Source organism: Peromyscus maniculatus, chromosome 10 (genome assembly GCF_049852395.1).
Source record: "Peromyscus maniculatus bairdii isolate BWxNUB_F1_BW_parent chromosome 10, HU_Pman_BW_mat_3.1, whole genome shotgun sequence".
Classification (NCBI taxonomy): Eukaryota; Metazoa; Chordata; class Mammalia; order Rodentia; family Cricetidae; genus Peromyscus; species Peromyscus maniculatus.
In genome coordinates, this window is record NC_134861.1 from 55,416,710 (window position 1) to 55,560,888 (window position 144,179).

The following is a 144,179-nucleotide window of genomic DNA, read 5'->3' on the forward strand; positions in this document are numbered from 1 at the left end:
TCCTAACAGTGGGGGTATCTCTGATGTTTTTGCTGTTTTGGGACACTTTTCCCCTAGAGGGTTGCCTTACCCAGCCTTGATACGAGGGTTTGTGCCTACTGCCATTTTATCTTGTTATGGTGTGTTCAGTTGATACACCTGAGTAGAAGGGGTGTTCTTTTCTGAAGGATAATGGAGAAGTGTATCTGGGGAAGTTGGGATGTGTGTGGGTGGAACTGGGAGGAGTGGAGGGAGGAGGAAGTGCAGTCATAATATATTGTATGAAAGAAGAATATATTTTAAAAAATGTCAATGGAAATCAGTTCTTATGTTTTGAAAATATCAAAAATAAATGTAAGAAAAAAGCTTTCACAACTGCCAACTGAGATAGAGGAAGAATGGGCTTCTAATGTAGGAGACATTTGCAAATATATGAGATATCAAAATATAGACAGGGACTTCATGTCTAAAAATTATAAATTTTAAATATAAATTTCAGTAGTGTTGAATATTTAGGGGATAGAAATATCTGAAAGTAAATAGCAAATATAATAGTTCAATAAAAAGGCATATAATTAAAGTAGATAAAAAGCTAATACAGAGTAAAATGACATTATATATAGGAAGCACAGTTCTCATAAATGCCAATTTCTCAATTTTAAAAATACAGTCCAGAAAACAGAAAATATTTTGAAGCACTAAAAGAAACAAATTTCAAGTCACAATATGTTTTGTTCTTTGAAAATTTCTTATATATAGCAATATATCTTCTTCACATTCTGCCCAGTATCTCCATTCTACTCTCCTTAATCTGCCTCTGTACATACCCTTTCCAACTTTATTTGTATTACTTTACTTGTATAAGCCACTAAATGGTTCCAATGTGCACCTGGGTATGGAAGCATCCTTTGGGACATGATCAACCTATCAATAGTCATATCCCTAAAGAGAACTTCTCTGTCCCAATGCAACTATCATCAAAGCCACATGAAATGGATGGGGGACAATGAAACAGTTGGAGAGGGGGGAGGGGATATTATGTAAATACAGTACATATTTATGAGATTAATAAACAAATGAGAGATTAATTATATTAAAATATCAAGTTATGAGATATGAATAGTTGTTATGGCTATTACATATACATCTACCAATATTTAACACCTTAGTTCGCAGGTATGGAGAATTAACACAAAAGCACCAGCACCAGAAGACAGCACTCAGTCATAAACATATTGTTATATTCTAAGTTCTATAGTTTTGTAATAGGACTCTTTTCTTAGAATATTTTATTCAGAAAGATGGATTATAAAGCCATTACTACTACTACTACTGAAATAAATGCGGTTTAGGTATAGCATGAAGCATGAACAGAATATTCATAATGAACTTACATAAAACTGTAATTATGAAACTGAGATGGAAATCTATTAACTCACTATAGCAAGAATAATGAAAAATAAAAGCAAATATCACTGTTGATTTCTGATAGAAAAATTTAATATAACTAGACTATAAATACTTTAATTTGTTCATTCTGAATGTTCTTTATTCCAAGAGAGCTAAAATAAGTTTGAAAGATTTTGCAGGCTAGGCATCATACTTGATTTTGTTTCTCCATTATAACTTTGGGCAATCCCCTCAAATTTTTATTATACTTTCCACCTTCAAGACATCAGATAATCATCATTATCCTTGATATTTTACTACCTAATGAATCCATAAAGCCCACAATTTACAATTGTTCAATGTACCACTTTTGACCTTTCAACTGAATTTTATATGTGTAAGTAGAAGTCATACTTCAAGTTTGAAGTATGACCTCTTTCCAGGTTAGCTACATGCAGTAATGATGCTTGGAAATATGGACAGTATTATTAAGCCAGAGTTCCAGTCAGCCTTTCAAGCACAAGACCCAGGAATCAATATTCTACTTTTACTGTGTTGTCAGCAGTTTCATTATACATATGTTCAAGAAATTATATTAGAGCCAAATGAATGGAAACACATGAACTATGAACCAAAGACTGAGGGGCTCCCAGCTGGATCAGGCCCTCTGAATAGGTGAGACAGTTGATTGGCTTGATCAGTTTGGGAGGCATTTAGGCAGTGGGACCAAGTCCTGTGCTCATTCCATGAGTTGGCTGTTTGAAACCAGGAACTTATGCAGGGACACTTGGCTCAGTCTGGGAGGAAGGGACTGGACCTCCCTGGACTGAGTCTACCAAGTCGGTCACAGTCCTCAGGGGAGGACTTGTCCTGGAGGAGATGGGAATGGAGGGTGGGCTGGGGGTAAGGGGAGGGCGTGGGAGGGGGGAAAATAGGGGAACCCATGGCTGATATGTAGAACTGAATGGTATTGTAAAATAAAAAATATATATCACAAAAAAAAAAGAAATTATATTAGGTCTTCAACAATTATTACAAAACAGTCTTTGTATGGGTTGATTTTGCACAGTCGTAGGTTAATGTAAGTGCTGTAGCATATTCAATGAATGTTAGAATGTTATTAATTTTTAATAGTTTTATGTGTTAAATTTATAGTTGACACCTGCCATTTTTGTGCTATAGTAATTTTATTATGATAAGATATGACTGTAAGTTGGGGAGTCTGTGAAATACAGGTACAATTTTTAATTATCTTTTTCAGCTATTGTTGATATTATTATATGATTACATAATGTCTCCCTTTCGTTTTCTCCTCCAAACCCTCCCATATACCACTACTTGTACTCTTTGAAAATTTGTGTGGACTCTTTTTAATTGATTGTTGTTATGTGCATATATGGATGTACATATATACCCCTAAATATATCCTGCTCAGGCTATATGATGTTATTTTTATATTTGTTTTCAGGCATAACTGTTTGGTATTGGATAACCATCTGCTGTGTCCATCACTTTTGAGAAGTATAACTGAGTAATACCATTCTTGCTTAGCAAAATCACAATAACCAGATTTAAACTTCATAAATGGACAGAGTATTTGTGATTAGGTCACTGTTCTCACATATCTTATTGGGAGAAAGGCTGGAAAATGGTTATTCATAATGCGCTTGCAGGTTTTGATGCTTCACAGCATTCTTGTTCTCAGTAATTCAGTTTTCCTGCTTGATACAATATCTGAAGTATCCAGTTGCCTATGTCATTACATTGTTTGGAGTTTACAGTGAGTGTTGACCTTGATCACTGTCTTTCTTGATGTCTTATCAATAAAGGGCTCGTAAGTCTCAGATACTTTAGCAACAGTGATATCTTCTTCTAAAATAGAACTGACATTGTCATTAGTCATTCCATGTAATCTGAGCTGTTAACCTACTTTGTCTTTTCACTGGACATCAAATGCTGAAGTTTACAAGGCTAATATTTTTCCCCTCTCAATCAGATGTCTGCCTATTATTTTAAGGAATATCAAATTGTGCACTAAAAACGTAATTCTGGAATAATTAGTCACATAGTTTCCTTTCTATTTCCTCACCCTATTTGGTCTCCACTTTGTCTCTACAATTTAAAAAACATTTCAACTCTTAGAATTCCGATTCTTTTAATCTCATGACAAAACATAGCATTCGAAACCTAAAGCCTCTGGAATCTTAAATGTTAAATTCAACCAGTGTCCTTTCCTTAAGTGTTATTTTTATCCAAAACCAAAATATAATTTCTGTTTCCAGGACTGTCAGTTTATCTCATATCAATGTCAAAGATATTGTTCAATAAAGTTGACATACTTCCTTTTTTAAACTTGATTCTGACAAAACTTCTGATTTTATGATATTGAAATTAAAAGACCTCCAAAATATCATTTGCAATTCTGAGAAGTTCAAAAAAATGTTTGAACTGTCATACAGCAAAACAATGTTCCTTTGCCCATAGTGGTAACTTGCTCTGTTATTGTATATTCTATTTAGTAGCCTGGAAATACTGCTAGTTTAGTCATAGAAATGTAATCACAATGAGTTTGATACAATGTATACACTGTCTTAACAGATACAACTGACACAGTTAAATACTGAAGAAAACGAGGAAAAGTACATGCAATGGAAGATGAAAATATTAGGAGTAAAACAAAGTAGATTTTGTGCTTATTTTTTAACTTAATCATTTCATAATTTTAGGATAACATATATATATATATATATATATATATATATATATATATATATATTCTGTATTCTATCTGTAGATCAATTTTAATCCAATTGGTTAAAATGAGTTTCTATTTCAAAACACAAATACACATGTTATTAAAATTCTCATTTAGGTTCCAATAACACCCAGAAATCTAACTCTGTCAGTACTTTCAATGGCCAAAACTGTGACAGCCAAAAGGACTGGATATTCAAAATTTATGATGCTATATGAACCAGGGGGATATGGTTTCAATAAAGCTCTCAAATTAAATTCAAATCAAAAGTAGTTTCTAATATATTAAGTAACTAAATAGAATATTTTTTTCTGTCTTTGTACAATCTCAGTACAGAGGTAGGTTTCTTTGACTTATAAATACTGAGATCTCCATTTGTGATTTCAGAACACAGTCAATAATGCCACGACAGTTTGCAATACCTAAGTTTTTCAACTGTAAACTGGATATTTTATTCTAACTTCTCTGGACACTGAATATCTCATGCTTTTCTTTTTGCAGGCTTCTATGCTATATTCTGATAATGTCTTCCCCAATCTTGTGTTCCTACTAATGTTAATTCCTTTAATAATAGGTTGTATTCAACATGAAGGAGACATGGAGATTGAATTTATCCATAAAATTTCATTAGGGTGTGTTTACACTCGAAACAAATATACCCATGTAAACAGCGAAGCCCATGACAGTAAGTAAAAAGAATTATACAGAAAATAATGTTAAATAGAGTTCATAGCCAAGTCCTCTCTCATCTGAAAGGAAAGCTTAGAAGGTAGAATGGTCTTTCACAAAAGTCCAGATGGAGACACGAGGGAAAATATTGCACAGTGAAAGACAAGTTAACAAGTAATGATTACTCCTGACATGAAGATTGTTTATATGAGCCAAAATCTTTGTTTATATGAGCCAAAATCTACCTTTGACTAATGAACATCCTTTAGAAAGGATTCACTAGCCAGTGGGCACACAGCTTCCCATTGGGTAGGTGAATGTGTGTTTTGCTGTAAAGGATATGCACAACATAATTCAGCTTCATTTGAATCTTCAGTTAGCTTTCTTAGATGCCTATTCCATGAAACCAAATGGACTATTTCTTTTGCTTCTGACTTGGAAAGCATGATTAAATGTCAAACCATTGATTCTATCAAGATGACACTGTCAGTAGTGTTGTAAATAATGTGTATGCTAGATCTCATGCTAAGCTTCTTGGGTTTTCTTTTTAAATCTTCAAAGTATATGATCAGATTGTGTCTTATATCCACAGTTTAGACAATCTGGAAGTTCTTAGAAAATTGATCACAACTTATATCACATATCTAGGGAAAGAAAATCCAAGCTTGGCATATGTACTGCATTCCAGCATGACAAATTATTTTCTCATCCAGGATGCATGAGATCTGGGGACAATCAATATTCAAGAGGTAGCCACCTGAATTTCTTTCAGATCATGGTATAGTTTTATAAGGCATCCAGTTTAGACATAAACGGGGAGTCCTAAACCAATGTTTGCAGATTAAAAGAAGCCGTCAGGGCCCTGAGCCTCCATCTCTTATACCAGAGGCCTTTTTTTCACACTTAATTGGGCCAATACTGGACAGTCAATGACAAATTTTAAAAATGCCAATTTTCTGACATATATTTTATCTCCACTCTGTGGCCTCAGGTCTGACGTTAATGAGCATGAAAGTAATCCCCCACTTTGTGTCCCCCTGTATACTTTATTCCCATGTGTTTCTCATCTTCACCTATTGTTGCTTAGCTTACTTGGTTTTGTGCTGTTGTTTGTTTTGTTTTGTTTGAGACAGGTGTGTGTGTGTGTGTGTGTGTGTGTGTGTGTGTGTGTGTGTGTGTCTGTGTCTGTGTCTGTGTCTGTGTCTGTGTGTCTGTGTGTGTTTAGCCCTGGCTGTCCTGGAACTAGATCTACAGACTAGGCTGGCTTTGAACTCAGAAATCTGTCTGTCTCAGCCTCCCAAGTGTTTGGATTAAAGGTATTTACCACCACCCACCTACCCACTTTAAATTTATAACCCAGTCTTTTCCACTGTAGTCCCTAACCAACCAAGCCATTTACCACTGTCTGAGTTTGCATATACAGTTACCTACGTGTCGCTCTTCACTTAGAAGATAAATGACTTCACCATTGGATTGTCTTTTATGTTTCTCAGTGATTTATAGTATATGTCTTCATCACTATATTTCAGGACCACCTCTAAAAACAATTTTAGCCAGGCGGTGGTGGCGCACGCCTTTAATCCCAGCACTCGGGAGGCAGAGCCAGGTGGATCTCTGTGAGTTCGAGGCCAGCCTGGGCTACCAAGTGAGTTCCAGGAAAGGCGCAAAGCTACACACAGAAACCCTGTCTCAAAAAAAAAAAAAAAAAAAAATTTAGTTAAACTAAAAGTCAATTTTTGACTTTCAAAGTACTTTGCTTAGCCACATATTTGAATTGAGGTACAATGATTACAATGACTTTGGAGTATGGAATGTGTTATTATGAAACTTCTGTGTTTGAACCTTTGAACTTCACCCACAACTAGACCTTACTATAATTCTTCCATTATGCCACATATTTCTAGTTTGTTAATCAGAGCTAAATTAGCATGTGTCACAAGAGCAAGTGCTCCAATTATCATGCCAAAGAATAGTAGAAGGATTTGCATTCAGGATCGATGTCACAAGCTTGATTCAAAGATCTCACGAGATGGAAGGGGAGAAACCGTTGTCCTCTTACCTTCATATGTGCATGGTAAAACAAATGGACCTGAACTCACACACCCAAATATATGTGCATACATATATACACACACAGAGACACACACACAGAAACACACAAATTAATTAAAGTGAGGAAGGCTTGATTCATGCATTGATATTTTCAAAAAGGAGAAATGTATTTCTGTTCTGTGTCCCAGATGCTTCATATTCAAGATGAATCTTTAAGATAAATACTTATAATTTAATCTTATATATAACTTATTTTCATGACATAATGAATACAAGAGGGAACTCTTTCTTTTCACATTTAAAAAGCTTTGATTTACTAAGTTTCAAAGGAAGGGAAACAGAACATTAAAATGCTTTAAAGTGATAGAGATGAGCAGAGGAAGAAAGCAATTTCCCCAGTTGACTCATCAAACATTACTGATAGTTATTGTCTCATTTGTGGTCCATCTGACAGCTGTTTGGGGGCTTTTTATAGTCTGAAATCCCATACAACAGAACCTCAGAAGGTGAATGGCAGGTTGACTTAAATACAAGTGGAAGAACAGTTATACTAGGAAGGAAATACATGTGACAGTTACAACTGAGCTATCAGATATCGCCTAGGTCAGTGGGGAGTCCTTCCATATGGAACAGTAACGTGTATAAATATATTGCGTTTACATTCTCTTCTATGAAATAGAACTCGGTAGTCTCACAGGTACACAGTTAATGCCACAACTTGCTGATGTTACAACACAAATATTATCAATAAGAAGCATTAAACATAGCCTCTATGTATGTTTAAATGTTATAATTAAAGTATAATAAAAATAACACATTTTTGCATGTGTATGCATGTATAGTTAATGTGCATGTGGTGTTGCATGGTCACATGTGTGTGGATGCATGTATGTATATGTGTGTGCATAGATATATATGTGTTCATTATGAGATTATAAGTTCAATTTAGTTGTCATCAGCACTCTCTGCCTTATTTATTGAGTCATGGCCTCTGTCTGAGCTCAGACATCATGGGTTGGGATAGTCTTGTTGGCCAGGAAATCACTGCGTTTGTGCTACTCCCAACTCTAATACCTGCAATTACAGGCTGGCTGTTACACCAGCTTGGTTTTCATTTGAGTTGTGGTGATCTGAAGCTCCATTCTTAGGTGGACCACAGCAAATGTTTTTTTTTTTTCTTTTTTCATTGAGTCTTCTTCCCAACACCAAAATTCTATTTTAGTGAGATAGAAAGACAATTTATTTGGGGGTATTATATCTATTTTGTTATGTTCATACTTTCAGTCACACATTTCATTGAGTATTTATATTGATATAAATATATTGATATAAATATATGAGTATATATATTGAGTATTTCATTTTGTTTGGCATTCTTAACTGTTAATAAAACATAATACACCATCTTTAAATGCATTGCACTGCTGCATTCATAATTTTTATAATATTTACATTTTAAAATATGTTTGAACTAAAATGTTACTTAAGGTTAGTGAGCTGGTCTATATTTACAAAAACATCAAATTAATCTCGTTGAAATAATATATCTATTGAAAAACATGATCTGTCTTTCATAGTGCTGTATTCCAGTGGATGATAGCAATATTTTGTTGTTTATAAGCTATAATTACCATTTATATTTACATAATTAAATAAGGATGGTCATTTATTGTAAGACATGTTCAAAGACCACAATATTAAAATCTACACAGATTCTATCTTTAACTGTTGGTGATTCAAAAGAAATTTAGGATGATATAATTTTCAGAATTATATATGAATATAGCACAATACATACATACTCATTCAATATTTTGCTTTATCTGGAGACCTCTGTGCCACAGCCCATTTCGGTAGAATTCTGTGAAATGATAACAGAAGCTGCCAGGCAAGAAGTGCTAAAGGAATCATTCTCTGATATCCGGTTTTAGAAGTCACATCTTTTTTTCTTGGAACAATGCTTGAGCCTGGATATCATTCTTGAGCAAGTGCTGACTGTGTCGAATGTGTAGATTTTTATCAGATCTTCTCACACAATACAACATTATCATTGTCCCTGACGACATCTTCATCTACAGCAGTGGTTCTCAACCTGTGGGTCTTGACCCATTTAAGGGTCAATTGACCCTTTCACAAGAGTTCCCTTAGACCATCAGAAAACACAGATATCTATATTACAATTTGTAACAGTAACAAAATGACGGTTATGAAGTAGCAATGAAAATAATTTTGCAGGTGGATGTCACCACAGCATGAGGAAGTATATTAAAGGGTTGCAGCATTATGAAGTTCAAAAATCATTAATCGATAGCAATTGCTAAAACCAAAAATCAAGCACATACAGGAGCATCAAATTGTGTACCTTACTTATTTTAAAGGCACCATCTTCTCTTGGTGCTAAATTGGAAATAAGAAGTATATGATTCAATTTCTAGGGATTCCTTATATTGGGAGTTACCAAATGTTAGACAACATGAAAGACAAGTGTAAGTGACAGATACAATATTAAATTTTTGAACTATCTACATGAATAAGAAAGTGATAAAAATTTTAATAATCTATTCTATTTTACCTACTGCTTATAAGTCAACATGTTAATGCATTATTAATGTAAAATTGTGAATAGATTTTACATTTATCTCGTTATGTTGTTTCAACCCAGTGTTGTATATGCATAGCACATTTCAATTTGATCCACCACATTTCAAGCGCAGGGTAGTCACATGTGACAGATGGCTGCAGGACTAAACAGGTCTATATCTGCTCGATGCTTACATGTGTGTCCAGAGAGATAGGAACTAGCACCTGTCCTCTATACTAGTGTGCCCATCATATCTCTCACTTTACCCTGTCTCATCAGAATGTAGACACTGGAATGAATTATCTAGCAAATTTTATTTAATCCTTCCAATACGAATCCTCACATTCACTTGAGATCATCTTCTCTAATTTTCTCCCTAATATATGAAGTGTCTCAAAGAACAACACATACTAAAATTAAACTAATAATAACAGAATAATTAAAAGAATTTTCATATAGTAAATATAAGTGTTTATCTAGTTGCTATGTCTAGATATACAGTCATTCAGCTCCCCAGAAACCATTATGGCATTTCCTCCAAGTGCATAACCACTATGCTAACTTAATAGTGTGTTCTATGTTTTTTTTCTGTTTTTCAGATTTGTGCTGTAGTAATATATTTCTTTCCTGGGTTTCTGATTCACAATGCTTTGTTTTTACTTAGTTTATTTTTTACTTTTGAGAACAGATCTGCAAGTGCCTAAATGCTGAAATATTTTGTAGAGGGTAAAGAATAACTTTGTAGGCCCAAAAAATCAACTCTCTATTGCTGTCAAGTAGATATTGCATGGAGCTGGCTAGTCATTCAAGGGTCAATTAGGCTGCTTGTTCCTTGAACTTAGAACCATTTCCATGACATAAGCAACATGATGAAAACATACATAGTCATTAATTTGTAAAATAATCCAAAAGAAGCATGAAAAACAATAAAAAATAAGCATTCCCTCTCTTATTCTGGCTAACACAAATGATTTCTGGTTGTAGTTGGATGTTTTTCTGTGCCCTGCCTGGCCCGCAGTTAGGACAAATCTCTCACTCACAATCCCGCAGCCTTTACAAAATAATCACACAGGGGCTTAATATTATTTATGGCTGCTTGGCGATTAGCTCAGGCTTATTACTAACTAGCTCTTACACTTAGATTAACCAATAATTCTTATCTATGTTTAGCCACATGGCTTGGTAACTTTTTTTCAGTATGCATTGTCATCTTGCTTCCTCTGTGTCTGATTGGTGACTCCTGACTCAGCCTTCCTCTTCCCAGAATTCTCCTCATCTGCTTGCCCTGCCTATACTTCCTGCCTGGCTACTGGCCAATCAGAATTTTATTTATCAACCAAATCAGAGCAACTCGTATTCACAGCATACAGAATGATATCCCACAGCATCTGGTAACCAGTGATAGGTTTATATCTGCTTTGTCTCCCTGTCCTGTAGATAGGATGCCCAATCATAGAATTATTGTCACATTCTGACCACACTTACGTTCATGCAAAGCCTCACCGACTTAAATCTTTTCACAAATTACCTTCCCAATGACAGCAATTCCTATCTCCCAATCTTACCCCTGTGCACTTTATCCTTTGTTGCAACAAGTATACCAAAACCAAAACAATGCACATTAATTCAACCGTGATTCAGAGGAAGCCAGTGACAGACAATTTCACTATTTATAATGTATTAATTCATGAATATGCATTCTATTGATTTGGTCATTTATTTATTTTAGCCTGATATTTGCAGCAATTGAAAAAATTGAACTTTAACATAATTAAATCATGCTTCTAAACAATGTTGCTAAATTAATCTTATTTGGATATTCTATTTCAAAAAGGCTTTTATGAACTTACTTACATTCAAGAAGTCACAAGCCCAAGGTCTCTCTCCCTTTTGAACTGTATCATGTGTTGGGTGACTGTCTTTTACTTCACAGTTACGGTTTCTGTATTCTTTGTTGGTTAGTAATATGAGGAGATCTGTACCTAGACTTGGCACAAATGGATTATGTGATGGGAATCCTGGGAAACATTTGTGGTGCTTGTGCTATTGCAACTCCTGTTCTCAGCTTTCGTTTGCTGTTTCCAACACTGGCCCTGACAGGAGCAGAGACAGCCAGTGATTTAAGTGTGAAGGATAGGGCTGCTGTGATAGCAGCGGTGTCTGTGATGAATGACAGCAGAGCAAGCAAGAAGGAAGGAAGATGTGAATTAGGAGAGGATGGATGGGAAGTGACAGATTTAAAGCCTCTCCCCCGAACATCAGCCAGTTTACACTGTGAGGTAAAAGTACACTATTTTAATTTCAAGAGGTTTTATGGAATGTCACACTAAATTTGTTTGATTCATAGTTTAAATATAAATCACTATCTACTTAACAATCTCACAAGCCTGGGAGGAACTTCTATTTACACAGTTTTCTTGCTCTTATTGAAAGTCTCAATTTTCATAAAGTAATGCTCCTGATATTTTTAATAAAATATGAAGAAGGATATAAAACATCATCATCAATATTACCTTTATTTCTTAGGTAAATAATAATTTCTTACCATATTATGTCATCATTTATAAGAATATGAATGACTGATAAACAAGTTACGAGTTTTCTGGAATTTTATTATGTAGACAAGCATTCATATAAGTATCTTTTATGTAATTTCTATAATGGTAGGGGCTACAGGAAACAAAAGGATGTAATTTTGTACAACTGTAGTTGTTAAAACTTAAATGTCCATTGAACATTTATTCCACACCCATTTTCCAGAGGTCCAAGTTTCACTGTAGAATAGGGAACAGAAAAAGCCTAGGAGTAGGAATAGCAAAGAATTCAGGAAACAATGTCTTTAGTCCAGAGCATGGAAGATGCATATGTAAATACATAGTGGTTTTGACATTATACAAAAGTTCAAACAAGAGCAAATCAAGCATGAAGAGGAGAGAGGGGTGTGAAGTTCTACTCTTAGTTGGGATGCTATTGGCCATTTGTAGCAGGTCTTTCCATGTTCGTCAAGAATATTTCCCTTGATAGATTGGCTATGTTGCAGTAGAAGGTCATACAACCAAGGATATTAGAACAGTATAAATTGATCTTGAAAGAAAAAAGAAAAAAGACATGAAGTTAGGCAGAAAGAAAACACACTAAGAAAAAGTTGGAGAAGGGAGATTGAATGTGTTCAAAACATGTTATACAGAATTCTCAAAAATCTAATTATTATCAAAAAGCTATGAATAGAGAATGGAGACATATTGTTAGACTGGTTCATGAGGGATGGAGCAGGATAGAAGAATGAAGAGTGGATCTAGTGTATACAATAGATAATGTGTAAAAAAGCCAAAAACTAAACATTAAATATATCTTTAAATATAAAAATAATCTGAAATCCGAGTGAAGAAAATGGCTGGTGAAGAAGCATGAAATTATTTATGGTCTTTATGAATGTAATTATGAACAGAAACAACAACTAAACAGAAAAATGCTGAAGCTAAACCAAAAAATATATCACAGAAATGTATATAACATTTAGCTCAATTACAAAAGAGAATATGTTCATTTTTGTAGCTCATGGAATTTTCTATAAAACTGACCACATACTTAGACATAAAACAAATTTCAACAGATAAAAGAAGTAGTATTCTGCATTCTATTTGACCACCATTAAAGCTGGACATCAACAACAGAAACAACAAAAAGCTTACAGACTCGTAGAAACTGAATAAATTACGATTGAATGAAAAATGAGCCAAGACAGAAATTACAGAAGATATTAAAATCTTTTTAGAATTGGATAAAAATGAATACACAATATATCCAAACTTAGAGGACACAAAGCAGTTCTAAGAGGCAAGTTCATAGCTCTAAGTAACAACAAGTAGTAAAAAAAAAATGGGGAGATGTCATATTAGAAATATAATGGTGCACATGAAAGGGCCAGAAGAAATAACATCCAAAAGAAATAAATGACTAGAAATAATTAAACCCTGGTTTAAAATAAATAATATAAAAGCAAAGAAACAAACAAAAATAATCAGGGAAACAAAGTATTGGATCTGTGTGAAAATCATTGATATTGAGACACCCTTACACATACATACTTACATAAGTAGACAGAGTAGATCAGAATCCACAGAGTTGGGAATGAAAAGTGACATAACAACAGATCCCGAGGAAATTCAAAGGATCCTAAGAACACATCTTCAAGTTCTGCATTCCACCAAATTGGAAAAGCTAAAGGAAATCTGTAACTTTCTTAATATATACGACATACCAAAGTTAAATCAAGAACAGATCAGCAATTTAAAGACCTATAATCCCTAGTAAAATAGAAGTGGTAGTTAAAAGACTCATAAAGAAAAAACTATCTGGGGACAGATGGTTTTAGAGCTGAGTTGTACCACACTTTCAAAGAATTGTCTCTATACTCCTCAAAATTTTTGCCAAACTGAAGATACTACACTGCCCAATTTTTATGAGGCCAGAGTTACACTGATACCTGAATCACATAAAGAATCAACATATAAAAATAATTACAGACAAATTTTGATTATAATGCAAATATTTTCAATAAAACACTTACAAACTAAATCCAAGAATATATGTAAAAGATCATTCATCATAATCAAGGAGGCTTCATCTGAGAGATGCAAGAATGCTTCAAGATTTGTAAATTGTGTATATGTACCACATTTTATTTACTCATTCTTCAGTTGAAGGGCATCAAGGTTGTTTCCAGGTTCTGGCTATTACAAACAATGCTGAATGAACATAGCTGAGCAAGTGCCCTTGTGGTATGATTGAGCATTCCTTGGGTATTTGCCCAAGAGTGGTATAGCTGGATCTTGGGGGAGATTGAATCCCAATTTTCTAAGAAAGCGCCATACTACTCAGCAGAGAAAAACAATGACATCATGAGGTTTGCAAACAAATGGATGGATCTAGAAAAAATCATCCTGAGTGAGGTAACGCAGACTCAGAAAGACAAACATGGTATGTATTCACTCATAGGAGGATACTAGATGTGGAACAAGGATGACTGGACTGCTACTCACATCACCAGGGAGACTACCTGAAAAACAGGACCCCAAGAAAGACAAAGGGATTGCCCAATGACAGAGAAATGGATGAGATCTACATGAACAGCCTGGACATGAGTGGGGGTAATGAAGGGCGAGGGTCGAGGGAAAGAGAGCTTGGGGTAGCAGGAGATTCCAGCTGGATCAAGAACAGAGAGGGAGAACAAGGAGTAGGAGACCATGGTAAATGAAGACCACATGAGAATAGGAAGAAGCAAAGTGCTTGAGAGGCCCACAGAAATCCACAAAGATACCCCCACAATAGACTGCTGGCAATGGTCAAGAGACAGCCGGAACTGAGGATGGCCAAACACCCTAATTGTAGTGCTAGAAACCCCATCCAATGACTGAGGGAACTGCATGCAGAGATCCACGGCTAGGCCCCAGGTGGAGCTCCGGGAGTCCAATTAGCGAGAAAGAGGAGGGTTTATATGAGCAAGAATTGTTGAGAACAAGGTTGGATAAAGCACAGGGACAAATAGCCAAACCAATGGAAACACATGAACTATGAACAAATGGCTGAGGGGCCCCAAACTGGATCAGGCCCTCTGAATAGGTGAGACAGTTGATTGGCTTGATCTGTTTGGGAGGCATCCAGGCAGTGGGACCAGGTCCTGTGCTCAGTGCATGAGTTGGCTGTTTGAAACCTGGGGCTTATGCAGGGACTCTTGGCTCAGCCTGGGAGGAGGGTCTGGACCTGCCTGTACTGAGTCTACCAGGTTGATCTCAATCCTCAGGGGATTCTTTGCCCTGGAGGATGTGGGAATTGGGGGTGGGCTGGAGGGAAGGGGAGGGGAGCAGGAGGGGAGAGAACAAGGGAATCCGTGACTGATATGTAGAATAAATTATATTGTAAAATAAAATAAAGATTTGTAAATTGATAAATGTAACCCACCATATAAACAGACTGTAGAAAAATCCCTGATCATCTAAGTCTATGCAGAAACTGCCTTTAACAAAATAAAGTACCACCTCATGATAAAATTCCTGGATAGACCAAGCAGAGAAGAGAAATGCCTCAAAATAATAAGATAATTTACAGATAGCCATAGCCTACGTCAACATATATAGAAAAAAGCTCAAAGTGTTTTCAGTGAAAATCAGGAGCAAAACAAGATTTCCAATCTCTCCATACATCTTTAACTTAGTAATGAAAGTCTTAGCTAGATCAAGAAGGAGATAAAGGTAGTTCAAATAGGAAAGAAAGAAGTTAGCATATCCTTAGTAAGAGGCACTGAGATAGTACATGTAAGTGATCCTGAAATTTCCACTGGGAAACACCTGCAGCAGATAAATACTTTCTGCAAAATAGCCCTCCTATATACAAATAAATGGACAGAAAAGAGAACAGACAAACAACCCCTTTCACAATAGCCTCAAAAACAATTGCCTTGGGTGGTTAATCAAGCAAGTAAAAGACATATAAGATAAAACTTTAAGGCATTGAAGAAAGAAATTGAAGAATATATAAATAGGGGAAATATTTTCCATTCTCATGGATCAGTAGAATTAATATTGTAAATAAATTAATATTGTAAAAAAAAAAAAAAAGATCATCCTACCAAAAGCAATCTACAGATTAAATGTAATACCCTATCAAAATTTCAACAAAATTCTTCACAGGGCTTGAAGGGACAGTTTTCAGCTTCATATGGAAATATAAAAATTTAGCATAGCTAAAAAAATAAAGAAATAATAAAAGAATTGCTGAAGGCATTACCATCTCCTATCTCAAATTGTACTACTCAGCAATAGTATAAAAATACTGTAGCCTTGTCACAAAAAGTGATGTGTTCATAAATGCAATGGACTAAAAAACCCAGACATAAGTACATGAGCCTTTGGACACCTGATTATTTATAAAGAAATCAGAAACACAACCTTTAAAAAAAGCGTCTTCAACAAATGTTGCTAGTCAAACTGGATAGTTAGATGTAAAAGAATGCAAAGAGATTCACACTTATCACCCCAAACAAAATTCAATTACCAATGGATCAAAGACCCCCAAATAAGGATAAATCACTGAAGCTGATTGAAGAGAAAGTAGGGATTACCCTTAAAAGCATTGGCACAGGAAAATACTTCTGAACAGATGACCTGCAGTACAAGCACGGAGGAGAACAGTTATTTAGGGAACCTCATAATCCTGAAAATGTTCTGTAAGACAAAGGACATAGTCATTCAACAAAGCAGTGAGACACAGAAAGGGAAAAGATTGTTTTAAACAACTATTTCATCTGATTGGGGGGCTTGTATCTAAAGAATTAAAAATTTAAAACTGGACATTTAGAAAACAAAAATCCCAAATAAGAAGTGGGATACAGATCTAAACAGAGAATTATCAGAGACAGGAACACAAAAGAATGAGAAGCACTTAAAGAAATAGTAGCAATCCTTGGTCAGCAATGAAATGCAAGTCAAAACTATGTGAGAGACACTGCCCACTCTTCCTTTTCCAAGGAGTCACCATTATGACTGAAGTGGAGCAGAAGAAGTGGGCCTTCCAAAAGTTCACCTACTGCTATGAGAAGTTGTACGGTACTAGACAGAGGTGGCGCCTGAACGGTGGCCTTCAGCAGCAGCAGCACTTACTTCTCAAGTTCCTGAGAAAGGCCAAGAAGGAGGTGCCACCCATCAAGAAGCCTGAGGTGGTGAAGTCCCTCCTGAGGGACATGGTCATCCTTCCTGAGATGGTAGGTAGCATGGTAGGCATGTACAATGGCAAGACCTTCAATCAGGTGGAAATCAACCTGAGATGATTGGTCATTACCTGGGCAAGTTCACCATCACCTACAAGCCCAGTGAATCTGGCCTATCTGATATTGGAGCCATGCACTCCTCCTTCTTTGAACCCATCAAGTAGCTGTGGCCAAGAAGACTCATGTCTATAAAACAAATGGCAGTTCATGCTGAAAGGGATGTGGATTATGGGGAACACTCGCCCAATACTGGTGTGTATAAAAAGTTGTATAGTCACTATGGCTATCAGTGTAGCAGTTTCCTTAGGAAGGTAGAAACCTACCTCTAAGTCTAAACATAGCACTCAAGGTACATACCCATGGAATGCTTCATCCTACCAGAGAGACTCTTGCTTTAAAGTTCATTGCTGCTTTAGTCACAATGGCCAAAAATTAGAAAAGGCCTAGATGTTCTTCAACAAATGAGTGAATAAAGAAAATGTGATACATTTGCACATTGAATATTAGCCATTAAAATTACTTCATAAAATTTACAGGTAGTAACATGGAGCTAGAAAAAAAAATCATTCGAAGTGAGGTGACCAGACCAGAAAGACAAATATGGTATTTATTTACTTATATGTGGATTTACATGTAAATTGTTTGAGAAGCAAGCTGTAAATTGTATAACCACATAGGTCAGGTAGAGTAAGGGAATGGAGGACATGGATCTACTTAGGAAGGGTAAGTAGAATAGATAATGTGGATGGACAAGGCGATGCAGAAATGGGTGTATCAAAAGGGAGGAGGAGGGGAGAACTTAGGATATCTTAAACCTAAAAGCTCTTAGAGGTCATATAGAAGCTTCCTGAAATATATGTACACATGAAAGTAGATGAAATTACCAAATAATGTGGGAGAATCAGGCCCAACTGGACATATCTCATCACCAAATAAAGTTTCTTGCACATAAATGGTGTGGTGGCTTGAATAGTTATGCCCCCATAGACTCATGTCTTTGAATGTTAGGCTCATAGAGTGTAGCACTATTAGGAGTATTGGCCTTGTTGGAGTAAATGTGGCGTTGATGGAGAAAGTATGTCACTCTGGAGGCATGCTTTGGGGTCTCATATGCTCAATTTATGCCCAGTGTGGGACAGAGATCTCTTCTGGTAGCAAGCTTAGAGTCGGCATAGGTCTGTGACAGATGGGGTCATATCTCTGAGAGGAAAAGTGGACACAAGCACCCACCCATAACCCATTGCCATCTCCAATTGACAATGCTCACAAATAAAAAAGTTAATTCTCTCCAATGGAGTCTCACTGGGGATACAAACCAATCTTAAGGAAAATCCCATGCTCAGCAGTGGATATTGAACACAAAACAAAATCAATGATGTCTTGGGAGGTTCCTTGGCTCATAATAATGAAATGGGGTATTTTTAAACTTTTAGTTCATTGCAATTACGTTATGCCTTCAGGTTTCTGTCTTTGGGGTTCCTTTGTGTGAAAAGATGTGTGTCTCTGCATGTGTATGTGATTTTCATACTGTTTGTGGACATTTTCCTTATGTTTGTTTTTTAAAGCTTATTCTAAATTGATTTTATTTTAACATATTTTATTTTGTTCATTAGATTCTAGTTTTTTTTTAAATCATGAGAAACAGAAAGTGTAGTATTTGTTGGGAGGGAATGATCTCAGCTTAATACCAGACAATGCTGTGAGCACAAAACCTCTATATATCTAGAAAGACTTTTGCCATAAAGGAGAATTTACCCACATTAAATTATATATGCCTTTAAATAGAGTACCCATAACTATATACAAAATCATTATTATGATCTTCATATTCTGGAAACCATTTTTAAGACTGAAAGCTCAATTTGTTCTTCCTAATATCTCAAATAATAAATGACACTAGCCAACAATAACCTGTGAGTTAGCCTACTGAGATCCAGTTTTCCACTCATTCTACCAAGCCATTATGTATTTTCAAATGCCAAGGAAATATTCAAAGAAAATTGTCTGCAATAAAGCAGTTAAAACACTGTCAATAAAGGGAGAGATGATACTTAAGAATACTTATAAAATCACACATTTAAAGATCTCTTCTGTGAGGAAATTTTTAACATGGATGGAGCAAAAATTTCACTTAAATAAGAATGACAGAACCAGTGTAAAAGAGAAAGCCGAGAGGTCAGAGCTCAGAGCTAAAATCTCACCCTTCCTCCTGCGTGCTCCTAGCTTCCCGAAAAAGACCTATTTCCTGTGTGTAAGTCTTTTCATAGTCTTTTGTTCTGCCTTCTCATTGGTTGTAAACCCAAACACGTGACTGCCTCGTCACTGTCTGTATGTACAGCCCCCCCAGGTCTTAAAGACATATGTCTCCAATGCTGGCTGTATCCCTGAACACACAGAGATCTACCTAGCTCTTCTACCAAGTGCTGGGATTAAAGGCGTGTGCCACCACCGCCACACTCTTGCTACAGCTCTAATAGCTCTGACCCCCGGGCAACTTTATTTATTAATATACAATCAAAATCACATTTCAGTACAATTAGAATACCACCACAAAACAAAGAAGCTTGTAGTTTGGGATAAAATATCTGTAAAGATAAGAAGAAACTGGAAACTAGCCTAATTAAAGCAAAAAATGTCAAAATGATTACAATTAATATTTGCAAGTTATAATTCAATCATCAAAAAAGATGTGTCCCATACTTAGTCATGAAATAAAATATTATGTTGTTCTGAAATTGTGATTTTAAAACAGAGGCAAAAGAGCATAGTCTCCTGCTGCTAAATATGCGTCTAACCTATTTCAAGGTCTCAGTCTTTCGTAGAACAAGATGCAATATAGAGGTCAAGCCTGGAAAAAAACAGGGAAGACAAACATCATTTATTTTCTAATGGAGACTATTTGTTGCTCGACCAGTGATGCAGTGCTTGCCTTATGCTGACACACAGGATCTTACAACTTATATTGAAAGGCTGGCAGAGGGAAATAATAATGTGTACTTGTGCATAGTCTTGAAGGATGGTAGAAGCGTCAGAATTCCATTGTCCTTGCTGAATAAATCACTCTTGCTTATTGAAATCTACTTTAGAGGAGAGTTTTGTGCTGAACATCAGGTGGAGCTTGATGGATACAGATTTAATATTACCTTTGGGAGGTTATTCTATAGAAGCACCATCAGAGGGCTTTCATATTTCTGAAAAATTAACATCCAGATGGTTTGGAAAAGTGTGTGTAGCTCCACAAAGTCTTACAAGTAAAGCCATGGAGCCTTTGCACAATTCAGCTTTGTTTTATTTCACTTTAATTTTCCTTATTATAAAAGATTAAATTTGTTACTTTTCCTCTATAATAACTAAGGTTTCAGATATAGCAAAGTTGATTAAAATCTAAATTTTGTGACTTATTATTTACATCCAGGTATTCAAATTTGTTATAGCACTTTAATTTTCTAAGAGATTAAAATGTACAAAATTAACACCTAGAGAGAATAGTAACTATCAGTTATCAGACCACAAAATATACATGCTTTAAAATACTTCTGGCTAATTACATATTTTAGTAAGGATTGTCCCTACCTAGTTTCCTAAAGCTACATTCATCTCTGTATTTTCATGAGAATTTTGATGCCAGTAAAGTGAAAATTGAAATCAAAGGTCAGCTTTCAAGGTTTCACTACAAAACAAGGGATGTTCATTAAATGGATTAAAATTAGAAGGTAAATGCTGGTTTATTATAGATCATTTGATTTTTCCCTCATATGCCTATTTCACTTGGGACAGGAAAGAGATGAACTAATGATAAACAATTCCCTTGAGGGTTGAATTTATCTTCAAAGTGCCATGTGCATACAAGTGAGGGTTCCAAAATGTTTAACACATTGATATGATCAATCCTCTGCCTTATTAGGTCTAGAATGAAACTTATAACAGAACATGAGAAAAAAATCAACTATTTTGTTAATTTTGATACCGGGTAATCAATGAAATTAAAGTAAACAAAATTCTCACTGAAGTTACTTTTGATGAAATATTTCACGTCCTTCCAGCTACTTCTGCAAAGTCATATGTTATCTATGAGAAGGTAGACTAAGTGCATCAGTGCAATTCCCATCATTTAATAAATGTGATCTGTGTGAAAATATTTTTGCAATGATGTCTCTGCCAACTTTCTGTAATAATAAAGGTTACTTGTAATGAAAGAAATATTACTGAATAAATACACTGTTCAAGGCACTGTGGTGAACACTAGTAATGTGATTTCTCCAAGAATTTAATTGAAATAAAAATGATAGGGAATACACATTGTTAGAGAAGGTGTGTCCCTGGGTAAGGCTTTCATGTTTCAAAAGTCACTCCATTATATATGAGGCATTTTTGGGGGGTGACCAATCAGCTCCCAAATAATGACACAGAGACTTATTATCAGTTTATTATTAACCTTAACAGAGATCTTTCTTTGCTAGCGCATTTAACTTAATCTGTTTCTCTTTATCTGTGTTTGGTCTTGGGGCTATTTACCTTTTCTTACTTTCTTGCCGTGTTTATGTCTGGCTGGATGATGGATGCCTGGTTTCTGGCCCTGGGCCTGTCCCTAGTTTTCTCCTCCTTCTTCTCTAGTTCCTCTTGAGTGTAGATTTCTCCTCCTATATTCTCTCTCCCTGTCAGCCCCACCATCCTTTCTCTGCATTGCTATTGGCCATTCAGCTCTTTATTAGATCAATCAAGTGCCTTTGGCACCAGGTGAAACAAATGCAACACATGTTTACATAAACAAATGCAGCATAAACAAAGACAATACACCTTTACATACTTAAAGTAATATTCTGCAGCATAAATAAATGTAACACATCTTTGTCCATAATATTTCACAACACTATTACCCACCCATCTATCTATCTATCTATCTATCTATCTATCTATCTATCTATCTATCTATCTGTCTATCCATCCAACTATCTATCTATCTATCTATCTATCTATCTATCTATCTATCTATCTATCTATCTATCACCTGTCTATGTATATACAGATACACACACACACACACACACACACACACACACACACACACACACACACATATTTCTAACCATCTCTATCTCTTCTTCTGCATCCTTTCTTCTTTTGGAAAGAATAGCAAACTCAGCTTCTACTCCAGTGACATGCCCACCTGCTTACTGCCATGAATTAGATCATGACAGCTATTGCCTCTGATCCTTTGCAATTATGATATCCCAATTAAATTGTTTGTTTTAAAAGTTTTCTTGATCATAGTATTTTGTTACAATAATAGAAATGTAACTAAAACACAATTTATAGTTATGTATAAAAATTTTTTTCAGTCATGCTAAAACTATTTCTCCTGCTACATAATTTTCTGAATGGAATTTTTGGTATTTTTGTTCAATAATATATAAACAGAACACCATCATTGTGCAACTGCCAGTCCTACTTTTGATATTCCATTATGAAAATGAAAAGATACCCAGGAGAATAAGAGGGACCAGGATTTATATACTGATAGTATTTTACCCTGGGCATTATCAGAAGAAAGAGATAAACTGTATTCTACTTCATTCTTCCTTATGTATGATCTGGAGTTGATGTTGCACTACAGGATTTCTACAGGACTTTTCTCTGAAAACATTTGTTCCTTACACAACGCAAAATAATGCTCTTTAATTGTGAGAAAAGAAGCAGTGTGTGTGTGTGTGTGTGTGTGTGTGTGTGTATGTATGTGTGTGTGTGAATTATTCAATATCTCTTTTCTTCACTCTGTCAAAAATTGTCTGTCTTCCAAAAAAAAATTAAGTGTGTATAATCACTTTCAGAATCTCAGGAACTGATAAAATTTCATGTAAAATTTAAAGTTTGCAAACCACAGAAATTCCTAATTTGAATATTCTGTTCTTAGATAAACTGATTTTAAATAATAAGTCAAATAGCTTACCTAGAGTCACAAGCAGATTTTGGAAGAGTCCTCTATCTCACAATTCAATCTCTGTTTCCACTACTTATCCTAATGCAATGTCCTTCAATAGTCATTGCAATGACTATAATAGGCCAAAATTCTGATATTTTAGATTTATAATATTAAGGCACGGTGACTAACCTAAGGGATGTAAATTAAATAATAATGAAAAATTAGTCTTATGTCCTTGGCATGAAGCACCAAAAGCATGCTATAATTAATTGCAGCTATTTTCACACAGCCCTCATGCAATTTCCTTTTCTTCCCAGGAGTTGCTGAATCAGGCTATCTAGCAAAGTTGATGTATACCTTCTGTGGAAATGAGATGTTTTAGATGCACTCTTCTCGGATGCCAGGATGGATGACAGTGTGAGATATAAGCCTTTCCTGTTTAATGCAACCTGAACCAATCTACATCCTAGAAGCCATTTGATTTCTCCCCTCCACAGTGCTATCAGAAAGCAACCTGCTCTCTGGGGACTCCATTCATGCTGAGATTGCATGAGCTGGTGATTACACTGTTGAATCAGCCTGTAATCAATCTTGCATCCTACTGATCTTCTTCGGAATTTTTCTTTTGATCACCAACTAATGGGAAACACAGCATGGTAAAGAATAATGTAGTCTCATCTAATTGTAGCTCCATTGAAAAGGCCTCTGGGTACTCTTGTATTCACCTTTCAATGAGAGTGTTTATAATGCAGTCAATTTGGAAAGTCAAAACAGATAATCATTATAGAGTTAGGTTGATTTATCAGGAGTATAAATGCATCATTTTCAAAATTTATGAGTTCTCAAAACAAATGTGATTTTCTAATGTGAAAATGTGCTAATTCTCGGTTCAATGTCAGTATTTAAATCAGTCAGTCAAAGACTCTTGGAGAAGCTGTTTGTTGAACTTCATAGTTAGGTGCTGCTGTCTGCGACAAAGGAAAATATGTAAGTCCTGATTCCAGGGATTGAAAGTTCACCATCATCTCAAAGAGTACTTCTGTACTCTTCACATAGACTGTACATGTGAAGAATGTGTAACATAACTCAGCTTTCAGCTCTTTCCCACTTTGGATATGAAGGTCTATGAAGCCTTAAGACAGTCCACTCAAAAAGGGTCAATAAAATGGTTAGCTTAAGCATGATAGAAATAAATTCAATAAACAATATTCTTCCATATTACCTATAAATATTTTTAACTATAAATTTGATTTTGAAGAATTCTTAAATACTTGGATTTATGTAAGTTTCATCTTAGAGGCAACCCCTGATCCTGTAAGCTGTTACAAGGTCCTGTAATCCCCCTTTTCCAATGCAGAGGGGTGGCAAATTTCAGGCTCCTTGAATATCACATTGAAACTCCAATTCAAAGATAATAAAAATAGTAATAAAATGAATAGGCAAGCAAAGCAGAATCGGTTGGAGAAGAATTGCATGTATAAATGCATTTGGGGCTTTCTCCTTTTTGTAGAAGTAAAGAAGACAGAAGAGAAAGAGGAGTCAAAAAGAACAAGAACAAAAAAAGACAAATTGGCAACAACATGGAGAAAAAACTGAAAAGAAATGAAAGGAGAATAAAAAAGGAAAAGATGATAAAACAATTTTGAAACTTACTATTGACAAAGGAACTCTGTCAATAAATAAATAAAACAAACAAACAAAAAGGCTGAGTGAAGTATGAGACTGACGGGTGCTTTAAAACTAACATTACTTATATACATGGGATCTGGAAAAAATGGGAAAAACACAGTCAAGACAAGCTAATATGCATCGATTTTGTGACAATCTGGGAGTATTTACATATTTCAAATAATCATACTTATACCCTTCATCCAAGATTGACATTTGTCTATGGTCAGTGATATATTTTAGGCATACATATGGTACAAGGCCTTGCAAAGAATCAAAACAGGGTTGTGTACAGAGCTACCTCTGAAATTTCAGTAGGATAGAAGCTCTATCTACTGATAGTTGCGCAATTATTTTTTTATATGTCTCAAAGATTTTGAAATCTGCAGGGTTACTGTGACACTTGGATGAGATCATACTAACATCTACATTTGATTCTTATTTCTACTGCTTATTAAAGTGATGACTTATTTTGAAATATAACATACATGCAAAAGCAACCCTATTAAGTCATAAATTTGCTATTTATATTATGTTTAATTAATTGTGAAATTCTTATCACTAAAATTTTGTAACTTTCAATTATCCTCAAAAGAAACTATACATACCTTAGGATTCATTATACATGCTCCCTTCCTCTCCTGGTAGACAATAGTCTACATAGTGGAGCATGAATCTTAAAAGTTCTTATTAATAAAATCAAACCTGATGCCAGTTATTGGGGTCAATGCTGGTAGATCAGAGAGACAGAACAAGCCACAGCTACCACACCTCGCCGGATCCTCAGCTGGGTCTTGTCTCCTTAGACTGGAGGCCTCTGAGTCCTCATCCAGAATGGGTCTCAGCTGAATTGCTGCTCAAAAGCCTGAATGCTTAATCAGCCAAATGCTTAACCAGCCAAATGCTTCTAGTTTCTGGTCCTCACGCCTTATATACCTTTCTGCTTTCTACCACCACTCCCTGGGATTAAAGGCTTGCTTTCTGGGATTAAAGGCGTGATAAATCATGCCTGTCTGTATCCTTGAACACATGGATTTCTGCCTCTGGAATGCTAGGATTAAAGGCATGTGCTACCACTGCCTATCCTTTATGTTTAATATTGTGGCTGCTCTGTCTCTGACCCCAGATAAGTTTATTAGCATGCACAATATTTGGGGGGAATACAATACCACAACATAGATTTGTCATGATAAGATATTTTGTATAAATAGAATTACAGAATTTTGAGGATTTAGTGATATTTTATTTGGCTTAGTGTTCACAACATCCTTCCATATTATAAGTATGTGACACTGTTTCATTCCTTTTTGGTCAAGTATTATTTCCACTGTGCATGTGTACATGTGTGCTTTAGATTACCATTAATAATGATGTTGGAAACATTTGAATAAAATTTTCTTCAGCATTTATTTTCATATTTCTTGGATACTTAACTACAATGCATATTATTATTCAACCGTGTAACAATATGTTTACACTTTTCAAAAATTACCAGGCTGTTTATTCAGCAGGAATGTACCTTACATCAACAATGATAGCTCCAGTTCTTCCATGTCCCTACCTACACATGATATTTTTTTATTGAAATTACCGTAGTGGGTGTAAAGTGATAACTCACTGGAAATTTTATTTGTCTTTGTTTTATATTTATGAATTTAAACCTCTTTCAATGGGATTTTTTATATTTATATGTGTTCTTTAATTTTTAATTTTTCATTTTGAACTTTATCTCTTCAATGTTGTTGTTATCAATATTGTTACTATTGCTGGAGGTCAAACACATCTCCATGAACAGTAAGCAAGTGTTCTACAAATGAGTGTCTCTAGATCTCATTTGTTATAGACATGTTTTACAAACATGCACTATCCAAATGCTTTATCTATTTTTACCTATTTTTTGTTGTTTTTTTCAAATTAAAATATAATTGGTTCATTTTCCTTTGCTTTCCTTTTTCTATCCCTTCCCATGAATTCCACCCCAAATATCTCTCTCAAGCTAAATATCTTTATCTCTTAATTGTTAAAATCGTGTGTGTGTGTGTGTGTGTGTGTGTGTGTGTGTGTGTGTGTGTGTGTGTATGACTGGTTCTATCTGCATAGTGTTAATTCTATGTATATTATTTCAGGACTGATCATTTTCTATTAGACAAACAAAATTGAGGTCTCTCCTTTAGGGTGTGGGGAAGACTAATTATGCTGTTCTGAACATTCCTTGGTTCTCTGCAGTTCTTTGTCTAAGTTGGAGGCCTCGTGCGATTTCACCATTCCATGTCAGCATCTATACTTGTGTCATCGTTTTTCAGGTTTGGTGCCTTAATATTTTATGAATTCTTTGTAAAATTAATGCAATCTATTTTGAACATATCCATCCTTCTTCCGCCAACTTCTTCCAGATCTCCCCTCTCAACCTCCCATCACTTTTAGCCTAACTTTCAGATTTTTTTCCTCTCCTCCTCCAAGTTCAATTTGTATTCTCCCGTCAGTGTTAGGAGTCGGCTCTGAACAAGACACATTTCTCTTTTCTTTTCCTTATTACTGCAATTTTGCTCTAATATAAACATTGTTTGATGAAGGTTTCAATGATTTGTTCCAGTATTTTATTTCAAGAGTCTTATAGTTGTATATTTTAAATTTATACATAGGAAGCAACTTGTGTCCATTCCTGGTTTGATATAGAATGAGATACCAATTTCATGCATTTGCGTATAGATGCCCATGTTATTCTTTTCCAGCTGTATGTCATTGGAACATTTGTGAAAATCTGAAAACTTTATTTCTCTTCTGTTGATTACACATTCACCTTCTATGATCCCTATTATCCTACACTTAGTAGGTCAAGGCAGGTAGGTATACCAAGAGTTAAAGGCTTGTCATGATACATGGTGATTCAAGAGAAACATAGTCTACATGAGACTCTTGAAAAGAAGTAATGCATACAGGGTAATGTGGCAGAAATGCAGCTAATCTTTGCTGTTCCTTTTAGAGCCCATACTTGCTTGTCATTGCTGTACTTTCATGAACTACATTCCATAGCTGTTCTTGCTGATATTAGCTGACATTATTCAATGGAGTTATATTGTTTTATGTACTGGCTTATAGTCTTTATATTGGGTTAACTTAGTATGCAGCTAATGATTGAATATATTTTTCCTCAGTTACCTTAAAACTAAATCTTTTAATATGTATGAACTGGCAAATAATTGTACAATACACACACAGTCATCTACACAGATACAGATACCTGTATATAGATATATTACATATATACACACACATCATTAAGAAAGGAAGATTTTTCTTCTTTTCAGGATATATCTCACTGTATATCTTGACTAATATAGAATACACGGTGTACTCTAGGCTGGCCTCAAACTCATGCTAATCCTTCTCCTATGCATTCTAAATGAGGGACATATAATCTCGATAGCTTGCAGTTTAAGAGAGATTCTTTTAAGCTAGAAACTACATTATCTATTTGCCTCCACTTTCAAAGTGTAGGATAATAGGAATCACAGAAAATGAATATGTAGATCAATAAATATGTAGAGAAATAAATATCAAGAAATATATTTTTTTTACAATTTCCACAAGTGTTTCAATGCCACACAACTAGAAAATAATAAAATTTTTCAAAATATATACCTGGGACAAATGGAAATCTGTAGCACAAATCTTAAAAGTTCTTATTAATAAAAAACAAACCTGAAGCCAGGTATTGGGATGAATGCTGGAAGATCAGAGAAACAGAACAAGCCACAGCTCCCTCATCTTGCCAGTTCCTCAGCTGATCCTATTTCCTCAGACTAGAAGCCTCTGAGTCCTCATCCAAATGGATCTCAGCTGAACTGCTGCTAAAAGCCTAAGCTTAACCAGCCTAGTTCCTGGTTTTCACACCTTATATACCTTTCTGCTTTCTGCCATTACTTCCTGGGATTAAAGGTGTGAGTCACCATGCCTGCCTGTTTCTAGTGTGGCTTTAAACACACAGAGATCCGGATGGATCTCTGCCTCCAGAAGGCTAGGATTAAAGGTGTGAGTGCCACTATTTTCTGGCCTTTATGTCTGTCTAGCGGCTGTTCTGTTCTCTGACCCCAGATAAATTTATTAGAGTGCACAATATATTGGGGAACATAATATCACCACAGAAATCTATATGCAAATGAATGACATTGGCATCATATTCCACATTATACCATAATTATCTTCCTTTAACTTTTCTTAATATGTACTACTGTGAGATCACTCATGTCTCTGATTACCTCTTTCTTTCTGCTTGTATTTATCAGAATATTTTTTTTTTTTTTTTTTTTTTGGTTTTTCGAGACAGGGTTTCTCTGTGTAGCTTTGCGCCTTTCCTGGAACTCACTTGGTAGCCCAGGCTGGCCTCGAACTCACAGAGATCCGCCTGGCTCTGCCTCCCAAGTGCTGGGATTAAAGGCGTGCGCCACCACCGCCCGGCAGATGAAAAGCTACACTTTTTTTTTTTTTTTTTTTTTTTTTTTGAAACAGGGTTTCTCTGCGTAGCTTTGCGCCTTTCCTGGAGCTCACTTGGTAGCCCAGGCTGGCCTCGAACTCACAACTCACAGAGATCGGCCCAGAATATTTTAAAAATATAATACTCTTCAAAAACTAACTTACTTAGATTGCCAGTAAAACAAAACATTTACTTTCTTTATAAATGCTTTTTTAAATTCTCTTTTGCTTTACATGTAAGAGGAGGAGATTCTATTTAAAAATGAATTATCTGAATGGAACTTAAGAATCTGTCAAAATAACATATCTAATGTGGGTCAGTCATGAGTATGAGGCTTTGTAGAAGTTGTTTTACTACCTGGACAAATATTTGATGATGTAACAGATTAGGACTGCAGAAACAAGAAAATCAGCTGTGATACTATGGAAAGAATCCAGGAGGAAAATTATTTACTTTAAAGAATGTAATGCTTCTCTAAGCAAATATTAATGGTCACATTTCCTAGTAGGTGCCAATGACATAAAATTAGGTAAGTTGTGATCCTCCATGCATGTTATCCACAGTCCACAGTGAAAAAAATACATAAAAACAAACATCTAAAACCAATTGTTGCTAGTAGTAAGATGGGTGTAAATAAATTTCTAGGGACTCAAAATTGATTCCATAAGTTCATTAGTGTCCTGACCAACACAGTCCAATGGGGGATATTATTCCCCATTACATAGGCAATTAACTTCTATTATCCATCTTAAGATTGCATTACCTGTGGTAGCTACACTTCACTGGTGGCTTAAATTAAGCCAAGAAGAAAGGAGTTGTTTGATTTGTCCCTTTTTATTTTTATTACTTAAATCTTTGAAGGTGTTGGATGATGATCACTTTAGTTCAGGGATTTGCCATTTTTCTTTAATTATTATAGTTACTGATTACAGTTTGCTAAATTAAATTATTGTATTATGTTAAATTCAGCTTTCAGAATATCCCATTATACTGCAATGGAGTATTTGTATTATTTTTCCTGTGTTGGCTTTGTTTTATATTAAGTTGACGACACAAGCTAGAGTTATTTAGGTGGAGGAAATCTCCACAGAGAAAATACCCCCACCAGATTAGCCTGTGGGGAAGAGTGTGGTGCATTTTCTTGATTGATTACTGAGAACAGAGGTCCCCTCACTGCAGGCAGTCTCCCCTCTAGGCTTGCAGTTCTGGTTGATTTACAAAAGCAAGATGAGCAAGCAGCACCTTGTTGTCTCTGTTTCAATTCCTGAAGCCAGGTACCTGTGTTGAATTCGTGCCCTGACTTCCCTGGATGATGAACTACATGCTATAAGAAGCAACAAACCCTTCTCTCCCAGAATTGATTTCGGCCATAATGTGTAATCACAGCAATCAAATCCCTAAGACACTTTCCTTGTTCGTCTACAATAGAAACTCTCATTCTCTAAGATTTATGTCTAATTAATTCTAATTTAAGATCATATTTTAAAAATCTGTCAATTCATTGCTTCTGAAACTTTGTTAAAGATTTGTATCTTATCCTAACAATTTTGTTATAAATTGAAAGGTAACAGTACTTTAAAGGCAAAGAAACCTAAACTAAATTTCAGTCATGTTGCTTGTATTACTCTAGGGAATAAATACTATGGGAGAATGTGGTCTCTTCATAATTTAAATGGGGCAATAACGTTAATGTCATTAAATTGTTATGATAAATAATTTGTGCTGGTTAACAACCAATTTGCCTAGTGACTGCCTTCTTAGCCATTCACAGATGTTTAAAATTAGCATCAATTCTATAAATGTTGTATATTAGTTTATATAAGAATATTGATTATTATTTTTTTAGCTCATTGTGCTGGCCAGATATTTTTATTTGAACACTGAACATTGTCAGTGGCAGTGCTAGACACAGATCAATACTACAAGCTATTTCCTCCCAACTGAAGCATTCCCTCCTAAACAAGGAAAGAAGTTTAAAAACACATGAACTTTGGAGGTAGCTAGATGGCTCAATAATTAAGAACACTTACTGCCTTTCCAAAGAACTAGAATTTTGTTCCCAGCACCTGGGTCAGGATCTTTAGAAACCTCTATTGTGACCTGATATTCTCTGTCTCTGTCTCTGTCTCTGTCTCTCTCTTTTTGTTTATTTGAGACAGGGTTTCTGTGCGTGGTTTTGGTGCCTGTCCTAGATCTTGCTCTGTATACCAGGCTGGCCTCAAACTCACAGTAATCTCCCTGGCTCTGCCTCCTGAGTGCTGGGATTAGAGCCATGTGCCACTGCCAACCGGCTTATGACCTGATATTCTCTTCTGTCATCCATAGGCACCTAGAGAAAGATGGTATACACTTAGATGTACATATAACCATAGAAAACAAGTAAAATTAAAAACAAAATAAACTCAGGTAGTTAATAAAACTTATGAGGATGAGGTTAAGACACCCAAGAAATTCACAGGATTCACACAGCTCCTCCTCAATGTTATATAAACACAAAACAAATAAGAGACCATAAGGAATCTTTAGTTAGACCTGGCTTTATTTTGGGAAGGAAACTCCAAGTTATCAGCTTTTGTGAGATTTTATTCACTCTTGGGTGGTGCTTCTGATAGTACAGTTGCCTCTGAGTTATCCAAGCTCCTATAATTCCCATAAACTCCTTGCTTCATTAGACTTTGGTGGCATAGTTTCTTTTATCTATCATCAGTGCCTTTTCTTGGGTAAATAGTTGTTAATTTATATATTCCCAGGAATATCATGCAACATCTTCTCTTTGGTTCTCTCCTTAGGAAAATAAAATTACTGAGTTTATTAAGTACACTTAAATACAGTGCATGTTTTAGTTTAAAATGTAGACCTATAATTGATTTGGCATATGAGATTTCCTAAAGCATGTCCTGTTCCTCTGTGATCTGGTCACCTTGGAGACAGGTCCAGGGGATTTGAGCTGGCTCTAACCTGAAATTCTCCTCCCAGAATGCACTGTTCAAACTCCCAAAGGAAAGAAGCAATCAATAGTCCTACCTAGCTACAAAGCCTATGAGCCACAATGACCAGCATGGCACAGTAGCCTTAAGGGTGCAATAATGGTATGCACACTGAGCCATAACCACAGACTCTCTAATTGGACATAAAACCCACCCAACAAGAATGAAATCATGCCTGGTAGAGAAAAACTTACCCAGCACTAGTGAGGTCATGTATTTTGGAGGAGAACCAACTGTCACATTACTAAACCGTAATAGTCCCTAATTACATTCCAAATAGTTGTCTTTATAACCATAGGTTAGTGTAGTTCTCACCCTATATTAAGTAACCAGACAGAGTGCATTACAGAAAACTATAAATAATAATAATAACAATAACAATAATACAGACTGTGGAGCCCAGTCCCCACAGATATATCTCTCATACTTATTCTCCTTCATATAAGGCTGAGGGATAATTGACGAAAAGATGTAAAGAGGTAGAACATGGAGATTGTTGTGAAAATTTGTTTCCTGGGAATGTCATAAGCAACTTAAAGTGTCACAAACACAACTTCCTAAACATGATCTGAGCAAGGAATGCAAAATCTTTACTCATGTATCCTTCATGACTTCAAAGCCAGAACCACAAAGAAAAAAGTGTGAAGTTCAACTGCCAACTTGGGATGATGCCTGATTGCTTGGATCATATTTGTAGAAGCCTTTCTGCGGCGAGCTCCTCGACCAGCGAGGAAGAATGACCACCACTGGAGGATTCTTCTCAGATCACACTTTATTGGAGCGCCTCTTGATTAAGGGAGAGCTGAAGGTGAGGGGCCCTGAGAACTAAAATGCAGCTGCTTATATAGGGAATCAGGCAAACGTGCTGTACTGTGATTGGGTCCCGCCAGAATGCAAGCATGGGGAGCCACGGGATAGGCTGAGGACATGGAATCAATTACCATACTGGAGCATGCGCAGACCTTAGGACATATAGTCCTAGGAGCATAGCCAATTATGGAGTTGTTTACAGCTGGGCTACCAGGAAGTCAGCACCATCTTAGAATGGCAGCTCCCTACACCTTTCTTGTTGATTTTTAGGAACAAAAATCTCTTTAGGACTTCACTCTTTATAAGTTTGATGCTTAGATGGGTATAGTTTTACCAAAAAAGGCATAATTCCTTTTCTCCAATTCCAGATTAAGCCTTTTTTCAACCTTTTTATGTCCTTCAGCAACATTTTACTACCAACAATACATTTCCTAGGATTATCTTTAATCTTTAAACTGGATATTTTGTATTTCTCTTTGCCTCACTTGCTCTTTTTCACTGTAGATCCAAATAAGGGAATTTACTAATAACCATTCTACAGAACAAATATTAGACTGTTTTAAAATCTCCTCTACCAAGATGATGAGTCCATTGCTTTTCAATTTAGCCTTGGAAAAATTCTTATGGCAAGGCAAAAGCAGACGCATTGTTTGATAAAATATCACAAAAGAAGGTCTCTAGCCCAATTATTATTATTCTTCCCCAAAACCTCTTGATCTGATCCTCCATTACCTGCACAGCTCTTAACACTATTGTCATTCAAGCTAATACTAGTGTGGTCTATTAAGCTCTGCTTATAGCATTAAATCACTTTCCTGTTCCAAAGTCCAAAAGTCTTCTACATTCATATATGTATATACATATATGAAGGTCAGGCCTGTCATAGCAAAGGAGATTCTCCTGTACCAACTTCAGTCTTTTTTACTTTTCTAATACTGTACTAAAACAGTATCACTATGACCAAGTCAACTTGTAGAAGAAAATGCTTAATTTGGTTTCTTGTTTCAGAGGGTGGGAATCCAGGGGGTTGAAATCTTTCTATCTGCACTTATTAATTGCCTATAATGTTTGTTTGTAGTTGGGAGTCTGAAATTTTCTTCCTTCCTCATTAGCATGTCTATTGATATTTCTATTGTTCTAGTATTACTTATTCAAACATTCCTAAGAAAGGCTGTTTTACTACAGACTTCCTAGTATTCTGTGTAGCGTAATCCTTTTGCCTCTCTTCCTTGACATTTCCTGATCCATAGATGCAGGTTCTGTGATGTAGATGTGTCCAAAGGACCTGGTACCCCAGTGATCCATTGAAGTCAGTATTGTGTCTAGTTGTGGTTTTCTTTGATGTTCTCTATTTACTGTAAAGAAAGGCTTCATTAATGAGGAGTTGCAGCTACACATATTTAGTGCTACTAGAATAAGATTTGGAATGAATTAATGAACCATTCTGCTGTAGCAAAATTGCTGTAGTAGATTGTTTTCTAATGTCCATTACCTCACTATCCCTGGAGAGCAGGATAAGTTTCTAGTACCACGCATAATTTCCATCCTGTTGAGTGAGGCTTACCTCCATTTAGAGATCTTTTGTTACCACCAACATGTAAGTACCACTTAATGCACCTCTACAGATCATGTCCTGCTGGTCATCATTGTAGTTGACAGGAGTTGTAGCTGAGCAGGACTGTTTAATTGCTAGGATTATTTAATTGTTTTCCCTCCTTGGCAGTTTACATGTATTTTCGGAGATCATGTGCTGTGGGATAATGCCCTTGTACACTGGTTTAATAAAATGCTGATTGGCCACTAGCCAGGTAGGAAGTACAGTTGGAGTGAGCAGATGAGGAGAATTCTGGGAAGAGGAAGGGTTGAGTCAGGAGTCACCAACCAGATCCAGAGGAAGCAAGATGAGAATGTTTGACTGAGAAAAGTTATGAAGCCACCTGGCTACACATTGATAAGAATTATGGGTTAAATTAAGTGTAAGAGCCAGTCACTAATAAGCCTGAGCTAATGGCCAAGAAGTTATAATTAATATAGGCTTCTGAGTGGTTATTTTATAATCACTGCAGGACTGTGGGTGAGATTTGTCCTGACCGTGGGCCAGGTGCGATACAGGAAAACTTCTGATTACAATAATGGAAGATAGACAAGAGGAAAGAGGCTTCAGGTCTGATCCATCTCAAATTATCCAAGTCTTATGTCCGAAGTATGAGTTGTCTTCAGCAATAAGGACCCATTTTCATCCCTTTAGAAGCAAACACTGACTATCAATATCTATATTGTTTTAGGAGTCACTTAGACAACCCTGAAGAATCATTCTAAAGGAGGTTTATCTTGGCTGATACTGGATTTTTTTTTTTTTGTCTATGGTTACTGTGGAGAGGTTTATCAGCATACATTAAAACTGCTATAAGAAACCATAGGAAGTCCACTATAAATATAGATGTAGGAAAGGACTTTCTGAATAGGACTTTATTTGACCAGAAATTAAGGCTAACAATTTACAACTAGGACCTCACAAAACTTAACAGCTTTGGGGCAGCTAAGGAAACAAGCGCTGAAGTGAAGAAGAAATCCACAGAAAGTGGAAGAATCTTTCCCAGCAATACATCTGAAATAGGACTAATATCCAGAAAATGTAGAGTTAAAAAAAAAATGAGTCAAGGAATCAAATGACCCAAGGAGATTTAAACAGAATTATCAATAGAAAACATAAAAATAGCTAAGAAATGCATCAAAAGTATTTATCACCATTAGCAAATAGGAAAAATTAATTTAAAACAATTTTGAGATTTCTTCTTATGCCTGTCAAAATGGCTAAGTTCAGCAAACAAGCTAACATCAAAAGGCTGTCAAGGTTTTGGATAAAGAGAAAATCTCCTTCATTGTTGGCAGTAATTAAAATCCACTCTTGAAAATCCTCAAACATCTAAAAATAAGTTTATGAAAGTTACCACAAAACTCAGTGGACCACTACATGGAATATACATAAATTATTTGGCATCCTACTCTGTAGATACCTGCTCGCTAGTATTCACTTTCACCCTCTTCTGGATTATGAGAAAATAGAATAAACACAAATGTCTTTGAACAGATGAAATGATAATTATGTGGTGCATATACACAATGGTATATTATTCAGCTATAAATATAACTAAAATCATGAAATTTGCAATTAAATAGATGGATAAAGAAATGATTATATTGATTGAATTAACCAAGACACAGGAAGAGAAACACATAATATGCTTTCTCATATGTACTTCTTAATTCCAAATCATCAGATGTGAGTGTACAACACAACAATCACTGAACCAAATAAAATATTGTTGCAGAATATTTGTTTAAATAGCATGAAGGTGTATCATTGTGATTGGTTTAATAAAGAGCTAAGTGGCCATTACCTAGGCAGGTAAGAATAGGCAGGATTTCCAGGGAAAGAAACAACTCTGGAAAGAAGAAAAGTGGAGATGTCAGTAAAACTTCGAAAAAGTTGGACATAACAATATAGATGAATAGAAAAAGGTTAATTTGAGTTATAAGAGCTAGTTTGGAACAAATCTAAGCTAAAGGCTATGCTTTCATAATTAATATGTTTCCATGTCATTATTTACAGCCTGATAGTCCCAGTGAAAAAGAACTACTACATTTACCACCCCAATATGTGGTATGACCACACTGACAGAGAATTCATGAAAGCCAACAATGCCATGGTTGTCACCCAGTCCTTTCACAGAGCATCACAGTTAAGTACTAAATTCCCTACAGGTAGTAGTTTAAAGCTTACATTTGCCAGAAGACAAATTCCCTACAGGTAGTAGTTTAAAGCTTAAATTTGCCAGAAGACAAAAATGTAGGATAAAGGAAGAGATCCAGTAGGCAGAAAACTAAGATAAAGAAAACCAGAGCAGTCTCTCTGGTAGTGATCACTGTCTAGATTTTCTGAACATGCCATAGATAGTTAGGTCAACACACAGGTGTCAAATGAACACTCAACTCAAAATAGGATCAGAGGTCAGAATTGGTAATAATAATGTACCCAAAGGGTACAGACTGTCTTAATGAGGCTTTCCAGTGAGTGGGGCAGGCTCAGAAGTGAATCTGTGAGGGAATCAAAAAATGCAATTTAAGTGACTAGATTGTCAGCTCTTTTTGTTGTTGTTGTGGAAATCCAACTTTTATTTAATCATAAAGATATAATTTTCCTCAGTTTTGACATAATTTTATAAAATGCACAAATTAATATTAGTTTACAAAGACTCCAGTGAATTATGGGATAAGCACATAAATTAATTTCTTAATTCTTCTCAGTACTTTTTATATTATTTTATCTTTATTTATAAGAAATTTTCTACTCACTCCTCATGCTATCCACATAAAGCTCCTCCCTCCTCCCTCCCCCAGCCCGCTTTCCTAAGCCACCCCGCATCCCCACACTCCCCCATATTGAGGTCTTCCATGAGGAGTCAGAAGAGCCCAGCTCACTGAGCCTAGGCAGGTCCAAGCCCCTTCCCACTGCACCAAGGCTGTGCAAGGTGTCACACCACAGGCACCGGATTCCCAGAAGCCTGCCCATGCACCAGGGACAGATTCCGATCCCCCTGCCAGCTCTTAAAAACGCAGGCTATGGCTGAGGTGAGGGTTTCTCTCCTGTGCACATGCTGTAGCTCATGTAATTCAGCCTGCACCTCCATCCATGCCAGTGCAGAAAGCACTTGAAATTTCTTCTACCTTTCTAAGAATTGTGCTATATAGGTCAAAAGGTGATGGATGACCTTGGCATCTATAATTAGTCAAATATTTAAATAGAGTTGGAATCTTTATTATAGTAGCATGCTATTTTATCAACAAATGTTACTTGTGCTAAAGGACAAAGTTAAAAGTGTCTCATTTAATAACCTTCATTAGCTTTGTTTGTTTGTTTTCAAGACAGGGTTTCTCAATGTTGTTTTGGTGCCTGTACTACATCATGCTCTGTAGACCAGGGTGGCCTCACACTCACAAAGATCCACCTGGCTTTGCCTCCTGAGTGCTGGGATTAAAGGCATGTGCCACCACCGCCCGGTACATTAGCTTTATTTTTGTTCTGAAATGAGGCAATATTTTCTTACATAAAATACAGTGATGACACTAATAAACTGAGCAGTAGAGACTGTCTTTGTAAGCTGGCAGATGAAGAATGCAGAGACAAGCAGGAGCTGACCAAGCTCAAAATTCTTGACTATAAGATGAAGACAGGGGTCAGATGATAGAAAAAATAATTTGCTAACTTTAAACTACAAATTATTTGGGGGAGACAGCTCAAAGAACAAAGTTATTGATTCTCAAGCATGGAGAATTCAGTTTGGTTCTCTGCCTGCCCCAGCTCTGGGATGGCAGAAACAGGAAAATCCTAGTGCTCAATAGTCAGATATTATTTCAATAAATACTGCAGAGATGGAGGAAAATATCCAACATCAACCTCTTCCTTCTCTACACATTAAAGGACACAGACCTTCATACATGCATGTGTGTATGCACACAAGTAGTGCACACAAACATACACACATACACACATGCACACATATACACACTACACACATAAGCACATACACACGAAACTTACAGTTTTGTATATTTATAAGGACAAAGGTACAGGAAATTTAAGTGTCATGCTACTTGATATTGACTTTTTTTGATACATCTTGATTTTCTGGATGATTAGCAACAGTGTAGTTATCTCTTTCTAGTGTGGCAATTTACCATCAGTGACTACAGTCAGTGATGAGTATAAGAACTTGGTCCTAAAAAAAGACTTCCTATAATTTTTAGTAAGTGTCCTTCTCCCAGGAATTTTCCCATAACAGTTACTACTTCAATTCACAAATGACTGCTGAACTCCCTGTCATCACAGGAGATTCCTGTAGGAAGAAGGGGGAAATGATCCAAATCGGTATGCTTTCATAACTATGCAAGCCAAAACACTGAATCTGAGCAATCTTCTGGATTAAAGGATTTCTCTGTTAAAGATGACAGCCACAAAGAAAGGACTACTCACTACTCACGGATCATGCTCTTGCAGCTCCAAGAAATGAGGCTAGGTAGTTACAAGAAAAAATTGTCTATAATAATAAAAATTGTTAGAATACTTAGAATGCGGATTGGGAGACTGAAGATATGTTTGTACTAGACCCACATTGGTTATAGATCATAGACACAGTGATGTGAATTTGGCAAACTTTGGTTAATTTTTCAAAGAAGATGTGATGGGAGGTTTTTTTTTTTTCCCCTCACCTCTTTTCTTTTTCATCCTGTGACTTTTGTGATAAAATTAGATAAAGCTCACATTTTTCTCTTATCATCTTTAGATGTTGACTAACTTTAAAAGAAGTAGGTATTCCTGTTTCCAAAGAAGCCTGAACACACTATTTATAAAATTGAGCTGATGCTAAAAGGGGCATGGAATACTTAGAGGAGAAGCTAATGGTCATTCTTGTGACATTATCACAGTAACATTTCTCACAAATTTTTTCATGTTTTGCATACATCAAACATGGAAATCATTGGATTGATACACCATAGCTCACATCCCTGTTGTTGAAAGCTGTGGTACCTCAGACACCAGTAAATCAGAAAGTGGGAGTACTTATTTCTTTGGGAACATTATATCTTATTCATGTGGTAACAGATGAAGGTCCATGAATACCATAATGTAATGGAAATCAACTGAATTTTTTTCTTTTATTTCCTTTTTTCTTTTTCTTTTTTCGAGACAGGGTTTCTCTGTGTAGCTTTGCGCCTTTCCTGGAACTCACTCTGTAGCCCAGGCTGGCCTCAAACTCACAGAGATCTGCCTGCCTCTGCCTCCCAAGTGCTGGAATTAAAGGCGTGCGCCACCACTGCCTGGCTTCAACTGAATTTTTGTCTATATATTTATTTAAATAATACAAATGAATATGTAATCTTAACAGATAAATTTTAAGAGAATATCGGACTATAGAATGGCTACAAATAGCTTTCTTTGTTATATATTTGAAACGGGTCTCTCTATGTAGACTACAGGATATACTTACTAATATTTCTCCTCTCAAGCTTGCAGAAATGTCTCAGCATCAGCCTCAGTCTCCCAAGTGTTTAAAATTCAGTTTTCTTCACCACTCTTCCTATTTGCCTTTTCAAAGCATGAAAAGGAAAAGAGTTGTCTCTGAGTAGTAGCCCCCATTTCTGACACTGTACCAGGCATAACATATCTCTTTGGCACATTCCAATTTGAACTCTCAGCCATTCGAACACTAAAGAGGTATATCTCCATTTGGTTAGATAAATAAATAGGGAGGGGCTATATTTTGTGAAAGAAAGATAAAGACTACTCAGCTTTGGACATCACAGTCATCTCTATCAATATTTTTTTCATACTTAAGAAACATCATACTCTTCAAACGGGAAAGAAGAAATCAAAGCTATCAAACACATGCTTTTCTCTGTGCCTCTGCATTGATTAACACACTGAGTTCACACAGCTGTGGTGATGTACTGATGTCCTCTTCCACCTCACATGACTCCACTCAGAAATGAAAGGAAGGCTCCTTAAGTAAAGAAGGAAATGAGACATCTCATTTGCATTGAAATAGAGAGAGAATCAAAGCAAAGGACAGTCCCTTCATTGCCAAGTACATTTCTTCACTCATAGTGTCCTGATGATATAATGGAGCTGACCATCCTTTGTCCTTGCTCTCCCTAATGCAGGCCTATGCATTTTATTAAAAATCGTATTATTACTAACTTAGGAATCAATAGAATCACATACAATCTTAAAAATAAAGACATTACTATCATAATTTCTGCTTTGAATTAATTTATTATGAGATTGTGTTTATTATTTTTTAAAATTTAGTGATAAATCACTCCAAATTACTAAATGATAAAGTAGTAACATAAACTAAATTGAAAATATTTTGATTCTTTGTTTCAAACATTATCCACAATTGTCTAACACATATTTGAGATTTTTTCAATTTGTATTTCTTTCTGACTAAAGGAATATCCAAACTATAAAATCATTGTAACATTAGCTATGTTTATTCTACTCTACATTCAGAGTCTTAATAAAAATACAAAACTCCACACTGTTGAAGCAGATCTATAATGATGTTACATTTCATGATAAAGTTCATGAAAGTGTTATTTTGTTTTGTTTGCCAGACCCTTTTCATTTGCATTGACCCTTCCAAGAGAGCCAGATCACTAAATCTCTGGTGTATGTGTTCACAGTGCCTAGCCTCTCGAGGAGCATCAATTGTAGAAACTCTTCTCCACATAAAAACACCTTTTGATAAGTATCCAGATATGTTACAGCAACTTTCTCATAAAATAAATACGAAAACACACATTGATGAGAGAAGAAAAGTGAGTTTAATATTTTCTGCCTTTTTTTTTAAAGATTTATTTATTATTTATTTTGTATTCAGTGTTCTGCATACAGGCCAGAAGAGGGCGCCAGATCTCATTACAGATGGTTGGGAGCCACCATGTGGTTGCCAGGAATTGAGCTCAGGACCTCTGTAAGAACAGCCAGTACTCTTAACCACAGAGCCATCTCTCCAGCCCTATTTTCTGCTTTTTCACCCATGTCTCTGAGACAAAATGCAGTGAAACATTCTATGTGGAAGAAGGTTATAGAAGGGAGTATTCAACTTCTATACTGATGCCAACACCTGCTGTGAAATATCATTCTACATGCTGTGAATGTATGTTGCTCTGATTGGTTGATAAATAGCCAAGCAGGAAGTATAGGTGGGATAAGCAGATAAGGAGAATTCTGGGAAGAGGAAGGCTGAGTCAGGAGTCACCAACCAGACACAGAGGAAGCAAAGTGTCAAGGCAGAACTGAGAAAAGGTACCAAGCCATGTGGCTAAACATAGATAAGAAATATGGGTTAAATTAAGTGTAAGAACTAGACAGGAATAAGCCTGAGCTAATGGCCAACCAGTTATAATTAATATAAGCCTCTGTATGTTTACTTGGGGAATGTGAGTGGGAGAGATTTGTCCTGCTCGCTGACCAGCCAGGACACAGGAAAACTTCCAGCTACAAACATTAAATATCTGTTATGAATCCTGGACCCAGGCTAGTTCTAATGACTTCAGAGTGTAATAGTGTAATACCTGTGGTTGCAGGCTCACAGTGAACTCCATTAACATATCCATACAATAGCTGTTGGCCCTACAGATGCTTGCTTTGCCTCAAGATTCAGAACATTTGCAGTAGAACCCTTATCAAGTTTGGTCATGAGCTCACAATGTTGATATACATCAATGGATTCCATTTCTTTCTTTTTTCTCTTTCTCTCTCTCTCTCCCTCCCTTCCTTGCCTTCCTTTATATCCTAACCACAGCCTCCCCTCCCTCCTTGCCTCCCCCACCTACTCCCCACCTCCCCTCAGCATCTCCTAACATACGCTCTTCCTTATTGCTTAGAAAGGGGCAGGCCTTCCATGGGCATCAGCAAAACATGGCTTATAAAGCTGCCATAAGACAAATTTCTGTTTCCTGTGTTCAAGCTGGGCAAGGCAATCCAGCATGAGGAACAGGTTTCTAGGATTCATTTAATTTTTTGGCATGACCCTGAATAAAGATTCAGTCAGCAGGTCAGACATCTCTTGACTCAGTAGCTATGCCTTGTGAGATGCTGTATATAATAACCAGCCTGATGACAATAATTGTATAGTACAAATGTGTATCAACCTACCAGTGTGGTACTATAGATATATAGTCATATATATATATGACTTTCTTACCATTTTTTCTCTCTTCTCTGCTTCTAGAAACCTGGCAATTGCAAGACCACTTTTCGCCCAGCTTTTTCTCTCTCATACTCTCTTCCCTGAGAAGTAGTCATGGCAAATTCCTCCATATGCCTCTGGCTACTCTTTCTCTTATTTACAATAAAAATATTCCCCCTAACCTTGGAATGGTCATCTTGATGGTATCTTTACTGTATCCCTGTTACACAACACACACACACACACACACACACACACACACACACACACACACACACACACACCATTTAGGGACAATAAATGGAATAGATTAAGTGGTTAAAAATATAAATTTAAATAAAACAGATTTCTGTGTGTGAGCAGGGCAAGAATGGAGAGAGATCCTTCCTTAGCAAGGGTATGCACAGACATAAGAGCATTGAAAGTGTAAAATTACTATGTCATATTTAAGTATTCTTTAAGACCTATTTTGCTTGCTCTGCTGGACTCCTTCCTCCTTACTAGAATTGTAGTGGAATGATATTTCTCCTGCTGTTTCTAGTTCATTGTAGTCCAACCCTGTCTACAGCTTTTCACCCACAAAATTATCCTAGTTAACTACTTCTACTCAGTCTTTACAAAGACCTGCATCATTGCTTGTCATACTCTTAGGTTATCAGAATAAGGGACATGCAAATGCAGTTCACATTCTGAAGATTAAAGTTCCCAGTTGATCAAATAGATTATAGATCATTAGCAAGAAACTGGTAGTAGGCATGAGCCAGAAAGAAGAGGAGAAAAGGAAGAAGGGAAAGAGAGAGAGAAAAAAAAAGGGAGGGGGTATATTTCAGATCAAATCATAAGTAGTAAAAATTACATAGTAATATGTAATTTTAGTCTTTTTGTTTTCCAGTTTCCTTTATACTTTTGTTTTATTAAATATTTTTTTTCTTTCATTCTTGCTTTTTTTTTTTTTTAAAGCAAAGTGTCAGGGAAAAAAACGTGCAGTCTGCTTCCATTTTATTGAGCCTCTCTGTGTAACCACAACAGCCCAGGTATCTGTATCCTCAAGGCAGAGCTACCTCAAGGGTAAACATTCCTAAAAAAACACCCAAAGACTTGTTTTTAAATTCAAGGATTAAAAAAATGTTTTTCCTTATGTCTTAACTATTTCAAGTCAGAAAACTACTAGCATGTAGTTTTTGTTTTACTTTGTATTTTCAGTTAGTTGTTAAATAAATATTGTTTTAATTGTCTGGCTTTAATACTCCACTTCTTTTGTAATAACTATTTTAAAGATGTGTTGATCATAGCCAGAAGCCTTTGATTCCTGGGCCAGATGCAGCTTTGCTCAGAATCAGACAATCAAAACATAATGCGGTAACCTTGAAGGGCCCTTTCTAGAGGCAGAAGATTAGAAACATAAGCTTGAGTCTTGCCCTCTCCTTGTGCTAATTTCAACCCGTATCAATCTGTCTAAAAATGTACTGACTACAATAGCATAAATACAGAACTGGCCCCACTCCTCGCTGCAGGCTGCATTGGGTGGGCTGGTGAGGCAGTGCTGGAAAGCTCAGCTGGGTGGTGATGGAGGAGAAAAGCTGGCAAATTGACCAGCTACCACCTAGACCCAGAATCAGGGCCATGAGTTGGCTCTCCCCAACACCCACCTCATTCCATTTGGAGCAAGTTAGGGGGATGAACCTACAGATCCCAAACTGCAGGATCCCCAGGACACAGGACAACAACAGGATATCCAAGATGAGCCCCATTATGGATGGTGCTGCATAGGCCAGAGGCTTCGAACCAGACAAATGACTCATGGCGAAGGAACATTTGCAAATGAAGATGTGTTGTGTCCAGGGACGCGCAATAATAATAATGGAGGGAAAACAAAAAGACAAAAAATACATGTTAGTATGTAATTTTTACTACTTATGATTTGATCTGAAATACACTCCCTCCTCTTTTTGTTTTCTTTTTCCCTTCTTTCTTCTCTCCTCTTCTTTCTGGCTTATGCCTACTAGCAGTTTCTTGCTTATGCTCGTTAATCTATTTGATATATTTGGAGCTGTAACCTGCAAAAAGCGAACTGCATTTGCATGTCCCTTATTCTGATAACCTAAGCGTATCACATGCAACAATGCAGGTCTTTGAAAAGACTGAGTAGAAGTAGTTAACTAGGATAATTTTGTGGCTGAAGAGTCTGTAGGCAGGGTTGGGCTACATTGAATAAACCACCAAAGTCTACTAAACCAGAAGCAGATTTTATTCAAAAACAAAAAAAAACCTGAAAGAATGTAAATATCACTGCAGGACAAAAAGCTTATCACTTATCAGCTAGCTGAGACCACAGCTAATGTTGGAATTCTGAGGCTGTGGCAGCTGGAGGGAGGCTATGTGCCTCTTTTTAATAGTAAGTGGTAAGCATGAGACATAGACAAAGGAATTTCTATACTTGTGAAGTTAAACTTTTAGAGACAATTTGTTTTAGATTTTTACAATTTTTTTTATTAACAAGGTTTTAGCTAAACAACATTTGTATATTCCTGCAGCCCTTCCTGACTCGGTTAATTGATGTTTGTCCAAACCTGCAACTTCTCCTGACATAGTTGGGTTCCCATGGGGGCGAATATGAAACAATGCAAGGCAGGTTATCATGTAGAACTCTTTAAAAGTGAACTTTGATTTTGGCAGTGAGTGGTAGGGGGTTATCGAAGAATAGATAACCCCAGGGCTGCAAAAAGCAATCTTTAGTAAAAGAAAACTAACATTTGGGTTGTTGACAGAGCTGCCCATTGTAAAACACATAGAGGCTCAGTTAAACGTTAATTTTTTTTTTTTTTTTGCTAGCCAAGCTGATGGCTGCCAGTTTCCATTTCTTAAGTTTATTCCTATATTTCTATCTTGTTCCTATATTCCTATCTTATATTTCTGGAACCTACAGATAGATGAATTAAGGGGTGAACTGTGTGACTCCTCAGGACACACTACAGCTCCCACAACGAGATACTCCTCCTTTTTTCTTTTGATTTTTGATTTTTCTTTTTAAATTTTGTTTTGTTTTGTGGGGAAATTGCAAGGGCAAAGGGTGGGTATGGGGGATGGTAAGATTGGTGGGATTGGAATGGATGATGTGAAATGCACAAAGAATCAATATAAGTTAAAAGAAATAAAAGCATAATTACATATCATATATCCACACTGTTCTCTCTGCACTGAACGTTGAGGAGTTGGGTGTATAATGTGCCTCTCTGTCTCAGGGGCAGGAGTGCTTCACATTTTGTTGCATGAATCCTAAATGGTTTTACAATAAAAAACAAGAGCCAGATATTGGGGTAAATGCTGAAAGATCTGAGAGATAATAGAACAAGGCACAGCCGCTTCTTACCTTCTTACCTTGCCAACTCCACGAATCCTCTGACTGAATGAATGTCTGAGTCCTCAGCCGAAAGGGTCCCTAGTTCCAGTCTCTTCATGCCTTATATGCCTTTCTCTGCTGAGCCATTCCACTTCCTATCTCTGCTTTCCTAGTGCTGGGATTTGTGTGCGCTTCCCAAATACTGGGCTTAATAATGTGTGCCAACATTACCTGGCTGTTTCTCTTCTACACTGGATCAACCTCATGTAGCCCAGTGTGGCCTTGAGCTCACAGAGATCAAGAGGGATCTCTGCCTCTCAAATGCTAGGATTAAATGTGTGTGCTACCACTGCCTGACCTCTAACTTGGTAGCTGGCTCTATCCTCTGATCTCCAGGCAAGCTTTATATCTTAGATTACAAATATGTCACCACACTATTTTTGTGCTTTTACCTGCTTCTATGGACTGTCTAAATAGAGTGTTTCCTTTCCTATCTTAAATCAGCAACAGCAGGATCTCAAATCAACAGATCACTGATTCTTTAGTCTTCCTTTTGTACATTTAAGGCTTCTTCTGATTATGCTGTATCTACCCATTTTAACCCTTGATTGAGCTCTCTAGCTGAAGTTTAGCTGACTAGCACATTTATTTCCATTTATGAGCTTTTATTACTATTGCAAACAAAACAAACAAAAACAACTTCATAATGAAGTAAAAATGGACTCTTTCTAGAGGCAGAAGGTAAAATGATGAGCTTGAGTATTCGCTTTTATTAATATTACTCTCTTCAGCTCACATTCACATATTCTGGAATTTGGTCCTTGGTGTCTCCGAGACACAATGCTTTGACTACCATAATCAAACCTGGTAATCATTCTTTCCACCTGTGTGAGAGGTTAGCAGCAAGCTAAATGAATCATCCTGGCTGATATCTTCCTACAGAAAAGCTGGACAAGTGCTCGTGAATAAGCATCTTCACACTGCTAGGTTAGCTGCAAAAATACTAAAGAGGCTTTTTTTATTTCTTTTCTGAATCCATCCCCAGTGTAACATATTTTCATAACTCCATTTATCAGCAGGCAAAATCCATTTTTCACCTCTTGAATCCTGGCAGACATAGCCACTTGCTCTGATCAGTGGAATGCAGTGAACGTCTACTTCTATAGTATAAACTAGGGAAATAAGCAAAGAGAAATGGCCCGGTCATACCCACCCTCTTTTGCTGTGCTTATATTAAGACACCTGTTAGAAAGTCAGAGGAGCAAGCCTAGGGCCCTAGAACCATGTAGCCAAGTTTGTTCAGATCTTCCACACTCTAAAATACCAATTCAACACAACGCGTAGGTTATAGCTTTCAGCACTGAATGCTGTGTTACTGTGCTATGAGGAACCACTGTAGCAAAATATTACTGCAATGTATCATACCAACATTATGCTTCATGACATTGTATAACATGGCCAATGCTAAACATGCCATTGAGACATCTATGGAAAGACTCTATTATTTATACTCTAGACCTTAATGACAATCTCTACATTAATAATACTAAGCCTATTACTATTTCTAGCTATTTTGTATTTGTTTCAATTTTATCTTCATTCTTGAAATGTTTTCTTTTTATATTTTAAATCAATGTAATGTGTAATATATAAAATTATGCATGTATTTTTGAAAATATCTCAGTGTTTTACATAAACCAATATAATGCATTTAGTATATTAATATTTATAACAAATTCTTTCATTTTATATAGATACATTTTAGGAACATAATGTTCTGCTTGATGCATCACTGATAAGAACATTTGGAAAATGCAAAAAGATAGAACTGAGTTGGAGGAATGATTTACATTCAAGAAAATTAAATGATGGCAGAAAATGTTTTTGATGATGTCAATTGCATAACAAATGCTTAAAATAACTGAAGTATATTAATAATTATTAATAAAATCACTAATAATAATAATTATAAAACCCAGTTTTTAGTCCCTCATCAATCCCATACCCATTTATACTTGAATTTCATATTTCTTTGTTATAATATTTAAAAAATAATGTATTCTCTTAAAACTTTAACTAGTAAAAACTCTGTTACAGTATTTAACTTACTAACAAAAGTAATGTTATATGCATACACACATGCATATGGAAACAGTTATTAGAGTCAAGTAAATTTATCTACTTATCTGTTTCTTTTAGCATGGTAAATGTCCAAAATCTACCGTCTTAACTAACTTTCCACCTGCAATATCCTATTATTAGCTGTAGACAGGCTATACATTAGCTCTCTAGACTTATTCATCCTGTACAGGTACAAATATGTTTTACTCTAGAAATAGCCTACTATAAAAAATGTTTATATTCTTAACGAGGCTAACTTATGTACAGGAACAAAAGTGACAGATACTAAGTAAAGGTCACTAATGAGAAGAGTGAGTGCTGTCAGATAACCTGAAATTGACTGGTTGCTGCTGAATAGTGACTTTACCACTCAGTATTTTTGTGTCCTGTAGGAACATTTCCACATCCCATATGCTTTAGTTCAGTTAGCTGATATATTAATAATGATTTAAAACTATGAAGTTACAAATAATGTTAAATAAGTTAAAAATGCATAACAGCTTATTGTAAGAGCAGTTACACAGTAAATTCTATGAAAATGCTCGGTTAGTGTCCTCCTTTTTATAAAGGAAAAAAGGTACAAAAAATACTCCAGTAAAATGACCATTTATTTTAAGGTAACCTTTAAACAGGAGAGGAGGGACATTACAATTGTTAGATACATGAGTTTTTTTTTTTAATATAGTGCCCTTAATTTTCAAACAAAAAAATCTGTAAGCATTTCATATGCGTTTTTGAATTTTGAATGTTTCCCATAGCTCTTAAGTGTAAAAATTGCTCGCTCCCTGCCAACAGGAGGTAAAAGCAGTAAAGGTTATTCACAGGGGCAGGAGAGTGCCAGCATCTTCAGAGAGAGACGTTATGTGCTAGGGAGCACTGTCTCTGAAAGACTGCCAATAGTAAAGCCTAAATGACCTCTGCATTCGCAAGAAGCATTACTATGAGGGAAAAATGGTAAAGATAATTTACAAGGCTTTTATTGTGTTATTTTAAACAACTTTTCTCACTGGGAAGGGAGAATCAACGTAAAATGCAGACTTTTAGTACTTCTTGCTCAACTTCTATGGGAAGAAAATGCCTATCTCAAGGCTGTACTGCTTCCTGATTTTTTTAAAGCCTAGGACACAATTCCAGCAGACATGGCAAAATATGAACAATGGCATGGAATAGTTGCAGTGTTTAATAGTAATATTGACTCATAATTTCTCTTTATACTTCTGTTATGATTTGTGATCCCTTGGAGCGTAGCTCTGCTTGAGTCTGCTGATGAACATCACCAATATATTTACAGCAATGATAATCTCAGCAGAATTAATGACATCACTACTGTAGCTTAGGGGAAATAGACTAGTATAGACTTAGGTCAAATTATTCCATCCTTGGTGTTACTGTGACCTCAGGAATTAAAAATAATATTTTTAAGAATTCTAAAAACATAGGACGTTGTTACTGTTTTTTACTCTTTTGGGGGTAAAAAAAAACTATCAAGCTACCCAGCTCCCAAATAAATCATACATAGAGGCTTATTCTTGTTTATGAATGCCTGGCCTTAGCTTGACTTATTTCTTCCCAGCGTTCTTCAACATAAATTATCCTGTCTACTTTTTGCCTCTGGCTTTTCCCATTCTCTTCTATAATTCTACAAATCTTAATATTACGCCATGGCTTGCTGTGCAGCTGGGTGGTTGGCCCCTGATGTCCTCCTTCTCTGGCTCCTAGATCTCTTTTCCTTCCTTTCTCCTTATATATTCTCTCTGCCTGCCAGCCCCGCCTCTCCTTTCTCCTGCCTCACCATTGGCCATTCAGTTTTGTATTAGATCATCAGGTGGTTTAGACAGGCATAGTAACACAGCTTTACAGATTTAATCAAATGCAACATAAACAAAAGTACACACTTTAAAATAATATTCTTCAACAATAGAAGAAGAAAATTTGCCATGGAAATTAGTGTCAAGAAAGAAAAAATAAGTAAATCAATAATAAGTATGGCTCACATAAATATATCAATTGAAGGACAAAAGTACTAGAGAGAAGGGTAATTGAGGAAAGATTTTCCTCCCAGGCAATGGAGTCTTTTTCCTTTACAACCCTCACTCTGTTGTTAGGAGACTGAGTTCCTAGGATGAAAGTTCCAGCCCCAAAACAGATGATTCTAAACCAAAGGTTACAGGCAAATGAGTACTATCTCCCTGTACTGACTTTAACCAAAGTCTGGTCTGTGTGCTGCTTTATTCAATATTTTAAGCAGAGAACAGAAGCTGCTTCCCAGCCAATTAGGGTCTGGTTGAGTTAGAGGAAGACAGATAGAAAAACCAATAGACAAATATAATTGATCAAGACACCTCTAAGGCAGAGGGCATTAGACACAAAGAAATTATCAAGAAAATGAGTTCAAATGTCATGATAACCCGAGCCCCGTGATGTGGCATCAATGGATCTGCTCCAGAGTAGAAAAAAATCATTCAGGCTGTTTTACTAATATAAATTAGCATGTAGTACTGACTTCAGGTTAAGACCAACACAAATAGCAGTAAAACTAACAAACACAAAATCTTTAACATGCATTCTGTAAGTACTGTTTGTTTGTTTTTTAAATAAATGTATGGACATATATAAAACCTTGTTAGCAGTGATATGAAAACAACATGCAATTCAAGTTACTGTGAAACATTTTCAAGATTATATTGTAATTTCATACGCAATGTCCTTGTTCCCCACCTGTCATGTTTTCTAAAGTGATTCTATGGTTTCTATTTGGCTTGTCATAGAGAATTTGCACATGCCACTGACCTTGTATTCCAGTGATATTTGTAGTGGTAGGGGTAGCAGTAGTGGTAAAGCCTTGCTGTCTTTAAGAGGTGAGGCTTGATGTGAAGTCCTTATGCCTTTGTGGATGTTGTGTTCAGAATGAATTGAGGTAACTTTGTGTGGATCTCCGAGAGTTCATTCTAATGAGGCTGCAGTTATAAAGATGGTAAATCTACTTTAGAGACTTCTGCATTTCCTTCTTGTGATTTGTTCTTTGGCATTCACATGACTTTGTGTTGTGATCTGCCATGAAGCTAACATGTCCTCAAACCCTTAGAATGGTCAGACAAAGGCTGGAGAGATGGCTCAGAGGTTGAGATAACTGACTGCTCTTTCAGAGGTCCCGAGTTCAATTCCCAGCAACCACATGGTGGCTCACAACCATCTGTAACGAGATCTGGTGTCCTCTTCTGGTGTGCAGACATACATACAAACAGAACACTGCATACAAACTAAATAAATAAATCTTTCAAAAAAAAAAAAAGAATGGTCAGACAAATAAACTGTCTTCAAGTTAATCCAATTTCAGGTGTTTGTATAATAACAGAACATTGACTACTTCAATGATTAAAATTTTTTTTTGAGATTCTCCAAGAAGTTCAAAGCTGAGTTTTTGTACTCCATATGAGCTAGGTTTTTAAAAAAAATATTTTGAATATATTTTTATTTTTAAAAATTATTTTTCTCTCTCAGACCAGATTACCTCACTCAGGATGATTTCTTTTCTAGTTCCATCCATTTGCCTTCAAATTTCCTGGCGTCCTTGCTTTCAACAGCTGAGTAGTACTCCACATTCTTTATCCATTCCTCTGTTGAGGGACTTGTAGGTAGCATGGCAAAAAACAAAACATTTTATGTCGTTTTATTGATACTCATGAGAGACCAGCCCTTTCCTGGTTGGAGAAGGAAGGAGAGGGGTATGGGGAATGGGATAAAGGGGAAAGGTGGAGAGGGCTTGGCAGGGAAGGATGAGAGGATGCTGTGGCTGATATATAAAATAAATAAATGAGATGGGCAGAGGTTGTGCACGCCTTTAATACCAGCACCCGGAAGACAGAGCCAGGCAGATCTCTGTGAGTTCAAGACCAGCCTGGTCTGCATTGTGAGATCCAGGACAGGCACCAAATATACACAGAGAAACCTGTCTAAATAAATAAATAAATACATACATACATATATACATACATACATAAAAATAGGTGAATAAAATTTATTTTTCAGGGACTGACTTTCTGCCAAATAATCTTATTTTTTTAATATATTGCCAACTATCATTCACAATATTAAGGACTAAAGACATCTCCAAAGTTGTCTAACAGAAATATTTTAAAATTTCAAATTACTTAACATACTAGCCATAGTCATCAAAAGTAAATTGTCATTGGAAGTGAAATGCTAAGAACATAAATTCAGCAAGATAAAAATCTCTTATCTCAAAGTTTTGTGAAAAAAGTATTGATGTAAAGACATAACTGTTCTTTTAGAATGAAAAACTTTATTCACCTATACTATTTCAACTTAAGTTATAGTGTAGGGTCCTTTAAATATTTCACTAATGGTTGTGGTAGTTTGAAAGAAAATGACCCTGAAAGGGAAAGGCAATATTAGGGGGTATGGCTTTATTGGAGTAGGTGTGGCCTTGTTGGAGGAAGGGTGTCACTGTGGGGATGGGCTTTGAGGTCTCTTTTGCTCAAGCTATGCTCAATGTGGGTCTGAGTTTACTTTTTGTTGCTTGTGGATGAAGAACATCTGATATCTGTGATGGCTAGGTTCTTGGTTAATGGACAATACTTTATTTCATTGTAAAGAAAGTTATCAGTCATCCTTTGACTTCCTTTACTAGTTCATTAAACTACATATAAAATGAATATATGTAAAGAATGGTTGAACAAAGTACATTTAACCTGTTCATAGGAGCTTTGGATTTATGAATCAACAACCACCTCAAAAAATCTATCCACTCATGTTACTTTTGTAGCTGATCTTAGGGTATGGATTTTATGAGCATGGCATCCAGCCCACAGCAGTACTTCTCAGTTTTAAAGTACTTTGAAGGAATATAGTCTCATTTTGTAGAATAAATATGAGTCGAATGGGGATTAGCTTCTAGGAGGTAGATAATGTGTACTTGCTGATGTCTGGAGTGGAAGTTTAACATATATAAAGGAACCACAAGCATTTAATAAAATAAAAATGAATATTTTAAAGATCTGTGAGGTATCACGGAACTACTGTGTCGTATGCAGTGAGTAATTTATGGTCACAGTGGTTCTCAGGAATAATTGTTGGCTGTTAAAGGACTACCACACATTTCTTAATTGGTTACTATTTGATTTTCCTTCAGGATGGGAAGTTATTTAAAATCAACTTCAATCATCAAATCTGAGTGTGCATATGAGAGACAGAGTCACATCAAGCAAGCAGACAAACAACATCTTCATATTAGTCATGTAGACATGACTGGAGTTTAATAGTTCTGTGCCTACAACAAAGGTTGTTGAAAGTCTTCCTATTCCTAAGTAAGTTCAATGTAAGTATGTGTTTTACGTGAATAGAAGTTTTTATTTACGACTCTCTTGATTTTGGATTAGTTTTAGGGTAGACATAATATATTTCAAAGCATAAGATCTAGTCCTTAATTTGGACCAGATGTTCTTTTTCTCAAAACATGATTGATTGTCTTTACTAGAGAGATTCTAATGATGAGTCATTTTACATGCAATTTTGGTGTATGTGTTCACCTAAAACATATTTTTCTTATAAAATATAAACAGAATTGTGTTTGGAATGTTCATAAACTTTTTGTGAAATCTATTTTGCCTGGAAAAAATTGACTTTCTCAATTCCATAAAATTTGGCCAAGTATTCTTTCAAAAGGAATAGACATTACTAGCTGTATTTCTCATCAGTGATATGGCAACGGTGGATATTTTTAAATAAGATAACCTCTAAGTAAATATATTAAACAATGCTATTTCATTAAAGAAGTCTTAACAGTATGTGTTTAATGCCTGTTGTCTAAAATTCTCTAAATTATATAATTCTAATATTTCAGTTATAAATGCTCTTGTTGGGAGGGTAACACAAGATGTTTAAAAGTGTTAATTTTCTTTAAAATGGTTTTGAATTACAGAACATGCCATAGTATTTATTTCACCTTCACAGGTGCATTTATTCTAACTCAAGGATACTGTTATTGACATGTTTGAACATCAATGAGTGGACATGACCTCAGAGATCAACCTGAAACCAACAGATCTTTTGGTATTGTACACACATAACGATTTTGTCACGGGAGTCAGAAGTAAGCCAAGAGTCTTAGTAAAGAGACATAAGCTGCTTGTACATTCAAATAAATGATATCATTTTTTAGCAAAAGAAGAAATTCACATTAAAATCTCCTATGACAAATAATTCTAATGTTTTAGAAAATGGCTTGTTGGATCCTTTATGAAAAGGTTTTAAGTCTTCATTTTTATTGTTGGGGTGTGTGTGTGTGTGTGTGTGTGTGTGTGTGTGTGTGTGTGTGTATGCATGAATGTGTATTTCACACCTTATGTTTTCCTGTGGTATAAAAAGAGGCAAGAATAGGGTGTCATACCAAAGTTTAGACAATTTGAGATGACATTTAAATGTCAGAGGCCAAATCCAGACCATACAGAAAAGTGGCAAGTAATCATAATTACTGAGCACTCTCTCTCTCCAGTTCCATGAGGAACATTTTCAATTGTGTGTGTGTGTGTGTGTGTGTTTTCTTGAGAAATGAACATAAGAATGGACTTCAAGATTAAGCCTTAACAAAAGTCATAATATTTCAAATATTGTCCGTATACACAGTCATGAGGCCACTCACCTCTTAACAAATATAGATCTGCAAATAGAATAATAGATCACCATTTAGAAAATATCACAAGTATATATCCACAATATATTCTATTTTATGTTACTTAGAAAACTGCAAATTTAATTCCATTTGTAAATTTAATCACCCTCTTGCTGTGCCCTGTATTTACAGGATTAAAATGTAGTCAATCTGAGGTGAAATTTATCATGACTTTCAGTGATGCCCAACATTCATTTTATATAAAGTCAGGTCTTTATGAATCTTAAGAAATATATTTAGCCATCTGAATAATAAACAATATATGCTTTGATTTCTTAATATGAATTATTAATATATCATGTAAAGCCACTAATCTAAAATTTAAACATTGATTTGGGTCTGATAATAGCTCTTTATTATCAACAAATAAAATGCAATGCTGTAAATATTATATGTCTTTGTAAATATTTTTCTAGTGAAAAGGGAAAACAATAATTCTTTGAGAACAAAACCCACATTTCCTTTATTTTAATAAACCTATGTTTTAAACTAATTAAGTAGTAATATTGGTAGAAAACTTAAGCAGGAAGATTATTTAGCTGTTAATTTTATTTTCAAAAATCATTCCATGTTATCACAAAGTGGAAAATTGTCTATAAAAGTACACGTACAGCATTTTATTGTTGCCTTTGTTTCATTTGTAAAAGCTGTAAAATAGCAAGTAAGTAATTAAGTTAAAGATCACTTTTTTTAAAACATAGTTTTCTCTTTGGAAGTATCTTAAAAACTATTTTTATTTCTTTTCATTTTTTTACCTTTGTATTATCTCTATTGCTATCTCTTTTCCCACAATGATGTAATTATTTATACATATGTAGAATATATTTTAATCAAACTCTTTAAGAACACAAAAAGAAGAAATCAATGAAGCTATTTCATTGATAATTCATACTTAACTCTAATGTAGCAAGAGAGTTTGTTGATGTTAATCTTGGTGCTGAGTTAGGGAAACATTTTTTCCTCCATATCTCTTTGTGTGTTATCTATCTGATATAATTAAGAGTTTCAGTAATGCTTAGCTATAAAAAAAGAGGAAACAGAGGATCCTATCGAAAATACATTCAGAAGATGCAGTTTTCCTTTGTCCACAGGCTCCAAAAGACAGTTCAACAATTGCAACTCCTACTTCTCCTTCTTATACTTGCATAAATCCAGGAATTTACTTGAATAGAAACTGTCTACATAGGAACAGTTGGTGGTTGTTGGTGGAGGGAAATTTTATTTCATTTCTTAGAGTTGGATGCATATATAGTCTGATGTAAATGGGATTCATTTGTTGTTGGGTACATGGTGAGGAGATATATGTGTACACATAACACGTACACATAACAGTCCTAGGTTTCAAAGTGTATTACAGAATACAGATGTATGGCCAAATAAAGCAGAGTCCCAACTTGGCTATTTTTGTGTCTGCTTGCCTCAGCTTGTTGGGTGACTCTGATTGGTTGGGCTTTAGACAACTTTTTCTTTAATAGTCATGCACAAGAATGAGAAAAGCTTAAGTCACCTTTCCTTTCTGTTTGCAAATCAAGCAAGGCTCAGGTCAGAAAGAAGACAGAACTGGATTTATCTCCTCAAGAATTCTTCAGGTCCTGTTTCCATTTTCATTTAGTTTTAGCAGCTGCTTGTGCTAAAGAACATGCACATTTTTCTCCTTACTGTTTTGAGAAGGATGACAGTTCATTCCTAGCTTGAAGATAGAAAAAAATTATAAAAATTATTCTGTATCCTCACAGGGAAGTAAACAGATGGAGAGAGAGAGAGAGAGAGAGAGAGAGAGAGAGAGAGAGAGAGAAAACCGAGAAAACCCTTGTATCTCATAGAAGCCACTAATCCCATTCAAAAGCTCTCTTTCTCATTACCTAATTATCTTAAGAACCACAGTCCACAGCAGCACCAATCCATCTGCTCCAAGACTCATTCCAAACCAATTAATGTCACAAAGGAAAAGGATTTTAGAGATTATTGATTCAAACCTCAGCCTTAAACAGATGATCAAAATATGGCCAAAATTAAGAGGCCTGCTATCCTGAAGTGCTAAAGACTAATCACAGAAAAAGCTGAAACATGTAATTTGTGTCCACCAATAATATTCTATCTATGTAATTATTTAGGGGCTTGAAACCCTGTTTGTACTTGTTCAACTAACAAATAGATAAAGTGATTTGCTGCAAACATAGCAGTATATATTGTTTATTATATTTATTTAATCTATTTAATATCCAGAAATATATAGATATCCATGCTTTTTTTTTTTTTTTGGTTTTTCGAGACAGGGTTTCTCTGTGTAGCTTTGCGCCTTTCCTGGAGCTCACTTGGTAGCCCAGGCTGGCCTCGAACTCACAGAGATCCACCTGGCTCTGCCTCCCGAGTGCTGGGATTAAAGGCGTGCGCCACCACCGCCCGGCTTAGATATCCATGCTTTAAAGATTATATCCCTTTAAATTTTCTGAGAACTCAGTGTGCTATAACAACGATAGGCATAGCAATTTATGAGTATAGGTATAATAATGATGTAAACATTACAGAAATAACCAAATTATTTCTAATTGGATGTAAGAACTGTTGCACAGGAAAAAAACACATGACCACTAAGGCAACTCTGACTAAGAATTAATGGTTGGTGAGTTCATAGGATCCAGAGATGAACCCCCTACCATTATTTCATTAAATATTAGTATTAATACAGTATTAAACTCCCTCTACATTCCCATTTCTATACCCACAGATTAGTGAAGCTCACAGACCAGATCAATGGAGTTTCTGTATGCAGTGTATGGCAACTATTCAGACACATAAAAACTGGGAAAATGCAGAGAATAAGTGGTCTATAGAATGCTCAACCACAAATAGAACACCAATCACACATTCCTACCACCAAAGCTTAGGGACCATTGCAGAAAAAAGGTAGCAATACATAGTAAGAGATGGACACCTGGGAGAACCTGAGTGAACAAAGTTCCACTTGACCTGAAAGAACCAAAGAACTCCCTCGCTTACAGCAGTTCTGGATTCCTGCACAAGTCTCCCACAAGAACAAGTAAGTAAATATTCCAGCATCAGGAGTGTGTGTGAAAGGGCTCAAGAACCTACAACCCTAGCTGAGGAGCTATGGATAGTTGCTGACTTTTTGTAGAAGATTGTCAGTATTTTAAGGGTATGGCTCCTAGTACGTTGGCTACATTCTGTTAGATTGACCTGTATTCATGAGTGTACAGGAAGCACATTTAGGCATAATTGTGTGTGTGCATATATGTGTATATATACACATTTGGCATACTTTAACATACATAAACCTCATATATATCATATACATGACAAACATATCACATATATGATACATATATGACAATTATTTTGTATGTATGTGACACGTGTTATTATATAGGGCACATTCATTTCACGTATATGAAGCATACACATTATATATAAGACAGAAAGTTGGGAGTGAGTGAGGTTGGAGGTGTGGTGCATCTGGAAAGAAACACATGGAGGAATAAGGGGGAAATGATCAAGATACATTATAAGTTCTCAAAGAATGACTTAAACATTTTTGTATATTTAAAAAACATTCTATGATTCAGTGATTTTATAGAAAATCTCATACATTTAGGTCTTTTCTTCATAGCAAATTATTAATGGAAATTATATTTATTTTTAATAAAATTATGTCATTTATAGTTCTATGGTAGCTTAGTATGCTCACTTTTAATTGTTAAAACAGATTTAGATGTTAGAGAACAGATGGGCACAGTAAGATATAAATGTTACCAACCAACAAAAGAAAAATAACACTGAATATCCTTTTATTTCCATATAAAATGTTTAATATATTACTGTTTCCATACTGCTCTATCAAAATAGTAGTTCAATATTTAGAATAAATTAATACTTGTATATAGTATCTTATTAAACTTAGTCTAGTCTAAAGCTTGCTCTATAGGTGTAGATGAACATGTGAACTGGATTCTCTTGCCTACACCCTCAAATTGATGAAGTTCATGTACTCAATATAAATGAGTCTAGAATTTATTTTTTAATGTTGCAAGCTTTTCAAAATATCTTCTACTTAGCATAAACTTATCTGTCCAAAGATATTGTGTTCATTTCAGGCTGTTTGTGGGAGCAAAAATGTACTGATGTAAAATGTGTCATGGCCTCAAATGATATTTTTCATTGCTTTCTTTAAATAATGTGTCAAATTGTATCTACAAACACTGTTAAAACAGAAAGATTTTTCCTAAATAATGAGCAACTTTGTCATTGTGTCTTTCAGAGTTCTTGGTAAGAAATGCCAGTCTTCTATTTGTTTAGTTGATATTCTTTTAATTACCAATGAGCATAAACAACAAAATATACGTTTACCAGTATTTAATTATTAAATGAAATTGTCAAACCAAATGTTTCATTACAAATATGTTTCATATTAATTGTTTTATTTATACTATTTTAAGTGGAAAAATCAAGGTGATAAGGCAATATAAATAAAAATACATTACAAACAGAAAATTGTCTGCGGGTTAATTTGAAACTGAACTATTGACACCTACAATTCTTTAAAGTTGAGAAGAGAAGGATTTACTGTGTTATTTTATAATTTGTGTACTAGAATACCAAGATCATTAACTCTAAAATATAACACAAACATTGTCATCTTACCCATGTGTGTTCAAACTGTTCAGTAGTGTCTAAGCTATGATATATGCTCTCATTTGCTCAAGTATATATGACAGTCTTCTGTGCTATACTCTCTCATTTGTGCCTAATAGTATACACACACACACACACACACACACACACACACACACACACATACACACACACTTCAATTACAGACATCACTGATTATTTCAATGTTTCTTTTTATTCTTGGATATTTTTGTGAATGTGTAAAATGTATTATATATATATATATATATATATATATATATATATATATATATATATGAATCCCATGAATCCCATGAATCCCATACCTTTTCTCCTGACACAACTTCTCCCAAAGTTCATATCCTTGCTTTGATATTTTTAGTAATCCAAGAATCCAGTTAGTGCTGCCCATATGTACCTGTATATGGGACTATCCACTGAGGCCTATGTAGATGCAACCAACCGTCTTATTAAATAAGAAACACAGAACCAATGCAAAGAAGAAAGCCAAGAGGTCAGTGTTAAGAGCTAAAACCTTACCCTTCCACCTGCGGTGGTCCTACCTCTCCGAAAGAGAGCTACATCCTGTGTTACAGTCTTTATATAGACTTTCTGTTCTGCCTTCTCATTGGTTGTAAACCCAACCACATGACCACCTCGTCACTGCCTGTCTCTATAGACCTCCAGGTGTTCTATGGTTGGTATTGAGATTAAATCCAATGTTGGCTGTATCCCTGAACACACAGAGACTTACCTAGCTCTGCCTACAAAGTGCTGGGATTACATGGCATTAGCAACATTCTGTGTTATTTTGTAGACTTTAAGGGCTCACCTAAAAGATAACTTACAGGGAGTTATCCATGCTTTGTCCTATGATTTCCACTTAACAACCCATGTGCCTGGGCGAGACATTGTCGATCAATACAGGGTAATTCAATTCATGCTCTTTTTTTTAATTATATTTTGAATTTAATGTACTAACATATGTTTCATAGGGCTTTTCTGAAGTTCTGTAGTTTTTGTTAATTCACCCACAACTCTCTCTTCTACCTGACACCTTTTCTCCAATTCCTTCTTAATTATTGAACCTCCAGTATTTTTATTTATTCATCTTTTTTTCACATCACATGTATTTTACTATCCCACTAATTAAATTTTAACATAGTTTGTGGCTCTTCATGTAACTCTCATTTGGTTAATCCCATATCTGCTACCTTTCCCCCCATCTTTCTATGTCTATCTTCATGTAAATGTTTCCAATACTAATATATATTTTTGACCAAAATTATAAATGTATCAGATGGCCATAACTATAATGCCTGCTACACTCAATTCTCAGTAATTGTAAGTATGTTTGAAAAAAAACCTCAAAGTTTCTATTCCTGAAAAAATAGTACCTTAATCCATGTCTTTAATTTTTTTATTTAGATAAACTAGCCAATTTAAACACATATAATGCTTGATAGTAAAAAAATATCAAATAGATATATTAAAATATATCTATGAAGGGCAATCTATGTCCTAAACAGATAAGATGTTCATTTTCTAAAGAGTGAGTCTATGACAAGGACTCCTGGGGAAGGGTGGTGAAAACAAGCTCAAAAATGTGAATGTGCTTTATCATCATATTTATATCTTCCTCACATTTGTCTTTGGTGCTCTATATAATGAATTGCTTAACTTTTTTATACTAGGGATACATGAGTCTCAGTCTATAGCAATATGTAGAAATATTTACTTGACCAACCTTTTACTGGAGACTTTAATGTAGTCAGAGGAAATAAATACTGGAGAGCAAAATGAATGGATTAGGCCAGTTGACTTTCATTTACTCTAATAAACTTATCACACTCTACTACCCAAGCTACCTGTTCTTGGAGGAAGGCCTGTGTGGACTATGTCGAAATTCATACTAGCCATCTTGATGTCAGCTATATTTAGCCAATAGATCCTTCTTTGATAGTATAAAGAAAAGTGAACTCAGATGGTTGACTCCTCTCCCGTCTCTCACAATTCTTCAGCCATGGTAACCTGTCTGTTGTTAGATCTGAATTCTTCCTAAAGTAACCTCATTAAATTTTATCCTAACTTTCAGTAACTTCTCCTGGTCTTTTATGTCTACAAGGAGAGACAGGGGATGAAGAGGGAAGAAACAGTATGGCACTAATATTCTTAAATTATCAATGCTTTGGAAATAAGGTTCATCTTAAACACTTGCAAACCATGTTCATTAGAATTCATGTGTTTCTGTCTAGTACTATGGAAGAGTTAATATGATTTTATTTCATGCTCATATCTGTTCTTTTCCCTCAGGCTACTTGCCTTTGTAATATCTACTCATTGGTAAATTAGCCTTAAATTGTGAAATTATTAAACTGTCTTTCTAGGTCCTCATGTGGTATTATGACCCATAATAAATAATTCTGAACACTTTAATATCTTTTTCTTAACATTTTCCTCAATTACAACTAAATAACTGGCAAAAATCTGGACTTAGTTATCCTGAGCCTGTTTTACAATAAAAAGTTACATCAGGAAAAGTAATAACTTTGTTATGTTTAATAAAAAATTATTATATTGCCAAGTCAGATTAGATATAGAGCAAATGTAAACCGAACAGATGTTTAATTTATAAATGAAGAATAGACAATAAATCTCATTATATCTAACACAACTTAAATTATAAATATCCAGGAAACAATGCTGATTATTGAAAAAGTTACTTGTGAACAGTATTTGTTATGTAAATTCCTCATTAAAATCAACAACATTATTCAAGTGATCTTTGATCTTTGTGCAAATCTCTCAAAAACATTACAGGAACTATTGCATTTTGAGAGTGTACAAGGCCCTGAAATAACTACTTTCTATCCAATAAGTACAATTTTGGTCTCATCAATATCTGTCAAAGAGGAGAAACTTACATGATCATTGAGCAATTTCTTGAGCTGACCAGACAACAGATGGATGTTCAATATAATCTTTTGTTGCTAAAAGGATCTAATAGAACAAATTCTTCTCAATACTAAAGATGGTATTGGAGGCATGCAACTCTCTTTCCCAAACGCCATCTCAGTAGAGGCTATGCAAATCTTTCCATACAGAAATATATGTCGTTATTACGATGACTTTTACACTTTCCCTGCCTCACTGTATATACTTATTATCACTCACTACCATAGGAATACATAATATGCTTCTATTTGAGTATTCATATATTGTTTCCTTTCCTTTATAATATAAAACTCATAGCACTGAGTATGACACTAATAACTAAAGTTATTTTTCTATTTCTCAAAATGATGCCTAGAGAAAATATTACTAATATGTTTGTTAGTTATATTTTAGTAAGAAAAATGCTTTCTTCCATCCTTATTTCATACAAGTTTATTTGAATATGTATTTTCTTTGGACTTTAACACTAAATCATTTCAGAAAATATAAACTCTTTGATGATTGTTCTAACACAATAATTTAACAGCTTTGTGTTGGTTAGAATGAGAATGTCTTCCATAGAAGCCCGTGTATTATACTCCTTGACTCTCGGTTTGTGGAGCTGCTTGAGGATATCTACAAATTGTGACTTGTCAGGGAAAGCATATAACTTTGAGGTTTCAAAGCCTCCTGTTGTGTCTTTCTGAGTTCTCTCCCATCTTCTCTCTCTGTCGTGTGTGTGTGTGTGTGTGTGTGTGTGTCTGTCTGTCTGTCTGTCTGTCTGACTGTGTCTGTCTATCTGTGTCTGTGCATGCACATGCATTTTGCAAACATGGTTGAGATGAGAACACTTAGCATTCTGTTCTTACCACATAGCTACCTGCTGCCTGCTCTCTTGCTCTGCCATTACCACCTCTCATCTTCCGAAATGATAAGCAAAAAGAAACTCTTCTCTAAGTTGTCTCATACATGGTATTTATCATAACAACAGAAAACTAACTAATACAAGAGTAAGATGTTGCTTTCAATAACCTAACCATATTTTTGGAGGGATGTAAAAGACTTTGGAACTTCTGACAATAAAAAATTGTTGAATGCTATAAGCAGAGATCAATGTGCTTTCCAAGTGGATGCATAGAAACCAGTGATTCAGAGAAAACTGTGGAGGGTCAGATCAAAAGATTTCAGAGTTAACCATATTATCTACTGGGATTGAAGTCATTCTTGCAACATTTTGGACAAAACATCTGACTGTCTGTTTCATATATTATAAGTACTTGAAAATGAAAAAGCAATGGATATGTTTCTTTCACAGAGGAGCATCCAAAGCATAACGATATTGAATCCCTGGTGTGATTATCAGTGAGGGTTATGTAGGTCTACAAGTGAAAAGAGCAAGTACTGTAGAGATACAAACTATACAATTAGAGGATATATAAAAAATACAAAGTAACAATATTGTAGCTCAGGCTTGGGGTAAGAGTTGTATGTTTATAATTAGCACTATTAAGGAGAAGATTTCTAGTCAACACTTAAGTACAAAGAAGTGAACCCTCATGGTAAGGCTGTACCCACCTAAGTTTTGAACTTGTGAAAGAGATCCTAAGGCATTATTTCTTACTAAATATAAACTGAGTTAAAACCTGTTGTTATTGGCATTCCATGAGGACCAGGAACCATCTCAATCAGGCAACAAACTTGGCACTGTCCTTCACATGAGGTTGGGTTTAGAATCATGAAGCATGCAAGAGAAAAGGGGCTGTGGAATATTTCTCCACAGTTCCAGAGAGTTGCTGATGTCAGGCAGAGTGTTTCAGGAAATTTCCGGCATGAAGACACTGAGGGTCCATAAGGTCATGGAAAACCATTTTGTGAAGCTGTGTAGGTGAAGCCAGCATTGTGATGGAGATCCCAGGATGCATCTTTGCTGCTGGTAGCTGTCACAGAATGAGGAGGTATTATTATACTGGTGACTGATGAAAACTGCCCTGCTGTGGTCCAGCTGCAGCCCAGTTCGGGTCCCGAGACCAGGTTCAGGTCCTAAGACGGGGAAAGCAGCTTCAGTGGGAAGAATTGTGTCTGACCACCAGATAAGTTTCACACAAGTGGCCAGCCCCAAATAGCTCAAGCAGTCTTAATTTATACTTCTAAAACAAGCATGCCCCCTCTTCCAGCATTAACCTCCAAAAAAAAAATACATTTTTCTCCCAATTTTACATCAAAATAACTTTTAAACCAAACACAGTGCTCAGCATTTTGTTAACTTGGTTAAATTTTGAGCCAGGCATATCCATAGGCACACATTTTTAAGAACAACAATATCATTCAAAACACAACAAAGCATGTTTATAGAAATAGGCCTGATTTTCCAGAAACTGCCTGTATACAGTAAGCCTGTATTGCTCCAACTGTTCCCTTGTTCTACAAAAGGGCCCTGTATACTTAAGCCTCTCTACAAAGGGCAAACTTTGTTTGATAAGGCACTCTTTTTCCATCATAATGTGCTTTCCCCCAGAATTGAGAGATGTAGTTAGTGTTCCCTGAATTGCTTTCTTATATGTGCACATTAACTTTCATTGTTTCTGATCCTTTTGCACTCAATCAGAAAAGTTCCCAGGGTCTGGGGTGACAGCTGGCATTTCCAGATAAGAAACCTGAGAAGCAGCAATTCCCAAAGAATTTTATGGGAAAATATTGGAGAAAAGAATGAGGTTTCCAGGAATGATTTCATCAGTCCCACACTTGACTGACAAAGTGAAACTATAAACAGGCAGGAGAATCATCAACTTTATGAGAGAGAGGAGAGCGAGCAGGCCACATGGTCCCCAGCATATCCTGTGCTGTTGTGAGGTCCACTGGTCATTGCTGACAAGGGAGAGACAGTCTCCATGGACCTTGCCTCCAGATCCATTGGACAAGCATTCTATATGCTGATCTGAAACTAGGCATCATGACTCCCAACAGAAAACCATCTACATTCTTACCCAACCTTGCAATCTATAAACTCTGAAATGACCTCTGTGGCAAGGTGAGCACATAAGTGCAATAATGGAGTGAATGTTATGGGGGAAACCAACTGCTTTCTGATTAGGATTAGAGATTGATAGAAGGATTTAAACCCATTCCTGGTGTTGCCAAATCTAACCGATCATCAATGGCTGTGAAACTCATAGGTCCCTGGTATGAACTTACCACTAGCATTTTTCTAAATGTTGTACACAATATCAAACTGACATTTGAAGGTTTCAGAGGAATGCTTTCTGGAAAATACAGGTTCAGTAAGCAAAACCTGTAAGAAAATAGTCTGAGAGTTTACTATTGCTATGAAGAGACACCACAACCATGGAAACGCTTACAAAGGAAACATTTAATTGAAGGCGGCTTGCTTACAGCTTCAGAGGTTCAGTCTATTATGATCATGAAGAGGAGCATGGTGTCATGCAGGCAGACCTGGTGCTTGAGCTGAGAGTGTCACATTGCGCAGGCAACAGGAAACTTACTGACACCTTGAGGGAAGCTTGAGAAAAAGAGCTCAAAGCCCACCCCCAGAAAGACCATACCTCTGATAAGAACATACCAACCCCAACAAGGCCACACCGCCTAATAGTGCCACCCCCTTTAGGGGCCATTTTCTTTTAAACCACCACAAAAAATGAATAATACAAAATGATAAATCTATCAAATAGAGAAATATTTTATATGTCAGAAATCTTGGCAATAAATAACTCAGTATGTCAGATAATTGCAATTGAAAGAGACTTCATTGAGGAGAAGAAAGATTATTAGAGTTTGAAGAAAGGTCTCTAAAAATATCAGAGTCAGAAATAGGAGAAAAAAGAGGAGAGGGGAAGATATATTCAGATTTCTTGAACAACAGTAAAAAATAAAATTTATACATCACTGCTATATATAAAGGGGAATACATTTATGGTACTAGAAATATATCTCAATAAATAAATATAAAATTTATTAAGTTTAAGAAAAACTAGGCATTGAATTATAGAAGTTGTCAGATCTCAAAATAATCATGAAGTCCACAGAACACGTTTTATTCAACTGTTAAATGTGCAGATCACAGAAAGAACTTTAAAATCACTAAGTTACACTTACCATGGGTAATTAAATTGTTTTTCAAAAAAGAATATACAATGAAAGATGGGTTCAATGCTAAACTAACAAGCAGAGACACGCCTGAATGATTTGCCAAGAGATTGTGAGATGATAAATAAATATAGCACAATAGATGCAAAGTGAACATAATACAATGAAGTTTTTTAAACTTTCATTTTATTTTAAATGTGTGTGTGTGTGTGCGTGCGTGCGTGCGTGTGTGTGTGTGTGTGTGTGTGTGTGTTGATAACTGCACATTCATACACATGCATACTTCTGTTTCTGTTTATGTGAGTGCCTGTGGAGGTCAGAAAAGATTGTTATATTCCCTGGCACTTGTTACGATGAGTTGTGAACAACTCATCATGAAAGATGGAAATGAAACATGGTTCCTCCAGGAGCAGGAAGTGCTTTTTAAGGTTGAGCCACATTAGCTTTGAAAGATAGCTTTTTTTAAAAACTATATGATAGCTTTTTTAACTATACCAGTAATGAAGTTCTGAGAAATAGAACATAAAAGGTATTTAGTTTAGAAGAGCCACAAGTACAGACACTTAAAATAAAAGACACTTAAAGCTGTATATAAACTTTAACTGAGAAAGTGAAACATTACAAGATTATCAATCATATACTGAAGAAATCCATCCATCTAAAGTTAACTGATCCTTGAACAAGTTGCCAGAAATATATATAGGAGAAAAGGTAGAGTCTACCAAGTGATACACAAAAAAAAAAAATAAACCTGAATATCCATATGAAGAAGACAGAAATTAGACCTTTCTATCGAACTCTGTAAAAACAAATTATCAGCTCAAAATGTATCAAACAATTCATTGAGATATCTGAAAATATGGGAATATAAGAACTGGAAGTAGCATGGATGTTTAATTGAAGAATATAAATTGGTATCACCACTACCGGAAATAATACAGAAATCCCCTAAAAAGCTAATAGAAGTTCCCTAGTTACCACTATTTACCCCTGTGTACATTGGTAAATGGTATGTGAGCATAAAAAGAATACATTAGTGACTGTTTATTTTGTCATTATTTTTAAAGCTATGATATAAAATGAACACCGCTGTCTGTCAGCAGATGAATGGCTGAAGACCATTTCCTATGAATACAAAAGTACTGAAGTACAACTAATCCATAGAAAGGAAACTTTCTTTTGCTGCTTTGATTGATATCATGTTAAAAAAAAACTTAAACTGGGCACAGAATAGCTAGTGCTACATCATCTCTCACATGCTAAAACTAAAATAAATAAACAGTATCAACCTAACAACAGAAAAATTTCTACTAAGAACTGTTGTGCAATGAAGAGAAATTGACTGAAGAGAGAACAGAGGGACAGTTGATGGGTATCATGAACATGACTTATGAATATGTGAAAATTGTTATTACTGCTAAAAATGCTGACTTACTCATCTACTTTGGAAAATACATTTTATATTTGGTGAAAAGTGCCCACATGTCCTGTTTATTGACATGTTAAGTATTAAGGGTACAATGACAATAAATAAGATTTATTTATTTATTTAGAATGAATTTAGAAATTCTTTCATGAAATAATTTTCTATAAATCTGAGATCATTATGACCAAGTTACTGATTGACTTAGGCTATTATTATAAACCAGTTGTATTATTGTTATAGATATCAATTATTTCACATATTTTTCCAAAGGGACAATGCAAATACCTTAATCTTTCCACCTCAGATTATCTGAAAAGAGTTGTTATAAGAACAAGAAAGGCAATCATGTTTCATATTCCAAAAATATCTAGCTTTAAACACATGTGGAATGAATGAATCTTATTAAAAGTATATTTATTTACATAAATAAGCAAATAAGGTGGTTGATAAAATCAACCTCCAATAAAAGACACTAGTTTTGTTTCCTTTTTTAATTTGGGGTCTAGTCAGTATGCCAACAGAAGGTCACTAAAACCATTCATTGTACCTATTAGTTAAAAAAAATGGTCTTCATGCAGATTCACAAGCACTTGTAAACATGCACCCATTCATCCATGCACATGTACACATGAACACACACATACATGTGTCTACACACAAAGGAATAAAATGAATATTGCATTAGAAAAGCCAATTAGAGGAACAAAATGTTAGTTTGAATGGATAAGTACACTATATAATGGAATTTGATAATAAAAAATGATTAAGATGAACACATTAGAAACCCTAATAATATGGAAAATATTTGAATTTGTATGAAAGTAGTAAATGAAAAATAATTTATGCAGGATTTCGGATATACTTGTACTAATAGCAAACTCAATGACATTAGGTGTCAATTTTCACTCTTCACTTTGAATGAACGCTTATTCCTTCCATTCCCTTCTGATTTATCTTTTAAACAGCAGAGAAATAATGGTAGCAGAAAAAAAACTTATCTGCAATGTTCAAGAATTAGCAATTAAGTGTATTTTTTGGTTAAGTCACTGAAATTATTATCAATTTTTATATTATTTGATCTGAAGATTATACTTTAATGGTATCCTGTTATTCATCTAAATATCTCTAAGACATTTTCATTATATTTATTGACTTTAAACATTGCCTTACTGATAACATAAATTCAATTAAAAAATTTTTAAGTAATATATTTGCACTTTTAAAATTTTTATTGAAAATAGATGCTTCTCTCATACAATACATCCTGATCACAATTTCATATCCCTCAACTCCTCTCAGCCCCTACTACCTCCCCTCTCCCAAGATCCACTCCACCCAATTTAAAAAATTATATTGGTAATACAAACTATTAATTTAACACACAATGTTCCACATTGAATTCATAGTCTTTATTTCATTGGAAAAAAAACTTTTTGGATTAATGTTTTCTTGTTGGTCAAATATGAGTACAAATATTTTAATATAATATTGTCAAACATACTTGGATTATACAGTATCCTTTGAAAGTTACACTGACTTTGTTCAAACATTTTAGTTTTAATTCTATACTCTAGGATAATCCTTTCCCATGGAAATTATTGCCTAATAGCTTAATTAGCATTTGTTAATCAATTGACCTCATAATATAAATGTTATTTTTTAATATCTAAATATTTTAACATTTTGTTTATATCTACTTTATTCAGCTTAACTTTCTAATAATTTTCTTTGCTGAAATATTTTCATGTGAGAGCCCACAAAGGTTTCCTAGTGATATCTGAGCTTGCTTTACACAGCAGGTCTGTACAAGTGGATGGATTGGCCATGTGCATGGTTACCAGATGTTTGGAATGGTCTGCACTTGGCTGTGCTAGGGGAAAGTTTTTTGCTTCACCTTTGGCATTTCTAAAAATAACCCTCTAGCAGAGACAGACAGAAAGAGCCGGTGAATTAGGATCCAGGCCCTCCTGAGGCTATCCTGTATCTCTATCTGTCTCTTTCCCCTCTATATTTCTATCTAAATATTTTTCTCTTCTCACTACTCAAGAGTACCCTGGGGAAAAAGTGGGGGTGAGTCCTCCCACATTTTTAGAGGTGCTAATTAACAAAACGGAAATCATTATTGCAATTATACATTTCCTATTATGATTATTAAAATATATAAACTTAAATTACAAAAGTTCTTTAACTTGCTAAAATGTATCATTTACCTGGGAAATGCATATTTTATATTATTTCTTCTTAAATGTTTAGATTATTTATCACTATATATGTATATATTTGTGAATTTATGAATATCTATGACATTAAGCCCTTGCACAGAATTTGAAACTTGTATATCAATAAAAAAAGTGAAGTATGGTTATCAAACTCTACCGTAGATGACAAGTCTGATCACTGCAGTAGACATCTGCTGTAACCTTCAACAATAAGTACTAGTAGAAGTCACTAAAACAATGCAAATAAGCCAAATTATCTGATTAGTATCATCAGGTGAGTAATCATAGCAGGGTTTGTGGAGTTTAAGTTTGGAGGCTATTTAAGCAGGGTTCCCCAAATGAGTCACAAGATACCCTTTGGATGCACATATTGTAAGAGTAGCTAACATATGCTGATCTAAAAAATATTTAAAAAATTCTAAAACTTGACCACACATCTTTTCCTAAAGAATCAATGAACTGAACAATTCATTGTACAAACAATGGCTGTCTAGATGCTTTAAAATGTTCTTAAATATGTTCTCTAGAGTCATCTTTAGAACACTATAAAAATATAGTCTATACCTGTGAGTGTATATATCCCTTATGCAATCAGCACGTTTTCTCTTGAAATCTGCATAAATACTGGAAAAAATGAAAATTGCATGCAATTTTTAGAAGAAGAAATGACCGTTCAATAAAATGAGTATTTGAAAAAATTATTACATAAAACATTCTAAGAACTGCTGCTTAAAATTGTTCAGTGAGAGTTCCTCAAGGCTATGTTATAAACATCACAAATGTCTGCAAGTGGATACAGGGTTGAAGGGTATTTCATAGGAACTTCCTAAAATTTATTTCAAATATCGAAGTCAAAATTTCAGTATAAATAAATGTAACTATTCTTTAAATCATTATTCCTTACAGACCCTTAGGCTTCATTTTTAAATTGATTATTTTCATTATTATTAGATTGTTATGTATTATGCAGAAATGTTTGGTATGATTATTAGTAATTTGTATATATTACCACTTTTTTATGCTGTTTCCCTAGTCCCAAGTTTACCTAACTTTTTTGCTGTATGTCTGAGTTTTTTATTTTTCTATTTATTGTATTATTATCTTTATGTAAATATGAAATGATCTTTGTTCATACAAGAAATTTGTACTTCTTATACATAGAGTATTATTTGCACTCAATTTGGATAATTAAGCTCTTTTTTTCTGATGTCAAATATCTCATATTTATATTGTTTTTGGAAATTCAGGAATAATGTAAAATTATTTTAAACATTTAATTTTGATTATATTTTGATTTGCAAATATGCAAAGTACTAAAGCAAGACAGGAATTGTCATTGACAAAACCACAGAGAAATTGCCAGGTGGTGGTGGTACATGCCTTTAATCCCAGCACTTGGGAGGCAGAGCCAGGATCTCTGTGAGTTCAAGGCCAGTCTGGTCTACCGAGCAAATCCAGGGACAGGCACCAAAACTGCACAGAGAAATCCTGTCTTGAAAAACAAAACAAAACAAAAGGCAGAGAAATTTAGTATGAACACATATTTTCTCACAAAAGACCGGTATTTCATGAGTTTCAACATAATGTTAATAGCATTTTTTCTGGTAATATGAATAAAATAAATGACAAGTTATTGATAAACTTACTAACAAAATATAAAATGTATTTTGGAACTAGACCATCATAGTTATCAACTTTGTATTCACTGGAGTAGCCATTATTTAGACCTGTAAGTCAATACTTTAAATCATCTCTCCATCAGATTTGTTTTATCTTCCTCTTTTATTAAACAGATTCTTTGCACATACAATATAATCTAAAAAGAGTATCTCATGCCTTTACTTCTCCAAGTTCATCACAACCCCTTCTCCAATCTGGGTCTGCTCAGTTTCCAACTGTGAGATGTGTTAATAATATATTTTAACAACATTACAGTATTTGGTTAAAATAACAGAAAAATAATTCAGTCCTAATATTGATAAAAATACAATTATCTAATATTTTCTATCAGTCATAAAAAGAGGTTTCTTCAATGAAAGCTGAGTGATATTCCTATCTATTTTTACATGAATAAATATTCAGAATACAGTTGGAAATAATATTGCTTTGGGAAATTGTCAGTAGGAGATTCTGCTCTCAGCTCTTTGCCCTTTCCAGCCATTGTTAGTTGACCAGATTTACAGCACCAAACATGAGTTCCTTATTGTTGAGTACAGACAACTAACAGTTATCTCCAGAAATGTCCTACCTGTATAGTAATTGTGATTAGTGGGTTTTACCATCATTCTAGACAACCAATCACTTCTTTCTATCACTTGTATAGCAGTCTCCTGGTGAGCACCCATACCATAAGTGACTTTAGGGTGCTCAACCACAGTTGATTGATATATCTGCAACCCAAGCACTACACATAAGACCTAAGGAACAACATGTAAGGTGTGCTGGTAAGATAGTAAGAGCCAGAATGGTATCTTCATTACTACAAAATAATGTCCACTAAAGATAATGGGGGAAATGAACCTATGAAATCTCAACAATGTGGATGTCTGAACAAGACTGGCATAGCAACAATTACAGTAGACATGTCAATTGGTGACAAATTCCAATGTGACCAATTCTGCATGGTTTCACACCTAGATGAAGATCTACAGGTAGTTAATGGCCACTGAGAGTTTTCATATACATAAACATGAAACAATAAAGAAGAGATGATGAATTTGGAGGTAAACATGGGAGGAGTTGAAGGGGTTAAATAGAGGCGGGATTAGTGTAGTTTTGGTGTTCAAGTATGAAATTCTCAGCAGTAAATGAATAAATTTATTTTAAAATAATCTATTTCATTTTATTAATATGCAAATCCAATATGTATATAGAGAGATGATCCAGACTTCAAATTCATTACTAAAGATTTTTGTAAACAATTGCAATTCTTGAATGCAACCTTTCACTTGGGTCTCTACTGAGAAAGAATTCTGTGTTGGATATTTGTTTGTTGTTGAACTACTAGGGAAGAAATCTTCCATTTTGGTATTCCTATAATCTGATTTAGTTTGTGTCTCTTATGTTCAGTTTTTATTTTTCAACAGGTAGGTGTATTCATAAGCAGAATTGTTCATTTGTTGAAAGGTCTATACTATATAGTCAACAACAATAAAGACAAAAGTGGATTATGTATGAGGTGAATTATTCAATTAAAAGTCTTCAGGATAGAGACTCCAAACAGGAAAGTCACTACTGAGCCACAGGAGTTGATCGATCCGACTCATATTGGTTTGTAATAGGGTTCTGTCTTCTAATACTTTGGTAGTTTCAGGCAAGTTATTTTCCTATAATCCCTTTGTGATATTGATTATCTGTCCTCATAGGACTGCAGTGAAGATTAGAAGAAATTATATCTACTGCAGCACTCTGGGTGAAAATGCTCAGTGTGGGAATGACAGCTCTTATGATGATTGTTGCACTCTGTTTTTTGGACTTCTATCACAGAAGACCACAGACAGGATAATTTGTGGTGAACAAAAGTGGATTGGCTCACAGTAATGGAGGCTGGAAAGGTCAGTGTCAAATTACTGGCTTCTTGTTAACTGCTTCTTGCTGCATCACCACATCTGAGAAGAAAAACTGAAAATGGAAAGAAAAACAACGATAAAGAAGAAGAGGTAGGGTCAGATAGGGCTAGTCGGGGCTACACTTCTCAGTTGGACTACAGATCCCACTATTGAAGGTAGAATTTGCATAATCATCATAAATCTCTAGCTCTTAAAATTTGCAACCTCAGTATATTTACAACATTACATTCAAACCTTAAACGTTGTGGTGGTGGTTGGACATGAAACCAGTGTGCTTGTTTTTTTTTTTTTTTCTGGAAAGATATAACAAATGTATGTACAGGCCAAAATATAATTCCACCAAAGTCCAACTCAGTGAACAAGTGAATAGTACTGAACTTACTGACAGAGATATTACTTGCAAGATGAGGTGTTACTTACCAGAGCATGGGTTACTACAAAAAAGTTGTATCACCACAAAAGTCATCATAAATTATTGTAGCATGAATCTTAAGTGGTCTTATTAATAAAAAAAAAAAAAAACCTCAGGACCAGATATTGGGTGAGAGATCAGAGAGACTGAACAAGCCATATCCAGCCTCACCTTGCCAATTTCTCAGCAGATCTTGTTTCCTCATACTGGAAGCCTCTGAGTCCTCACTCAAATGGATCTCAGCTGAACTGCTGCTCAAAAGTTTAAAAAACCTAAAAGCCTCTAGTTCCTGGTCATCACACCTTATATAACTTTCAGCTTCCTGCCATCACTTCTTCGGAATAAAGGCATGTGTCTTCCCCAAGCAAGTCATGAGTTCTCAAATCCTAGGATTAAAGGTGTGTGCCACCATCCCTGTGTGTTTCCAGTGTGGACTTGAATTCATAGAGATCCAGATGGATCTCTGCAACTGGAATGCTAGGATTAAAGGTGTGTGCTACCACTGCCTGACCTCTATATTTAATATAGTGGATGTTCTGTTCTCTGATCCCCAGATATGTTTATTGGGATGCACAGTATATCAACCACAAATTATGATCTGAAAGCTATATGATGGAGTCTCCCTGAAGTTAACTCTCTATTCCACATATACACTAACATCTCTCAAGGTCACTTGAAAACCAGAGGAAGGCAAGAAGAGTAATGGTTGAGGATCTATGGGATGGTCCTTGACATCACACCCTGTTCTTTCTTCTAAGGACTGACAGTTGACATTGTATTACAATATATTATGTTCATTTCATTTCAATAACTACAATGCCGAAACTATTCTCCATTTCCCAATGCCAATGAGGTGAATATACTTTGCCTGGTACTATTAACATGCCATGCTACAAAAACAGAATCTCCAAAACCATGTATTAGAATGTTAATGTTTATATAATATTACATTTAGGTCTGACCATAAAATTAAATAGAAGAGTAATAGAGGACCTGTGATAAGAAGTAAATCTTTATTACATGTCTATTATAAACTTGATAGGTTAGCTTTCTTTATATGATATTCACCTCAATAAAACAAATATACTTATCAATATATCATTGTGGAAATTCATTAAGTCACCTAGGAAGCTTGATTGAATGGATTCTAGCTCTTGAGGAAAAGAAGTAACATATTGTATTCTTTGTGTGAGTGAACTACAAATACATTCACATGCATTCTCCAGTCTTAATAACCTGAAATAAAAACAAAAATATGCTCCATATGTGTTTATACTTATAATGCTAGCTGGCCTGGTTAATTTAAATAACACTCTTGTTTCCTCATTAGATACAACAACCTAACATTTCTCTACCTGGGAACTCTTTACATAATCATTATTACTAATTATGAAAGATTAAATAATACACTATAATGTACTCATAACCGGGCATAATGCATATAATATTATTAAAATGTTTATCATAATTTAAAAATAAGGAACAATTATAAATTCAAATATATTGCTATATAATTTCATTCAAAACCATTATTTACATGCATTTTCTTCAACCACATAGCTAAGAGAATATCAACAACTTGAAGCATTTAAAATAAGTTTTACCTTTGATACTATAAGAGTTTACACTAAAGCATTATAGTCGATCACAAAAAATAGTTATTGTTATCAAAAATAAAAGGAAGCCAATAAAGTAAATACGTCTCCACCTTTGAAACAACATAACTTTTAGAGAACTGTGTTTTGAAAGGAAATAGGAGTGTATTTGACTGTGACACAAAAAGGTTCACAATAGAGATAGGCATTTCATGATAAATTATAGACAGAATCGGTGCACATGTGTATAATGAAGCAGTTTACTTCATTAATTAGTTTATTCCACAGTGTTTTAAAATCCAATTCACAAATATCTTATGTCTGTCATAACTTAATGACCACATGGTTGTTCTTGCACATTACAGACAAACAATATAAAACTAATAAGGAACTGGCTGGTTGCTCCCATTGTTTGTAAGTGTGCTCCTGCCTTCTGTTCGCTACTATGTTGCTAATTGAATAAATTTTACATAGATATTAACGGAGAAATTATCATATGGAATTTTAAGAACATTTTGACATAAAAAGAAAAATCAATGTATATTAAAATACAAATACATTTTTATCAATATTTTTATAAATACATATATCTGGTATGAAAGAAAAAGGATTTATCATTACAGGCACCACACAGCCCAATATTTAAATTCAAATACAAAATTATTCATCTTCTTAAATGTCTGTATGAAGAATAGTGTGTTCTTTTCTTAGATTTTTATTTTTAATTTTTTAATTTGTTTTCTGAGATTATAATACAATCACATCGTTTTCCAATTCTATTTCCTCTCTTCAAATTCTCCCTTAATATACTTCCCTGGTCTCTTTCAAGTTCATGGTCTGTTTTTAATTAATTGTTACTACATACACATGCACACACACACACATATGTATATGTATATGCACATACATTAAAACTCCATAAACTCAGCCTTCTCAGTCTGTGAATGTTACTTGTGTGCATGTTTTAAGTGATAACTCTTTGTTATTGATTAACCCACTGAGATGCTTTCTCTTAGGAAAAATTATTTCTTTTGCTCTCAGTATTTCTTAGTTTCTTGTAGGTCTTTGTGCAGATTTGAGGGCTCCTCTGATTTCTCCTGTCCACTTTATGCTGTGTATTGCTGTCATTCTTACTCAATTCAGGTTTAGGCAGTTGTGTTGGTGAGACTTTATGTAGCTTCTTACATGCAGAGGAGGCACAGACTTACAGCAAACTCCTTGATTCTTTGGTTCTTACAATCTTTCTGCTCTTTGCTGAGTATAGGGGTTGGACAGAAGGCCCAGTGTCTAAAGGCACTTGCTGAATAAGCCTATTGATTTGAGTCAGATACCTAGAACCCAAATAAAGGTAGAACTACGAACATAATTGAGCAAGTGTCCTTGTGGTATGACTGAGCATTCTTTGAGTGTATATCCAAGAAATTAGATATCAAAATACCAAACAATCCAATTTAAAAAATGGGCTACAGAGCTAAACCGAGAATTCTCAACAAAAGAATCTCAAATGGCTGAAAGAGTTGCTTAAGGAGTTGCTGAACATGCTTAGGGGGTATAGATGTGAACTCCTGAGTAAACTGGGGGTGAGGAGGGGTATGGGATCATGGGGAATGGGATGGTCAAGCTGAAACAGGGGCAGCGTGGGAGAGCAATGAGGAAAATATCTTGATAAAGGAAGACATCATGGGGATAGGGATCCCTAGGAATCCACAGGGATGACTCCAGCTTAGATTACTAGCTGTGGTGGAGGGGGTGCCTGAGCTAGCCTACTCCAGAGATCAGATTGGTGAATGCCCTTACTGTCATCATAAAGCCTTTATCCAGTAACTGAGAGAACCATGGCCAAGCACCAGGCCGAGCTCTGGAAATCCAGTCAAAGAGAGGGAAGAGGAATTCTATGAGCAAGTGGCCATCAAGACCGTGATGGGGAAACAGAGATACAACTGAACAAAGTCAATGGGAACTCATGAACTTTGAATGGACACTTGTGGAACCTGCATGGCACTGGACTGGGCCCTCTGCATGGACAAGAGAGTTGTATAGCTTGGTTTTTTTGAGGGACCCCTGACAGTGGGATCTATCCCTATTGCCCATTGCCTATGGTGGGACACATTATATAACCTTGATGCAGGGGGAGGGGCTTGGACGTGCCTCAGCTGAATGTGCCAGGATTTGGTGACTCCCCATGGGAGGTCCTTTTTGGAGGAGGGGCTGGGGGATGGCCTGGGGTGGAAGGCTGGGGGTCAGGAGCTGGAGGATCAATGAGGGGGGAATCTTTGGTTGGTATGTGGAATAAATTTTAAAAAATCTTAAAAAAAAAAAAAACAGAAAAGACACTATGCACTGTGGTACTCTGACTTTCCCACATGTAGTCAAATACATGTAACACACAGATAATATTTTTATAAAACTGTCTATGAATAAACCAATGAATGACTTAAGAATATTAAATACTGCCCTAGTAGCTTTGGGAAGAATAGGCACTATTGATGCAATATAGTTAATATTTTATTTTAAAATGAACTGGTCAATACAGTTACAGCCCTACTTTAGGAAGGCAGCAGATTTGTATGCAAGATTTGAAAACAATGGTTCAGAGAAACAGAAAATTTGAACTTATTCCAGGAAGTGAAATTGGAAAGGAAATAAATGACAATACATTTAAGGGAGTCTATTATCTAAGAGAAGTCAGACAGGTGAAAAACCTTGAGATTTATTCTGAGGAAAGTTTCAAAGTCAGTTTGGAAGAAGCAAAAAGTGTAAGGCAGAGCTCAAGTATGGTTTTGAAGGGTCATTAATCCAAGTTAAAGAGGATACAGTACTTCACCCACAATGAAGAATCACTACATGAAGGAAATCGACACTTAAAATTCCTGTTTGCACTGCCAGCCAGGTGAAGGTGCATTAAAGTGGTAGATTCCATGTGATGACTCTAAGAAATAAGCTCTTACATAATGTATTAGATAGATAGATAGATAGATAGATAGATAGATAGATAGATAGATAGATAGATAGATATAGATACGTAGTTAGATAGATAGTAGATGGATAGATAGATGATAGATAAGTGATAGATGGATAGATAGATAGATAATAGGTAGGTAGGTAGATAGATAGATAGATAGATAGATAGATAGATAGATAGATGATAGATAGATAGATAGATAGATAGATAGATAGATAGATAGATAGATAGATAGAGGATAGATGAAGCATGAACCTAATTAGTCTTATTGATAAAAACCAGGAATCAGATATCAGGGTAATAACCTGAAAGATTAGAGAAGCAGAGGAGCAGCTACCAGTGACTTCTTACCTCTCTGGATCATCCCACTGAAAGGGCCTTGATCCTGTTTCAACCCTGCCTTAAGACTTCCTTTCTCCACCTCCTAAGTACTGGGATTTAAGGCTTGAGCTACCAGTGCTGGGATTAAAGGTGTGTGCTACCAGCATCTGGCATCTATTGTTAACTAGTGGGTGGCTACACCCTCTGATCTTCAGGCTAGCTTTGTCAGAACAGAAACAAAATATCACACAATAGATAGATAGATAGATAGATAGATAGATAGATAGATAGATAGATAGATAGATAGATAGATAGATAGATAAAGGAAAACCAAATTCTGCCCTTAAGGCCTTGAAATATGTACTTGCAAATTTGTCTGCTTACACACGTGTGTCCATTAATAAGCTTCCAGAATCACAGTATTTTTCAGACTGAAGGAGATCAACAACATTTCTTTTGTATTGTTGATTTTTTGCTTGTTTTTTAACTTTATGACTTTGTAACTGTATTAAAAAAACACACATCCCACAACTCTTATAGACATTGGAAATGAAATGATTTGAGCAGATAGAGTGACTTTTCCTCAGATACCATTTTCCTATGAATTTAATGCTGTAACTTTTATAAAACTTGCCCTATTTCTTGCTTAGGTGGTAGGAGCTAACTGTGCAGAAGCAAACAGCTAGCATATTGCTCTACCTCCGTATCTACTGGGAATGGTCATGTGCTTTACACACAGAGAGATCAGGACTAGAAGCCTGTCCAGAAGTAGGTTTCTTAATCTTGCTAGGTATTTCCTCATGGGGATTATATTTTTCATATTTTGAGGAACTTCAGTGCTGATTTTCATAATGAGTAGACTCATTTATCTCCCTCTAGCAGTGGGTATGGATGGGTTCCTCTCCACTCCCATTTGTTATCATATGTTTCTTAATGATCATTCTGACCAAAGTGAGATGAAATGTAAATGTAAGTTAAATTTTTATAAACCTTGTGAGTATGGATTTTGAACATCTTTTCTGTGTGTTGGCCATTTGCACTTCACCATTTTTGGAACTGTCTATACACTTCATTAGCCTATTTATCAATTGAGTTCTTGAATGGATCTTTGTACTTAGGTATTTTTGGTTCTTTGCACATTCTAGAAATTAATCATCTTTCCAATATATAGATACCTAAAGAGATTCTAATACAGCCTAATGATGAGTACATTCATGTTTATCATACTGAGTTCAAATTTTATGCTGGCAACAGGAATAATTATAAAAGGAGTGGCTAAAAGTGTTAGTTATTTAGCTGCGTTGTGTTCTTACCCTGCAAGGAAGTGTCACGAAACACGACAGCATCCGCTTATAAGAGTTTATTAGAGATAAAGAGACAGAGTGCTCAGGCCTGTGAGAGAGACACGTGCGTGGAGAAGAAGAGAGGAGAGAAGAGAGAACCGGGAATATGGCGCTCCTCTTTAAAAACCGGCTGGGGGCGTGGCCAGGTCACGTCACTACTCCATGCGTGTGCGTAGATCACATGGTCACATTGCGCGCTTACATAGCCATGTAACGTCACGGATTCTGGTCACGCGAGATGCCTTGGCCGGAACTTGCTAGGCGGAGATGTCCGGGTCAGCCGGGTATCCTGGCTACGAGAGACGCTTTGACCCGGAAATGGCTAGGCGGAAGTGTCCGCCTGGTAAATGGGACCGTGGGGGGCGTGTTGTAAACCCTTCAAAAAGAATGATGAACAAAATTAGTACCAGGTAGACATTTATGGAAAATATATTTTCCAGACACAACAGGGCCAATGCACATATGAATTCACAGAGACAGTGACAACATGGACAAGACCTGCCAAGCTCAACCCAGCACATAAGAGAGGAGGTCACTCAAGTAAACTATGAGGAGCCCCTAACTGGATCAGGCCCTCTGGATAAGTGAGACAGTTAATTAGTTGTTGATGGTCTGTTTGGGAGGCATCCAGGCAGTGGGACTGGCCCTGTCCTCAGTGCATGAATTGGCTATTTGGAACCTGGGGCTTATACAGGGACACTTAGCTCAGCCTGGGAGGAGGGGACTGGACCTGCCTGGACTGAATCTACCAGGTTGAACTCAATCTTCAGGGGAGTCTTTGCAATGGAGGAAATGGGAATAGGGGGTGGGCTGGGGGGAAAGAGGGGGGTGGGAGGGGGGAGAACAAGGGAATCCGTGGCTGATATGTAAAATTAAATTAAATTGTAAAATAAAATTAAAAAAAAAAAAGACAGGAGGTCTACATTAAGTTCCAACCAAGCCAAGGAGATATTCACAACTGATTGTAGTGATACGCCTGTGTTACCACCACCTGTTCACCATGTCTGAGCGAGGGGCTGTGAATCAAAAAACAGAGACAAAAGACAGCAGGTCATTTGCTTCAGCAGAATGCCCAATGCTGGTTATTGAAAAGGGGAGGAAACCTTAAATATAGGCTTATAGCACAATGGGAGAACCCCAGAGGGCAGAGGTTCTCTACTGATGTTTACAATCTTGCATCTAAGCTGTTAACGCCCAATATGCAGAATACACAAACAAGGAACTTCCTTTAAGCATTCAGGAGGGTGGAAAACGGCAGGGAATTAGCATAGGGAGGACATCAAGGTCAAGGTCAGCAAGCAAGGCAACAGCTACCCAACCCCGGGGGCCAGGGCCCTACAACTCATAGCTGATGGAAGAAGGAAAGGCCATTTTACTGAGTAGATCAAACACACTACAGAGACTTCCAGATGCTCAGATGTAGTGGGGTGGGGAGGGAAGGAAAAACAGTGGCAGGAGTTTAGCAGGTGGAATGAAGAGTCAGAGACACATCTGAACCCCTTGTTAGGAACCCCACAAAACAAGCTAGCAGCCATAGCGTTTATGCAGAGGATGTGTTGCAGACCCATGCAGGCCTGTGCTTGCAGCTGCAGTCTCAGTGAGCCCAGGTGAGCCCTGCTTAGTTGACTCAGTGGGCCCTATTATGCTGGTGTCCTCCACTCCTTCTGACTCCAAGAGTCTTCCCCTTTCCCATCTTCTGTAGGGTTCCTGATCTCAGAGAGGAAGGACCCAGTGACTCTCTTAGGACTCTCTCCCACCCACTGGGTTGCCTTATCCAGTCTCAGTATGAGTGCTCTTGCCTTGTCTTACTGTATCTTGTTTTAGTCTGTTTGGCTGTAGTCTCTTGGAGGCCTGCCTGCTCTTTTCTGAAGAAAGGGGTAAGGGAATGGGTCTGGGGAGAGAGGGGAGCTGGGGTGGGGCAGATTTGGGAGGAGTGGAAGGATGGAAAACTGTGGTTAGGATGTATTGTGTGAGAGCAGAATCTATTTTAATAAAAATAATTTTAAATGTATTAAGAAAAAATTCCAACCAGCACACTAAAGTTGAAAAATTATATATAAGCATATAATGTGGTACCTCAGTAAAACCCCCCACTCTATCCCCTACACACAAAGAGAAGCTTAAACCAGGATTCCTAAGTATAGATAAGAACTTAGACCCCTTTTCCCCAGGTGGCTGTATTTGCTACAGGGACTTTGGAAAACACAGTCAGGATATTCGACCAAAAGACTAAAAAGGGAGGCAGGTTAAAATAAATTATATGGTCTGTGCCTTTAAGAACTAGCCTCACAAAGAAAGGGGAGCACTCCTTCCAACCTCCCTGCTCTGAGTGAGAGATTTGGAAGAGCCTCCCTGGAGGCTTGTAAACATAGAAAACACCTTACTTTTGAATTCTGTACCTAAAGTCTCCAGTGGCAGCTTTGGGGACATGATCTAGGCACAATAAGACCCTCACTCTATTGTCTCAAAAAGGGGGCCTTAGACAAAGATATCTCAATATAGATAGAGCCAGGCCAGTTTCAAGTCCCCAGAAATGATGGCACCAGCCCTAGGAACAAAAGAACAGAATCAGGATGTCTGATGGTAACCAATTAACCACAAGATGCCCCTCTCCAGAGATAACATGACCAGACCCCGGAGAGGAGTTGTAAAACTCCTGACAGGGCAAACAGATAAGCTGGAATAAGATAAAGTCCAGGCCCGGGAAAAACTGGACCAATCAAGGATGGACCTGTACTAACCCCCTCCCCTCTAAGAAATTTTATGGGTTTTGCCTATAAAAACTAACTTCCCCAAGAAAGAGTAGCTCTTCTCTGCCTCACTTGAGATGGCTTGAGTTCAGTTCCCTGTCATGACTTGTAACAGATAAACCTTGCTTTTGCATTCTGGTATGCTCATCCTTGGTGGTCTCTCTGGGGGTTACGATCTGGGCACAACAATAGCATTGACGCAGAGGATGTATTGCAGACCCATGCAGGCCTGTGCTTGCAGCTGCAGTCTCTGTGAGCCCAGGTGAGCCCTGCTTAGTTGACTCAGTGGGCCCTGTTGTCCTGGTGTCCTCCACTCCTTCTGACTCCAAGAGTCTTCCCAATTCCCCATCTTCTGTAGGGTTCCTGATATCAGAGAGCAGGGACCCAATGACTCTCTTAGGACTCTTTCCCACCCATTGGGTTGCCTTATCCAGTCTCGGTGTGAGTGCTCTTGCCTTGTCTTACTGTATCTTGTTTTAATCTGTTTGTCTGTAGTCTCTTGGATTCCTGCCTGCTCTTTTCTGAAGAAAGGGGTAAAGGAAAGGGGAGCTGGGGTGGGGCAGATTTGGGACGAGTGGAAGGATGGAAAACTGTGGTTAGGATGTATTGTGTGAGAGCAGACTCTATTTTAATAAAAATAATTTTAAATGTATTAAGAAAAAATTCCAACCAGCATACTAAAGTTGAAAAATTATATATAAGCATATAATAGAGGAAAGTTTAAGTGTCCTTGGATGTGAAAGAGAAAAAGTATGGATTCATGGTATTGCAAAGTGTGCAATGAGATGGGCCAATACTGTTGTTTAGAAACTATCTTCAATGGATTGGGGTCATGTGACTTATAATAACATTATTATTAACAGATTGTAGTTATCAAATTTATATTTGGTTTAAATTAAATCATGGAGGGTCAAAACATTAACAAACTCAGCACATGAATATATGAGCATATTTTTCTTCCCTCAACACAATCATAAAACTAGAAGTTTAGAGATGCTTTTCAATACTTGATATGAGATGACCTTTCTGTAAATTGGCAGTCTACAGAAAGCTACCACAGTGAATAGATCAAGTGTTGTAGTGAGTGTCACTCTTCTTATTCTAGTCCTTTTGTGAAGGGACAAACTTCACTACCACAGGAGGGAGTCCTGTCACTTTTCCATCGCAGATAACAGTACAGAACAGTGCCTATTGCTTAAAATACAATCCAAAATTTTATTTGTGATTTCTCATTCTTTGTCACTTCTCATTATGTTAGTCAACAAGGCCAGTGGATTTTGGTTTTGAAAAATATCTCTTCATCTTTTTTAAAAAGTTATATAAAATACATTTACAACATTTCCCCTCTCCTTCTTTCCTGCATATCCTCAGTGAATCCTATTCCCTTTCAAATTAAAGTCCTCTTACTTAATTATGATTGTTACACACACACACACACACACACACACACACACACACACACACACACACCCTGCTAAGTCTGTTTTGGGTTGACCTCATACACATGGTTTTAAGGCATACTTTTGATACTGGATAACAATGTGGAGGCTCATTCCTTAGGACACTTAATTCTCTCTCAACAGTCATCAGTTGCTGATAGCTCTTTATCTAGGATTTAGGTGTCATGAGATTTCCCAGATCCACATTGGCTTGTCAGTTGGTGTCCTCATTATTCAAGTCATGTCTAGTCATCTATATTTTTGTGATTCCATGGGTGTGGCTACCCTATGACATCCAGAAGACATCTTGCACCAAGCTTTGTAGTTCTCTGGCTCTTAAAATCTCCCCACATTATCTTCTGCAGTAAGCATAGTTCTCACCTTCAATAAAAGAAGCATCATGGTTTGCAGAAGAAAACCATTACATAAACCTAATATCTAGTTAGAGTTGCTCTTGCTGTTATGAAACACCATGACCAAAAGCAAGTTGGGGAGGAAAGGGGTTATTTGGCTTACACTTCCATGTTGCTGTTCACTGTCAAAGGAAGTCAGGACAGGAATCAAACAGGGCAAGAAACAGAAGACAGGAGCTGAAGTAGAGACCATAGAGGAGTGCTGCTTACTGGCTTGCTCAACCTGCTTTCTTTGCCATATTCCCTCGAGTAGATTTTATTGATTGTAGCTATTTTCTTTTTTTTTAATTTTTTTAAATTCAATTTAAACACCAACCACAGATCCTCCTCTCATGCCTCCTCCTGATCTCCCCCACATTCCTCATCCCCTCCTCCAACAGGGTAAGTTCTCCCATGGGGAGTGTTGTGCCCAGATCATAACCTCCAGAGAGACCACCAAGGACAAGCATACCAGAATGCAAAAGCAAGGTTTATCTGTTACAAGTCATGACAGGGAACTGAACTCAAGCGATCTCAAGTGAGGCAGAGAAGAGTTCCTCTTTCTTGGGGAAGTTAGTTTTTATAGGCAAAACCCATAAAATTTCTTAGAGGGGAGGGGGTTAGTACGGGTCCATCTTTGATTGGTCCAGTTTTTCCCGGGCCTGGACTTTATCTTATTCTAGCTTATCTGTTTGCCCTGTCAGGAGTTTTACAACTCCTCTCCGGGATCTGGTCATGTTATCTCTGGAGAGGGGCATCTTGTGGTTAATTGGTTACTATCAGACATCCTGACTCTGTTCTTTTGTTCCTGGGGCTGGTGCCATCATTTCTGGGGACTTGAATCTGGCCTGGGTCTATCTATATTGAGATATCTTTGTCTAAGGCCCCCTTTTTGAGACAATAGAGTGAGGGTCTTGTTGTGCCTAGATCACAGTCCCCCAAGCCACCACTGGAGACTTTAGGTACAGAATGCAAAAGTAAGGTGTTTTCTAAGTTTACAAGCCTCCAGGGAGGCTCTTCCAAATCTCTCACTCACAGCAGGGAGGTTGGAAGGAGTGCTCCCCTTTCTTTGTGAGGCTAGTTCTTAAAGGCACAGACCATATAATTTATTTTAACCCGCCTCCCTTTTTAGTCTTTTGGTCGAATATCCTGACTGTGTTTTTCAAAGTCCCTGTAGCAGATACAGCCACCTGGGGAAAAGGGGTCTAAATTCTTAGCTACACTTAGGAATCCTGGTTTAAGCTTCTCTGGCTGTAGGGGATAGAGTGGGGGGTTTTACTGAGGTATCACAGGGAGCACATTCAGTTGAGACAGGACCAAGCCCCTCCCTGTTGCATCAAGGGTGAGCAAGGCATTGACCATCGGTAATGGGATCCAGAAAGCCACCTCATGCACCAGGGATAGATCTTGATCACACTGCCAGGGGCCCCTCAAACTGACCCACCTGCATAACTGTCTCCCATATGCAGAAGGTTCCACAGCTGTCAGTCTAAAGTGTGTGAGTTTCTTTGAGCTTGGTTCAATTGTCTCTGTAAATTTCCCCATCATGATCTTGACCCCCCTTGCTCATATAATCCCTCTTCCCTCTCTTCCACTGGCATCCTGGAGCATACCCTGGTGCTTGTTTGTGGTTCTCTGTGTCTGCTTCCATCAGTTAATGGATAAAGGCTCTATGACAGGGTATTTACTGATCTGATTACCAGGGTAGGTCAGTTCAGGCACCCTCACCGCTATTGCTAGTTGTCAAATCTGGGGCAGTCCTTGTGGATTCCTGGGAATTTCCCTAGCACCAGATTTCTCCCTTACCCCATAATGTTTCCCTCTATCAAGATATCTCTTTCATTGCTCTCCCACTCCTCCCTCCCCCAGCTTGACCATCCTGTTCCCTCATGTTCTCATTCCCCTATCCACTCCCTTCTGTTGCTCCCCCTCATCCCCAGTGTACTCATGGGGATCTCCTCTCTTTCCCCTTCCCAAGGTGATCCATACATCCCTCTTGGGTCCTCCTTGCTTTCTAGCTTCTCTGGAGCTGTGGGTTGTAGCATCAATCCTGTAGGACATTTTCTTTATAGTTATATATTGGGGAGTACCAAGTCCATTGTGGTGGGGCATTCCCAGAGTTGGTACTCCTGAGGTCTATAAGAAAGCAGACTGATTATCCTTTGCTTTACAGCAAACGATAAAGAAAATGTCCTACAGGCTTGCCTACAGCCTGATTTTATTCAGACATTTTCTTAATTGAGGTTCCCTTCTCTCAGATGACTGTAGCTTGTGTCAAGCTGACATAAAACTATCCAGCACACTAACACTATTCAAATGGAGAAAACAGTTGAATGTAGGGTGAGTTTCCCTAATTTATAAATCTAGATAATAACCCCTACACCTAAGGCCCAGAAACCTAACTCTTCTAGTCCAAGTGATTTTGTGTTTTGATGATTAAGAACTTTTATTTTGATCCTTTCAGGTTTGTATTTAGTCACCACTCAGTGTAAATTAACAATGCCAACTTGAAAGAAATACGGATTCAGAAATATATAGGCATGAACTTAAAGTTTAATATTATCATAAACAAGGAAGGGTGAAACACAGAAAATAATATCTTGTTGAACCATACAAAAATTAAACCTTGTAGGGAGATAATTTACATAAAAAATATCTAACAGAGTCCTACTAAGTAGTATGTTCAACTTAAAAAATAATAAAATGTTTTTATTTCCTAGGCATTGCTACAAATTTAATGATAAATTTACATTAAAGTAAAATTGATTGTTCAACTTTTGATTCTTTGGGGGAGAAGATTAATGGCAATGGCTAAATTATTTCAATGTGTTTTACACACATTTTGAGTTATTATACAGCTAGATATCCACAGTTTTGAAGCAGATAAAAAAACAACATATTAATTGAGACATTTGTATTATCTAGTTCTCATCTTCTAGGTGATTTACCCTGTCTGAATATCTCTTAAAAAGAAAAAAAAGTTTATTATATATAATCTAGCATTTCATGCATTATTTTATTGTAATTGTCATATTGTAATTACATTTCTTCACAAATTTTAAGGTTCCATGTGTTCTGTTTCATTAGCATAGATGTATAGAATATACACAAAAATTTGAATTCATTTGTGTATGATAATTCTACATAAAATTAGGAACAAAAAATCATGGGTAAAGAAATTTAATTAGTTTTAGTTCAAATACTCAAGAAATGCTTCAAATACATCTGAAAAATCACAATGAAAACTTGATGTTTATATGAACACATTTTTCTATAGTGTTGGTTAGTACTAGAGCTTTAAAATACAGGGAACTTTGTATTTTTACCAATCTAACACACAAACTGAAGCTTTGATTCCATGCCTATTTCACACATACTCTCTGTTATCAAAAACTGGCACTGGAGAATTCACAAACAATTTCATTTCTGAGTGTACAGGGGTAAAGTTTTCTCACTTCCTAGTGATTCTGTGTTGCTTTCTAAATACAAGATTCCAAGGTAAGGTGAACACTCTGTGAAATGTCACTTTTTCCACCTCAGAGTTGAGATGTCTCCTCTTCGCACTACAGCAGGTTTCTCAGCACTGCTAGGTACTAGCATGTGATTATATTTACGTCAGACTTCCAGAACTCCAGCCCTTTAGAGAAAGTAGAGCATAGTTTACAGTCCTTTCTCACTTTGCAGGATGCCCCAGTTGCCCAAAGAAATTCCCACTATACATCCAACAAGGATATGGAGGGAAATACCACAGAGCCCACGGAAAGGTGGTTTGAGCATACAAAATATTTGTTAAACAGCTTTTTTCCCCTCTGAACTGTCATTTTTTAAAGCTTGTATTTATTTTCTTTCCAAATTTTTACATTCCAACTGCAACATGACATTACACCTAACAGTTTGGATTTTTTATGACTTCACTTGTTTATTCTCAGTCACTAAATAAAAGAGTGGTGAGAAAGTGAGATTACTAAGCCAGGGTCCTGTGAATGTATTGATAAACAAACAACACAAAATGAAGTAGAATGTTTAGAATTTCTGTATTATATTGAATACTAACATGTATAACTGTTTTAAACTATTTCTAGTTCACATTGTAGTCTGAAATAATCTAGAATAAATGGGAAAGAATCATTTCAAACTAGACATTATATAATTAAATGTTCAGTTGCAAAAATTGCTCATCAAGTTCTTCTTTGAAATCTTATGAGAAGTTACATGTAAACAAGGCCTCAACTATATGAAGAAAGGATCAAATCAATGGCTGCTGAAGGAAGGAGAATCATCCTCTCTAGGTACAAAATCCTTGGTAAGTTATCTAATATGTTAGGCAGTCCCAAACATATGAACATATGGGAACATTTATTGGATTCTGTAATTATAGAGGAGGCCATGAATTAAATAGGGAGTGTTGTGACAGGAGAGGAATCATAGTGAGTAGTTAGATGGCTGGAAATTACAAAACACAGCATACTCATGTATGAAAAAAATACAAAGGTGCCAATAGACCACTGAAAAATGCCTCTACAGTTATTATAAAGTATTCTTAGCATAAATACTTACAAAAATTTTGTAATCTCATCCAACAACCAGAAAAAGATGAGTAAATTCGTAAATTATTGTATGGTGATTGCTTATTCTTATTGAAAAATTCTACTATTGTCTTCCACACAAGAAATAAATTCCAACTGAATGCATTCATAGAAGTAAAAATAGCATCTGTAGGGGGTATCTCCATGGTAGAGTTTGCCTAGCATGAGGTCCAAAGAGGTTTCTGCTTTACACACACAATCAAAAATAAATACAAAAGGATAGCAGCCTGACACCTTGTAGGAAAAGCAATGGAAGGAAAGATATTGAAATTCCTCAGATGAATGGTATTCTAAAATATAAAACAAAACAAAACTATGTCTAAAGGGAGACAAACCACACAGAAAGTAAGTGTCTGAAGTAATTCTTAAACCTCATAATATAGCTAATAGGGGAAAGATCAGTTGTTCAAACCCAAACAATAACTGTGAAACCATGCATATGGTGTTTGTATGTATGACTTACTAACAGTTGTTAATTATCTTTATTTAACACAATCTGAGGACTTACTTGAAAAAGAGCAACACCATCTTCAAGAAAATTATTATGTCACATGACAAACACAGTAATAAAATAATATGAAAGAAAGAACTTAAATGGATCAGTGATATTGATATGGCATTTGTGTCAAGGGGGTCACCTCAACTTATGTTAATGATGAATATATATATTCAACTAGATATGATTGTTATATACAATATTACCATTTAGATATCAAATAATGTTTCAGCTCCTTCTTAATGTTGAAAATAATAAAAAATAACTATCCTAATTCCATCATCTTACAATGTTTGTAAAAATTCGGTAACACACATTGCTAAATGGGCTTATTCATAGAAAACACAGAGCCAGATGTTGGGGTGAAAGCTGAAAGATCAGAGAAGCAAAACAGCCAGCCTCTAGCTTACCTCTATGAAATCTCAGCCTCAAGAGAGTGAGTTCCTGTTTCCTCATGCCTTACATACCTTTCTGTGTCCTGCCATATTACTTCCTGGGATTAAAGATGTGTGTCATCACTGCCTGGTTCTGTTTCTGTCATGTAGCCCAGTGTGGCCTTAAACTCACAGAGATCCAGATGGCTCTCTGCCTCCTGAGTGAAAGGATTACAGCTGTGTGCCACCACTGCCAGACCTCTATGTCTAATCTAGTGGCTAGCTCTGTCCTCTGAATCTCCTGTAAGCTTTATTAGAGTACACAATATATCACACATTTCCCATTTTTGTCTAAAATAATAAAAGAAGGTTATAACTATCATAAGAAAAACTATATACAATAAGTTTATACAATATATAGAGGCAATAAATACATCAATAATGTCTAGTCCATTTGCATTTGACAAATTCAGAGAAAATACTCCATTATCTATCTTATCTTTGTGAATCCAAAGGATTGTATCTAATTCACCTTCTATCCTAATTTGCATATGGGATGTTTTTCTGTATGATGTGAATATATGTTGTTCCCATTGGTTAATAAAAAAGCTGGTCTCGCCTATGGCAAGGCAGCTTAGAGGCAGGTGAGAAATACAAGGAGAGAGAAAAGAAAGAAAAAAGTGAAGTCGGAGATAAGCCAGACTGCCATCCTAGGAACAACATGTAATTGGATGCCAGTAAAGCCATGGAACACATAGTGATATATAGATTAATAGTTATAGGTTGAGTTAAACTATAAGAGCTAGCTAGCAAGAAGCCTACCATAGGCCATACTGTCTGTAAATAATATTAAGCTTCTGAATGATTATTTTATAAGTGCCTGTGGGACCATAGGGCTGGGCGGGACCATGGAGCCAGGCAGGACCAGAGGACCCCTCCGGCTAAAAAAATCATTTCACATTTATGAGGATTTATATAAGGACTTGTGCTGAGAGCTTGGAATGGAGACATTATTTAGAATGATTTCATTTTTGAAATTAAAATAAGAATTCTGCAAAAAGCACGATGGTGGTGTTTGAAATAATATTGCTACAATATTGAGACTAGACTTTAAAATACTGAACTTCATTATTGCAAATATTTAAATGCCATATATTTGTATGTGTATCTTATGAGTATAAAAACATTAAATATACCTCACCTGAGGGACTAGTTTTCTGAACTCCAAAATTGAGAAATAAATTCACTTCTTAAGTCCCTTTTCTTAAAGGGTAGTTTATAATTGTTAACCTCAAGAAGTCATTTATAAATGCTAACTTCCATTTGCAGAATACTTGTGACTTTATAAAGTACTAACGCAGCATGAGGAAATAGGTGCAATTTTCTCAGATATGGCTTAAATTTTAAGGCTTCTCCATCTAGAAGAGAACAGATTGTTTTTAAAAGCTGTCCACTTACATCACTGCACAAAATAAACCTGTGGGTAAATCACAAGGTACTTAGTAATTAAAAGAAAAGCATAGAACATAGTATTTTTTCTCCGCAGCGATTGTGCATACTGTTATTTAGTAAATCTTTATAAAACCTCATTTGAAAGTTTGAAACTTATGAAAATGGAAACAAAATAATAGTACTAAAAATTTCATTACTATAAAGTTAGTTCGATTATGAGAAAATATGTCACTGTTTTATGAGTTTTCTTCATCAAAGACACTATTACTAATAGAAGAGTATTTAAATTATACATTCTCAAAAAGGAAATTTCTGGGGCTGGAGAGATGGCTCAGAGAGATGCTTAAGAGCACTGACTGGTCTTCCAGAGGTCCTGAATTCATGAGTTCAATTTCCAGCAACCACATGGTGGCTCACAACCATCTGTAATGAGATCTAGTGCCCTCTTCTGGCTTGCAGGAATATATGCAAGCAGAACACTGTAAACATAATACAATAAATAAATATTTTTTTTTTAAAAAGGAAATTTCTAAGGCAGACTGTGGTGATTCCCAACAAAATATGGAGACCTTGGAATTCTCAGTCTTTGGGTAGTTCTGTGAATACTGATGGCTCATCAGTAGATGGCAGGTTGGTGGCATCTTTATCACAGTGCTATGCATTCTCCTATTATTGCAGTCCGGGTGAAGGTGTTCAACCCTCAGGCTGTTTAGTAAGCTATATATGGTCATATGTTTTATTGATATGGTTTCCTTACATTGATGTTGTCATCTGTTCCCAATATACTTCATAAGGCTATAGGTGAAAATTTTACAATTATTGGAATGAGATATTCACCACTTTGTACCACAGGGTGGGGGTTGGACAGGCAGCATCTGCACTGCCTTTAAACTAAAGTGGGACCACAAACTTATTTGTCAATGTAGTGAGCTCTGCATGAAATATCTGAAATCTACTGTTCTAAATATTCTCATGTAACTCAGATCAAGGTATTGACTGAGCTCCAAAAATAAGAATATGTGTATATATGAGGGTATGCGTGTTATTTTCGTAAGAAACTAGATATATTAATTATAATATTTTTATGGAACTCTATTTTATGGATGTTTAGTCGAATTTGGTTTCTATGAAATAATGTTTAGTATGTATTTGAATATCCCAATAAGGATTTTTATTGTTTTTTTCCTGCCTTCATTTAATTATTGAAATTTGTGCACCCTAATAAACCTTATCTGAGGTTCAGAGGAAAAAGCCAGCCACTGTAGTAAACATGGATGTCAGGCAATGGTAGCACAGACCTTTAATCCTAGCATTCGGGAGGCAGAGATCCATCCAGATCTTTGTGAGTTCAAGGCCACATACCTTTAATACCAGCACTAACCACAAATGACTGGAGGTCTGTACAGACAAACAGGAAGTGAAGTAGCAGGGCAAAAAGAGAAAGTGAGATGCAGAACAGAAAGGTATATAGGCGTGGGTATACAGGAAGTAGGTCTCTTTGGCTAAGGATTTCCAAATGGTAAGAACATGGCTGGCTTCTTCTGCTTTCTGATCTCTCAGTTTTTACCACAATATCTGGCTCCAGGTTTTTAATTTATAAGACTATTTAGAAATTTGTCTTACAGGTTTGATGATGTCACTCTTAAGAGTTTGAGTCATGGAAATACAGGGCATCCCATGTATAGAGGTAAGGAGGGTGTGAATATGCATTTCTTCTTTGTTCTTTATCCTTCATAATCAGTAGGATTCAAACATCAGATTTCACTTTAATAATCCAAAGTTATCCTAATCATATCTCGGAGCCTCGACATTAATCTCCAGCATCAGAATAAGTTTCCATATCCTTAGTACCTTATAGGAAAGTTAAATTTCAACCCAAGAGAACTTGGAAAACATATCCACATTGTTTTCAAGTAGTCTTACAGCATACAAACTTTCACTTGTGCTTTTAAATATAGTTCATATTTTTCAGTGTTTATTCTAATTGGCAGCAAGTTACAAAAGAATTAACTTTAAGTGCAGTACCCGAAGAGTTCCTCCCAAAATTAAGCATTGTGAATTGGCTTAAAAATAATTCACGTGATAAACTGTAATGGTTGGCCTCTGCCTGGGTTTAGTTACTACCTGTAGTGCTTTAAGTAATGACTGGAAGAGAATAATTGCTTTGTTTGGTACTTCCCTCTTTGTTTTAGGTGAACGTATATATTTTCACATATCTCCTAGAAAATCTGCATAATGGTATGAATTGCATTTGCTTTTCACTATAAATAATTTTGAATACTTAATCTTGTAGTTATCTTATTGAGGTGCTATGTAGCAATGTTGATATTGCAACCTTGGAAACTTTAATGTGTGTGTGTGTGTGTGTGTGTTATTCTTCTGGATGAGTGAGAGCTGATATGAACAAATATCTGGGATTGGGTTTTCCATTATATTTTCACATACTTCTTTGAAATGACAATATAAGATCTATTGACTGATATCTTGTATTAAATTTGTTGTTTCCTCCACATGTATATAAAATGTCATACATTTTGTTTATGAATATGATGGAAATATTTTATCTCATATAATTTCAAATCAGGATTATGAATTACTGAAGCATGTATAACCTATCTTCAAGATGGTATCACATCATTATCATTTCCTTAGAAACATTTGACTTCTAAGAAGTTCTATCACTCAAAAACGTACAGGGTTTTTAATAACCTCAGAGCAATGTCTAATGTGCATTGTGGATGGGAGTTATTGAAAAAGCCACTGGCTGGCAATTGAATGTTCTGACTTGTCCTTATGTACCCCCATACTTGCCCCTTGCATATTTCATCTGTACTATTTCACAACTGAAATTATCGCTAAAGACAAGAGTTCATATTTCAAGTGCTATTGTTATTCAGTATTTATATTATATCAAAAATGATGATCAAAGATTAGCCAAAGGTTAAGGGAGAATGCATTAGAAAAACAAGCAAATACAAACATGAAACTGGCAATTAATGTGAGCAGTGTGTAATAAGTGTCAGAATTTCTTCTTCATGATAGAGTGTCTGCTACTGTTGAATGTGAAAACTCAAAGGTGATAGTGGCAAAAATTAATTTTGTTTATATACACATTTATGGCAGACACAATATTACATAAGTTCAAAGGGCCACAGTGGTTGCTAGCACAACAGACTTATTGTGGCCACCAAGTTCACATCATACCCCTGAATGCTTACTTAGAAAAATAATGGATGGCTGTTAGTCTTATCTAGTTTGAAGTATTTTGAAAAGCAAAGCTTTTGCTATCCTCCTTCAGAACATTAGGTTCCCAATCTAACACATAATTTTGTCTCAGCATCATCCTAGGTCTGTACCTGAAGATCACAAAATGCTTTTATTCTTCAACTTCATACAAGTTTGCCTTTTTTGATATGTCCTCTGCAAATGTTCTCACTGTCATATGAGCTTTACAAATCTTTCCATATTATTTCTTCTAACTCTCTTGAGCCATCACATTATCATAACTTTCATAAAGTTCTTCCTTACTCTTCATTATCTCTTTTATTTATTACATTTTTGTTTTACATTCTTAAGCCTGGGCTCATGGAAGACTGGGAGGACAACCTGGGAACCTGCATAACCGTGACCTTGGCCTTCTACATAGATGTGACAGTTGTATGGCTTAGTCTTCTTGTGGGACGATTAGCAGGGAGAACAGAGGCTGTCCCTGACCCTTTTGCTGACTTTTGCGAGCATATTCCTCATATTAGGTTGCCTTGACCAAGCCTGGAACATGACAAGGTACGTGGTCTTGCTGAAGCTTGATATAACATGTTTTGTCCATAAATCCAAGGGAGGCCTGCCCTTTTAGGGGTGGAGGCAGAGAGGGAGTGGATGGGGGGGATGAAGAGAGTAGATGGGGGCAGGGCTGGGAGGAGAAGAGAGAGGTGAACTGTGGTAGGGATATAAAATTAATTAATTAAAAAGAGATTTTATTTAATCTTTCATATAAAATTATAATAATATTTCTTTCTCCTTCCAACTCTTACAAGAACCACTCTACCTCCGTCTTCGGGTACCTCCAGAAAAAAAAGTCAAAGCAAACTAATTAAAATTAGATCAAAAAATAGCAAAACCAAACAAAATAAAACAAAAAGCATAGATTCCATTTTGCATTGGCCTGAGTGGAGTGTGGATTGGACTGTGGCTGATATACCCAGTGTCACTCTGTTGGTAAAAACTGACTTCCCCTTTCCCAGCAGGCATCAAATAACCAAAAGCCTCTTGACTAAAGATTTTTTTTTGGTCTGCTTATACTTCTCAATACTTGGATATTTTTCTGTTTTGGAACTTGTACACATTTTGTGGTGCTGTCACAATCGATGTGAGTTCATATGTGTCTTGTCTTGTTGTGTGTTGGCAGTAGGGTAAAGGAGGGAATATGAACAGAGACAATTAACATTAAAGCATTATTGAAAAGCCACATGAAAAGCCTAATGTAGCTCCTTAAATATATACATATATGAATGGAACTTAAATGCTGTCACAATAGAAAAGAGAAGACTAGAAGCAATATGTACCAAGTAAAGCCTAGAGTTCTTAGAATAGTTCATTGGTACTGAGTTGTGGCTATGCTGGTTCCATTGATTCCTGTTCTCAAAAATGAGTCTATTGCCAAAGCTATTGGTTACCCTCTATGCCCTGATGTTAAGGTCCTATCACTTACTTATGCCATCACACATGTAAAAATCCAGCTGGTGCCTCACTAGAACCTTCATTCCTGATGGCTTATGTTCACAGTGCTGGAAAGTTCTTTAAAAACCACTTGGCATGGCAGAAGGGCAGACCCATGTCTGCCCACTGTGCAACACAAATTAGACTCCAATTTTTATAGTAGCTTTTTTTTCTTTTAATCCTTCCCCCTCTTTTTTTGAAAATAGATTCCTTTCTCATACAATAAATTCTGATTACAGTTTCCCCTCCTTCTATTCCTCCCAGTTCCTCCCACCTCATTTCTCATGAGGATCCACACACTCTCTGTGTTTCTTTACAAAAGAACAGGCTTCTAAGAGATACCAACAAAATATTGCAAAATAAAAGAAAATAAGTTCAAGCAATAACCATAACTTCTATGTTGAACAAGGCAAACTATGGAAGAAAAAGAGCCCCAGGAGAAAGCATGAAAATCAGACTCACTTATTCACTAAATACACAGAGGACCTGGTGCATATCATGTATCCCTGGTGCTTTGTGTTTCATACTCTGTATGTTCTTATGAGCTTTTCTCAGTTGACTTAGAGGGCCTTGTTCTGCTGGTGTCCTCCCTCTCTTCTAGTTCTTACACTCTTTCTGTCTCCTATTCCATGAGTTTCACTGAACCATGATCATCTCAGGCGTTTGATGGAGACATCACATTTAGAGGTGTATGTTTCATTGTGTCTCTGTCTCTGTACATGTCTCTCTCTCCTTCCCTCCCTCTTTCTATTACTCTCTCTCTCTCTTTGTGTGTGTGTGTGTGTGTGTGTGTGTGTGTGTGTATTGTTTGATTATAGGGCTTTGTATTTTTTCCCCATCTGCTGAAGGAGGAAGATACCATAATGATTGCTGAATAAGTCATTGATCTATTAATATAGCAGAATAATATTAGGAGTCATTTTATCACTACTTATTTTGTTCATTTGTTTTATTTTGTTTTTAAAACCAGTATTACTTGGTTTTACCCTATGCCTCTGGGCTATCTAGTCTCTTGTTTTGAGTATGGATTTCATCTCAATGAGTAGGCCTTAAGCCAAGTCAGACATTGTTTGGTTACTCCCAAGTTTGTGCCACTCATGCCCTAGCATATTTTGCAGACTGGACAATATTGTAGATCAAAGTTTTTGTGGCTGGGTTGGTGTTTATGTGTCTCATTTGGTAGCCTGTAGAAGTCTGCCTCCTACCCAGGATAATAGAACATAGGGGAGACCATTCCATCTAGGTACAAGCTTGACCTCTCTGTGTTTAGTGAGTTGCATGAGCATTATCTTCCATAGTGGGACCCCATTGTCAGTAGATGGGGAATAAGCTTTTGTCTTGCAAACACCAGGGGTTGGTTGGGGAATTTCCATGGAACTTCTTTGGCCAAAAACTCAACTGGATATAACCGCGTACTGGTACTAGAAGTCTCCTTTGGTGAAATAGATGGCAGGATGGGACCCTGTCTCCCTCATTATTTGAAGATTTCATTAGGATTACCATATAATTTAGAAAGTTTCTACTGCAGTAATTTTCCATACTGCCCCTCAGCTAGAATTTTTTTTTTTTTTCTTAAAAGGAGAGAGATAGCCGGGCGGTGGTGGTGCACGCCTTTAATCCCAGCACTCAGGAGGCAGAGCCGGGTGGATCTCTGTGAGTTCAAGGCCAGCCTGGGCTACAAAGTGAGTTCCAGGAAAGGCACAAAGCTACACAGAGAAACCCTGTCTCAAAAATAAAAAAAAAAATAAAATAAAAAAAAAGAGAGAGATAACATGAAGTTGGATACTTAGGAAAGAGACAGGATTGGGGAGGAAAGGAATTGGTGGAAGGGAATGAATATGATAAAGTATACTACTTTATATATAAAAATTATAAACACACACACACATATATATTTGTATATATATAAGTATTACATATGTACATATATATATATATATAATCAAATATTTATCAGAAGGAATCCATCATTTAGGAAATGATTGCTAAAGAATTTATACTTTCACTGAGGCTAAGTAAATAGTAACAAAAGGGGGGTTTATTGATATTGTAGGAAATAATTTAAAAAATTGTCTGAGTAGGCAATATAGCACGTGATCTTGTATTTACAATAATAGTATAGACAAAGTCATATCATTTTTCAGAAATGAAACTAAGTTTCTGAGTATAGACTCTGGTAGTTGATACAGGTATTAGGGAATAGTTTGAAAATAATGTAAAATTTATCTTTTACATTTTTGCAGTGAATACAGAAACATGATATTTAGGTGGGAGTAAGCACTTGAAAGAATTATGAAAATTAAGCTACTTATAGATTTAAATAAAAATAAAAATCTTATTTCAAATGTTTAAGACAGCAAAGGATTTTGCTTATCTATTCATTGGACAGACTTGTTCAAATTGATGCTTTGTGTAGATTTAGAAGAAGTGCTTCTTAGATTTAGACTCTGTTGTAGAAAGACTTCAACAGGGGCATCATTCAGGTCATAGGGAATGATAGTGAGGAGGGTATGGCTAAGAGCTACATATTATTAGTTTCAAAGATCTACAAATGACTGTGATGGTGAGTGGTAATTGTCAGTTTGACAAACCTAGTGGTATATGGAAGAACGATCTGGGGCATGTCTTTGGGGATTATCTTCAGTATGTTAATTGAGTTGGAAAGTCCTGCCTACCAACACTGGCACTATTCTCTAGACATGGGATCCTGGACTGTATGGATGGGGAAAGTGAACTGAACACTAGCATACGTGCATTGCTCTCTGCAATTATCTGCTTTAAAATCCTGCCATTGTGATTACTCTGTGACAATGGGCATTTGCCAGTGACTTTGTTAGGAGTGTACAATGGAAATTTCTACTCTTGCAGTTCCATGTTTCATGGAAAATTCTCCATGTTGAAATTTTAATTCCTACAGTGATATATAGAATATATCAAATACAAGGAATTTTAGAGATAATTACGTGATGAGAAAATGAGTCTTATAAAAAGAAACTCTTGCTTTTATAGAAAGAATTCCTTGTCATCTTGGACCATTTTCACTATGTTCAGACACAGGAAAAAATCACTACTTATAAGCCGTTAACACAGACACTGATTAAATTTTCAAAATTTGAGAACTCACTAAATGTTGAATCCACTGGCACCTTGATATTGAACATTCCAATCTCCAGAATGGTGAACCATTTCCATTTGTAGCTAAGTAACCATAATTGAATTTTTTTATTATGACCAGAAACATGTAAGAAAATTCTGTTTCAATAACCTTCTTTTATTATTACCCACAAGATCAGTGAGTCTTATCCTCAGCTTTACAATTAAAAATCAAAAACAAAAGAAAACGAAACAAAAACCCATGAAATATTATATTAGCCCTTTCTCTAGTAAAGTAGAGTAAAACATGATTTCACTCTCCCTTGACTATGAAATGCAAAAGACTTTGCAGAAGTAATATGCAATTTATGAGCCAGAATGATTTAAATATTTTGAAAGCAACTGCATATAAAATATGACATTTGTAATAACTTTATGGAGAACCAAAGAACAAAATGAATATATTTAATTAATAAATATAATGAATTATAAGTCTATGTATTAAAGCATTAACTATAAGGCATGGATAAAAAATTATATGGCTTAAATGTATGTACTCCTTCAAATTCATAGGATGGGATTTAAACCAGGAAGTAACAGTAATAATAGATGTGGCTTGTTGATAATAGTTGAATTTGAGAAAAGCATGTCCAACCACATACTAAGAAAGAATTCACAGCTAAAACAATTGTTATATCATTATAAATTTTCAAACATGATGGAATTTCAGAACTTTGCAAAGAATAAGAATAATAAATCAATAAGTATTGGATAAGAAATATTCTCAGCAATATCCTGAATAGAAAAGACGATCATAGTTCTAAATGTCAAAGATAATAATTTTACAGCCGAAAATTCAGTAAATCAAGAGATAAAGGTATGAGGGGAAATGGATACATTATAGCTCATAAAAAAAGTAGGAAATCAAGAAAATATTGTAAAATACTATGGAGGGTGAGAAAGATACAAGCAGAAGCCAGGCAGGGTGGTGCCACCCTTAATTCCAGCTCTCTAGAAAAGTAGGCAGGTCTCTGAATATAAAGCCAGGCTGGTCTACAAAGAGAGTTCCAAGGCAGTCAGGGCTACTAAAGAATATTTGCCTCAAGGAAAAAGAAACAATAATTACTTTTTCAATATGCAAACATGAAAAATATAAACATGAAAATACTTAAAATTGTATAATAAAATATATGTGATTATATTTACTAGGTCATGGTATAAGCATTGCAATATTGCAGATAGGTTGTATGTGATTAAAAAAAATTGTACTCAAAATTAGGCTAATCCAGGCTGCTGCTCCATTAAGTTACTGTTGACTGTACCTTAAATCTATTGTTCCTGGTTCTGGACTTGGGGAAATTTAATATCAACATGCTTAACTGATTCAGTGCCTGGTACGAAACCTGTTTATCATTTGCATGTTGTACTTGCTTGCCATGGCCTCACATAGCAGAGGAAGATGGACACGAAAATATTTTAACAAAAGTTAATAATGATTTAAATACTTTTTTAAAAAAAACCATAGAGATTCAACTTTTTTATATATATTTTAGGCTGGGACTGCTTCTTCTAAAGAGCACTTTAAAAATGAAAACTAGGTTTTCTACTAAGTAAAAAGTTAATTATGAACACATATGAACAAAAGGACAGCAGAATTTTAAAATAAGAAACTACAGCATAAAAAACAATTTTTCATGATGAGTGAAGTTGACACTATTTACCATTCATAGAAAAAGTAAATAAAAAAGTGTGATAAGCAGATTTGAACCAAACAAAATATCCTCAGATATGAACAGAGAATGACTGGTGGTGCATAGAGACAAACAGACAAATCTCATCAGTGGTCACATGAAGCACGTGACAAAAAGTTTCTGTGACTATTTCAACAGCAGACCTAATACATTTGAAAGATTTTTCATGTTGACTTGAGGTGTGTGAGTGCATGTATTCTTTTTCTATAAGACCTAATCATAATTTACATTTTTTCCATTAGTACAATTATGGCTAAGTAAAGGTTCCCTGAGGTGCTCTTGTGATTAGGAAATTCTTCATGATTTATTGTATGCCAGATCCTAAGAGGTGATGGTCATATATTATTACGCTCAAGGAAAGGCTGGTCAATTGCAAGGGAGAAAATGGCATTAGGACTGGTCTCACTCAAACTCTAGAATGAGGATGTATAATAAATATATACCACAGAATATAAAGAAGATAACAGAAGTAAGGTCAAAATATTTCAGAAAATATATAACTTTTGTTTATCTGAGAATGGATTGATGTATTTGTTCTAAACATCTGAGTATTAAATATATATATGTTTATTCAAAAGTGGTAATTTTCTTAAAATGGTTATATCATCACAGATGAAAAATAAAGTAAGTGTAATAGCTTTATTCTCATAGCAATATTACTATATAGCCCTATCAATATTAATCATAATTTACTCTTAAATCATTTGTATACACTGAATTCATCCATAAAAAGATAATTGTTTGATTTTTATCATTAAAATGTCCTTGTGTCTACTGCTGAAAACACTACCTTTGTTTATATATATATGGTAGCACACAGGAGCCATGCTTCTTCCTTATTTTTACCCTCTTTCAACTTGGCTCCTGTTAACCTTTGCAATGTGTTCAATGAGAAACTCCAGTGAACTGTATCACCACTCACAATTAATGGTTGAGCGGTCTATAATAAATGAAAATGCCACGACTGCTTGGCAATTAGCTTATGGATCATCTCCAACCACTTAAAATCTCTTCCGTCCACAGCATTTAAACATGCTGGGTGATTTAAATTACACTTAAAGTGAGAGGCAATATTCAATTACTTAGGGCTTCATTGTGTGGAATTGTCACCATTATGATTAACAGCCCTATGAAAAACAATTAATTTGGAATCTTGCTGCTAGGTCAACGATAAAAGCTATTTACCCCTAGGAGAAGATTGTGTGTGTCAATGCAAACTCTTTTAAATGTGTGGTTCTAAAATATGAATGCTATGCCTTTAAGAAAAGTTTTAAAACTTTCGCATAACAAATATATCTCCAGTATTAGCCTAGGATTCAAAAAAAGAAAATACTCTGTCATTTATTTTCCTTACTAAAAGAACATAGTGACAGGTAAAGGGGGAATAAAAGCTTCAATTTTCACAGAAATCAGGTGCATTCTCATATTTCAGATCTATCTTTGGGAACTCAATTACTCACATTCAAGGGAGGAATTGCAGCTAGACAAAAGCATTTGACTTCTCATAGAAGAGTTCAAGTACCAGAAGCATGTTTCATTTTAAACCCAGGAACACAAAACACAAGTAACCATCACATCTGACTAAACCTCTGAGTTAAAAAGAAAATAAAAACCAAAGCAACAGCCTTTTTTTTTTCCAGCAAATATCTTCAATGGGATATGAAAGAACTCTTCTTGACTTATTCATAATCCCTTGGGTGAAATTTAAAAAAAAAAGCCAAAAAAAAAAAAAAAAACAGAACACCGCTCTGGTCTTTTGAAAATCACTTTCTGTTCATATTTATATTCTACCCTGAAGGATCTGAAATTTATTATTATGTAATTCTATGAAGTCCTTGGAATCAATAGGTCACTGTGATGGGTGCTGATGGTTCTATAATACATCCCTGTTCTTTTGTGTACATAGAGTCCCAAGAAAACTCCTTGAAGATGGTTTTGTATTACAGTTTGAAAATTATTATCTAACGTAGCATTTAATTTTAATATACCTCCATTAACACTAGTATTATTTTCCATTGGTAGAGTTATTTACTTGTTATGATCCAACACTCTATCATATTCATGGCTGTGATAGCTTTGGTTATCTCATGGATTTTGACAAAACAGAGAATATAAACATCCATCCAGCTGTAGAACTGTAAAGAAATCAAAAGACACAACCTTAGCTATTTATCCCTCATAAAATTCATTGTTTAGAAGTGCTACAATTGTATCAATTGTATGTTTATATGTCATGCCTTTTTTCTGCTGTTAGATTTTTGAAAAACCTAATAAACAGAAAGGACATCACAATGTTTTACATAGTTTTGTTTTGCATTTTTCAAATAAAATAAAAAAAAAGAGTGAAAAATCCCTCATTTCGTTATAGGCCTTTACAGAGAGTGTGTGCACATTTTACTCACCACTATTGCCTATATTTTTATAGAATATTATCTAAAATGTAAATTGTTTTAGTTAGGGCTTCTATTGCTATGAAGAGGCACCACGATGACAGCAAATTTTATAAAGGAACACATTGAATTGGGAGCTGGCTTACAGTTCAGAAATTTAGTCCATTATCATCATGGCAGCAAGCATGCATAGTGCTAAAGAAGTAGTTGAGAATTCTACATCTGTATCCAATAGGTAGGCAGCAGAAATAACTTTCACACATCACATGGCTTGAGCATTTGAGACCTCAGAGCCACCCCCATAGTGACACACTTCCTCCAACAAGGCTATAACTACCCCAATAAAACCACACCTTCTAATTGTACTACTCTCGATGGACGAAGCATTCAAACTCAGGAGTCTATAGGGGCCATTTCTATTAAACCACCACATATGTTAACAGAATAACATCCAAACTAATAACTTTTTAATGTACCTGCTTGAATAAAATAACATTAATTAGGCAATTTATGGATAATAAATTTATGACTGTCTTAGAGCATGGGACATTCATGGATAAATGTCAAAGAGTTTTGTGATCACCTAAAGAGACATTCTCTGGTTCACTAATATCATCTTCAGACTGTGTCTTTACATACAGTAAAAGGGACTAGCATAAATATACCTCTTTTGTAAAGGACCAAATAAAAATCAGGAGACATTCATCAGTGTGAACTAATCACCCCTAAATATCTTACTTCTTAAAACTGTCACCTGTGGAATTAGAGTTACAAAATACAAGTTTGTGGGAGACACATAAGTTCAAACTACACCCTTACTTAATTCCCAAAACTTATCACAACCTATCAAGAGCACAGAGTTGTTTTAATAAGTGGATAAAAAGCAGTAAAATAGTATCATCCAAAAATTCTACCCAAAACATATTCTACTAGTAACATGACAACATCTATCAGTTCATATTGGTATGGCATAATATTCAAAAGCCATGAGTTAGGCCAATCACTTGAGCCAAAATGCAACAGGTTGTTAAGATTTTTCTAATAGAAGAAATGAGTTACAAATAGCTTAAACTATTTCATGGAAATTAGTAAAAACCTAAACCTAACAAAACAAATAAAACTAAAAATGTACATTATCTCTGAATTACATAGGAATTTTTTATTTGGAAGCTGTGTTGACTAATATGAAGATAGTAGAAAAATAAGTATAGTTGTACAATTATCATTTTATGGTCAATTTAATCAATTTTTAAAAATGTAAAGACCTCTCACAAAATAAAATAAAATTGGAATAAGGAAAGCATGCAGTATTTACTTCTCAAAGAATAGCCTTTCTATTGATAAAAATGAACATTATTGGAAATTTGTGGACTAAGATCTTATATCTACTGAATCAAGATACTCTAAGTGCACTTTGCTACAGATAAGAATGTACATATAATATATGTAGTATTAAAACATCATTTCTAAATGTATACTTATATTTGGATGATATTGTATTTGGGAAGTGCTAACATTCAGTTTCTTATTATGGATTTCACTTGTTACTCTCCAACAAATTTGGGATTACATGTAATACTGTGGAAATTTCAAAATATTTAAAAACTTAATTGTAAAATTAAAGCTTATATGTTTAGTGTCCCGTAAGGAAATACACACACACACACACACACACACACACACACACACACACACACACACACACACACACACACTTTTTACATTTTAAAACTTTGAGGACAAAAAAAACTATGGTGCAGATTAAATGCAACTTTATATATAAGAAAATTATTTTGACTTTACAAGATAATGTGTCAGTAATCAATAAACCATCATTACAAACTGTCATTAATAAGCACAAATGCAAAACCCCATATTGGGAAAGATTTGTAATTGAAGACACAGTGTAAGCAGGTGAGTAACAATAGAGTGGAATTTGTCTCAAAAGAAATTTGACCAGTACTTAAAATGTAGTTTACATTATCAATAAGTTTGAGGCTGCCAGATATTTATAATATATTAAGAAAAGTAAAAGAAAAATCACAAAGCATTCTAGAGTAAATATATTTCTAAAATGATAGATAAAATAAGAAAGACAAGACTCCAGCTAAGTTCAAGCAATACAGAGCATAGGAGTTGCCTACACAATTATTTTAATCATTTTACAATAATGAGAGGTTGATCAAAATGTTTGGTTCTATTAAATAAGTTAGTAAATACATGTATTTTCTTGGAAAGATGTGAAGATTTTCTCATCTAGACACTGGATAATAGACATGATTTATATCAACAGGTAATAATATAATGAATCATAGAAGTGTCTAATGGTATGCCACAAATAATTTGCCTTTAATCACTAAATAATTGATGTCATAGACCCTAAAGGAGAGCCCTAAATACATACAGATAACTTTATGTGTCATGGTATGTACTGGCTTAAATGTGGATATTAGTCATTAGTTAAGTCAATGATAAGCAATCTGTAATCTGTAAAACCACAGAGGTTACATATAGGGTAAGGAAGTATGGAGAGATAGATGGATCTCCCTAGGAAAGGGAATACAATAGGCAGCTATGGAAGGATGGAGCAGGGCTGGCATGGGAAGATATAGTGGAGTGTGGGAGGAGGAAAGGGGATAAGGGAAGGAATACACACAGAGCAAAATTAAGGGCCATTTAAGGGGTAGTATGGGAACCTAAAACAGTAGACATAATGTGTATGTATGTGTATATATATATATATATATATATATAACATAGGCCTAAAATATATAATATATGTAGACAATCTAAAAAGAAAAAAAAACACACCAAATGATGGGTAGGGGCAAATAAATCCCCACCTCAGATGATCCATTGTAAAAATCACTTCACTGATATGCCGAGAAAATTTGCCACCTAGCTGATTCTAGATTCTATAAGTACGACAACTCAGTGTTGGCCATCACATTTTCCAAAGAAGTGAGATCTGTTCTGAGACAATGTAGCTCCTACATCTAAGGTTAAGAAAGTATTACACAACTGGTCACAGAAAAATTGTAAGGACCAGAACACATTCCTTCTAGTGCCTTTTGGACATAACAAGGATGTTACACTCATATCAGAATAATGTAGTAGCCTTAAAAAGGCCTGCTAGGTTATCCAATCCCAAGTGGTCAGACCTAAACACACACACACACACACACACACACACACACACACACACACACACACACACACACACACACATATAAAACCAACATTACATGAACTAAGTGTGTGTGTGTGTGTGTGTGTGTGTGTGTGTGTGTGACCATAATAGTTACCATAAGATTACTAGTTTGAGATGAAGTAGAGGCAAATGAGAGGAGTTAAAAGGGGAAGAACGAGGGATGAAATGATAAATAGAGTGTACTCATGTGTTCTTAGTGCATGAGTCGGCTTTTTGGAACCTATTGCCTATGCTGAGACACTTTGCTCAGCCTTGGTGCAGGGAGGAGGGGACTGGGCCTGCCTCAACTGAATGTACCAGGCTCTGCTGACTCTCCAGGGGAGACCTTACCTTGGAGGAGGTGGGAATGGGAGGTGGGTTGGGGGAGTAGGAGGAGGGAGGACAGGGGAATCCGTGGTTGATATGTAAAATGAATAGAAAATCTCTTAATAAAAAGAAAGAAAAAAGAAGAGAAACACTTTTGTAAGATTTGGGGTCTCAGTTTGTTGAATTTTCTAACCTTGGTTGCCTTTTCTGTGCAGAATAAAGGTGTTTAATTTCCCAAAATAAATTAAATCTCACTGGAAAAAAAATTCTCAAAATAATAAAAATTAACTAAAAGAATAAAACAAAACTGTATCTTTAAAACAAATGAAGTACAAAGAAAAGATAATATAATAATTTTTTAAATATATAAAATCCTGGGAAAGTGTTTCAAAATTATACATAATTGCTTATATAAGTCTTTATAATTTGTATCAACACTTCTAATTAGTGATCCTACGGTGTCATTTCACAATATCGTGTTATTGGTAAGAACACTAAGAATGTGTTACTTCCAAATGAAACTCATTATAACTCAAATTAATTTAAATGTAATTAAATGTGGTTCTTTTAAAAGAAATCCATGTAATTTGCCTATATAGTGCTTTGAGATCATGTGGAAAGGGGCTGAATGTGACCTGGATGGAGTTCTTAGAGAAGCATGATTGCCATCAACACAGGGGGCTAAGTTGATTAATACATGAACAATTGGGCAGATAAGACCTTAATTTTCAGTATACAATATAGACTTATGACAATAAATAATATTTCCTTTTCTCCCAGAATTAGGAAGCATTAGAAAAAAAATGTTTAGAATTTGGATTTCATTGTAAAAGTAGGAATTAAATACAGAAATTCCTGGTATTTTGAGAAAATAAAACTGTGTGATTTAAACAATGTTTTTCTTACTTAAATCCTATCCACAAGTTTCTTTTTATTTCTCTCCTTTTTATTGAAAATAGAGTCTTTTCTCATACATTATTTCCTGATTATACTTTCTGTTCCCTTAACTGTTCCCATTTCCTCCCCCACCTCTCCTCCCTTCGATATGCATTCCTGTTCTGTCTCTCATTAGAAAAGATCAGGCTTCTTAGAGATAACAACACAACACGACAAAATAAAAGATAACAAGATGAAGCAAAAATTATCATATTGAATATGAACACAGCAACCCGAAAGAAGGAAAAGAGTTGGCACAATAGTCAGAGACCAACTCTGCCCAACAATCGAGTCCCATCAAAATACTAAGCTAAAAGCTATAGTATCTATGCGGAGCCACACAGGCTCCGTGTTTGCTGTTTCATTTTTCTGTGTTCTCATGTATGCCTTGTTTAGTTGATTCAAAGGACCTTGTTCTCCTGGTGTCCTCTATCTCCTCTGGCTCTGATGCTCATTTTGCTGCCTCTTCCACAGGATTCCCTGAGTGTGGAGGGGAGGAATTTGATGGAGACTTCCCCTTTACACCAGCTTTCTGCATAAAAGCTAGCTGTGAGTTTCTGGATCTGTTCACATCTGCTGCTGAAAGAAGCTTCTCTGATGATGACTGAATGAGAGACTGATCTATAAGTATGGCAGAATATTGTTAAAAGTCATTTTATTGATACTTTGGGTAGGGGGAGCAATTGTATTTGCTTTTATCCTATATCTCTGGGCTATCTACCCTCTGGTTCTTGATTACCCAAGCAGTGTCAGATATGGGTTTGTTCTTAGAGAGAAGGTCTTATGTCAAATCAGATATTGGTTGGCTACTCCCACAAATTCCATGCCAACGTTACCCTAGCATATTTTTCAGACAGAACAGATTGTAGACAAGAGTTTGTGGCTGGATTGGTGTTTATGTTTCACCTTTGGTACCTTGTAGATTACCTTAGCACACCAGGAAGATGAGCAGTTTGGGTGAAGGCCTCATATGGGCACCAGCTCAACTACTCCTTGTTCAATGAGTGATGTGGGTGTTGTCCTTGACAATGAGGTCCTGCTAACAGTTTGGGAAGTGCAACTCTTTGTCTTAGCAACAGCCTGAGTTGTTTGCAGATTTCCAGTGGCCCCCTTTGGCCTACAACTCAACTAAATGCAACCCAGTTCCACTACTGTAAGGCTTGTTTGGTGACAAGAGATGACCAGTTGAAGCTTTGTATCCCCCATTATTAGGAGGCTTCATTAGGATCATTTTAATATATTTTAGGAAGCGTCTGCTCTATATTTTCATATCATCCCTAAATGCCTCACTTTTTCAGCTGTTTCACCCATCATTCTCTCCCTCTACCATATCTCCTTTCTCCCTCTCCACCTGATCCTTCTGTTCCATTCATCACACACCTCAGTTTGCCTGTAAAATCTATCCTATTTTCCTCTCTGACAGAGATCCATGTATCATCCCTAAACCATTTCATTTTACCTAACATCTTCACATCTACAGATTGTAGCTTGTATATAATTTACGTAATGACTAATAACCACTCATAAGTGAACTTTTGCACAATGATTTTTTTTTCTAAATCCATCAATTTGCCTGCAGTTTTCATGAAGTCACTGTTTTTAAAAGCTGAATAATACTTCATTGGGTACTGTATTTTCTTTATGCATTTTCTGGTGATGGATATTCAGGTTTTTCCTGTTTGTGGCAACAGTGAATAAAGCCACTATGAACATAATTGACTTGGTGTCCTTTTTGTAGAATGAAGTATCCTTTGGGTATATGCCCAAGAGTGGTGTAACTGTGTAGCAGCAATCTTGTAAGTTCTTATTAATAAAATCAAACCTGAGCCAGGTATCGGGGTGAACACTGGAAGGTCAGAGAGACAGAACAAGCCACAGCTAACCTCACCTGGCCAACTTCTCAGCTGGTCTTGTTTCCTCAGACTGGAAGCCTCTGTGTCCTCATATCCAAATGGCTTTCAGATAAACTGTGCTGCTCAAAACCTAAAAGCTTAACCAGCCAAATGCTTCTAGTTCCTGGTCCTCATGCCTTATATATCTTTCTGCCTTCTACCATCACTCCCTGGGATTAAAGGCTCGCTTTCTGGGATTAAAGGCATGAGTCACCATGCTTGGTTGTATCCTTGAACAGATGGATTTCTGCCTCTGGAATGCTAGGATTAAAGGTGTGAGTGCCACCATTTTCTAGCCTTTGTATCTAGTGGCTTTTCTGTCTCTGACCCCAGATAAGTTTATGAGGGTGTGCAATATTTTCGGGAACACAATACCACCACATAACTGTGTCTTGAGCTTCATCAATTCACAACTTTCCAAGGAACTGCCATATTGATTTCCATAGTGGCTTGTAGTTGAAGTTTTCTCCAGTCCTGCCCAGCCCCACAGACTCTGCAGCCATTTATCAGGAAGAGAAAGGAGAGGCAAGGCAGACACTGTGAGCTGCTGCCAGGAGAAGCAAGATGTAAAGATACTGGTAAGCCACAAACCACGTAGCAAAGTATAGATTTATAGAAATGGGTAATTTAAGATGTAAGATCTAGCTAGTGAGAAGCCTGAGCCAATAGCCCATATAGTTCATAATTAATATAATCCTTTGTGTGTCTATTTGGGTCTGAGCTGTGGTGGAACCACAAGGTTGCGGGAACTGAGTGGCCACAGAAAAACTTCTGACTACAGTGGCTGTACAAGTTTGCACTCCCACCAGCAGTGGAGGAGATTTCCCTTTCTTACCAACAAGTTCAGTCACTTGTGTCATTGATCTTAGCCATTCTGACATCTGTAAGCTTTGATTTTCATTCCCCCATGACAAAGGACGTTAAACACTTCTTCATATATTTCTTAGTCATTTTAATTTGTTTTATTGAAAATTATCTATTTAAATTTATACCCCATTTTAATTAGATTATTTGATTTTTGATATTTTGTTTCTTGAGTTTCTTATATATTTTGGATATTAGTTCTCTATCAGGTGTGTATTTGGTAAAAAATATTTTCCCATTCTGTAGACTGTCACTTTTTCTGGTTGATGGTGTCATTTAGCTTATAGAAGTTTTCAGTTCATTGAGATCCAATTCATTAATTGTTTTTTTTTCTGTGCCTGTTCAGGAAGTAGTCTTCTGTGCCAATGAATTCATGGGTTTTCCTCCCTCTCTCTTTTATCAGGTTAGTGCATCTGGTTTTATACTGTAGTCTTTCACACACTAGTAGTTCAGTTTTTTGCAGGATCATAATTATAGGGTTTTTTTTTTTTGATTCTTCAACATACAGCTGTTCAGTTTAACCAGTACCTTTTGTTAAAGATACTATTTCTGATTATTTTTTATTAAAAATTATGTGTCCAAGGGATGGAAATTATGTTTGGTCTTCAATTCCATTCATTAATGTGTCTGTTTCATGCCAATACAGCTATTCCTTAACTTATAGTGCTATGGTAGGGCCACACAGATGAGAGTCAGGTAAAATAAGCAGGAAAGTTGAGTCAAAGCATTTGGGGAAAGGACCTTTATTAGGTGTCTGTGATAAGCAATGAATGGGGTAATGAGACTAGTTGAGGATTGACTAATTTGAGTCACATCAGCAAGCTCCTTGTGGCTCTCCATACATGTTTCCTACATGATTGGAACAAATGCCTCTTAGAATAACATTCTGATAATGAAAGTGGTTGGCAATGGTGTTCACAAGTCCTTCAAGTCATCTAGGTTCAGAAAATATATACTTCCATAAATCTCATACTCTAAAAATACTTCCAGAACCTTAACTTAATAATATGTATTGGTAATTACACATCCATATGTCTATCTATATGCATATATAAGTAATACCATCTATGTGGCAATGAAGGAAATTATCACTTTGTTACAAAGTGATAAATTTTGAATATTAAAAATAATATCCCACAGAGATAATGTCAAAAAAGTGTATGAAATTAAACTCTCTTTATACTATAAAAATTACCAAATCATCATGGCATAAAGCTTATCAAGAAATTAAGATGAAAATTATTCTAAGTCTATTAAAACTTCTGTCTTTACAGTAGAGGCAAGCGTGAACATGTCCTCTGGAGATGCTCTCATGGTACAAGACACATCTCTTCAGACTAGGACCCTTGCCCAGTGATTATTTCAAATCTTAAAGGTGCAACCTATGTAAGTGAGTGAGTGAATCTGAGGGTGATTGTCAGTTAGGAGGAGAGATTGGAAATAAGAGGGAGGAATTGGTTTCTCAATTAAATGACATATCTGAATAACATAAAACTGACATGTTCATATACATAAAAACAATTTAGAAATGAAATAAAAGAAAACGTCAGCAAGGCAGCATGACTACATATTAAAATAACTTCTGGAAATCTTAATCATTAAAGTATAATTCAATGGACCAAGTTGAGAAATTAGATATGAATCAAGAGTGGTGTTGCCCATGTGCAAATTCTGCACCTGATATAAACCAGTTAAATATGCACAAATGCAATTTAACTATTTTCAAAACAGCATAGAATAGTCTCTGGAGCTAAGTGCATCAATGTAAGGGAAGATGCCTCTACAAACCCTGACTTTCAAGAACTCAATTGACTCAGCATCAGTTGCTACCTGACTTCATTCTAGGGGGAGACTGGTTTGTGGGGGATCTGTGGGTGTCACAAAATGGGGAACAGATCTGTCAAGAGAGGGGGAAAGTAAACCCAGGCTAACAGAGTTCTCACTCTGATATAACACTTGCAACAAGCATAACAGGGAAATATTGCTGAAAATTCTGTGAAGACTAAGACTACAGGAGAGTTTGAGGGACAACCCCAAAGACGCAGAAATACAAAAAGAAAAGACAGTAGAAGAGATTGGTGTCTGTGAAGCCTTATCCTCCAACAAAACCACTCCAGCTGAACTCCTATCCAGATAAACAGAAATGCATGTATTAACGAGGGCTTTTTCCATGATATAAGAATAGCAGATCCTTTAAATAAAACATTACAAGTGCCTTATAGACCAAATATGCTACCAATGCATGCAAAGATACATCTAAACACACATACACACACACATACACACACACACACACACACACACACACACAAACGCACGCACGCACACATATGCACACATAAAAAAGTGAAAATTTTCTGAGCTTAAAATTTATTCAGTTTTTAGTATGCTTGTCTTAGACAGGTGTATCCAATTTAAAACAATGTTAAATGTTTGAAGACTATGTACCTTTAGTGAAAAACACATTACATTTAGTGTTTCTCATATAAGACTGTTACAGACATTTTAACAGATACAGGAAATGTTTCATGAAATTTTAATTTTATTTTAGAAAAGTAGCTTCCAACTTGTGCCAAGTTCTTCTACTTTGGCACATCCATGCAATTATAATTTATAACTTCTCCAGAATCCATAAGGTTAATAAAATGTTCAGATAAGAAAAAATAACTTCTGCTCTATCAGATGATTAAAAGCTGAAATACACTAGAGGCTCTTTCAATTCCACTCTCTCTTAATATTGCTGTTTGCTACAGTGTACATAGTTGTCTTCCAGATAAACAATTTAGAACCTACCAATCAAAAGCCAGGCACTGTTTAGAAATGCTTTTATTTTAATTTTGTTTCATAAGCATTAATGTTCTCAAAATGAGAATAAACACTTCAATTCATTAAATTAGATGAAAGCATGAATTTAGTCAGGCTGAAATTATGGTCAAACAGTAGAGTAAAATATGTGAAATTCCCAAAGAATCAATAACAAAAATAATGTTAAGAAAGTCTGTTTCTTACTTTCAAAAGAAAAATTAAACCATGGGCATGATGTGAGACTTATATTCAGTTACATTAATTCCAGAAAATACTTAATAAATTTCGATTCCAGACACTTTTCAATCAGCCTTTTGTTTGATTAAGGATTACCATTAAATTACAGTATAAAAGAAAAATAATTATTAGAGTTCATGTACTTTATTGTTCTTAGAAGTTCGAAAGAGGTTTTCTCTTAGAGGTATGTTTTGTAAAAAATAATGAAGATCTAGCATATTTTAAAAACTTTATCATGCCTTTTAATTGCCTTTCTTTATTTATTGCTTATTAAGATACATTTTTTGCTCCTCATTCTGAATTTTCAAGTTTGTATTCCTGATATGTAGACAATAGATTTCTGAAAACATGTCTCTTGACAGGAGTCACTGTATCATCTATTTATACAAGGCATCTAAGGACTTTTAGGTGAGTACACGATATAAAAACATTTGTATTTCATTAAAGACTATAAAATTTTCAATTTTCTTCTGCATTTGACACAAAATAAAGTATACCTACCCACCCTAGCCACCTCTACCCACCCCCACAAAAACCCATACTATATTCATCTTGTGTAGGTAGATTTTGGTTCATTAGTTCCAAATGTAGTACAGTTGTAATTTAGAGATACAGATGCAATTTTTGGTGATGAGACAAAGTGCACAGGTTATGGTTCTATTCTAGATTCAGTATGTACTGGGTAAAATTCTGGATATCCCATTTGAGTGAGTTTGATGTTTTCATATATCGTCATTCAGCAAAGTGGTTACATTAAAAAATAACTTACAGCCAAATTTTCACCAATATTCCATAAAGGCACTTGATATGAGATATATTTTAGGCAGCAAAATAGCACTGTTCTGGAAGAAAAAAATGTGCAATTAATATAAACAATGAACATTGGCCGTCTTTTTCTAAATTTTAAAATGCTAGCAAAGAAAAATTTGTTTTCCTCAATGAAACCTCACTGGGTTTATTAACTACACTTAAGCGAAAACACCCATACCCAGCAGGAGGTGGCCAACACAAAACAAACTCAGTGGTGTTTTTGTGGACATATTTTCATAATTCATCATTTGAGCATTTTTTGCTTCTGATTGCATGTGATTTCTTGAATTTTGTTTTTATAGGATCTGTGTGTCTGTGTGTTCCTGTGTGTTTTTATGTCTTTAAAATCTTGATTTGCTTTTATTTGTTTGTATGTTTATTTCTGTTGTTGTCATTTGCCTATTTGTTTTCTAAACAGAAAGAAAGAGCATGGGATTAGATGGGTAGGGAGGACCTGAGAAGAGTCGGGGAAGGGAAACTGTGGTTAGAATATAATATATAAAAAACGTTTTTTCAGTAATAAACAATAAGAGGCTTAAATTAAACATAAAATAAATATTGCCAAGTGGTGGTGGCACACGCCTTTAATCACAGCACTCAGGAACCAGAGGCAAGCAGATCTCTGAGTTCGAGACCAGCCTGGCCTACAGAGAGAGTTCAAGTACAGCCAAGGCTACATAGAGAAATCCAGTCTCAGAAAACAAACAAACAAACAAACAAACAAAAAAACCTAAAAAAGTAATAAATAAGTAAAAATAAAATATCTATAACACTAATAACTAGAAATATTATAGGCTAAAGTGAAGAAAAGCAATAGTGTGTCACATTAATCACAGAAAAAAATAATTTTTTTCCTATCAGAATGATTAGGACTTGAATTAACAAAACACTGAATAATCTTAGCCCCTCACTGTTGGAAGCTCTGTTTAACATGACTAAGGTCACATTAATAATTCTTAGCAAATAGAAATAATCTCTTATTCCTAGGGACACATCACAGTCTTGTTTAATTGTTTACTGTTTGCCACTAGGCTGATACTTGCATTCATTAACTTATATTAATTAACTATGGATCTGTGTTTGCATTAGCTTTAAAACAGTTTCCTTTTAATAATTTTGCATTCACAGATGAATATTCAACGAGAAACACTAATTGTATGATAGTTCAGCCTTTTTGAAAATTCTTTTGACAGTATCCTTGTCTTTAATGAATACATATCACAAAGTTATATTTTGTAAAAAGAAGGTTCAGTTATCTTGAAGCATTTCTGATAGGTAACATGAATAGAGCTTATGGTTTGATATTTAGTTAAAAGTATTAGAAAATTAAAGGTACATTTATCTAAGAATTCTTAATATACCCATAAATAAAACATGTTAAATGCTCTTACTTAAGCAAACATGATAATACTTTAAATATTTTCTCCTACTTGAAATGCAATCTGTCTTTGAAATATTTAATTATTATTTGTGGAAATCAACAGCTATACTAGCAATGACAATAGATAAAAATAATTTCTAGTTTTGAAATCAGAGAACAAGTTTGGGGAGTCTCTTTTTAATTTCTTGTAAATATCTATTAACCGGATCATCATTATATTTATGAGATAAAAATATATAATTCTTTAATGTATCAGCTATATGAAAAAATCTGACTGATTAGACCAAGAAAAAAAGCCAAAATCTTAAAATATACTCATATGATGACTATCCAGGTAAAGCAGGATTTACTAGTATGTAAGGCAAACTAATTATAAGGTTCTTCAATATAATTCAATATACTTTTCAGTTAGTAATTTTTGTGTGTGTGTGTGTGACAAGGTTTCTCTGTTTAGTTTTTTGCCTTTCCTGGAACTCACTCTGTGGCCCAGGCTGGCCTCGAACTCACAGAGATCCGCCTGGCTCTGCCTCCCAAGTCCTGGGATTAAAGGTGTGTGCCACCACTGCCTGGCATAGTTAGGAATATTTTTAAATCATTATTGCAACTAGTAGGGACTCAATGGGATCAGATTAACTAATTGGCCACATTGAAAAACAGTCAAATTAATAACCACAGATTGATGAAAATTTAAATTATAAGAAGTGCTCCATAAGAGACAAGAAAAAAAGGAAATATTTTCATAAACTATAAACTTTTATATACCAAAATATCCCCAAAGTGAGAAAGAAAACTGTGGAATTAAGCACTATCATCAATAAACAAATAGATACATAGATATTAGCTTCCAAAGAGAAAGGTTATTTTCTGTATCCAAAGAACACACACATACATACACACACACATACATGTACCAATATTACATAAAAATCACAATGAATGAAGACTAATCTACAGCTTGATTTTTAGAAAATAGAGAATGTACAAAAATATGCTCCAAAAAAGGACATATCCATAGAAAATAGAAAATAGCACCAAATTTCATCATATTAACAAGAAGCCATTTGGAAAATATGGTTATCACTGATTTCACATATGGATTTTAGCAAAGCCAGATGTTCCCTAATATTTAATATTCATAAGTGCCTTAATAAACACACTATAGAACCACAAATTGTCAAGTGATTAATGGCATTTTAAATTTCTGAAAATATTTATAGTATTGTTTGATGCATATGTGTAGAAAGATACATTAGATATATGGATGAATAAGTTGGTTGGTCTACTTGGAAAAACAGTAATTTCACAACCAGTAATACATTCTACAAATACATTATCCCCATTACTTATTGAGATAATGTTGCAAATGTGCAAAGTTAAAATGACCTGAATAAAATATCAGTATCATGTCGTTGCTCACATATATATTCCTGAAGCAGAACAGAAATGATGGGGCTTGAAAAGGGACAAGGAACACCCTACCCTGGAGTCTGTTTGAGATTTTTTTACCAGCTCAGCTGAGAAGTGAAACTTCAGCACACTTAATATGTGCTGAAGAACTTCCTCCCTTCCAGATGGAACACGAGTTTTCCTGTAATCTCTGTAGAAACCCTTTCGATACCACAGTGGCTTTAGTTTTGCATTAGTAGACTATATATTTTTCTATTTTGCTAGATAATGAGTATTCACTTTATTTTTAATATAATAAAATGAAGCAAAAACTATCACATCAAAGTTGTACAATACAAACCAATAGAAGAAGAGTCCACCAAAAGGCACTGGAATCTGACACCCACTGTCTACATACACTGGAGTCCCACAAAAGTACTAAACTGAAAGCTATGCTATATTCATAAAGGACCTGATGCAGATCTATAATCACTTCTAAATGCTTTCCAAATCTATCCTACAACTGGACTTATTAAAGGAGAGTAATTATTACTTAACTATTTTTTGTTATGTAACCTTGTAGTCAACAAATGGTACACATGTCTAACATAAATACATTTAATCTTTAATCTTGACTAACTATAGAATTTCCTACCTTGGCTGGTGTATTCTTTATTGTCATTTTTCTTAACACACATGCTTAAAACTTTCGTTTTAAAAAATCACTGAATAGGCCAGGAGGTGGTGGCACACACCTTTAATCCCAGCACCAGGAAGGCAGAACCAGGCAGATCTCTATGACTTTGAGTCCAGCCTGGTCTACCGAGCAAGATCCAGGATAGGCACTAAAACTACACAGAAAAACCCTGTCACACACACACACACACACACACACACACAAAATCATTGAATAAATAAATAAATAAATAAATAAATAAATAAATAAATAAATAAATAAATAAATGTGAGTAGGCAATTTTCTATTCCTACTGATTAGTCCTAGTTCCTTTTCTGTGTTGAAGCTGTGAATCCTGAGTTGGTCTGTGCTAGTTAAGGTTTCTATTTCTGTGAAGAGACTCTATGACCACAGTAATTCTTTAAAGGAGAACATTTCATTGAGACTGACTTACAGGTTAAGAGGTTTAGGCCATTATTATCATGGCAGCTGACTTGCAGGCAGTCATGGTGCAAGAGAAGAAGCTGAAAGTTCTACATCTTGATCATCATGCTGCTGCTGGAAGGTAACTGAGACACACTTTCTCTAATAATGCCACACCTATTGCAAGAAGGCCCTATCTCCTAATGTGCTGCTCCCTATGAGCCTATGGCGGCCAATTACATTCAAACTACCACAGGGTCTGAGTTGAGGTCCATGAATGGTGGTGGGAAATCTTCAAGCTGATGAATGTGGTGTGTGGAGCTGGGCCCCTTCACTAAAAAAAATCATTAAAAAAATTAATATCAGTAGATACACAATAATAAATTATACTGTTCCTAAATTTCTTGAATATAGAAGAGCCAATTTCAGGGGTCTTAAAAATGATTTACAGCCATTCACCTTAGAAAAAAATAGGAAATCAATAATGAAATATGGGAAAGAAACTGAATGAGTATGTTGAATAAAGAAGGCAACTAGACCTATTGAGACTAGGCTGTGCCTTGCTCTAAGTTATGCTATATTGTGTAAAACTTCTGGCTCTTTGTTTGCTTGTTTGTTTATATTTCCTGAACCTTGCCTGAGTGATTTCATTTTACCAGCTGCATTTGACTACATTTTTCCCATGCAAGATGATCATAGTCCAGCAGAGATAGGGACAGTCCCATCTGTTTAGTACCACACATAAAGCACAGGCTAGTAATTGACTTATTCCTGTTTCTAGAAACCATGGCATTTATAAACACATGGGAGAAATTGGGATTGTAGGGTCATGTGAATATGTTATACCCACATCAGGGAAACCAGGTTCTACAACTTCTCAGCCAAGCAGCATGAAGAGTATGCTGTAACTCCATTACCTGCACTATGAAAGGAAGTTGAACCTTAGTGAGCATTGCACTTGTGATTGTCCCAGTGTACTGCCATCTGCCAACCTGTGTGTCTATAATGACTCACAAGGAGGGAATTCTTCTGGCAGGGATTTCACCTTGTCTTTGTCCCCACTGTTGACATGGCCTATGTCCACTGGTCACTTTCCATCTTCCTGTCCTCTTACTGGACATGCCATCCATCACTCTGTCTATTTGCTCTTCTGGCCCTTGTTGTATTTTTTTGTTTATGCACCTGTACCTAATTCTGCAACTAGTCCTACAAAGCTGTGACCTGAAGAAGGTTGATTCAACAGTACCATCTTCTCCCATGGTTTGTCATTTTACATCTCACAAGGATATCTGCATCCTTGTCTGCTTTCTTGCCTCTCAGACTGAGAAATACTTTTGAATTTTTTTGCAGCCTCCAGACCCTTCTACAGTCATTCTACACCGTGTGTGTGTGTGTGTGTGTGTGTGTGTGTGTGTGTATGTATTTTGCACTATGTAATATGTGATTTGAGAGTTAATATTAGTAATTTAAATTAGAATAAAAGAAGCTATGTAAAGAATTCAAATATAAAGTGAAGCAAGATATTCCAAGCTTTACCATGCTTTTAACCACCCGTCAAGCATGTGTGGGTACAACTGAGAGTTACTGTTCTTTTAGTAAAAGCAACCACAAAGTCCCTGTTGTATTTGCAGCATAAATGCAATTGAAACATTGTGTACACATATTTAAAAAAGAGTGAGGCAATTCTTTATGTGTAGATAACTAAGACCCACCAAAATACATTCATTATTCAATATAAACAGCAATGCCAAAGAAAGGGCACTCTATTATGATGTGAAAGAGTAATTATATGCCTCAAAATTTAAAAGTACTCTAAAAATATAAAAGAAAAATGAATGTTCTTTCTTCAGTTTGATGTATTTATTTTTGATAGCTGGGGTGGAAGTGGGGTCTAATAAATCAAGAAGGTTTAGAGCAGATATAGAAACACACTTTTACATTCCATTGATGGGCTTTTTGAATCAGGGAATTGTGTTGCCTAGCTGAACTGAACCATAAGGACAGAAAAGAAAAAAGAAAAAAATAACTGGACAAATCCATTTAGCTGACACCAGACTGCAAGGTTCAAAATGATCTCGAGGCTAATTTAGTTATTCCAGACTACATTGGAGGTACATTTATGTAACAGCACTGACCTTAGGATGTTTGATGTATTTTCTGCTTTCTTTACTATTTTACCCTGAAGCATATTTTCAGATAATACTTCAAGAGTTTAGGCTTCTTCATGAACAGTCACAGTAGATAAAAAACAGACAAACTTATTTCTAAGTAAACATTTGAGCTTAGTTTATGTCTTGTTATCCCTAAGTCCACAGGATGGTCAAAATGCAAATCACTGTACTTAGGAAGGAAGAAGAAATATGCTTGTGAGATCCATTAGTCGAAGAAAAGTTTTTTTTTTAGATCATGAGCATGCCCCTTTAAGATGATTCTCACTCTTAAATGGTCTGATTGCATAGCCTCATAGCTTCTAGAAGTATTGTCTTATCCTATAGTACCTCCCTCTGTGTGTGTACATGCCTGTGTGTGTGTGTGTGTGTGTGTGAGAGAGAGAGAGAGAGAGAGAGAGAGAGAGAGAGAGAGAGAGAGAGAGAGAGAGAGAGAGAGAGAGAGAGAGATTCTGGAACAGAAAGTTAAAGCATCCCAAATTCATGGTCCTACTCAATACCTGCCTTTCCCACAGTCCTTTTGACTTAGACAATCCTAGACTTATTCTATGGGTATGAAATTCCCCACCATCTCTTGAAAGGAAATTAAAGTCAAGTAGTTCCCTTTCTTTTTTTTTTTTTTTTTTTTTTTGGTTTTTCGAGACAGGGTTTCTCTGTGTAGCTTTGCGCCTTTCCTGGGACTCACTTGGTAGTCCAGGCTGGCCTCGAACTCACAGAGATCCGCCTGCCTCTGCCTCCCGAGTGCTGGGTTTAAAGGCGTGCGCCACCACCGCCCGGCCAGTAGTTCCCTTTCTTATGCAAGGTGGGAGATAGATTTCTGTGAAAGTTCTCAACTGGCTGTCCCCCTTTCCAACTTTTACCCTGCCTTTGATTTTTTTTTTCTACTTTTACCTACCCATCTTAAATGAGCTTTCTTTCCAGGTTTTAAAGGACAACTCTTATTCCCCTGAGAGCCAACATGTTGTCTCTGGTATAATCTACTATACATTTTATGAAGGAAAATTACTGGAATGTAGCTGTTTCTACCAAAAGAAAAAAAGATTGGCTGATTAAACCTCAATGATTTGGAGCAGATGAAAGTTCTCTGTCCATAACCCAATAACAATTTATCTTGGGCTTTCTTTAGCCTGCTCCTTAGATATTCCTTCCAAAATGTGACTAACAATTAAAAAATCGTGGAATGTATTAACTTAAAAGATCCAAGTTTTCCATGAATCTAAGGACTAAGTGTGTTGTCAGATAGCATCCAAGGCCTATAGTGGAGTTCTCTCATCTTGCTATAATCCACCTATCTAAAATACAAACAAATGTATTTGAAAATTGTCTTAATTCATGGATTTTTTTGTTTTGTTACTATAATAAACGTAATTAATTGCTACCTTGTTGGAACATGATATTTGTTGTTACCTAAATCTATCTTCCTGAGCTGTGGTCACTCATTTGGGGCTCAAAAAAATAAATAAACTATGTCTTTAATTCCTTTGAAGTGGGAGCTGTAGCCAGAAGTTTTCCTGTGCCGCACCCCTTCAGGCCATAGCAGCTTATGAAATAATCAGTCAGAGACTTAATACTAATTACAAACTGTTTGGTTCTATGGCTCAGGCTTCTTGCTAGCTAGCTCTTTCATCTCAAATTAACACATTTCTATTAATCTGTTTTTCCATGTAGTCTTGGCATTACCAGTCTGCTGGCATATTTCCCTTTGGGTTTCAGGCTGGCATCTGCTCTGACTCCACCTTTCTTCTCTTTATATCTTGGCTAGGATTTTCCACCTTGCTCTAATCCTGCCTTACCATAGGCCAAAGCAGCTTTATTTATTAATCGGTGGGAGCAACACATATTCACAGCATACAGAAAGATCATCCCACAGCAGAGAGCTGATTTTTTTTTTTGGTTTGTTTGTTTGTTTGGTTGGTTGGTTGGTTTGGATTTGTTTTGCTTTGATGCATTTTAATGCTATTTTACTTCAAGATCTGATCATGCTCCCCATGATCACCAGGACCTTTTTCTTATAACCTCATCTAAAAGATAATTGCTTTATTCATTTAATGTTCCTTGTATGTGTGTAGTTTGAATATTGAATAGTCATTGAATCTACACTATTTTATTAAATAATCAAAATATTGGATTATCAATTATGATGCTCATCCCTGGGAAAGACTGCTTTCAGTCTTACTTGCCTGTAGTTCTTTGTTTTGGCTTGGGACTATACCTGAAGAATAATTTTGTGTTAGATACTTTAATCACATTGTGTTATCAAACTTTGGGAATAACAACTTGTTCCTCAAGTCAGGGATGGCCACCCATTTTCTTTTATCCTTTTTTTTTTTTTTTTTTTTTTTTTTTGGAGACGGGGTTTCCCTGTGTAGCTTTGTGCTTTTCCTGGAATTCACTTGGTAGCCCAGGCTGGCCTTGAACTCAAGGAGATCTGCCTGGCTTTGCCTCCTGAGTGCTGGGATTAAAGGCATTCGCCGCCGCCGCCGCCGCCGCCGCCGCCGCCACGCGGTGGCCACTCATTTTCAATAACACAATTAAAAGAGATAACTTTAAGCTGGAAGAGGAAAATAGATTTATTTAGCCCATTATCCTCAATGGGAAGAGGGACCAAGATATCCAGCTAGTCTCACAAACACATTGTGCTGGTTGGATTTGTCAACTTGAGACCAGCTCACATGACCTGTGAAGAGGGAACCACAGTTGAGAACATACCTGTAGATATACTTTGGGGAATTTTCATGATTAATGAGTGATGTGGGAGGGCCCAGTCAACTACGAACAATGACATCCCTGTGTAGCTAGAGTTTTCCTGCCTTGCCCACAGTCAGGACAAATCTCTGTCACCCGCCAGTCCCACAGCCGCTCAGACCCAACCAAGCAAACACAGAGATTTATATTGCTTACAAACTGTATGGCCGTGGCAGGCTTCTTGCTAACTGTTCTTATATCTTAAATTAATCCATTTCCATAAATCTATACCTTGCCACGTGGCTGGTGGCTTACCGGCGTCTTCACATGCTGCTGATCATGGCGGTGGCTGGCGGTGTCTCTCTCAGCCTTCTGCCTCCCAGAATTCTCCTCTCTCCTTGTCCCACCTACTTCCTGTCTGGCCACTGGCCAACCAGTGTTTTATTTATTGACCAATCAGAGCAATTTGACATATAGACCGTCCCACAGCATCCCTGGGTAGTTGATTCTGGGTTATATAAGAAAACAGGAAGGGCAAGTAATAGAGGGAAATCAAATGGGGAGCATTCCTTCATACCTCATTCTGTTTCTGCATTCTGTTCACGTCCTGATTTCCCTTCAGGGTTAACTAATAACCTGTAAAACGAAATGAGACATTTCTTCCTCAAGTTATTTTTGCTCATGGTCTTTAACATAGGAAGAGAAAGCCAATTAGGATATCACTCTTCTTGGTCCTAAACTGGAATTAAAGATTAAGTAGAGAGCCAGAGGAAAAAAATATCGAAGCATTTTCAATCAACATGGGCTCCTATTTACTGTAGACACATCCTTGCTTAGGCTTCAGTCTCATCCTCTAAGGTGGTCTGGCAGGTTAGAACTTTGTTAAATAAATTTCTAGCAAGCAAGTAATGCCTCTGCTGGGCCATTTTTCTTTTCCTCCCATTTGTTCCAAGGGGAATTTTCATTTCCTTGTTCCCAACTTTGATAACTAAATTGAAAGACACGTGCAGAATGTGCTCCTTTTTTCCATTTTACAACAACTAACTTTAGACTTATTCCATAAGCTGCACTCCTACACCAATGTTCATTCAAATTGATATTATAAAACATTATAAATACCCCCCCCCCCAAAAAAAAAGATTCTTCATTGTTCTGTAGGCCAGAAAATTCCAGGCATATTCAGTATCTCTTGAAGGACTTTTTCCCTAAGTAAGAAAATGGATGGCTTTTAAGATTCCATGACTCTCTTGGATCTCCTCAGCTCTCTGCACAGCAGGATTGAAAAGCATGAGAAATTATAGGATTACGAAATACAAATCCTCGATATCCCCCCACCAACAGTCTGGTTAAAATTTCTTACCTGATAAGAATCAAGATTTTAGAACAGATGACATTGCTTTTCTCCTGATGATAGAAAAATAACAAATACAACAATATAATGCAAACACCATTCCTCCTCAAAAGAAAGGAAGAAAGAGAGAGAGAGAGAAAGAGAACCAAAAGAAGGAAGCAACTTTCACCTCAGAGGGAAAAAGAGATAATTTTTCTATAGCCAAATGTGAGTGACCATGCCATGCCTTGAGGACACAGATTCAAATTGCCCAAATTCCATTTTTTAACTGTATGGTTTGAGTTAGAAACATTTCAAGTCATGATCAAATTTTACAGCCTCTTTCTCAATCTTCTCTCACAGTTGTTTTAGGAATGGAAATAAAAAGCCTGGAATTCTACTTTGGGTGCCAGTATTTTGAGTATGATGAACGTCTTTTATCTTTTGATGATTTTAACCTAGGGGGCTAGAGTGCAAGATGACATGGTCACCCAAACTTCTCTAGCCAATGCCTTCCAATTTCAATGTCTCATATCCAAAAAGAATTATGAAACCCAAAAAAGTGTGAAGAAAGGGGACACAGAGTCTAAAAAAAGTGAGAATGACTTTTGAGCATAAGGTGAGCATAGGGGATGGCTCCACCCTGTCTTGCTCAGTGTCCTTTTGTGAATTTTCTAGAAAGATATTGGATGCCTAAGTGGTTAGTTTCAATATTACTATTTATCACTGAAGACATTGTATAGAAGATCAATCTTTGACCTTTATTAAATCTTAGAATTAAGAGATAACACACTCTTAAAAAGCATAATACAAAGACAAGCAAACTTATAAATACATTGTATGGTAAAACAGTACCTTAACCCAAAGTCTGGCTGAAACTTCTTATCAACTGTAAATAACTGGTTTTAATACTATGCAAAATATTTTTTAACATTTTCCCCCATTTGCTGCTATAAACCTGAAAATTTCTATTAATATCAATAAAATTCCATTTACTAGAAAAGGAAAAATCCTAATCTACTTTACTAACTTAGTGAACTCTTGTTTTCTTCTATCAGATTATAATTTCATCTAAATTTCCTCAAGAATCACCCTTTAATCTCTGTTATTGAAAAGGAAGGGAATTTTTTTAATTATTACTAAGACATGCAAGTCTAAGTGAGACCCTTCTTTTAGAAACTAGCACCCATTTCCTTATATTATTTTCATTTTCCTGTTGAGGGCTACACTTTCCCTTAAAATTTATTGTTAAATTCATACTAAATTTATTAACATACTCTAAATCTACTATTCAGTGGCTCATTTTCAAATTCTTTTAGTTTATAAGGCCACTGTATTAGTTACTTTTATAATATAAAAATAAATAGATAAATAAATAATTAAAAAAAAAACTGTGGCATGATTGGGCTAGCTAACAAGGAGGATCCTAAGAGGGATGCATGGATCACCCTGGGAAGAGGAAATAGTTGAGGTCTCCATGAATAATTTGTGGATAAGTGGTGGGCAATGAAGGGTAGAGGATAGGGAATGAAAACATGAAGGAATGTGATGGTTGAGCTGGAACAGGAATGGAGTGGGAAAGCAATGAAAGTTACTATGCTAGAGTGAGATATCATGGGGATAGAGAGAAACCTGGTGCTAAGGAATTTGCCAGGAATTTCCAAGGATAACCCCAGCTTGGTCTACTAGAAATAGTGGACAGGGTGCCTGAACTGAACTGGCTTATTCCAGTGATCAGATTGGTGAATACCCTGTCATCACAGAGCTTTTCTCCAGTGACTGTGAAAGTAGATGCAGAGATCCACAACCAAACACCAGGCAGAACTCCAGGAGTCCAGTCAAAGAGAAACAAGAAGGATTTGATGAACAAGGGCATCAAGATCATGATGGGGAAACATGCAGAGATGACCAAACCAAACTAGTAAGAACTCATGAAAGGTGGATCAATGGCTGTAGAGCCTGCATGGGACTGGACTAGGTCCTCTGCATGGCAAGACAATTTTGTAGCTTGATCTGCTTGGGGGACCCCCTGGCAGTAGGATCAGAATCCATCCCTGGTGCATGAGCAGGTTTTTGGAGCCCACTACCTATGTATGATAGGATAGCTTTTGCAGCCTTGAGGAAGGAGGAAGGGTCTGGACTTGCCTCTACTGGATGTGCCTCCCCATGAGAGGCCTTGTCTTCTTGTGGGGGAGGCTGGGAGCTGGGTGGAGAGAAGAGAGGGGATCTTTGATTGGTGTGTGAAATGAATGAAAACATTTTCTTAATTAAAAAAAATGACCAAGACAACTTGTAAAAGAGCTTGGTATGGCCAATGGACACAGAATGTCACAGTCCATAATGGCAGAGGGAGCAGGCAGGCATTGTGACTAGAACAAGAAGCTGAGAGCTCACATCCTGTACCACAAGCACAAATTAAAGCAAACAAACTGGAAATAGTGTGAGTCTTTTAACTCTCAAAGCCCTCAAGTGACATACTGCTTCCAATATGGATGAACTTTTTAAACCTCCCCAAATAGCATGACCAACCAGCGACAAAGTGTTTAGATGCATATGCCTATGCAAGATGTTCCAGTTCAAACCACGACACCAAAGATATGGCTTTACCTAGTCAAGGTCCCCCAAATATTAAAGTGATTGCTGAGGCTCTGCTAGTGTGAGCACAGAGTTTGGCTCACTCCCTGCCAGTCCTAATGCCTGGTCTTTATGATATTTATTTATTTTTATAATTTAATTTAATTTTATATATCAGCCACGGATTCCCCTCATCCCCCTCCCACCTTCCCCCCAGCCCACCCCCCATTCCCAACTCCTCCAGGGCAAGGACTCCCCTGGGGATTGAGTTCAACCTGGTAGATTTAGTCCAGGCAGGTCCAGTCCCCTCCTCCCAGGCTGAGCCAAGTGTCCCTGTATAAGCCCCAGGTTCCAAACAGCCAGCTCATGCACCGAGGACAGGTCCCGGCCCCAGTGCCTGGATGCCTCCCATGAGCCACATAGAGCACAGTATAGAAAATATGCAGAATTTGTTTCAGAATAGCATGAAGTACTCTTGAGAGTAAGAATACACATCAGCCAAAAAGATTCTTGTAGAGGAAACCACTCTCACTCTCATTAGGTAAGAGTAGAAAATGGCTAGAGAGACAATTGAACCAACTAACATTTTTAAATAGACATCAAGGTAGAAAGAGAACAAGAGGAAAAGATACAGGGAATTTTATATATTCTACTTTGAAGACATATTTATACTTCATATTGTATAAAGTAATTTATGTGAACATACTATAAGTAGTTTAACATGTACAAGGTGTTCATGGTTTGCTTGTTCAGAGTTAATGTGCCTCCCCAGCCCTGATCCCCATTGGCAATACAAGGCTAATACTGGAAAACACTTATCAGATGCAGCCTTTCATGCAGTGCTTGATGCCAGATAGCCACAGAAAGAGGGAAGAATGCAAGAGATGATAACAAGAGAAGGAGATATCACAAATCTGAGAAATATGGCTGATCACCTGACCAGAGCAAGGCTGAGCTCCAGAAGGATTGACCACTTTGCTCTCTCACTAGCCCCACCCCACATATCTGCATCTTATATGAATCATCTTCCTGGAAATGAGGGGGAAGGCATTTTTTAAAATATGTTAACTTGCTGTTTTCTCAGATTGCTGGCTCTCTGAATAAAGCCCAGCATAAAGATGCAATTACTGTCTCTATACATTGGCTTTTGTGGTGACAGACAGTAGGAGCCCAGCCCTGTTACACTTCTGGTACTTGTAAAATTTCAACAGCAAACAGCTTTCCTGAGAGACATTTTCCTGTCTATGTGATTGATCTTCTCTTCGATTAGCTCTTAATGGACAGAACAATGGTATGTCTTTTTTCTTCACCAGAAAGCTTCTGACTAGACAACAATCTCTTGATCTTTTGGGCTTTTAAAATGGTATGGCTCCATGCAGGGTTAGGGATACACTCAGATCTCATTCTTCTTACTAGAGTGAATGAGAATCACTGGAAAGAAGCTGTGTCTGCAGAAACTGATTGACCGTTTACAACTGCAGTGACATGGAGAAGTTGGGAAGATTGTAGGTACAGAGGCTAATTACTTTATTTGGACTAGCTTTAGCACCCCACTCCCACCCCAGATAGCCATTCCCTATGCCTTTTAATCCCTGTGACAGAAAAAAAAATCCTGTGACTAATATATAAAAACTTCTTGAAGTCTATTAACTCAGCAATTGACTAGCTCTCGTCAATCCAAAAGCTAAGAAAAGCATCCGAAGCATATGGAAACTCTCCTATCTTACTGAAATGGCCAACCTGATATAAATCTATTAAATTTGCTTTTATTTATAGCTATCTTCATTCTGTAAAACTAGAAATTTCACTAAATTTATTTCATATTGGAACATGAAATTTAGAGCAACCTAAATCTATATTCTCAGGATACAATCATTCAACTTTGGCAAGAGAATGAACAGTCTCTAACTCCCTTTAAGGTGAGAGCTGTGCTTTCTGCATTGGCACTAGTAATCAGTATTCGAGTTTCAGTTTCAGTTTTTTGATGTTGCTGGTTAGGAGCAAGAGTGACCTTCCTGCCTTCTAAGTAATAGCTGAATACTTTACATTTTCATTGGCAGAGTCCTCAGATGGCTGACGGGAAAAGTGAGTCTATGGGAGCTTTATTCTCTGAGAGAGTTCTATTGATGAATATCCCATTCTCATCATTCCCAGACAGACAGCATCTAAATATTACCTGCATTATCAAAATATTGCCACACTGGTGATTAGGTTACAATACGTGGATTTTGGAGAAACACAAGCATCCGACTATTACAATGTCAAACATGTTAAACTGTCTAAGTGTACAAATAAGTCAGTCAGCCGAGAGAAAAGCTAAGCAACACTATTGATTTATTATGCTCCTTCTTTAGAAAATAACACAGCCACTATTCCTGAATTCTTGGGTTGTGTGGTTGAGTGAAAATGGCCTCCATTGGCTCATATATTTGCATGCCTAGTCCATAGATGGCAGGACCATTTGGATGGAAAGGACAGGGATGTGTAGCTTTGTGGGAGGCATTATGTCACTGGGGTGGGCTTTGAGGTTTCAAAATCCCACATCATTCCCAATCGTGCCTGTATCTCTGCCTTGTGGTTTTGTCTCAAGATGTAAACGCTCAGCTATAGCATCAATCCTGCCTGCCTGCTGCAATGCTCCCCACCACAATGATCATGGACTCATACTATGAAACTGTAAACCTTCAGTAAACTCTCCCATAAGTTGCCTTGGTCAAGGTGTCTCATAACAGCAGAAAAAAGGTAACAAAGCCAGATTCTCAAACTCATCACCTCAGAGATTAATGTCCCAGAGGAGAAATTGAGTCAGGATGTCAAGACAAGGAAAGATATGAGAACATGAGTATGGGAGAGAGTTCCTTCCCCTGGAATCAACTAGAGTGCATTTACTAATTTAGAATAAAGAATTCACCAACTGAGAATAAAGAATTCCTACACAGATGCCCATATTTGCTTAAGACCTTTTACTCTTTACAGTTGTAAATATCTCACAGGCTTTATAACATGAAATCTTAATCTCTATAATGATGTGATACTGTGTGATAGATCTAATATTCTTCCTCATATATATCAGATATATCAAAACACCCAAACTTGTTATGACTATATAATACTTATTCTATCATCTTTGTGTCCCACAAAGAGATGCAGTGACTTCTCCGGCTTCAGTCACAGTGGAATGTGCTCCTAGTTTATGATGACTAAAATCTTACATTTTTAACTACAGAAGACTAGAGTCAAGCTTTCAAAAATAGTTAAAACATTATAGTTTAGGCATAGATTTAAAATGTACACACATATACACAGGCACAAACACACACCTTCACACATGTAGGCATTGCCAGAATAAGAGAGAATTGGAGCTTATTGTTTTACTTCTATCTAAATAATATGTCACTAACACACATTTTTTTCTCTATCACCATCAAATTTGTGTCACAATGATGTTGGTAGATTTGGGTTTTTCCCTGAATTCATTCTCTGGGAAATGACGTCTTGTCCCAGGAAGTGGATATGTCTTTGTTGTCCCTCCATCTCATGACATCATTCTTCCCTGTAGAAGATTTCCTGATTCATCATCAGCCTCTTCCTAAGTGCAGCACTTATTAAGTCTTCTGTCACAGTCAAGGTCTGAGAAAAGTACAAAAGCTGTTGGCTCATAAGGAAGGAAGCACTGTTGCCTCAAGCAAAGCTGAATAGAAATTAACAAGTGACATCAAACTTAACCAGATATCTCCAGGATGTCAGAAGGATCCAAGAAACACAGGTATAACTTGCTGTTCTTAATTGTGAAGATAGAGATAGATGTCAGAAAAGAGACAGATACTGAGAAACCCATGTAAGGAGAGACAAAATTGTTACAGCTGTGCAAAAGTCTGTGGATGCATATATAGAATAGAATGACACATTCCATGTGTGCATTTGAAGGCCAGCTGTTCTTTATAATATTTGCTCCCAAGGATGACTGTAATTCTATCTCTTGGGTGCATAATAATGTTCAGCAGATTATTTCTTACTTGTAAAACATTACTTTGGAAATTAAGATAATACGAAGTTTTATCAGCAGCCTATCTTTTTTCACCAATATTTTCATTGACTATATCATCGCCATATTTGCAGCATTTCCCCACTGCTCTGGAATACATAATGCAAGCCCTACAAATCAAGAAAATGCATAGGATTAAGAACTACCAAGTGTCTCACTAATTAGAATCCCAGTGAGAAAGAAGAGGGTTTATATGAGCGAGAATTGTTGAAGCCAAGGTTGGATAAAGCACAGGGACAAATAACCAAATGAATGGAAGCACAGGATCTATGAACCAAGGGCTGAGGGGCCCCCAACTGGATCAGGCCCCCTGAACGGGTGAGACAGTCATTTGGCTTGATCTGTTTGGGAGGCAGCTGTGTGTTGGTGCCAGGACCTGGGCTCGTTGCATGAGTTGGCTGTTTGAATCCTGGGACCTATGCAGGGACCCTTGGCTCGGTCTGGGAGGGGGGGACTGGACCTGGCTGGACTGAGTCTACCAGGTCGATCCCGGTCCACGGGGGAGACCTTGATCTGGAGGAGGTGGGAATGGGGGGTGGGGTGGGGGGAGGGGGAAGGGGGCGAGAGTGGGAGAACAGGGGACTCTGTGGCTATTATGTTGAACTAAATGATGTTGTAAAATAAATTTACAAAAAAATAAATAAATAAATAAATAAAAAAAGAACTACCAAGTGTATGCTTGTTTTTTGGTTTTTTGGTATTTAGAATAAATACTGAAGATTAATGAAAAAAATGACTTTCCTACCTTGGATATTTTAAAAAATGATTATCATAAGATTAAGTTAACTTAGTGAGGGTTTATATGTATTAATATTTTTATATGCAAATATTTATATTTATAAATGCTTATATGTATTTGTATATATTACTCACTTTATTCGTCAGCTTAAATATCTTGAATCATTAAATCTATTATTATTATTATTGTGACATTCTATACTAGTAAAGGTTTTGGAATTGTTCTTTTTTTCTTTCTTTTTTTTTTGGTTTTTCGAGACAGGGTTTCTCTGTGTAGCTTTGGTGCCTATCCTGGGTCTTGCTCTGCAGACCAGGCTGGCCTCGAACTCATGGAGATCCACTTGGCTCTGCCTCCTGAGTGCTGGGATTAGAGGAGTGCACCACCACTACCCGGCAGGATTGTTCTTAAAGTCTTAAAAAGTTATGAAATTTTTAGAGGTCAATGCCATACTTAACTTACAGAACAAATATATAAAAATATATATTTGATTCATGAAATGTCTTAAAAGTAAATCTTCTCATATATGACCAGTACAGAATGAATTGTTGCAAATAAGTGAATAAATTTTGAGTAACATGAGCTGACAACTTACATAAATTATTCTGAAAAGGAAATACCCTGAACCCATACATATGCATGCATATACAACTGGAAATGATGAGAGATCTTATCTGTAGATATATCGTGCTTTACTTCCTAGGAAAGACTGAAAAATTGTGGTATTTTTTTCAAGTTAAACAGATTTTTGTTTTAACTTGTGGTTCATACACAGAATTGAAAAATTCATCAAATTAAATTTTTTAAAGAACTTTAGAGGCTAAAGGTATTTTTTTAGAAATAATTTAATTGAATACATTTATTGTGTCAAAAGTCAAGACATAAAGGCTAAAAATGCCTTACTGGTTGATGGATAATTTAGCTTTATTCAAAGGTGAGAATCCAGGAATTTTCTTACAAATCTCTCAATTCTTTACTACACTGGATCTTGTTGTTATTGTTGTTGTTTGACACACAGATGTAAACTGAAATAATAAAACAATATAAATTGTGCGTTTCAAATCAGACTTTAAACACACACACACACAAATAAATAAATAAACCAGAAAATGTGAAAAAAACCCACTTGATATAGAATTATTAGTATTGATATCATATGTATGAAAATACACATTACCTTGAATTTCATTTAATTCCATTTTTAATTTGGGATTTATAGTTTTGATGCATAATGTAAACAGATATACAATAATCATGTGGAATTATATGTTATACAAATAAAAACATAAAAAGAACCAGCAAATGCTAATAACTCTGAGAGCTGTGGAAGTTTCAATGAATGACAATTCAAATATGTCAACCATAATCTGTCATGGCTTCTGGAAGTTTTTGTCTACAGTCCTAGCATGGTCCAAGTACCTTTTAAAACACATGTGTGAGAAAGTTCAGTGTTGCAGTGCAAAAGACATTTTTATTCTAAGCAAAACCTAGTAATAACTGGATAGCCCTGCAAGCCTTATATATGCATAGTAATTTTAGAAATATTGAAATTATAAGTTATTTCTGTACTTTCTGAGATGGAGCTTTATACCCCCAAAGTGTTTTCCAAAGACTTGGGAGTCATCTTTGTGAAAGGCAGGTAATTAGATAGCTAGACCTACACTTCCCTCCTGTCACTACAGTTCAGTAAAGGCACGGATATGCTCTGTGGTCGCTTTCAATCTCCTCCACTGGCTCTTCATGTAAAGAGCACCCATAATCAAATCCTGGTGAATCCATCAATTCCTATCCTAGCACATTAAACCATTCAATGTCCTCCAGGCTTTGTTTTTAAATACTCCAGTTGTGTTCATCTGCCCATGCTGAACATTTTCCCTATCACAGTAGTTTTACTAAATTAAGTCTTTATTGTTTTTATCAGCATGCAGTACGTGCATAACAGACACTTCACGATAGTTTATATAGCAAACTGATATGATTGAATAAGTTCATCTCACTTAATAGTCTTAGGAAGTTATAAAGGCCAGCATTGTAAGACAATAACACAGAGATGAATTCCTTGTCTCACCCGCAATGCCTACATTCCATTAGATACTTGAGATGAAATATTATTAGTCAAGAATGCAAATGTTGAATGGCTTAAGCATAAACAGAGAGCTTCACTAAGTAGCTGAGCAAGAGCTTGAATTTTTGGTCTTCCTGCCTTCACTTTCAAAGTGTCAGTAGACTATGTACAGTAAATTGACTTGGAAGAGCTACATAGAAATCAGAAATTATGGAAATGCTATCATTCAAGAGAAATGCATTGCTAGCATGCCTTGTGAGAGATACATCCTACTTAAAGCTAAATAATTTTATAATTAATACCAAATAATAAGCTAATTTTATAAAATAAGATTAAACAGTGATTTAAGGTGATACCAATTGTTATATTTCGCTCTTAAATATTTCCAATAAAGATGGTTGATATCAAATTAAAAATTCTAAATCAATGCTCAAAATTTATCAAAAATGAAAGTAAGGCCATGTACCACTGCCAGGGGCCCCACAAACAGATCAAGTTCACAAATGTCACCTACATTCAGAGGGTCTAGTTTGGTCCCATGCAGGATCCCCAGCTGTCAATCCAGAGTGTGAGAGCTCCCACTAGCTTGGGTCATCTGTCTCTGTTGTTTTCCCCATCATGATCTTGACCTGCCTTGCTCATATAACCTCTCCTCCCTCTTTTCATTTGCAGTGCTTTTTGGAGCCCATTCCCTGTGATGGAATACCTTCTTCAGCTTTGATGCAGGGGAAAGGGTCTAGGCCCTGCCTCAACATGGTAGGCCAGACTTTGTTGAATACCCAAAGGAGGCCTAAGGGATGGGGAACTAGGGATGGTATGCAAATGAAAAAAAAAGTTTCTTTAAAATAAATAAATAAAGGAAAAAAGTGAAAGCAAGATATTTCATATATGTTTTGTTTTACTGATTAAATGTTAAAATGACATTGCTTTTGTATTCTAAGAAAATACTGTATCACTGTACTGCATCACCAGCTCTATTCATCCTTACATAAGCTTAAGAAAAATGTAAAATTATATCAGTACATTGAGTAATTTTACTGGACATCAGTAATTTTTAAGGGTTTTATTTGTTTGTTTGTTTTGATTTTCTTCTTAGTAGTTTCATTACCAAATGCTAATACGAAAATGTTAGGAGAAAGAAGTGAAGAAAAATCATCAAATGAAGGTAATGTGGGCTATGTTTTTAAGTTGATTCATGAAAATTTAATACATATTGCTAAACTGAAGCAATTGTCTAAAAATTATATTGGACAGAAGAGATTGCTCAGTGGCTAAGAGTGTATATTGCTTTTCCAGAAGATTATAGTTTGTTATCTAGCACACATATTCTTGGCGCACATCAATAGTAACCACAACTTCAGAGGAATCTGAACCCATCATTCCCATTGGTACCTCTATACACACACACACACACACACACACACACACACACACACACACACACACACATACACACATGGAAATAATAAACATAAATCTTGGGAATGAAGCAGGAGGATCATAATTTCAAAGACAACAATCTCTACAAAGAGATTGAAAGCCAACTTACACATGCCTTGACTAGTGTTGATGTTGAAGAAAAGAACATAGTTGTTCTTTACATCTTTTTTCTTTTTAGGGTATTATGAAAAAATTCTTGTCCATTAAGGATTAAGTTGGGTCACCAATCAGATACTAAATTGGAAATGTGGCAATGTGTAGCCATATTTAGTACATTGAAGAAGACAATGATGAGATGTTCAAAGATGAACTAAAGCCTTCTATTTTGCTGGGTGGCTATGAGTATCTTGGTACCAAAACTATGAAATATCTTCATAACACTGGAAGGGGTTTTGGGGTATAGAGTAAAAGATGGAGCGAAGGAGTAATTTTTTGCTGCAGTTTTCTCTCTGGGTCCCGCCAAGCCCCGACAGTCTAACAGCCCACTTATAAAATCAACACACAGATGCTTATATTATTTACAAACTGTATGGCCATATCAGGCCTCTTGCTATCTGTTCTTATATCTTAAATTAACCCATTTCTGTTAGTCTATAAGTTGCCATGTGACTTGTGGCTTACCAGTATCTTAACATCTTCTCATGGCAGCGGCTGGCAGTGTCTCTCTGCCTCTGCCTTCCACTTCCTGGAATTCTCCTCTCTGCTTGTCCCGCCTATACTTCCTGCCTGGCTACTGGCCAATCAGTGTTTTATTTATTAATCCGTCAGAGCAACACATTTGACATACAGAACATCCCACAGCAGTAACTGGAAAAGAAGTACTTAAGATTAGTGTCTTTCTGTAGTTCACTGTTGCTTTTATAATAAATATTATGATGTATCAGTAAGTTCAAACAGGCCAATTAAATTTTGTGATTCAGTAGTCTAAATTTATAGAATCAAAGCAGAAGAAAGTGTTGAAACAAAATTAAAATTATTGCAAAGTTTAAACATTTTAATTATCAGATCTTGAGTATGTAATTAATACATTTATCATAAAATAAAACATATATCAGAAGTTTGTGTATACTCTTGTATGTGTATTACTAAAATATACAAAATAGAGCAAATTACAGTTTTAAAGTTATAAATCTGTGAACATTTTATTTTACAATAATTAGAACAACATCCCTATGCATCAGTTTACTTTAGTGGTGCATATAGATATATAGTCTTAATTTTAATTTTCTCTGACAAAATCAGTGTTCCTCACAATACCAATACAAGGCATATGAATACATACCCTATAGAAATGATACTAGCAATAGAGATAAATTATAAAACCTAACAGATTGTAAAAAGATATTCTATGGAATATGTAGCATTATAAATTTTCAGAGAGGCACTGTGTCTTACAGGAGTAACTAACTCTCTTACAGAATAATCAAAACTAACTTAATGTCTGTGGTTGTATGAATGAGACTATCCCTAATAGGCTCATATATGTGAGTACTTGTCTTCCATCTCCTCATGCTATTTGAGGAGGTTTAAGTATGTATATATGTTGGAGGAAGTATGTTACAGCAGGCAAGCTGGAATAGTTTGAGTACTGACTCCATTTCTAATTTGCTTTCTTTGCATTGTACTCATCATTGATGGTGTGAGTTCTCCTAGAGGTGCTAGAGTACCCATGCTTATCTTATTCCTTGACTCCTAGCCATGATGGGCCCTTATCCCTCTAGAACCCTAAGCCCCAATAAACCCTTAATTCTCTGAGCTGCTGATGGTCATGGTGTTTTATCACAGCAATAGAAAAGTAACTAATATGATATTGGTTGAAGATGTCAAATTTTAGCTGGAAGGTGGTGTTTCAGGCTATTAATCCTAGCACTTGGGAGGCAAACACAGGCAGGTCTGAGTTTGAGGCCAACTTGATCTAGAGAGTGCGTTCCAGGATATCCCAGAAACAACAAAAAATCAGTTTAAGAAGAAATATCAAATTTTGTGAAAATTGTATGGATAGTTCCTATTCTAAACCATCAAGCAAATTAGATGACTGCATTTCATTTGTTTATTAGCATTTTGTGTGTGTGTGTGTGTGTGTGTGTGTGTGTGTGTGTATGTGTGGAGATCAAAGGAAAAATTTTTGAGGACTGTATTCTCTCTGAATATTCTACACTGAATTCTAGGATCAAAATTAGGGTATCAGACAGGCACAAGAAGTGCTTTTACTAACTGAACATTATGCCAGCCAAAATAAGGTAAATTTTGATATTTGTTCTACTTTGCTTGAACAAACAAATATGAAGCTACTAAATAACCAACCAAAGTAAATTATATCCTCAGTTAAGTATTTTCATATATATTTAGTTGTAGAATATCATTTTAAACATCAAAACAGAGTAAAATACCTCTTTACCACATAAGTTTTAAAAAAACAAATTTTAATGCTAATAATTTGCTTGCTGTGCATAATTCTTCACTGTGGGATCAAAGGGAAATACATTTGACATAGGTATTAGGGGTAAAAAGGAGGTGGATTTTTCATAGAAATGTAAATGTATTAGCTATATAACAGAGATAAAATGTGTATTTTCTTAGTTAGATTGTAATTTAAGCAAGAGCTATTTGGTACCTTGTGATAATAACAGTAGATATTTAGTAAGAAAGTACTACTAACTTTTATTCCCATCAGGAAATCTTAGTTATTACAGTAATTAAATATCATTTGAAGATTGATGTTCATAGAGAAAGAAACTTAGTATCTCCAAGCTTCATGAAAATAAGTGGCCAGTTTTTCAGTCTGGTTTCATACCCCAAATAATTTCCCAACTTTGGGTATTCCAAACAGACACTTAAACATTCTATAGAAAATAAATCTCCATGTTTATAATAATTTGTAAGGTATCACTTCAATTTCAAAAATCTTTAAATATACACACCTACAAAAGCAACTATATTACTATTTATATTACAACTTCATGGTTATTAGTATGCATATAGTTATACAACTATACATACAGTGTCATTTTATATATACTATTATTATTGAGGACTTGTAAACTTTAGTAAACAAGCCTCTAGCTTGTATTATCAAAAACTCACAGTGGAGTGTGGTGACTCATGCCTGTAATACAGCAAAAGGCTCACTCAAAAGAACTACTATGAATTTAATAAGAATATGGAGTCTTACTGAGATCTAGATTAGATTGAATTATAATGGGAGATCTTACTTTAAAAATCTCCCTTTTCAGGTCTTTTTTAGGCAGCCACATCTTTGACATTATGGATGCAGCTTTCTGTATATTTCTAGGAATGATTGTCTCTCAGCAGATACTCTGTTTCACTGGTTCTTACAATTTTTCTGCCTCCTTTAGTGGTCCTTTAGCCTCAGATTAGAAAGTAATGCTACAGGTAAGTCAGTTGGAGCTAGACACCACAATAACTTGATTTTTGCAGTTTGATCAGTTTAGGTTTTCAGTAATAGTCTCCATCTGCCTAAGATATGTGCTTCCTTGTTGATAAGGTAGAGCTAAACTTAAATGTGGCTATAAGCATGAAAACTTAGAATGCAGATAGGAATTAGGCTGGTTCAGAAATCTGGTGGTTGTGGTTTCTCCATCAACATTAATGATCCTTGGGTAGTTTAGTTTCCATTATCAGACATGATTTCCTTCTTGTAGAGATTGTTTAAGCCTACTTAGAGACTTGTTGGTTACTACCAAGATATTAGTACCACTAGTGTACCCTTAGGGTTTTCTTGCCATTCTAACCATTGTTGTAAGTATCATAACTAAGTAGTATTGTTGGTCTGGGATCACTCAGAGGTTTACCACGAGTATGATTCAAGGTTTTGTTTTTGTAAATTAGAGGCTTTTTATTAAAAATACTGGCCAGGACAAAATCAGAGTTCTTCAGGTAAGGCCCTGGCTATTGTTAGCCAAGAATTGTAACGGAAAAAAACCAAAAAGTTATAAATTTAGGGGATCAAATTAACCATATCCTGTCTGGGTGAGGGAAAGACTTGATTTTTTTTAACAGGCGTTTACTTGGTACCTCAGCCATTTAAGCAAGTAAGCATTTCATGCAAAGGCAGAACTTAGCAGTTATCCTGTTCAATCTTGTGACCTTGTAGGAATAACTGAGGCAATTAATATTTTGTAATAATCAGCATTTTTTAAGAGTAGTCCAACTGTACCAGGAAGTGGTCCATCCAAAAGCAGTTGACAGGGTTATATTCAAAGTAGGAAGAACTTCCTCATGGCTTATACAAGTTAAACAATTTTGTTTTCACAAGCCTAGGACCTGAATTTATCCTCTAAACATAATGTTCACCATTGCAATTGAACTATGCTTCTGTAGCTTAGAAGTGTGCTTGCTTCTTTCTGATATCATGAGAACTAGGCCAAGGATCACTACTACAACATGCTAACATGGAAAGGGGTAATCATACCAGAACCCAACTCTAGGCAGAAGACTACAGGCAATTAAGGAATGCTGAAAGCATGAAAAATAGTCTTCCCCAAGGAAGAACTTCTAGTAGGTTATCTATAAATGGTAAACTGTCAAATCATTGATATAAAAGTTACATTATTCAGACTTGAGCAGATTAAATAAAAGAATCAAGAGGCCATGAATTTGAAAGAAAACAAGTGTAGGTGGGGTACATGGATACTGTTGGAGGAAGGAAATGGGAAAATAGTACAAGTATATTTTAATTTAAATGTGTATGTTTAAAAATCTTAAACTTCTCTAATAGACAACTTTCTTCTTGCCAGCCAAGAAAATATATAGAACTTTACAAAGTGCTGAAGTAAAATATAGGGACTGATGGTGAATTCATTAGCTTTGGAAAGAAACATCTTTGTTCTATTTGTTTTTATATTAGGCCAAATTTGGTCAAGACATACATGATCATCTACTGCTAACCTAGGATATTGTACACTCCAGGTGCTCTGTCTACTAACACTAAATTCAATTCATTGTAGTGAACTCATTAAATTTCTTTTTCTTTTTTGTTTTTTTTTTTGTTGTTGTTGTTTTTTGTTTTTTCGAGACAGGGTTTCTCTGTGTAGCTTTGCGCCTTTCCTGGAACTCACTTGGTTGGTAGTCTAGGCTGGCCTCGAACTCACAATGATCCACCTGGCTCTGCCTCCCAAGTGCTGGGATTAAAGGCGTGCGCCACCACCCCCCGGCCTAAATTTCTTAAATTAATTGAATTATATGCACTACAAAACCCTGATATAGATGTATCCTTCACCAAGTTGCTTTGAACCATAGGTGTGGATTTTACAAAGATATTAAGTTATGATCACAGGCTTCTTCAAAGTTTTAGAATATTGAATAAATGTGACAAAAGCTACACTGGCAGTTACGTATATTAGGTTTTATTTAAACATACAGAGAGTGTAGTTTGGAATAGCATTTATTGAAAAGGCAATGTGTCGTTTCATCTGAAGCCAGTTCAAATTGAGGAGACAGGATGTCTTCTGTTGCACCTCAGAACTGCCATTGTGTATCATGTGGTTTAATTTGGCCTGTTCTTCTCTTGTTGATTAATTTTTAAATCCAAGAGTTTCACACCTCTCTTCCTGAACAACACCTACTCAGGGAGAGAGAATATTAAATTTAATCTCATAGGAGTCTATGGGTGTATAGCCAAGTATTTGTCTGTTGACTAAATTGATACTTTGCTTCAAAAACTGGAGGTTTAGAGCCGGGCGTGGTGGCGCACGCCTTTAATCCCAGCACTCGGGAGGCAGAGGCAGGCGGATCTTTGTGAGTTCGAGGCCAGCCTGGGCTACCAAGTGAGCTCCAGGAAAGGCGCAAAGCTACACAGAGAAACCCTGTCTCGAAAAAACCAAAAAAAAAAAAAAAAAAACTGGAGGTTTATAAGATATGAACTTGCATTTTATAAAAATAGGTTACATATGTTTCTCTTATTTATAAAAGGTTTTCTTTACATTTCAGCCTGTACTCTTCTCTCAGCAAAACTGAATAGATGTTGATGAATAAAGAATTCAAACACATTGGCTTGAGAGCAACTGAGTTCAATCTCATTACATGATATTGTTAAGGAAGTTGCTAGTTTCATTCAGGGTGACCATTATACGTGACATGCAGTATGTTCAAGGTTAAGTACATATTGTAAATTTTTAAAACGTGTTTTACATTTAAATAGATTCATGAGAAAATATGCCTTACTATGAATAGAAAAATTATAGGGAATTCAAGTCTTAGTTTAATTCACTTTATCATATTGAACTTTCAAGGTGGAATAAATGATATTTTTAGTTAATTCAAACTAAAACATTAAATCTATAACAGCACTTGGACAGGAGATTTAAATTTCATGGCTTCTAATCTATGTATCATTTTTTCTTCTGATTTTTTTCCTCCCTCTCCCCTCCCCCCTCCCTTCCTTCCTTCCTTTCTTCCTTCTGTCTTTCCTTCTGTCCTTTCTTTCTTTCTTTCTTTCTTTCCTCCTTCCTAGATGTTGACTCAAGTGTCTCATTCCTTCAAGACAAGAGATCTAACACTGGGCTATATCTGAGTTTCTACATATAGCTTTGAAATTCTCATCCTAACACTAATACATTGGCACATGCTCTCTTAAAATCAGAAGCACTGTTAAAACATTTAAATTACTGAGATTTTTTGGAAATCAATATATCCACTAGGTTGCTAAATTATAACCTGTAGACTTATCTAGATAAATTATTCCTTGTCTATCAAGGTAAGAATCTCATTAAGATGCCATCTATAATAACCAGGTCTATACTTATCTGACAAACAGAAAATAATTACTTCCAAATACCACTTATGTTTTTCAAAACTTTTAAACATATGATTATATTATAAAATATATTCTAAAAAATATTTAATGTACTATATTATAATACTATGTCTAACCACAATATATTATTACATAATATTATCAAAAATATATGAAAACATAATAATTAATGAATATGTTTTGTAAGAGCATATGTAAATGTAAAGTAATTATAGTAACTTAACTTTGAAACTGATGTTTGTAGCTGAAAATTAAGGTATTTAGAGGATTTTTTCAAATAATTTTTTGCTGGGTATGGCATTTTTTCTTTTGTTTTTCATTTTTCATTTAAACTATTGCATCATACCTGGATTTAACACTTGGCATCATTTTCTTTATAAAATTTAACTACATATCATTTTAAGCAAGGTAAATGAGATGACAGATTATATTGAATAACTAGATTTCTCATAAATCTGTAGGTATGCCAAAACACATTTATGTTGTAAACTAAAGTTTCAAATGCCATAGATTGTTTTCTTGATGTTAACAAAACATAATTACTTGGGTATGATGCTATTTTTCAATTAGTGTTTCACCGAGGTAATTAATGACATCACATTATGACAAAGATTTAGTCATGTGTTCACAAAGAGACAATTTAGGGAACTTCTCAGAGAAAGATTTCTAATAGTAAACTACTTTTAATAAGGAATCATGTTCCAATCCGATAACAATCCAGGCAGCATGTAGCACCATATTCCTTACATTCATCACACTTTCTTCTGTGATATCATTTGATTCATATATTGTATGCCAATGCGATGAGCAAGTGAAATTATCTGGGCCCACCAACCATCTATTTTTTCCCATGGGGCAGAACTGTATTTGCAGTATAAACAAGTGCCTTTTGCTTTAATTGAATTGCAGGGCAAAAATGCTTAGAACTCTTTTGGCTTGATAAGTCTAACAGAGTCCTTTTGAAAGAAGAAAACATTGCTAAAGCCTTCAAAGAACTAGATTCATTTGCAATAAAATTTTTTTCAATACATAAAATACATGCAGTTAGATCATGCTCAAAATACTGAATTTATGGTGGGATATATAAAAAACATGAAATCACTTACAGGAAAGGTGTACAACTTCTTAAAGTACTTCCAACAGAAAGGGTCATCTGCAATAGCATCAACATCACAATACTAGAAGGTGTTCAAGTCATCTATGTCCAATGAAGATATTAAGCACTCTGAAATTGATCACAGTTTTAAGTATTTCTATGTAATAAAGATGATCCTTCTTTTTTTCCAGGGAAATGACACAACATTCTATTCATAAGATTCTTTTACTTTGGACATGGAAAGAGGATGCACGCTTCAGACTGTAGCTGTGAGTCTGAAGATTCAACAGGTGTGCATCATGAATGAGTACCTGGGTACAAACTCCAAAGTTGAAAAATTTGTGTGTGTGTGTGTGTGTGTGTGTGTGTGTGTGTGTAATATTTTATTGAGTTTTTGAATGTTTTATG

General features: G+C 35.8%; 1 pseudogene; it reads left to right on the forward strand.

Moving 5' to 3' along the window:
• The first annotated feature begins 16,962 nt into the window (after positions 1-16,962).
• LOC102917515 (small ribosomal subunit protein uS19 pseudogene) lies at positions 16,963-17,354 on the forward strand (annotated as a pseudogene).
• Positions 17,355-144,179: the final 126,825 nt, after the last annotated feature.